The sequence below is a fragment of the Pelobates fuscus genome, chromosome 8 (genome assembly GCF_036172605.1).
Source record: "Pelobates fuscus isolate aPelFus1 chromosome 8, aPelFus1.pri, whole genome shotgun sequence".
Lineage (NCBI taxonomy): Eukaryota > Metazoa > Chordata > Amphibia > Anura > Pelobatidae > Pelobates > Pelobates fuscus.
This window is the reverse complement of record NC_086324.1, coordinates 60,396,540-60,540,718: the sequence shown is the minus strand read 5'-3', so window position 1 is coordinate 60,540,718 and position 144,179 is coordinate 60,396,540. Positions and strand designations below refer to the sequence as shown.

The 144,179-nt window shown below is 42.8% G+C and overlaps 1 protein-coding gene across 1 annotated transcript; it reads left to right on the top strand.

The window, feature by feature from the left end:
* The first annotated feature begins 41,479 nt into the window (after positions 1–41,479).
* On the top strand, positions 41,480–85,844 carry UBE2G2 (ubiquitin conjugating enzyme E2 G2). Its single transcript, XM_063429911.1, has 6 exons — positions 41,480–41,603; positions 69,281–69,316; positions 71,548–71,593; positions 81,654–81,772; positions 83,819–83,959; positions 84,995–85,844. Exons 1-6 carry the CDS (start codon positions 41,561–41,563, stop codon positions 85,105–85,107), a joined length of 498 nt encoding a protein of 165 aa, XP_063285981.1. The 5' UTR covers positions 41,480–41,560; the 3' UTR covers positions 85,108–85,844.
* Positions 85,845–144,179: the final 58,335 nt, after the last annotated feature.

Here is a 144,179-nt window from a genome sequence, read left to right as displayed (position 1 = left end):
TAGGGTATTCAGTGTCCACTACAATCCTGAAGGACTCATCTGATCTCTGCTGTAAGGACAGCACCCCAAAAAGCCCTTTTTAGGGCTATAACATCAGGCTGCTTTTTTTTTTTTTTTTTTTTCCTGTGTAATGTAATTGCAGGTGCCTGCCTGCCAGCTTCTGTGTGAGGTTCACATTGGATACTGTGCCTACTTGCCCAGTGCCACCACTCATATCTGTTTTTACAATAGGTTAAGCTTTAGATTTAAAAGAAATATTTTTTTTTCACTGTAATAGAAGAGCAGTTGCCTGCCTGCCAGCTTCTGTGTCAGGCTGGATGCCTTGCCCATTTGCACAGTCAGTGCCACCACTCGTATCTGTTTTTACAATAGCTTAAGCTTTAGATTTAAAAGAAATAATTTTTTTCACTGTAATAGAAGAGCAGTTGCCTGCCTGCCAGCTTCTGTGTGAGTTTCACAGTGGATACTGTGCCCTCTTGCCCAGTGCCACCACTCATATCTGTTTTTACAATAGCTTAAGCTTTAGATTTAAAATAAATAATTTTTTTTCACTGTAATAGAAGAGCAGTTAGTTGTCTGCAAGCGTCGGGGTGTCAGGCCTCCTTCAGCGTGTGCTCTGCAGACCTGTGCCAGCGTGCTTTGACAGTTGCCAATCATATCTGGTGTCTCTTTAGCGTGCTTTTACAAAGAAAAAAGGTTTCCAGTGTAAGCTAATAGCAGCCAGTCAGTGTCCTTCAAGCGGCTCTGTCAGGCCTTCCTTCAGCGTGTGCCCTGCACAACCCTGCCAGCGTACTTTGACAGTTGCCACTCATATCTGGTGTCTCTATAGCGTGCTTTTACAAAGAACAAAGGTTTCCAGTGTAAGCTAATAGCAGCCAGTCAGTGTCCTTCAAGCGGCTCTATCAGGCCTATAGTGTGTGCTCTCCAGAACTGTTCAAGTGCACATTGCCAATCATATCTGGTGTCTCTATAGCGTGTTTTTAAAACCAAAATTTTGTTTCCACTGTAATAGAAGAGCAGTTGCCTGCCTGCCAGCTTCTGTGTGAGGTTCACAGTGGATACTGTGCCCTCTTGCCCAGTGCCACCACTCGTATCTGTTTTTACAATAGCTTACGCTTTAGATTTAAAAGAAATATTTTGTTTTCACTGTAATAGAAGAGCAGTTGTCTGCAAGCGTCTGGGTGTCAGGCCTCCTTCAGCATGTGCTCTGTAGACCTGTGCTAGCGTGCTTTGACAGTTGCCAATCATATCTGGTGTCTCTTTAGCGTGCTTTTACAAAGAAAAAAGGTTTCCAGTGTAAGCTAATAGCAGCCAGTCAGTGTCCTTCAAGCAGCTCTGTCAGGCCTTCCTTCAGCGTGTGCCCTGCACAACCCTGCCAGCGTACTTTGACAGTTGCCACTCATATCTGGTGTCTCTTTAGCGTGCTTTTACAAAGAAAAAAGGTTTCCAGTGTAAGCTAATAGCAGCCAGTCAGTGTCCTTCAAGCGGCTCTGTCAGGCCTACAGTGTGTGCTCTCCAGAACTGTTCAAGTGCACATTGCCAATCATATCTGGTGTCTCTATAGCGTGTTTTTAAAACCAAAATTTTGTTTCCACTGTAATAGAAGAGCAGTTGCCTGCCTGCCAGCTTCTGTGTGAGGTTCACAGTGGATACTGTGCCCTCTTGCCCAGTGCCACCACTCGTATCTGTTTTTACAATAGCTTAAGCTTTAGATTTAAAAGAAATAATTTTTTTTCACTGTAATAGAAGAGCAGTTAGTTGTCTGCAAGCGTCTGGGTGTCAGGCCTCCTTCAGCGTGTGCTCTGCAGACCTGTGCCAGCGTGCTTTGACAGTTGCCAATCATATCTGGTGTCTCTTTAGCGTGCTTTTACAAAGAAAAAAGGTTTCCAGTGTAAGCTAATAGCAGCCAGTCAGTGTCCTTCAAGCGGCTCTGTCAGGCCTTCCTTCATCGTGTGCCCTGCACAACCCTGCCAGCGTACTTTGACAGTTGCCACTCATATCTGGTGTCTCTATAGCGTGCTTTTACAAAGAAAAAAGGTTTCCAGTGTAAGCTAATAGCAGCCAGTCAGTGTCCTTCAAGCGGCTCTGTCAGGCCTTCCTTCAGCGTGTGCGCTGCACAACCCTGCCAGCGTACTTTGACAGTTGCCACTCATATCTGGTGTCTCTATAGCGTGCTTTTACAAAGAAAAAAGTTTTCCAGTGTAAGCTAATAGCAGCCAGTCAGTGTCCTTCAAGCGGCTCGTTCAGGCCTACAGTGTGTGCTCTCCAGAACTGTTCAAGTGCACATTGCCAATCATATCTGGTGTCTCTATAGCGTGCTTTTAAAACCAAAATTTTGTTTCCACTGTAATAGAAGAGCAGTTGCCTGCCTGCCAGCTTCTGTGTGAGGTTCACAGTGGATACTGTGCCCTCTTGCCCAGTGCCACCACTCATATCTGTTTTTACAATAGGTTAAGCTTTAGATTTAAAAGAAATATTTTTTTTTCACTGTAATAGAAGAGCAGTTGCCTGCCTGCCAGCTTCTGTGTGAGGTTCACATTGGATACTGTGCCCACTTGCCCAGTGCCACCACTCATATCTGTTTTTACAATAGGTTAAGCTTTAGATTTAAAAGAAATATATTTTTTTCACTGTAATAGAAGAGCAGTTGCCTGCCTGCCAGCTTCTGTGTGAGGTTCACATTGGATACTGTGCCCACTTGCCCAGTGCCACCACTCATATCTGTTTTTACAATAGGTTAAGCTTTAGATTTAAAAGAAATAATTTTTTTTCACTGTAATAGAAGATCAGTTGCCTGCCTGCCAGCTTCTGTGTGAGTTTCACAGTGGATACTGTGCCCTCTTGCCCAGTGCCACCACTCGTATCTGTTTTTACAATAGCTTAAGCTTTAGATTTAAAAGAAATAATTTTTTTTCACTGTAATAGAAGAGCAGTTAGTTGTCTGCAAGCGTCTGGGTGTCAGGCCTCCTTCAGCGTGTGCTCTGCAGACCTGTGCCAGCGTGCTTTGACAGTTGCCAATCATATCTGGTGTCTCTTTAGCGTGCTTTTACAAAGAACAAAGGTTTCCAGTGTAAGCTAATAGCAGCCAGTCAGTGTCCTTCAAGCGGCTCTGTCAGGCCTACAGTGTGTGCTCTCCAGAACTGTTCAAGTGCACATTGCCAATCATATCTGGTGTCTCTATAGCGTGTTTTTAAAACCAAAATTTTGTTTCCACTGTAATAGAAGAGCAGTTGCCTGCCTGCCAGCTTCTGTGTGAGGTTCATAGTGTATACTGTGCCCTCTTGCCCAGTGCCACCACTCGTATCTGTTTTTACAATAGCTTAAGCTTTAGATTTAAAAGAAATATTTTTTTTTCACTGTAATAGAAGATCAGTTAGTTGTCTGCAAGCGTCTGGGTGTAAGGCCTCCTTCAGCGTGTGCTCTGCAGACCTGTGCCAGCGTGCTTTGACAGTTACCAATCATATCTGGTGTCTCTTTAGCGTGCTTTTACAAAGAAAAAAGGTTTCCAGTGTAAGCTAATAGCAGCCAGTCAGTGTCCTTCAAGCTGCTCTGTCAGGCCTTCCTTCAGCGTGTGCCCTGCACAACCCTGCCAGCGTACTTTGACAGTTGCCACTCATATCTGGTGTCGCTATAGCGTGCTTTTACAAAGAAAAAAGGTTTCCAGTGTAAGCTAATAGCAGCCAGTCAGTGTCCTTCAAGCGGCTCTGTCAGGCCTACAGTGTGTGCTCTCCAGAACTGTTCAAGTGCACATTGCCAATCATATCTGGTGTCTCTATAGCGTGCTTTTAAAACCAACATTTGTTTTTCACTGTTATAGATTGAATAGCAGTTACTTGTCTTCAAGCGGGTGTGTCAGGCCTACAGTGTGTGCTCTGCAGAACTGTTCAAGTGCACATTGCCAATCATATCTGGTGTCTCTTTAGCGTGCTTTTACAAAGAAAAAAGGTTTCTAGTGTAAGCTAATAGCAGCCAGTCAGTGTCCTTCAAGCGGTTCTGTCAGTCCTTCCTTCAGCGTGTGCTCTCCAGAACTGTTCAAGTGCACATTGCCAATCATATCTGGTGTCTCTATAGCGTGCTTTTACAAAGAAAAAAGGTTTCTAGTGTAAGCTAATAGCAGCCAGTCAGTGTCCTTTAAGCGGCTCTGTCAGTCCTTCCTTCAGCGTGTGCTCTCCAGAACTGTTCCAGTGCACATTGCCAATCATATCTGGTGTCTCTATAGCGTGCTTTTACAAAGAAAAAAGGTTTCTAGTGTAAGCTAATAGCAGCCAGTCAGTGTCCTTCAAGCGGCTCTGTCAGTCCTTCCTTCAGCGTGTGCTCTCCAGAACTGTTCCAGTGCACATTGCCAATCATATCTGGTGTCTCTATAGCGTGCTTTTACAAAGAAAAAAGGTTTCTAGTGTAAGCTAATAGCAGCCAGTCAGTGTCCTTCAAGCGGTTCTGTCAGTCCTTCCTTCAGCGTGTGCTCTCAAGAACTGTTCAAGTGCACATTGCCAATCATATCTGGTGTCTCTATAGCGTGCTTTTACAAAGAAAAAAGGTTTCTAGTGTAAGCTAATAGCAGCCAGTCAGTGTCCTTTAAGCGGCTCTGTCAGTCCTTCCTTCAGCGTGTGCTCTCCAGAACTGTTCCAGTGCACATTGCCAATCATATCTGGTGTCTCTATAGCGTGCTTTTACAAAGAAAAAAGGTTTCTAGTGTAAGCTAATAGCAGCCAGTCAGTGTCCTTCAAGCGGCTCTGTCAGTCCTTCCTTCAGCGTGTGCTCTCCAGAACTGTTCCAGTGCACATTGCCAATCATATCTGGTGTCTCTATAGCGTGCTTTTACAAAGAAAAAAGGTTTCTAGTGTAAGCTAATAGCAGCCAGTCAGTGTCCTTTAAGCGGCTCTGTCAGTCCTTCCTTCAGCGTGTGCTCTCCAGAACTGTTCCAGTGCACATTGCCAATCATATCTGGTGTCTCTATAGCGTGCTTTTACAAAGAAAAAAGGTTTCTAGTGTAAGCTAATAGCAGCCAGTCAGTGTCCTTCAAGCGGCTCTGTCAGTCCTTCCTTCAGCGTGTGCTCTCCAGAACTGTTCCAGTGCACATTGCCAATCATATCTGGTGTCTCTATAGCGTGCTTTTACAAAGAAAAAAGGTTTCTAGTGTAAGCTAATAGCAGCCAGTCAGTGTCCTTCAAGCGGTTCTGTCAGTCCTTCCTTCAGCGTGTGCTCTCAAGAACTGTTCAAGTGCACATTGCCAATCATATCTGGTGTCTCTATAGCGTGCTTTTACAAAGAAAAAAGGTTTCTAGTGTAAGCTAATAGCAGCCAGTCAGTGTCCTTTAAGCGGCTCTGTCAGTCCTTCCTTCAGCGTGTGCTCTCCAGAACTGTTCCAGTGCACATTGCCAATCATATCTGGTGTCTCTATAGCGTGCTTTTACAAAGAAAAAAGGTTTCTAGTGTAAGCTAATAGCAGCCAGTCAGTGTCCTTCAAGCGGCTCTGTCAGTCCTTCCTTCAGCGTGTGCTCTCCAGAACTGTTCCAGTGCACATTGCCAATCATATCTGGTGTCTCTATAGCGTGCTTTTAAAACCAAAATTAGTTTTTCACTGTTATAGATTGAATAGCAGTTACTTGTCTTCAAGCGGGTGTGTCAGGCCTACAGTGTGTGCTCTGCAGAACTGTTACAGTTCACATTGCCAATCATATCTGGTCTCACAGTAGCTTGCACGCATAGTACCACTAATCCCCCCAAAAATGACAGGCAGAGGCAGGCCACCCCGCAGGGGCCGTCGTGGTCGTGGTGCTGTGATTCCCTTTTGCCCTAGAATAATGCCCAGTTTTCAGAAGCCACGTACCCTGAACTTGAAAAGTTCTGAGGACATAGTTGACTGGCTAACACAGGACACCCAATCTTGTACAGCCTCCGCTCGGAACCTTGACGCACCATCCTCCTCCAGCTTAGCTTCAGGCACCTCTCAAGATACCACTCACCCGCCTGCCGCCACCACCAAAACTAGCACCACAGCCGCTTTACTTGGTATGTCAGAGGAGTTATTCACACACCCGTTTGAAAAAATGAGTGATGCGCAACCATTATTGCTAGAGGATGTAGATAACAGGGATATGTCTCAGGCAGGCAGCATTAAACACATGTGTGATGTGATGATGATGATGTTGTACCCGCTGCTGCTTCCTTTTCTGAGTTGTCAGATACAAGCAAAGCGGTTGATGATGACGATGCGTCCATGGATGTCACGTGGGTGCCCGCTCGGCAAGAAGCAGAACAGGGCGAAAGTTCAGATGGGGAGACATAGAGGAGGAGGAGACGAGTTGGAAGCAGGGGGGGGTCGTCGCAAGGAGCTAGTGGCACAGTCAGACAGCATGCATCGGCACCCGGGGTCAGCCCGACAGCACGCCAATCAACGCATGCTGTGTCCACCACCAGAATGCCGTCATTGCAGAGCTCAGCAGTGTGGCATTTTTTTTGTGTGTCTGCCTCTGACAACAGCGATGCCATTTGCAACCTGTGCCAAAGGAAACTGAGTTGTGGGAGGTCCAACACCCACCTAGGTACAACTGCTTTGCGTAGGCACATGATCTCACATCACAAACGCCTATGGGATCAACACATGAGTACAAGCAGCACGCCTACTCTAAGCCGCCATCCTCCTCCTGGTCCAGCATCTTCAGCCACGTCAACCACTGCTGTCCTCCTTGCCCCCTCTCAACCATCCGCCACTCCGTCTCCCGCCTTGAGCAGTTCCCGCTCATCTTCCCACAGTCATGTGTCTGTCAAGGACATGTTTGAGCGTAAGAAGCCAATGTCACCAAGTCACCCCCTTGCCCAGCGTCTGACAGCTGGCTTGTCCGAACTATTAGCCCGCCAGCTTTTACCATGCAATCTGGTTGAGTCTGAGGCGTTCAAAAAATTTGTAGCTATTGGGACACCACAGTGGAAGGTACCCGGCCAGGATTTCTTTTCACAAAAGGCATTCCCCAACTTGTACTCGATTGTGCAAAAGGAAGTCATGGCATGTCTGGCACACAGTGTTGGGGCAAGGGTCCATCTGACCACTGATACCTGGTCTGCAAAGCATGGTCAGGGCAGGTATATCACCTACACTGCGCATTGGGTAAACCTGCTGACGGCTGACAAGCAAGGAATGCGTGGCATTGCAGAGGAGTTGGTGACACCGCCACGAATTGCAGGCAGTCCTGCTGCCACCTCCTCTACTCCTCCTACTCCATCCTCTTCCATAACCTCCTCGGCTGAGTCCTCTTGTGCTGCTGCGTCTTGCTCCACATCAACGGCACCCCCCCAGCTCCCCAGGTACTATTCCACATCCCGGATACGGCAGTGTCACGCCGTCTTGGGTTTGACTTGCTTGAAAGCAGAGAGTCACACTGGACAAGCACTCCTGTCCACCCTGAACGCACAGGTGGAAAAATGGCTGACTCCGCAGCAACTGGATATCGGCAAAGTGGTGTGTGACAACGGAAAAAAATTGATAGCGGCATTGAAGTTGGGCAAGTTGACACATGTGCCGTGCATGGCACATGTGTGTAATCTGATCGTACAACGCTTTGTGCATAAGTACACAGGCTTACAGGACGTCCTGAAGCAGGCCAGGAAGGTGTGTGGCCATTTCAGGCGTTCCTACACGGCCATGGCTCACTTTGCCGATATCCAGCGGTGAAACAACATGCCAGTGAGGCGCTTGATTTGCGACAGCCCTACACGTTGGAATTCAACACTCCTAATGTTTGACCGCCTGCTCCAACAAGAAAAAGCTGTTAATGAATATTTGTATGACCGGGGTGCTAGGACAGCCTCTGGGGAGCTGGGAATTTTTTTGCCACGTTACTGGACGCTCATGCGCAATGCCTGTAGGCTCATGCGTCCTTTTGAGGAGGTGACAAACCTAGTCAGTCGCAACGAAGGCACCATCAGCGACATCATACCATTTGTTTTCTTCCTGGAGCGTGCCCTGCGAAGAGTGCTGGATCAGGCCGTAGATGAGCGTGAAGAGGAAGAGGAAGAGTTGTGGTCACCATCACCACCAGAAACAGCCTTATCAGCATCGCTTGCTGGACCTGCGGCAACGCTGGAAGAGGATTGTGAGGAAGAGGAGTCAGAGGAGGATTGTAGCTTTGAGGAGGAGGAGGAGGAGCAAGACCAAACACAACAGGCATCCCAGGGTGCTCGTTGTCACCTATCTGGTACCCGTGGTGTTGTACGTGGCTGGGGGGAAGAACATACCTTCAATGACATCAGTGAGGAGGAGGAACGGGAAATGAGTAGCTCGGCATCCAACCTTGTGCAACTGGGGTCTTTCATGCTGTCCTGCCTGTTGAGGGACCCTCGTATAAAAAGGCTGAAGGAGAACGACCTGTACTGGGTGTCCACGCTACTAGACCCCCGGTATAAGCAGAAAGTGGCGGAAATGTTACCGAATTACAACAAGTCGGAAAGGATGCAGCATTTGCAAAATAAATTCAAAAGTATGCTTTACACAGCGTATAAGGGTGATGTCACAGCACAACGGGAATCTAACAGGGGGAGAGGTGGAAGTCATCCTCCTCCTCCCACGACCACGCCGGCAAGGACAGGACGCTTTAAAGACGTGTTGTTGATGGAGGACATGCGGACCTTTTTAAGTCCTACGCATCGCCACAGCCCTTCGGGATCCACCCTCAGAGAGCGACTCGACCGACAGGTAGCAGACTACCTCGCCTTAACTGCAGATATCGACACTCTGAGGAGCGATGAACCCCTTGACTACTGGGTGTGCAGGATTGACCTGTGGCCTGAGCTATCCCAATTTGCGATAGAACTTCTGGCCTGCCCCGCTTCAAGTGTCCTGTCAGAAAGGACCTTCAGTGCAGCAGGAGGTATTGTCACTGAGAAGAGAAGTCGCCTAGGTCAAAAAAGTCTAGATTACCTCACCTTTATTAAGATGAATGAGGGATGGATCCCGAAGGGACTGACACTGGGCGATACATTCGATTAAAAAAGGCCTGATGAGATGAGCTGCCTTGGGCTAAAAATGGTCCACACGCTGCTGTATTTTAGCTCTGAATGAGAAGACGCTTAGCTTAGTCAGGTTGCTACTTTGTTACTTAGAAGCTAGACTTAGGCTGGGATAGAACTTTTGATTTCCACTTTTATTTCGCGAAGTTTTCCAGCCTAGTTAGGCATCCACTTTTCTACCAATACCTAGACTTAGGCTGAGCTCGTATTTTGTTTTGTTTTTACAATACAAGGGGTTGGGAATAAGTGGGCATCTAAGTCCTGGCTGGATGGGAGACATTCCCTGCATCTGAGAGACAGGGGCAGCTCCTGTGTCTCTGGGGAAAGCTCACAAACTAGCAACTTCATACTATTGTAACTTTGTATCTTTCCCTAATAGCACTACTCTGGGACCTTAGCGTTCTATCAAAAAGCACTAACAGATCGTCCCAGCTACTTTGTCTACATTATTTTTGTATAAGCAATCCACTACCTTTGTAATTTGGGGCTGACTACTACTCAGTTAAATCGACCTACTTGGGTATCTTTACATACAGGGGGATGTTTTACAATACAAGGGGTTGGGAATAAGTGGGCATCTGAGTCCTGGCTGGATGGGAGACATTCCCTGCATCTGAGAGACAGGGGCAGCTCCTGTGTCTCTGGGGAAAGCTCACAAACTAGCAACTTCATACTATTGTAACTTTGTATCTTTCCCTAATAGCACTACTCTGGGACCTTAGCGTTCTATCAAAAAGCACTAACAGATCGTCCCAGCTACTTTGTCTACATTATTTTTGTATAAGCAATCCACTACCTTTGTAATTTGGGGCTGACTACTACTCAGTTAAATCGACCTACTTGGGTATCTTTACATACAGGGGGAAGTTTTCCAATTCTATTATGACTTCATTGTTTTTCCCCCACACTGTATGCCTTTGATCCTGATTTATCTCACCAGTGCAGTCAGCATCCCCACGGTTTACCATATACTCCAGGGAAGGACACCCTGGGGTCTGGGGTATCCCCCCCAGAATATACAGTTGGGCTCCATTTTATGCAGACACTCTGACACTATAGGGTTGATCTGTGTTCTGGTGCTTTATACATTTAGGTAGATACTCTTTTACTGTATGCTAGTATGAGCAAATAGCCTCTAGAGGTTGTGGTACAGTACTCTCTACAGTGATCTGTGCAGTACCCCCCCATCGTCAGTACAGCCATATGGACCAACCCCCACTCCTATACCCCATGATTTTTTTTTAGTCTCTGTACGTTTTTCTATTAAAGATTTATTATTTTCCTTACTCTGTACATCTATTACTCTGCACACCAAGGGAGTGAATACCCTATTGTGGGCACACCCTCAGTCGAGTGTGTTCTGGTAGATGGATTTTGCTTTCCTCTCCGAACACCTCAATTCTTGGGATTTATTCTATTTTCTAATACTTATTGCGTTGGGGTAAGCCCTTTAGTTGTTGCCCATTTAGTCCTTGCCTTGGCTCCAGAGCTGGACCTTTCTAGCTCTATAGCCATCTTCCTTTTCCTAATATAGCTCTGAATGACGTTTGACTTGCGTGACTTATCCGCCACCAACTAGGCTTCAAGCCGCCATGTTTTAGGGCACTTTCTACCTGTGAAACAAACATCAATTTTTCTGGCCGCTGCTACAGCAGCGGCTGCAACAATACCAAATTTTTCAGGCATGTGTACATGCCTAATGTTTAGGCCCACTGGTGCAGCACTGTGGCTTCAAAAACCAAACCAAAAAAAAATCCTCCAAGATGGCACCAATATACCAGTGGTCTAAGCATCTTCCCACCTTGGCCTAAAAAGGGGAGGTGATTCCACAATTAAAAATCGCTGCCATTTACACGTCCACTGATAGGAGACGCGGAAGGTATTAAACTGATATGAACAATACTAAACTCACCACTCCTATCTGGTGGCACATTAGCTTGCCCGCGCAGTGCCCCAAATGTCAAGTAAGAGGACCGACCAAGCATCTTCTTCCATCTCCCTGTTACATAAATCAATGCCATATCCATAGAAATTGTACATAATATCCAGGAGAGTTTTACAGGGCCAAATCTTGTCGCCTGTTGAAAGAGGTGACCTTGCTCGGGTCCCAGGTGTGCGGTTCCTAAAATGGCTGCCATATACACGTCCACTGATAGGAGACGCGGAAGGTATTAAACTGATATGAACATTTACTAAACTCACCACTCCGAGTGCTGTTATTTATTTATTTTTTTTGTGGTGAGGCTTTACAGGACAGAGTGCTTCTCCACGGGACATGTTAACTCGCGGGCAGCTGGCTCATCAAGGAACCAGAGCAGCTTGAACGAGGTGACCTTGCTCGGGTCCCAGGTGTGCGGTTCCTAAAATGGCTGCCATATACACGTCCACTGATAGGAGACGCGGAAGGTATTAAACTGATATGAACAATACTCCACTCCTATCAGTAGGTCCGTCCCATTGTGATTTATGCCCCCCACCCACCACGCAGGGATGGGGGCCGGGGGGAGGAAAGTAGGCCCCCCCATTGTGATTTATGGCCCCCACCCACCGCGCAGGGGTTGGGGAGGACAGTAGCTCCCCCCAGTGTGTATCATGGGCTTTGAGGACAGGTGTCAATCCATACCTGCCAAGTGACCCTATGTAGGTGGAACAGTCTCTATTCTGCTCTGTGTCAGTGTGTATCATGGTCTCTGTGGACAGGGAACAGTCTCTATTCTGCTCTGTGTCAGTGTGTATCAGGGGTTTTGAGGACAGGTGTCAATCCATATCTGCCAAGTGACCCTATGTAGGGGGAACAGTCTCTATTCTGCTCTGTGTCAGTGTGTATCATGGTCTCTGTGGACAGGGAACAGTCTCTATTCTGCTCTGTGTCAGTGTGTATCAGGGGCTTTGAGGACAGGTGTCAATCCATACCTGCCAAGTGACCCTATGTAGGGGGAACAGTCTCTATTCTGCTCTGTGTCAGTGTGTATCATGGTCTCTGTGGACGGGGAACAGTCTCTATTCTGCGCTGTGTCAGTGTGTATCATGGTCTCTGTGGACAGGGAACAGTCTCTATTCTGCTCTGTGTGAGTGTGTACCAGGGGTTTTGAGGACAGGTGTCAATCCATATCTGCCAAGTGACCCTATGTAGGGGGAACTGTCTCTATTCTGCTCTGTGTCAGTGTGTATCAGGGATCATTAGGATAGGTGTCAATCCATATCTGCCAAGTGACCCTATGTAGGGGGAACAGTCCCTATTCTGCTCTGTGTCAGTGTGTATCAGGGATTTGACTATCTTTATTCAGATTCAAAAATTACAATTCCAGGAAAAATTTAACAAACATTTACAAGAACATGTTATGCACATCATAGAAACAACGTGAACCTCTTTAAAGCCACAAACTTAAGACAAAAAATACGTACACACAATGTGTAAGGGTTTGAAAGAATATTCTGAATCCTTACATGTTTACTTTATCGTTTGTTTGATTTTTGTGAACCATATATAAACTACAAGCAGCGTGAAAACTATAAAAACTCAAGTGGCCATGCTGATCAAATTAAAAAGTATGCTTTACACAGCGTATAAGGGTGATGTCACAGCACAACGGGAATCTAACAGGGGAAGAGGTGAAAGTCATCCTCCCCCTCCCACGACCCCGCCATATCTGCCAAGTGACCCTATGTAGGGGTAACAGTCTCTATTCTGCTCTGTGTCAGTGTGTATCATGGTCTCTGTGGACAGGGAACAGTCTCTATTCTGCTCTGTGTCAGTGTGTATCATGGTCTCTGTGGACAGGGAACAGTCTCTATTCTGCTCTGTGTCAGTGTGTATCAGGGGTTTTGAGGACAGGTGTCAATCCATATCTGCCAAGTGACCCTATGTAGGAGGAACAGTCCCTATTCTGCTCTGTGTCAGTGTGTATCAGGGGTTTTGAGGACAGGTGTCAATCCATATCTGTCAAGTGACCCTATGTAGGGGGAACAGTCTCTATTCTGCTCTGTGTCAGTGTGTATCATGGTCTCTGTGGACAGGGAACAGTCTCTATTCTGCTCTGTGTCAGTGTGTATCAGGGGCTTTGAGGACAGGTGTCAATCCATATCTGCCAAGTGACCCTATGTAGGGGGAACAGTCCCTATTCTGCTCTGTGTGAGGAGGAGGAACGGGAAATGAGTAGCTCGGCATCCAACCTTGTGCAAATGGGGTCTTTCATGCTGTCGTGCCTGTTGAGGGACCCTCGTATAAAAAGGCTGAAGGAGCTGTGCTGGGTGTCCACGCTACTAGACCCCCGGTCTCTATTCTGCTCTGTGTCAGTGTGTATCATGGTCTCTGAGGACGGGGAACAGTCTCTATTCTGCTCTGTGTCAGTGTGTATCAGGGGCTTTGAGGACAGGTGTCAATGTTAGGTGATCTCTGCCCTTTATGGATTAAAAGCAGACTCTGCATCAACTGTGTAATTTTCCATGGGAGTTTTGCCATGGATCCCCCTCCGGCATGCCACAGTCCAGGTGTTAGTCCCCTTGAAACAACTTTTCCATCACTTTTGTGGCCAGAAAGAGTCCCTGTTGGTTTTAAAATTCGCCTGCCCATTGAAGTCAATGGCGGTTCGCGCGGTTCGCCGGTTCGCGGACATTTGCGGAAGTTCGCGTTCGCCGTTCGCGAACCGAAAATTTCGGGTTCGCGACAACACTACCAGAGACCACCCTAGGGTCTGTGCTCAGTTGTTTTTTGTTCCCCTGGAGTACAGAGTCAGCGCCTGACTGAAGTAAGTTGATTACCTTCACCTGTGGATTCTCCGAATCAACTCTTGTCTGCCTGAATCCTGCCTGGAGTCTTGGTTAACCCCTGCAACGCTGTTTCAATCTTGATTAACATTTGCAATACTGTTTCAACCTTGGTTAACCCTTGCAATGCTGTTTCAACCTCGGTTAACCCCTGCAACGCTGACCCAGCTTTGATTTATCTTCTGCAATTCAACTACAACTTCAATCAAGCCTTTCTTCATTTACCAAGTGCTGGAACTCTGGTAAAAGACTTTTATTTCTTATGAAGGAATTGCTTTATTTACAGTTTATACTTGCATTGGGAATTTTGCATAATATTTATTTGTTTTCAAAATAAAACCTTTTAATTCAGTGACTGTGTCAGTATAAAATCTCTGATTACCGAGCCCATAACATAACAACTGACCCAGTCATGGAGATTGCAGAAGCTTTAAAGGGACTCTCCAGGGAGGAGATTGTACTCACCTCGTTCCAGTGCCGGGAGCCTCGTGAAGCCGCGCCCCCTATTTCGTCAAAATGACGAAATAGGCGGTCGCGAGCAGGGAGCAATCAGACGCTTCCATTTGGAAGCGTCATTGCTCCCTTGTGCGCATGCGCGGCTTCGCCACACATGCGCACATACTTCAGAGGGCGGCATTCATGCCGCCCTGTGAAGTGCTGAGCGCACTACGCGGTGTGCGCGTCCGTGAGCTGAGCTGAGTGACAGCTCAGCTCGCGGTCTTTGCCCGCCCCCCTCCTCCGCTGACAGGCTGGAGAGAGAAGGCGCGCACACAATGCCTTCTCTCTCCTGAACACGTCAGACGTATTTTAATACATCTGACGTGTACAGGGCCTTTTTAGGGCCCTGCGTGATAGGAAGTCCCTCTAGTGGCCGTCTGAGTGACGGCCACTGGAGGTATTCCTATCAATCAATGTAAACACTGTATTTTCTCTGAAGTGCTCTGTGTCATTTTACACAGCGTGGGAAAGTTCTTTGGAATTTTCCCACGCTGTGTAAAATGACAAAGAGCACTCTGATTGGTGGGCTTGGAATCTAACCAATCAGAGTGTTCTGTGTCATTTTACACAGCGTGGGAAAGTTCTTTGGAAAGTTTGGTAAAAACTGATATGGCTTGGTCTCCTATAGGGCACTGTAGCTTTGCGAAATAATGCCAAAGACATTCATTGGGGGTGTCTTTTTTATTTAGAAGACTTAGCGGGGCATAATTTTGGGGTTTTGAACTTAGTGGCACATATAAAATATACAAAATGCCCAGCAAAAATGCAATCCGTATGTAAAAAAAAATGCCCAAGGGGGGGCGGAGCCTGACCGGGGAGCTGCACAGACGTGCTTACTCTGAGCTCCGGATTCTGCTCACGGTTAACGGCGAAATTCAACGGTACACTCTGCAAACCCTGCACCCTGGTTCACCCTACCTTGTTACACTAGGGCAGAGGTACCGGGAGATACCTTTCGAGACACTTTGACCGCCATACCGCTGAACCGGAGGACCGAGGCCTACACATCACTGGGCTGGTGAGAGACGGCCGCTCTCCCAGCACGACTAATCATGATGCACCCGCAGTATCGGACATCTCCCCCCCCCCCAGGACCGGTGGGGGTTATCCCGGTCCATATTAGCAGCTATCATCGACCCACAAACGCTGCAAACGGGGACAATACTCCACAGCATGCTTCGAACCAGCAAACAGTGCTCCACAAAATGGCGCCCACAAACTTCAATGCTGAGCCTGCTCTCCATCAGCCCCTCCACGAACGTCTGGATGCCCTGCTGCAAAGCTTTTGGGAAAAACTGGAGCAGCGGACGGCACAACGACCACCTCACAGACAAGAGGTAGGAGAAAGGCGGGAGGCCGTGAGACAAAGCGAGCGTTCCCCGGGCAAACCTGCCATACGCCTACAGGCGGAATGCCCTTCTAGGCAGGGGCCCAACAGGAGATTTCCTCCTAAACGCCGACCACACCGCAGGAGGGTCGCCCGCCGCCGGCGGCGGAAAACCACCAGGGCCCTCCAAAGCGCCCACAACGGGAAAGACCCGGCCCCGAGAGGTACCCGAGTCTGTGGACACAAGGTGTGGGCCCGACTTCAAGCCTGGAGCTGGGGTGAAGCTCCGCGCCGTACTCCAACCACCTCCGTGCTTACCGACCTGACACCTCCGCTGATGAACTATCGACTACTCCCTTGCTCACCACAAGCCATGAGACCGACAGGGATCGGCTGAATGAATCCTAGATCCTGATCATAAAAGGCCAGACCACAAGCTGACGGACACTCACGACCTGGCGCAATATTACCTTGGCAATATACTTACGAGATATGCATAGCCTTATGTTTTGTTTTACTACTCACTGCACCTAAGTTTTACCTGTTGTTTTTATATTTTGTGGAGGCGTTAGCTGAGCCAGACGTCACTTTTTCAAGTAGCATGTTACCAATATAAATCTCAGACCTATATCGGGTACTTTCAACTACAGTTGTGATACGGCCGCAGACTGGGGGTGCATTAGTTTTATCTCTCCATAGTACTACCCACCCTGAGCGGTGGATATGTTTATATTCTTGACCCACACAGTCACACAGTTAATTTTACCAGCACACACTGTAACGTTACCATGCACGCTACGCGTCCACTTACTGTTCCATTAGCCTCTTGGCGCATGTCAGGGCACACTATGTGACCCATGTATGTTTACTAGAGCAGAACAGGGTTATGCCTCCTGAGTTAATATATACTGTATGCCAAACTAAGATGGCGACCCTCACAACACGTTAATATTATCGTTTGCTGTGTTAGTCTAATGTCATTGTCTACCTACTTTTAGTTTAATCTACCGACAATCCACATGTGTTTATGTCCCCTAAATTGGAGTAAATCCAGCCTGAATCGTGCTATGTTTATTGACTGCATGTCTAGAAATTATATTGTCTTTTGCTATTCCTTTGACTCTCTAACACGTCATGCTGTGCTCTTGAATACATTATGTTGTTCCCAATCGACAAGTTCATAATTTAATAACAAAAAAAACGAAGCATTGTTATTCAGAAATGTACTAGTATAACTCTGATAATGTCTACACCCTCTAATGTAATCAAACTATACGTTTCCCTCTTCTCTTCTGTACCCCATCACAAATGCTTCAATAAAAGAAAGATTGACAAAAAAAAAAAAAAAAAATGCCCAAAATTATTTTTAACCACATACTTTGGCGTATATTGGTGAAAAAATGGGGGCATGCTAAGGCACAATATGCACCTTATGAGATACCCTGGAGTGTCATTTTTTTCAAATGGTAGGCCTTTGTTTTTTTTGTTTTTTTTTGAACAGTCAAACTGTTATAATACCCCAAATGGAAGCATAGGCTCATTAAATACGTCTCTCAAAATTCTACTGTGAATACTGAAAAGGACAGGTCTCCTATATGGCACTGTAGCTTCACAAAATAGTGCCAAAGATACAATGGGGGTGTCATGTTACTCAGCAGATGTAACTGAACACAAAAGAAAACTTTGTACAGGAATAGCACACACCAACTTTACAAAATACACATGAGAAGTTCTTTGTTATAAGTTTGTGCCAAAACCCCCCAAAAACACAATTTTACTCCAATATTTAGCAGAGGTTGGCGGTAATATGGCTACATAGAAAGTGTCACAACAACCTTAGGTAAATAGCCCGTGGTGTCTACTTTATATAAATATATACTTTTGTGTGGCAATTTTGTTTTCTTTAATGGCTATTAACAGGGCCGTCTTTAATAACGACTGGACCCTGGGCAAGCGTTTGCTTGGGCCCCCTGGGCCCTGCCGCCGTCGCCCCTCACTCCCTGGTATGCAATCACGGCATCCATCCCAATGCAGTGGCGGCACTAAAATAGAATGAATTTTATTGGGACACCCAATTGCAAGATTGGACTAAAGGTAGAACCCCATCTGTCGTGCAACTCCAACAATGCTTTGACAGCTGGGGCTCTACCAATTTCCCATGCTTGCAGGGTTGTATTTAGCACTGTTTTGTGTGTTTGAATGTAAGCATGTGTTTGTATGAAGTATGTTTGTGTGAATGTGTTTGTATGTGGTACTGGAGTTTGAATGCAAGTGTGCATTTATGTGTAGTGTTTGTTTTTGAATGTAGGAGTGTGCTTGTATGTAGTGTTGAAGTTTGAATGGAGGGGTGTATTTGTATTTAAAGTTGCGGCTCAGATGCACAGGTACATAATCTGACACACAAGCAGATACTGTAACGAGAATATACCCCTACACGCAGGATCCAGCCAAACAGAAGACAGCACAGAGGAGAGATACGTCTACCGGACCTTAGGGTGGCCGGACTCGACGTAATAGGAGAAGTACAGAGTCAGGAACGATCCGAGGTCAAGGGCACAAAGAGACAGCGTAAACGAGAACTAGCCGGGGTCTGGTACACAGGAATCAGCAAGCCGGCAAACAGTACAGACAAGGATAAAGCGAAAACGAAGTCAGAATACAAAGCCAAGGTCAAATACGGAGAAACACAACTGAACACAAGAAGCACTAAAGGGAACTGTAGCAGAAACCACGATAGGGCAAGGAACTAAGGGAAAAGGGTGAGTATAAGTAGCCTTCAAACTAATGTGATTGGCTCCTGTCACTTCCACACCCCCAACAGGTAAGTGTATGGGGTGATTGGCATGACAGGAGCCAATGGGAGCCTTTTTGCAATTTAGGCTCCCACTGTCTCTTTAAGAGCGCGCCCGAGAGTCGCGGCGCGCTCTTAGCTGCAGGCGGGACACGTGACCGCATCTCGCGGTCACTGCCCGTCTTCCTGTTAGGAGAGTCGGATGAGCTGCGCGCGGCTCGTGCAGCCGCAGGACCGCGCGCGGCTTGAAGAGAGGACCGCGGCCGGCCCCCGGATAAGGTAAGTACCGCTACAGATACACAGATACATACACTGACTACATACAGACAAGCAGGCACATACACTGACAGACATACTGATACACAGGTACATATATTGACACACACACAGACACATACACTGGTAGACGTACTGACAGACACACACAGGCTCATATACAGACATACTGACACACAGGCACATATACAGACATACTGACACACACACTGATCAACATACTGACACACATACACTGACAGAAATACTGACACCCACACACAGGCACATACACTGACCGAGATACTGACACACACACACACACTGACAGACACACTGACACCCACATACACTGAGAAATACTGACACACATACAGACACATATACTGACACACACAGATTGATATACTGACAGACACACAGACACACACAGAGATTTACACATGCATGCACATGCACTGACAGACATACTGACACACACACATAGACATACTGACACACACACAGATATAGTGACACACAGACAGACCTACTGACACACACAGATATACTGACACACAGACAAACAGACATACTGACACACACACACATATATATTGACACACACACAGACATACTGACACACATGTAAAATGTACATTTTTAAACCCATCCTCCAGTTTGCTACCTTTTCCTGGAGGGTGGATTCCCTGGGGTCCAGTGTGGTGCCTGAGGATGATGGGAGTGAGGATCCCCCATCCTCACTGCAGCCTCGTCCTCTCTCCCTCGCGACTCCTCCTGCCACCTTCCATGCAGCTCCTCTCTTTATGGGAGGAAGTGACTTGCGGCTGTCACTTCCTCCCAGCCGGCTGCCGGAAAGCAAGGGGCCCGGTCGCCAGGGCCGTCTTTAATATGCATTGGACCCTGGGCAAACATTTGCTTGGGCCCCCTGAACCCTGTCGTCCCCTCCCTGGCATGCAATCATGCTCCCCACCCCAACGCAGAGGCGGACGTAAAGTAGAGAGGGCTCTGGTGCATGAATTATTTTGGGCAAGAGGGGGCAAAAGGTAGATCCCCATCTGTCATGCAACTCCAACAATGCTTTGACAGCTGGGGCGCTACCATTTTCCCATGCATGCAGGGTTGTATTTAGCACTGAGCAGTATTTGTGTGTTTGAGTGTAAGCATGTTTTTGTATGGAGTATGTTTGTGTGAATGTAGGGGTGTGTTTGTATGTGGAGATGGCATTTAAATGCAAGTATGCATTTATGTGTAGTGTTGGTTTATGAATACACTGGTGTGTTTATATATAATTTTGTTGTTTAAAAAAAGAGGTGTGTTTATATGTAGTGTTGAAGTTTGAATGCAGGTGTGTATTGTTGAATGCTGAGATGTATGCACAAACACACACACACACACTGTGATACACATACACACACAGAAACACTTGCAGATACACAGATATACACAATCATACAGATGCAGCTATACAGACACATTTACACACACTGACACACACACATACAGACACACAACCTGGCACACATGCAGACACACAGAGATACACTGACAACATACAGATACACAGACACACACAATGACAACATACAGACACACAGATACATAACCTGACAAATGCAGATACAAACACTGACACACATGCAGATACACACCTTGGCTACATACAGATACATGCACATGTATACACACTGGCACACACACAGATACATACATACTGACAACATACAGATACACACTGACACACACACACAGACACTGTGACACACACACAGACACTGTGACAGACATACTGACACTGTGACAGACATACATACATACTGACACATACACAGACATACTGACTGGCACACCGACATACATACAGACACACACACACACACAAACTGACACACAAAGACATACTGACATACACACAGACATACAAACTGACACACACACAGACATACAAACTGACACACAGACATATACTGACTGACACATACATACTGACACACACACAGACATACATACATACATACTGACACACACACAGACTGTCATGCCCCAGCTACCGGTAATTCCTTGTCTCTTCCGGGTTGACGGAGTTTAGCCACACACCCTCTCTGACGCGGTCTCGCCACGCTACATAATGCGACCGCGCCAGATACAAGACGCTGGATTAATGAACAGCGTTACCGCGATATCAAACCGGCTGAAAGTTTCTCTGCAACCTACCTGTGTACCGAACCGGACTGGAACTCAAACTAACCTCCTTCTCCTCTCCTCGACCACGGCTGGTATCTGGACTTCTCTCATCCTGTCTCAGGAAGAACCTCCCCGGAGGAGAACTCCGGAACCTGAATTTCACCCTCTGGAAGCTAAGTCATTTGTTTCATCTGTGATAAGAACTTCCTTCTCTCAAGCCTGCTGAGCATTCCTTCCATAGTCTGCTCTCAAGTTTCTCCAAGCATTTCTGCTACAACCTGCTCTCAAGCCCTTTAAGCATTCAGGCACCAGCTGCTCCCTGACCTGCTATCTCTAAAACCAAAACGAATCTCTGCTGTTACAACTTCAGTTATAGCTTTCTTCATTACCCTAAAAATTGCAAACACCAAATTTGCTAGATTGCATGTATATAGGAAGCTGCCTACTCCAATTAAACCAACAGCGAAGTATTTAAAGATACAGTACCTGTATTTTCCTATATTGAATAGACATTTCCTAATTTGTTCTCTAATTTTCTAATCATCAAATTAAATCCTAAGAAATCTGCAGTTGCGCTCCATATCAATCTATGTAAACGTGACAGATTAATCCAGCCTCTGTAATGGATCCAGCAGATTTCAATTCAAAATTTACTATGCTGAATCAAAGAGTCGATACACTTGCCCAAGGCATGCAAGACCTCCAGGTTACAAATGAACGGATTTTTACTTATGTCAGAGACTTACAAACCCATACTCCTCATACTGTTATGCACTCAGCTAGCGACTCTGCTGTCTGTAATCCCGAAAAGTTTTCTGGAGATAGATCCAAATACAGGGAGTTTCTTAATTCCTGCAATTTATTAATTGCTCTAAAACCTAGATCTTATCCCACTGAAAGATCTAAGGTTTGTTCAGTTATCTCCTTCCCAAGAGGTGAACCTATGGCCTGGGCCCACTCCTTCTTGGAAAATGACGATCCCATCTTAGACTCATTGGATTAATTTTTTGAAGCTATGTCTCTTCTTTATGAAGATCCTAACAAACAGTCTACAGCTGATTTAACCATCAGAACCCTACAGCAAAAACATAGACCTGTCGAAGATTACATTGCTGAGTTTAAAAGATGGGCAATAGAAACTCAATGGAATGACATAACCCTGCGCAACCAGTTTCGAATTGGGTTATCCGAAGCAGTAAAGGATGAACTTTCTAGAACGGAACTTCCTACTACATTAAACGCTCTGATTCAACTATCAATCAGTATTGACAGAAGGCTTAGAGAAAAAAAGGCTGAAAAAGCTCTCTCTGGTTCATCATGTAAAAAACCATTTGGTCCTTCAAAAACAACTGAAAAACCATAATTACCAAATGAACCTATGGAAATAGGCACTATAAGAAGTCCTCTCACACTAGAAGAAAAAACTAGAAGACGTCTACTAAACCTCTGCATGTATTGTGCCTCGCAAGATCACTTGATTCCAGATTGCCCCTTATTGAAACGGCCAAAGGGCGGTAAGCATGCTCATACCACTTCTATACTAAATGCACTTCCCTCTAAATCAACCTCTCAATTCTCCTCTATTTCTCTCATATTACAGTGGGACAAAGAAAGAATTACGACTGAAGCCATCATTGATTCTGGGGCAAACGGGGTGTTCATCGATTCATCCTTCGTAACAAAAAATAAAATTCCTTGTGTTCGCAAAAGCACTTCTGTTTCTGTCAGAGTGATTGACGGCTCCCGCATATCCTCGGGCCCTATAATAAATGAAACTATTCCTGTAAGAACAACCACCCATCATACTCATACCGAATATCTTATATTCGATATTATCTCTTCTCCTCTTTATCCGGTCATACTAGGAATCAACTGGTTAAGGGACCACAACCCACAAATTACTTGGTGTCCCTTCTCTCTCACCTTTAACTCTGCGTATTGTAAGGAGACATGCTTACAACATATTCCAATTTTTCAGACTATTGAAGAACCAACTATATCTTCCTGTTATTCTGAGTTCTCAGACGTATTCAGTAAAAAGGAAGCTGAAACACTCCCACCTCATCGTCCCTACGACTGTCCCATAGACCTCATACCTGGTGCCCCCATACCTTTTGGGCACATCTATCCTCTCTCTGAATCTGAATTAAAAATCCTCAAGGAATACTTGGATGAAAACCTCTGTAAGGGGTTCATTAGACCTTCCAGCTCACCTGCTGCCTCCAGTATGTTTTTTGTGAGAAATAAAGACCAGACTATACGTCCCATCATAGATTACAGAGCTTTAAACAAAATAACAGTTAAAAATCGTTACCCTCTTCCCCTGAAAAATGAATTGATTGAACGGTTAAAAACTGCTACTATCTACACCAAGCTTGACCTCCGTGGGGCATATAACCTCATTAGAATCAAGGCTAACGATGAATGGAAAACTGCTTTCCGAACAAGATATGGCCTCTACGAGTATCTTGTGATGCCTTTCGGCCTCTGCAACGCCCCTGCAACCTTTCAACATTTTATAAATTACATCTTCAGGGATCTTCTAGACGTCTGTGTTATCATTTTTTAGATGACATTCTTATATATTCTAATACTCCTGAGGAACACAAAAAACACGTGAGATGGGTGTTGTCCAGACTTAGAACTCATAAATTATACGCTAAACCAGAAAAATTTATTTTTAACGTCAATGAAATAACCTTTTTAGGTTACGTTATTACTCCTCATTCGATAAGCATGGATAGTTCTAAAATCAATTGTATCCTCAACTGGCCCATTCCTTCTAATGTAAAAGAATTACAACGTTTTCTGGGGTTTGCCAACTTCTACAGAAAATTTATTAAAAATTACTCTGACGTAGCTCATTCACTTAATAGCAAAAAACATCCTTTCCATTGGAATGAAAAGGCTCAAAAAGCTTTCGATGAATTAAAAAGAAGATTTACAACTGCTCCTATTCTTCAACTTCCAAACCCCACATGTCTCTATGTCCTTGAAACAGATGCTTCAGAAACAGCCATCGGAGCTGTCCTCTCCCAACACAAAACTCCTCAAGATCCTCTTCATCCAGTTGCCTTTTTCTCACGTTCAATGTCTCCTGCCGAAAAAAATTACCCTATAGGAGAAAAAGAATTATTGAGTATAAAAGCAGCCTTAGAAACCTGGCGACATCTTCTTGAAGGAACACAAGCTCCTATAATAGTTTATACTGACCATAAAAACCTTGAATATCTTCACTCCAACAAAACTCTCTCTGCTAGGCAAGTAAGATGGAATCTTTTCTTCTCCCGGTTTAATTTTCAAATTGTTTTTAGACCCGGATCTAGGAACAAAAAAGCGGATGCCCTTTCCAGAATTCACCAAGACCTTGAATTGGAACCTCCACATACAGTCATCGGAGTCTTAACGTCCCTTATAGATGACATAAAAGGCCTAAGTCCGGATGCTCTTGAACTTCCTAAATCAATTAAGTTATCACAGAAAGATGGTCTCTATTATTTCAATGACAGGATTTACATTCCTCCCGCATTCAGAAATAAAATACTCGAATTCATTCATGATTCTCCTCTGGCTGGTCATCCTGGTATAAAAAAGACCCTAGAATTATCCAAAAGATATTATTGGTGGCCTCGCCAGGACACCACCATCGAATCCTATGTCAAAACCTGTTCAACCTGCCAAAGATCCAAATCTGAACATCATCACCCCTTTGGTCAATTATTGAATCTACCGATTCCAGAAAGACCTTGGCAATCCATTTCCATGGACTTCTTGGTGGAACTTCCCCCTTCTCAACATCATACCACCATTTTAGTAGTAGTGGACCGCTTCACAAAAATGTCCCATTTTATCCCTTTGAAGAAATTACCCTCATCATCTGAACTTTCAAAAGTATTCCTCGATAATATAGTGAAACTTCATGGACTTCCAGACGAAATCATATCGGACCGTGGAACCCAGTTTACCTCCAAATTCTGGAACGCATTGTGTGCTTCTCTTCGTATTCAACGTAAACTATCTTCCGCTTATCATCCCCAAACCAATGGGCAAACTGAAAGAGTTAACCAATGCTTAGAGCAATATTTACGATGCTATTGTTCCCACCTACAGGATGATTGGATGACATGGTTGCCCATGGCCGAATTTGCATATAACAACTCAGTTCATACAAGCAGCAAAATGACTCCCTTCTTCTCCAACTATGGGTTTCATCCCTCTTCGTTTGCTGCTCATATAATTCCTTCATCTAACCCCACCGTTTCAAATCAAATTTCGCACATGTCCTCCCTATTTCGAAAATTACATGAAAATCTTGAATTAGCATCCTCCAACCAAAATAAGTTTTTTGATACTAAGAGACAACCTCCTCCCGCTTATAAAATTGGTGATCTTGTCTGGCTCTCCTCAAAAAACATATCCACCAACCGTCCTTCAAAGAAACTAAGTTCCCTTTTTCTTGGTCCTTTTCAAATATTGTCTATTATCAACCGTAACGTTGTGAAATTGAAGCTTCCACCTACTTTAAGACTTCATCCAGTCTTCCATGTTTCCTTGCTCAAACCCCATCTTACTGACCCTTTCCATAGAGATGTAATCACTACTCCTGATCCTATTTTGGTACAAGGTGAAGAAGAATACGAGGTCCAAAAGATTCTGGATTCACAGATCCATCGTGGCTCTCTACAGTACCTCATTAGATGGAAGGGTTACGGAGTTGATGAAGATACATGGGAAAACTCCTCTGTGATCCATGCCAATAGGTTAATTACCGCATTCCACAAACGTTATCCTTCTAAACCACGTGGATAGCACCCGGTGGGTGCTCCTTACAGGGAGGGTACTGTCATGCCCCAGCTACCGGTAATTCCTTGTCTCTTCCGGATTGACGGAGTTTAGCCACACCCCCTCTCTGACGCGGTCTCGCCACGCTACATAATGCGACTGCGCCAGATGCAAGACGCTGGATTAATGAACAGCGTTACCGCGATATCAAACCGGCTGAAAGTTTCTCTGCAACCTACCTGTGTACCGAACCGGACTGGAACTCGAACTAACCTCCTTCTCCTCTCCTCGACCACGGCTAGTATCTGGACTTCTCTCATCCTGTCTCAGGAAGAACCTCCCCGGAGGAGAACTCCGGAACCTGAATTTCACCCTCTGGAAGCTAAGTCATTTGTTTCATCTGTGATAAGAACTTCCTTCTCTCAAGCCTGCTGAGCATTCCTTCCATAGTCTGCTCTCAAGTTTCTCCAAGCATTTCTGCTACAGCCTGCTCTCAAGCCCGTTAAGCATTCAGGCACCAGCTGCTCCCTGACCTGCTATCTCTAAAACCAAAACGAATCTCTGCTGTTACAACTTCAGTTATAGCTTTCTTCATTACCCTAAAAATTGCAAACACCAAATTTGCTAGATTGCATGTATATAGGAAGCTGCCTACTCCAATTAAACCAACAGCGAAGTATTTAAAGATACAGTACCTGTATTTTCCTATATTGAATAGACATTTCCTAATTTGTTCTCTAATTATCTAATCATCAAATTAAATCCTAAGAAATCTGCAGTTGCGCTCCATATCAATCTATGTAAACGTGACACAGACAGACATACTGACGCACAGACAGACATGCTGACACACAGACACACAGACATACTGACACACAGACATACTGACACAGACATACTGACACACAGACATACTGACACACACAGACATACTGACACACAGACATACTGACACACACACACACACACACATACTGACACACACACAGACATACATACTGACACACACACAGACATACATACTGACACACACACACAGACATACATACTGACACACAGACAGACATACTGACACACACACAGACATACTGACACACAGACAAACAAACTGACACACACAGACAGACACTCTTCAGTTTCCTACCTTTGAAAGAGGCTTCCTTCCCTGGGGTCCAGTGTCCTGGCTGGGGTAGTTGGGAGTTGGGGGTCTGGCTCTCCTTCTTCCCCCCCTCACTGGATGCTGGCTCAGCAGCCTCCCGCGCGGCCCGATGTCTTTGAGGTGGGAGCAAGTGATTCGCGGACGTCACTTCCTCCCATGCAGCCGTTAAGCAAGGGCCCGGTCACGCAGTTAAAGGGCCACAGCGCTGACCAGACCCCTGCTGGAACATGCTCACTGGGTGGCCCTAAGGGTATGGGCCACCCGGTGGGACTCAGAGGACGGGGGAAAAAGAAATTGATGAGGGCAGCGGGGCCCCCCAAGAGAAACTGGTCCCGGGGCAGCTGCCCCGTTTGCCCCGTGTTAAAGACGGCCTTGGCTATTAAGCTTACAAGACAAACATACCAAATTCTAAAATCGCTCCACATTAAAAGTTTATTTTACTCCTTGTGCTTTGTGACCTGTAACTACCTTAAAATCCCAGACACATTAGATATTCTGTAAATCAGAACAACTAAATTAATTTCTTTTTAATTACTTTCCTTAACCTGCACTAATTGTGCACACATTATTATTGCAAAAACTGTAAAAAAAAACCAACTCAAAATTTCTCTTTTTTTTTTTCTGTATTTTTTTACAATAAATAAGCATTTATGTATATATATGTTACATCAAATTAAAGCCCTTCCTGTCCTTTAAAAAACGGTATATAATATGCGTCGGTGCAATAAATTAGTAAGATGCAAATTGCAGTTCAACGCAAACGGCAAAAAATGCCGTTGTCATTAAGTGAAAGACAAGCTTCTGAAGCTCTGTCCTTAAGGGGTTAAGACCGCAGCCAAATGTACAAGTTGTGATCAAAACAAAACTTAACAAAACCTGGCATTTGCGCTATATGTCTGTCCAACCGTAATTTACCTCTTTCATATTAAATGCACCCACACTTATTATGTTCACCGATGTCTCAAAAGTACAAGTACATGTACAGGGTTTGTGGGGTTGTGGAAACAGACAAATAATGAGAGGAAGATGATAGTCGTGACCAACACCAAATACCACTATAGCCCCTTAAAGACACAACGTCTGGAATAAAAGGGAATCATGACGGAATATTTCCGTCATGTGCCCTTAAGGGGTTTAGCAACAGTCCCTCTGGTTGTAATGTGAGACCAAAAACTTTTCTGCTGCAGCAGGACACTCCAAACATGGCAACCATTATGCAGTGGACAACATCAGAAAAATATAACTCTCCTCCACTGCTACCGCCGTCATGTTTTGTAAGTTCCCCCAGCTATCGCTTGTGACAGCTGTTGTAATAAGGCATTATCTTGCTCACAACAAAACAATATTTATGAAGGCTACTGTGTTCTTGATTATTTTCTCTTTTCTTTCTGGGGCTAGTTACACCCCTGGCACACGTAACTTAGGCAGTGTTAGTTTCTGCAATATAAAGTCTAACGGTAGTGAGCTTCTACCCTTGCAAGCAGTGCTGGGAGTGCGCCTGCTAGGGGAAGCCTAGATCTCCCCTTCCTCCCTTTTCTTATCACTCCAAGCCCTCCCTGTCTCCCTCCATTTCTTAATACTGCTGTTCTTTTCATTTTATTTTTTATTATTTTTTTCACATTAAAATAGCATACACATATAACATATATGAATTTTCATTTCTTTTTAGATTTCCTCTCTCCATGGCTCAAAGCACATGCATGCAATATGTGCGGGGCTGGGGGGGAGGGGATTGGTCCAGTCCAATGCTTCTCTCTGAGGTATTTGATTAGACCTCACAAGGGAGGCAATTATGTCAGATGGGGCTTGAAAACCAGCAGGCTGGATTCCAAGTAAAATTATTAATATTTTACAGGTTTATATGCAGATGGGGGTTGCATAGTGTGAGGACGTTTAGGCAACCAAAAGTCGCCTTCAATTCCGGAAGTTAACCCTAGCAGGTAATTATTGCAGTTTATAAAACCTGCAATAATGACATGATCAGGGCTAAGGGTGATGGGAGTTTGCACGCAGAGCACTTCAATGAGCTGGAGTGGTCTGGGTGCCTACAGTGTCCCTTTAATTTTATGCTATTTTTCTTTCCCGTTATCAAAATATTTTTATCTACCAATCTCCTCTAAACTATGATTCAGGGCAAAAACATTGGGTTAGATTAAGAATGGCTGCATGAGAATTATGTACATGTTTCAGAATTTAGATATTTATACTCCCACCTCCCATTTCCCCCCAGCTTTTTTAACTTATTGCAGTGTAAATATCAGGGTTATGTGCAAAGGTTTAATGTGTGTGTTTTGATAAAGGCCCCCCTAGCAGACACCCAAATTTATTGCATTAGTAGTTTATAATAATGAAAATAAAGCAAAAATTACTTTTATGGTTTCTTTATTAACATGAAGAAAATCTCAAATCGAATACATGGAATTAAAAAAAAAATCAATATAGAAGAGCAGGAGAGTGAAAGAGACAGTGAGTGTGTATTAGCGAGAGACAGAGTGTGTGGGGAAAGACACAAAGGATAAAACAGTGCATAGGGGACAGAGTGGATGGGAGAAAGAGATAGAGAATGAGAGACAGAGAGGAAGTTAATGAGAGTGTGAGAGAGAAAATGAGCGAGAATGGGAGATAGTGACAGACAGGGTTATTCACTAAAAAGTGCGTGGGAAAGAGAATGTGAGAAATAGCTAAAGAATGACACTCACATAGGTATTTACTTATGTGAGACTGTGCATTTCAAATTTGAAGAACCACTACACACCCCTATAGCACTTCAGCTTGCTAACGTGCTTTATGGGTGAGGAGTACTGTTAGTGAATAAGCCCCTAGACGAACAAGCTCTGCTCTGGTTATCTTAGACGCGGTACCCTAGTTTAACCCCAGTTTATAATACTGCTGATTTCTATGAGAAATCTGCACTTTTGTTAACTAACTAGTGAATTCCCCCTGGCTGTCAATCAAACAGCCAGAGTGGATTCCTTCCTACTTCCATTAGCTCCCCTGAGCTAACCGAATTGGTATTATTATTATTAGTATTGTCATTTACTGTATATACTAGAGTATAAGCCGAGTTTTTTAGCACATTTTTTATGCTGAAAAAGCCCCCCTTGGCTTATACTCGAGTGAGGGTCTGTATTATGGCAACTTACATTGCCATAATACAGACCAGGACCGCCGGGCTCATGTCAAGCCCGGCGGTCCTGGGGGTGGGGGCCTGCAGAAGCTCGCTCTTACCTTTGCAGCAGCCTCCCTGTCTAAATCTCGCAAGTCCCGCGGCCGTCAGAGCGTTGCCATGGGTTACCATGGCAAAGCCCCGCTCGGCACACAGACCACGAGATTTACACAGAGGAGCTGAAGGGAGCTACTGGGAAGGTAATTAAGAGTTTCTGTGGGCCCCCCCACTGCTCAGTCCATGCCACAGGACCACCAGGGAATGCCATAGCCCCCTCCCTGGCCAGGTAACAAGCAGGGAGGGGGGACAAAAAAAGTTAAAAAAAAATAAATTTAAATAATACATAAAAATACCCTCCCCCCACCCAGTTTACACACACAACACAAACACACACACTGCATTATATAAACACACACACTCTGCATTCATTATATACACACACTACACACACTCTGCATTCATTATATACACACAGTATACAAACACTCTGCATTCATTATATACACACAGTATACAAACACACTGCATTCACTATACACACACTACACAAACACACTGCATTCACTATACACACTACACAAACACACACACACTCTGCATTATATACACACTACACAAACAAACACACACATCTGCATTCATTATATACATACTCTGCATTCATTATATATACACACACACTCTGCATTCATTATATACACACACACACTCTGCATTCATTATATACACACACACTATACACACACTACACACACACACACTCTGCATTATATACACACACTACACAAACACACACACACACACACACACACACACACTCTGCATCAATTATATACACACACTACACACACTGCATTCATTATATATACACACACTACACACACTGCATTCATTATATATACACACACTACACACTCTGCATTCATTATATACACACACTACACAAACACACACACTCTGCATTCATTATATACACACACTACACAAACACACACTCTGCATTCATTATATACACACACTGCACAAACACACTGCATCCACACAAACACACACTCTGCATTCATTATATACACACACTACACACACACATTCTGCATTCATTATACACACACACACTCTGCATTCATTATATACACACACACTCTGCATTCATTATATACACACACACTCTGCATTCATTATATACACACACACTCTGCATTCATTATATACACACACTACACAAACACACACTCTGCATTCATTATATATACACACTACACAAACACACACTCTACATTCATTATATACACACACTACAAAAACACACACACTGCATTCATTATATACACACACTGTAAATAAATATTCAAAAACATTTAACCTACTGATGCCTCAATTAATGTAATTTTATTGGTATCAATTTTTATTTTAAAATTACCAGTAGCTGCTGCTTTTCCCACCCTAGGCTTATACTCGAGTCAATACGTTTTCACAGTTTTTCGTGCTAAAATTAGGTGCCTCGGCTTATATTCGGGTCGGCTTATACTCGCGTATATATATTGCCAACAGATTCCATAGCACTTTACAATATTATGAGAGGGGGATTTAACTATAAATAGGACAGTTACAAGAAAACTTACAGGAACGATAGGTTGAAGAGGATCCTGTTTAAACAAGCTTACAGTCTATAGGAAGTGGGGAATAAAACACATTAGGACAGGAAATAGCAATCAAATAAGGTGGGAGTGAAGCAGAGCTGGATGAAAGAGTAGAGTGCTGCCCTTTAGGTAAGAGACAGGTATGTAAGGTAGAGGTTACTCTGGGAGGCCATAAGCCATAAAGAGATGGGTTTTAAGGCATTTTTTAAATCATTGAAGACTAGGGGAGATTCTGAAGGCGGTAGGCAGGCTAATCCATAGGAAGGGATCCACCTGCGAGAAGTCCTGCAAGCATGAGTTGGCCATATGGGTGCGAGCAGCGGGCAGGAGAAGGAGAGACAGCAGAGCGGAGAGGATAAGAAGGGGCATACCTATGGATCTGTGAAGCGCTATAAACGGGGATAGAATTGCTCAGTGCTTTATAGGTATGGGTTAGCACTTTGAATTGACTCCTATAGGATACAGGAAGCCAATATAAGGACTAACAGAGGGGTGAGGTATGAGAGGAACGACTAGAGAGGAAAATCAGTCTGGCGGCAGCATTCATTACAGACTGTAGCGGGGCAATATGACTTTTAGGAAGACCAAATTAGGAGAGGGTTACAATCCATGCGGGAAATTACTAGAGCATGGACAAACTCCTTGGTAGCATATTGCGTAAAAAAGGGGTGGATGCGGGCTATGTTTTTAAGATGGTATCTACAGGATTTGCCAATATACAGGATGTGAGGCCAGAATCACGTGTGATGCCAAGACAGCGCGCATGCAAGGATGGACTTATGTGGATACCGCTAATTTGAAGGGAGAGCAAAAGAATAGGTTCAGTATTAGCAGGAGGAAACACAAGGAGCTCAGTTTTAGAGAGATTGAGTTTCAGAAAGCAGGAGGACATCCAGTCAGGGATGGAAGAAAGGCTTGCAGTGACACGTTGCAGGACGGAATGGGAGGAGAGATATATCTGGGTGTCATCAGCGTACAGGTGGTAGTGGAATCTAAAAGAGGTAATACGTTTGCAAAGTATAAAGATAAAATAGAAGGGGACCAAGGACAGAGCCTTGGGGGACTCCAACCGAGACAAGACGAGGGGAGGAGGTATCATTAGAAAAGGAGACACTGAATGAGCGTTGGGAGAGATAAGAGGAAAACCACGAGAGGACAAAGTCACAGAGACCAAGTGATTGAAGAGTTTGAAGAAGGAGAGCATGATCAACGGTGTCAAAGGCAGCAGAGAGGTCAAGAAGAATTAGTATGGAGTAGTGGCCTTTGGATTTACCTGCGATTAGGTCGTTAGTAACTGTGATAAGAGCAGTTTCAGTAGAGCAAAGAGGGTGGAAGCCAGATTGAAGAGGGTCAAGGAGAGAGTTGGAATTGAGGAAGTAAGACATACGGGTAAAGACAAGTCTTTCCAGAAGCTTTGAGGAGAAAGTGAGCAGGGATATGGAACGATAGTTAGAGGGGGAGGACGGGTCAAGAGATGTTTTTTTTTTTTTTTTTTTTCAGGGTAGGTACTACAGTGGCATGTTTAAGGTCAATGCCAGGAGAGAGAGAGCAGTTGAAGATGTGTGTTAAGGAAGGCGCAAGACAAGGGGAGAGAGATCTGATAAGGTGAGATGGGATAGGATCGAGCGGGCAAGTGGTGGGGCAAGAGGAAAGGAGAAGCGCAGCCACCTCTTGTTCAGTAGCCGGGGAGAAAGTCTTAAGGGTAGAAAAGGCATAATCTACGTGTGGTTGAGAAAAAGAAAGGCGGGGTGGGGAGAATTCTTTCCTTAGCTGTACAATCTTGTCAGTAAAGTAACATGCAAAGCTATCGGCTAGGGATGTGCATGGGCAAAAAATTTGGTTCGGCACTTCCGAAATTTGGGACTTCGGCAATTCGGTAATCCAAAATTCGGGACATTGGCAATTCAGGATTTGGCAATCCGTAATTCCGGACTTCAGCAGTTCCCTAACCCTTCACCTAACCCCCCACCCTACCTCTATCCTAACCCCAACCCTACCCCTACTATGGATAGGGCTGGGGTTAGGTTATGGTTAGAAGTAGGGTTAGGGTTAGATTCCTGTCATCATTCACTTTATTTTCCCTCCCTCTCCTATTTTGCCACTTTTCAGAAATCCGAAGCATTTCGGCACTTCTGAAAATCGGCACTTCGGCAATTCGGTTTGGCTCTTCCGAAATTTGGCCCTTCGGACATTCGGAAGCATCCGAATGTCTGATTTTCCGAAATTCGTCCAAATTTAAATTCAGACCAAAACGAATTGCACATGTCTACTATCGGCTGTAAGGTTAGTTTGGGGGTGGCCACAGCAAGGCAGAGAAGAGAATTAAAGCTGTCAAAGAGATACCTGGTGTTGCGGGAGCATTAACTAATGAGACAGGAAAAGTATGACTGCTTGGCGAGGACAAGGGCTGCGCTGTATTAACACAATATGAATCTATAATGTAGAAAGTCTGACTGGGTGCGAGACTTCCTCCAGGAGCATTAAGCACAACAGGAGCATCTTTGCAGGTAGCGTGTTGATTTAGTATGCCACGGTTGGGGGCGTGCCCTTCTCAAGGTGCATCTTTGGAGCGGAGCTGCAGTGTTCAAGGCAGAGGTGAAGGTAGTGTTATATGTGGAGATGGCCAGTGAGGGACAGGAGAGGGAAGGAATGGATAGCAGTTGTGAATCAATATCAGATGACAGCTGTTGGAGGTTAATAGACTTAAGGTTCCTCCTGAGTTGAGGGGGGTTAGGCTGAGGTTGTTGGGTGAGGGGGTACTCAAGAGTTATTGATAAGAGGTGGTGATCAGAGAGAGGAAATGGAGTGTTGCGGATATTAGATACTGTACATGCATAAGAGAAGATAAGGTCAAGGGTATTGCCAGCTACATGGGTGAGAGAATTAGCCCACTGCGATAGCCCGAGGGTGGAAGTAATTGAAAGTAGTTTAAAGGCTGCTGAGGTCAAAGGTGGGTTAGTGGGAATATTGAAGTCCCCGAGAATTAGGGATGGAATATTAGAAGAGAGGAAGTTTGGTAGCCAGGCAGCAAAGTGGTCAAGGAAGAGGAGAGGGGAACCAGGGGGTGATAAATAATGGCAATGTTAGCAGAGAAGGTTTTGAAAAGGGAAGGGGGCGTGGGTAGAGGTTTGAAGGAGCAGTGAGGTGAGAGGAGAAACCCTACACCACCACTTTACATTCAGAGTGTCTTGGGTTGTGGGTAAGTTGAAGACCACCAAAGGATAAATATGCAGGGGTAGCAGTGTCAGAGGGGGAGAGCCATGTTTCTGTTAAGGCTAGTAAATCTACGGAATGACAGATGAAGAAGTTGTGGACAGCAGTGGATTTGGTATGCACGCTCTACTTAAGTATGCCTGCCTCCCCCTCCCTCACAGACCAGCTCCAGTCATGCACACGTGCAAGAGGGGACCAAGTCAAGGGTTTCTTAATGAGAAGCCTCTGATTGGTTATTTACCTTATTTAACCCCTTATGGACACATGACATGTGTGACATGTCATGATTCCCTTTTATTCCAGAAGTTTGGTCCTTAAGGGGTTAAAGAGGAGGGTTTGCACAAGCTGCAGTCATAAGAACTGCAGCTTTTAAAAGCAATTTTTAGACAATACTTCCAAAAAAATACATACATAGAAATAGGCATACAACTATTTATTTGGGCAAATCTGGTAAACTGTGAGATTTTTATTTTTTGGTCTTTTAAGCCCTTAGTGACCAGACCGTTTTTAAATTTTCTTACCGTTAAGGACTAGGGCTCTTTTTACATTTCTGCAGTGTTTATGTTTAGCTGTAATGTTCCTCTTACTCATTTACTGTGCCCACACATATTATATACTGTTTTTCTTGCCATTAAACGGTCTTTCTAAAGATACCATTATTTTCATCATATCATATAATTTACTATAAAAAAGTTATAAAATTTGATGAAATTCTTTTTAAAAAACACACTTTTTCTAATTTCGACCCCCAAAATCTGTTACACATCTACAACCGCCAAAATACACCCGTACTAAATAGTTTCTAAATATTGTTTTGAAATACCCAATGTTAACATGTTCTTAGCTTTTTTGGAAAGTTATAGGGCAATAGGAACAAGTAGCACTTTGCTATTTCCAAACCATCCCACCCCACCCCCCCCCCAATTAACTCGTTACATTGTAACACTGATATATGTCAAGAATCCCTGAATAACCCTTCACATTTATATATTTTTTAAATGAAGACAACCTAAGGTATTAAACTTGGGATATTTTGACTCTTTTCATTCAACCATTTTACCACCAATCTATGCCAAATGAAAAAAAAAAATGGTGATTTTTTTTTTTACATACATAGCAATTTAAGAATACATGTACTGAGAACTTTAAGGGTTACTGCCAAAGAACACCCCAATATGTGTTCAGCAACATCTCCTGAGTACAGTGATACCCCCCATGTATAGGTGTGTCGGGTTCTCTGTGGGCTAAAATACCTTATTTTAGGGTGCGCATTCCGGTCTTCCAACTTTCACAGGTAATCATCATAAACCCATGCCCTATTTGGGACATTTTTGTAATTTACCCCCATCAATCCATATATTTTTGAAAAGTAGACATCCTAGCGTATTTCAAATGGTGGTAATTTAACACTTTCCATGCACTCATTCTAGTCTTTGTTAAACTGTTGGGTAGTTATTTTTTTTTCTCTCACATTGTACTTTAGGGATGGATTCTCAGTTCCTGTTATGTGTTACTGACAAAGAATACCCCAATATGTGTTCAGCAACATCTCCTGAGTACAACAGTGCCCCCAATGTAAAGGTTTTATGGGTTTTTGCTAACTTCCAGGAGTGAAATGTAAGGCTTTCCACTTTTACATATTTGCACATTGAAATTTGCCAGATTGGTTTGCTTGGCCTATGTTGCCTATGAGGCCGTATAGCTGCCCAGGAATGAAAATTAACCCCATCATGGCATACCATTTGTAAAAGTAGGCAACCCACGGTATTCAAAATAGGGTATGTCCAGTCTTCTGTAGTAGCCACTTATTTACAAACGCTGGCCAAAGTTAGCGTTCATATTTTTTTTTTGTGCATTTTTTTTTACACAAAAACTGCATTTTTACTGGTGATTTCATCGTCGTGATAAGTTTTACTGTTTTAAACACTCATATTTGTGTTCAGCGAAGTCTCCCGAGTATAACAATACCCTCCATGTACAGGTTTTATGGTGTTTTGGAATGTTACAGGGTCAATATAGGGCTTGCCCGATTCAGTTTGCCAGATTGGTTTGCTGGGTCTGTGTCGTCCTTTGAGATCATATGGTAAATTTCCCCGAACATAGATTTGAGGGATTTCCTGCTCTGGTGCGTTCGTCGAAGTTTCCCGGAACATAGACATGTGCACCAGAGCAGGGAATCCCCACGACGACTCGCACTTACGCGTCAAACAGGTAGGTCACTAAATGAGGACCACCTGTATATGTATAATATATTTTATTTTTTTACTTTTTAGCTGCCTGACAGCTCCGATAGTCCCCCTACTGGCAGCACGTAGAGTCCTATTGTGGCGATGTGATCATGGTGATCACATGGCCCTGGAGGGCCAGGATGGCCAGAGCTGCTGCAGGGGGACTGCTGGGGTCTCTGGCAGTCCACCACCGAACGTGACAAGATGCGGATAGTCGGGTCAAGGAAAGTCAAGGGCTCATATTTGAACAGGAAGATACTAGGTTAGTCCGCGGTCCTTAACAACCGTTTTTTGTTGGACGTATTATTTTAAATTTTTATAATTATATACATATACACACAATATATATAGTTATATATTATTTATATACGTATATATTAATAAAAAAATACACTTAGTATGAGGTCATTTACAAGATATATATATATATATATATATATATATATATATATCTTTAATTTATTAACTTTACTTGAATTTTTTTTTACTTTTTCACAAGCAGGGGGACTGCCTATCAGTTCAGGCAGTCCCCCTGCTGGCAGCACTGTGGACACCTATTGTGGCCATGTGACCGGTCACATACATGGCCCCTGGGGGTCCTAAATTGCAGAGGGGGGACTGTCTGGGCTGAGCCCCCCCTAAGAAGAAAACCGATCGCCGGCAGGGGAACGGCGGCGATCAGTAAATACATGGGGAGGGAGGGTTGGGGTTAATTATATTTTAACTGAGTGCCTCGACCCCTCGCTCAAATTTAGTGCGGACTTATGAGGTACGTCCGCGGTCCTTAAAGGGAAACTCCAGTGCCAGGAAAACAATCCGTTTTTCTGGCACTGCAGGTCCCCTCTCCCTCCCACCCACCCCCCCCCCCCCCCCCGGTTGCTAAAGGGGTGAAAACCCCTTCAAGTCACTTACCAGAGGCAGCGACATGTCCCGCGTCGGTGCTTCTTCCTCCGCCGCCGCTCCTCCTCCTCTGCATTACGTCGGCCGGTGGGCGAGACTGATCCCGCCCACCGGCTGGGGAGACCTAATGCGCATGCGCGGCAATGCCACGCATGCGCATTAGAGCTCCCCATAGGAAAGCATTGAAAATGCTTTTCAATGCTTTCCTATGGGGAATTGAGAGATGCTGGAGATCCTCACACAGCGTGAGGACGTCCAGCAACACTCTAGCACAGGTTTCCTGTGCTAGAAACCAGGAAGTGTCCTCTAGTGGCTGTCTAGTATACAGTATACAGCCACTAGAGGTGGAGTTAACCCTGCAAGGTAATTATATACAGTATACAGCCACTAGAGGTGGAGTTAACCCTGCAAGGTAATTATTGCAGTTTTTAAAAAAACTGCAATAATTACACTTGCAGGGTTAAGAGTAGTGGGAGTTGGCACCCAGATCACTCCAATGGGCAGAAGTGGTCTGGGTGCCTGGAGTGTCCCTTTAAGGACTGTTTTTTATCTGACGTACCTTATACATCCGCAGTCCTTAACCCCTTAAGGACCGCTGACGGTTCAGGACCGTCAGCGGTAAAACGTGCGTTTGGACCGCTGACGGTCCTGAACCGTCATAACGGTTTTGGGCAACTTACCTGATCGCCGTCGGTCCCACGGCGGCGATCAGCTCTCCTCCCGGTCCAGGGGGACTGCCTGTCTGCCCGGGCAGTCCCCCCTCGGCAGATCAGGACCCCACGGCCATGTGATCACTCGATCACATGACCGCAATAGGGGTCTTTGTATCTGCCTGCAGGGGGACTGTCTGTGCTGACAGGCAGTCTCCCTGCAAGTGAAAAATCATAAAATAAAGTGTAAAACAAAAAAATCAGTGTAAAAAAATTATAATATGTGTATATATATATGATATATATACATGTATTATATCTATATATACCTATATATAATATATGTATATATATCATATATAATGTCACACTAAGTGTATTTTTATATTTATATATACGTATATTAATATAAAAATACACTTATATTTAAATTACACACGAATATATACAATATATATAATAACTATATATATGGTATATATATTATTATAAAATACAAATAATATGTTAATAAAAATAAATAACAAAAAATAAAAATAATTTTTAATAATTAAAAAAAAATTATATATATATATTCAATTTTATTCTAACAGTATTTTGATATTGATATATATATATTTATATCAAAATACACTTAGAATGTAATGATATATATATCTATGTATAAATAAATAAATAAAAATAATACGAAATATACATATGTCCACATACAAAATTACATTAATAATTTCATAAATATACACGTAGATGTCAAATATATAAATATGTATATATATTAAAATTCTACGTGCATATTTATGTAATATTTTTACCTAATTAAGTAATTTTAATGATTGCAATTTGAGGGACCTGCCTGCCAACCCAGGCCAAAAGTCCAGATAATTTAATTTGCTAGCACTGTGCTTAACCCTGTAACTTTCTATGACACCCTAAATCCTGTACATGGGGGTACTGTTTTACTCGGGAGACTTCGCTGAACACAAATATTAGTGTTTCAAAACAGTAAAACATATCACAGCGATGATATTGTCAGTGAAAGTGAAGTTTTTTGCATTTTTCACACACAAACAGCTCTTTCACTGAGGATATTATTGCTGTGATATATTTTACTGTTCTGATACACTAATATTTGTGTTCAGCGAAGTCTCCTGAGTAAAACAGTACCCCACATGTAGAGGTTTTATAGTGTTTGTGAAAGTTACAGGGTCAAATATAAGGCTTGATTTTACTTTTTTTTTTTTTATTGAAATTTGTCAGATTGGTTAGGTTGCCTTTGAGAGCGTATGGTAGCCAAGGAATGAGAATTAGCCCCATGATGGCATACCATTTACAAAAGAAGACAACCCAAGGTATTGCAAATGGGGTATGTTCAGCCTTTTTTAGTAGCCACTTAGTCACAAACACCGGCCAAAGTTAGCGTTTTTTGCATTTTTAACACACAAACAAATATAAATGCTAACTTTGGCCAGTGTTTGTGACTAGGTGGCTACTAAAAAAGACTGGACATACCCCATTTTAAATACCCTGGGTTGTCTACTTTAAAAAATATGTACATGTTAGGTGTGTTTCGGGGATTTATGACAGATAACGGTGTAACAATGTCACTATTGATACATTTAAAATATATATATATATTGAAACAGCAATTTCCTACTTGTATTTATAGGCCTATAACTTGCAAAAAAAAAGCAATAAAGCATGTAAACACTGGGTGTTTTTAAACTCGGGACAAAATTTTGAATCTATTTAGCAGTTTTTTTCATTAGCTTTTGTAGATAAGTAAAAGATTTTTCAAGTAAAAGTCCAAAAACATTTTTTTTTTTTTTTTTCACCATATTTCATTATTTTTTTTAAATACAATATATGACATAATATAAATACTGGTATGTAAAGAAAGCCCTTCTTGTCGTGAAAAAAAACAATATATAACTTGTATGGGAACCGTAAATGAGAGAGCGGAAAATTACAGCTAAACACAAACACCACAAAAGTGTTAAAACTGCTCTGGTCCTTAACGTACAAACATCGCAAAAACAGGCCGGTCCTGAAGGGGTTAAGGTCAAAACAGGCAAACTGGAAAAATTATCTAATCTGCTGTGCTTTTCATTCAGCTATTCTGGCCTTAAAGGGACTCTCCAGTGCCAGGAAAACATACCCCTCTCCCTCCCAAGTTGCTGAAGGGGCTAAAACCCCTTCAGTGACTTACCTGTATCCAGCGCCGAAGTCCCTTGGTGCTAGGTCAGGGTCAGCCCACACTCCTCCCCGCCGACGGAGACCTATTGAGCAGGAGCGGCCGGCGGAGGGGGAGACCTAATGTGCGTGCGCGGCATTAGACCTCCCCATAGGAAAGCATTGAATAATGCTTTCAATTCTTTCCTTGGGGGATTTCAGCGACGCTGGCGGTCCTCACATAGCCTGAGGACATCTAGCGACGTTATAGCACACTTTTAGTGTTCTATGAACACAGATGTGTCTCTAGTGGCTGTCTAGTAAACAGCCACTAGAGGAGGACTTAACCCGTCAAGGTAAATATTTCAGTTTATGAAAACTGCAATAATTACACTTGCAGGGTTAAGGGTAGTGGGAGTTGGCAGAAGTGGTCTGGGTGCCTGTAATGTCCCTTTAAATTTGAAATTCGCCATGAATTCTCCCAGCTTTAGTGGATAACCCTGAGAGTGTGAGAAATAACTGGTGAGAGAGACACTCAGGGAATGTGAGTGACAGCTAAAGAGCAGTTGCTACTCATTTGAGTGTGCCACTTGCTGCTTCTCTCTGTGCCACGTGACATCCTTGGACCTTTAAACCCGGTCACCTGATAGATACTAACCTTGCAGCTGCCTAACCCAGGCGGCCCGCGCGTGCGCTCTAAGAGTGTGCCGCCCAGATAGCGCCATAGAACAGCGCACACTCGGCTTGTCGCTCTAAGAGGACGTATCCGGAAGTCGATTTTGGCATTTCCGTAAACAAAAGTTAGTAGCGACCTTATTCCCGGTGATGGCGGGAACGGCGCTTAAGCGGCTCATGGCTGAATATAAACGTGAGTTTCCGAGAAATCGATTATTAATGTAAGAGTGATAAGAACAAGACATACACTTTCCCGTGTCGCTGGCTGTGTGAGAGTTTGCCATCTGGAATGACTCCTCCTTGCCTGCCATGACTGTGCGTAGCTGTCACAGCTCCCATGTTATATAATACTGGAATGGACACACTGCACGAGCTGGTCTCATGGCTTCCATGGCCTCACTGTATAAACCCAGCGCTATAAATTAATAAAGTAGGTGTTCTGACATTATGGGTGTAAACAAGGGATGCAGACCCTCTGTGTTCTTCAGGTAGGACAAGGCACCAAAGTCTTTTCTTTTTTAAGAAATCTTATTGCTGTATATGGCAACTTGCATGTACTATTGCTGTTAAAAAAAAAAGCCAAACCCCCTGCCCCCTCAAAAAATAGTGTACATGCATTTGACAAGTAGATGTCTTCACACAGATATTTAAGGAAAATTCCAAAGAAAATGGGCGCTGCTACCACAACTATCTCAACTTAGTGGATATGTACAAACGTTTAACATATTTTTTTCACTTGATAGAGTATGCTTAAGAGACACTATTTGCTCTTTATACAGAATCTTCGGTAGAAATAGCAGATGACCTTACCACTTGCAATCTGATTTCATTTGTATGTACACACAGCTGACTGGCTGGATAAATATCTACCATCTTGCACATATGCTCCATCTATTGGCAAAAAAAGTAAACTACACACTGTTTTGTTCATGTACAATACATTGCATATTATGTACAAAACACTGTGCCTATTATTACTATAATAAAATACCTGATTATATAACAGGATGCAGTAAGTAAAACATTTTATATGAAATGGGACAGTTTGACATTTGCTGCCTAGTTTAGGCCCAAAAGTTTTACATTATTTTGGAGGTTGACTGATCCGGTGAATATAGGCCTAACCCTATATGACTCCTCCAATTTTGGGGAGTTGACATATACACCATACACCGTACTCTCTGTGTATACTGATCTGAGCGTTGCAAAAAGACTGTATTCTCTCATACATTGAGCAGCACTCAGGAATGTGGATTTTATATTGCCTGACAGCATGATCTGGCCGTTGGGCAGGCAGGGATTTGTGCTCAAGTAAATTGTGGTGTCAGGAATATATCTGCCCTTTGCCATGCCACGTGCAAAATAATCAACTAGTTTACACACACACACACACACACACTAAGGGCCATCTACACTTCATATGTACACATATGCGACAGGCATATACAAACAGTCGGTATGCTTGCCCAGAATACACACAGACAGTGAGCCACATACCACATGCATACACTTACATCACACACTAGTTGCGTACCCCCACATATGCTGCTGCATTTAGACACATTGAGCCTGCCTCACATAGGCCCCTGAATTTGCACACAGTCTTTTTGTGTTTTGTTTTCTTTCTCTGGACAAGTAGATTGGGCTAGTTAGTACACTTGCCCCTCAGACAAAATACTTTTTTTTTTTTTTTTTTTTTTTTTTTTACCCCTTGTTAAAGTGCATTCATCTCTCATGGGTATGTTATGTGTTTGTTTAGTGAGTGGGAGCTTCATCAATTTTTTTTTATTTTTTTTTTACAATAAGAGCAATAAGGAAATGGAATTCTCTGCCTGAAGAGGTGGTTTTGTCAGTCACTACAGATGTTTAAACTGCAATTGGATAAATACTTGCAAAAACATAACATACAGGGATATCATTTATAATTAATGGGGTAATAGCTGCTTTATCCAAGGAGACATCTGACTGCTATTTTGGGCTCAAGAAGGAATTTTTTCTTAGTTTGTGGCAAAATTGGAAGCGCTTCAGACTAGTTTTTTTTTTTTTTTGCCTTCTTTTGGATCAACAGCAAAAACATATGTGAGGAAGGCTGACCTTGATGGATGCAAGTCTCTTTTCAGCTGTGTAACTATTTAATTTTATGTGCCGGTTTTGAACATTTGCTGCGTGTGAGGTATTCTATAACTTTAGCTGACTTGGTCTTTATGGTGAACATGCAGTTTATGAAATACACTTTCATCTTTGTGTCTTGGTTGCATAAGAGTTGAAAACAGATACCCATGGGTCTTCAATCCAAAGGCTTATGGTAGCTGAGCAACCAGCCCTGAAAATAGGAAAGAGACCTATTCAAGAATCTGAGCATTATGGTTCAAATTCATATGCTTCATGTTGGTCTAGAATTCTAGATCATATGATCTTTCATCTAAAGGAGTGGAAATTGTATTAAAGGGACACTCCAGGCACCCAGACCACTTCAGCTCATTGGAGTGGTCTGGGTGCCAACTCCCACTACCCTTAACCCTGCAAGTGTAATTATTGCAGTTTTTTTAAAACTGCAATATTTACCTTGCAGGGTTAAGTCCTCCCCTAGTGGCTGTCTATTAGACAGCCACTAGAGGACACTTCCTGCTTCATAGCACAGGTTTTCTGTGCTAGAGCGTCGCTGGACGTCCTCACGCTGTGTGAGGACCTCCAGCGTCGCTCTATTCCCCATAGGGAAGCATTGAAATTCATTTTCAATGCTTTCCTATGGGGTGCGCTAATGCGCATGCGCGGCATTGCCGCGCATGCGCATTAGGTCTCCTCGGCCGGCGGGCGAGATCAGTCTCGCCCACCGGCCGACGTAACCAGAAGGAGGAGCGGCGGGGGAGGAGGAAGCAGCGACGTGGGACCTGTCGCTGCCCCTGGTAAGTGACTGAAGGGGTTTTCACCCCTTCAGTAACCGGGGATTGGTGGGTGGGAGGGAGAGGGACCCTCCAGTGCCAGAAAAACGGATCGTTTTTCTGGCACTGGAGTTTCCCTTTAAACCTGTTGAGGGGGTTTGGGGAAGAATGTTGATTGGGGAACAGCACACACAAAATAAATAGTTTTAAATTTTACACGGCAACTTAAAATCACCTATCTTAGCAAACAAATATGGAGATTCATTTTGCAATATGAATATGGACATATTGTATTAAGCCCATCACTATGTCACAGTAACCCAATATTGGTGGGTCCTGCACTAATTTTAAAATGGGAGATTAACATGCGAACAACAATACTTACTGCTTTCAGGGAATCTCCTTAATCTATGCTTTCCTATGTTTTCAGGATTCAGCTGTACAAGAAGTGGCATAATTGTGATGGTGAATTATTCATTTTTGGGATTATTACCTTAAATAGTATGAAGAAGACTAGTACCTGGCTACTTTTACAGCTTCACCGTTTTTTGTTTTTCTATAATGACTTGTTTAGTCTCAGGGATATGGCTCTTTAAAGGACCAGGGAGAGAGGTATTTATCTTTAAATCATGTGGTGGCTTTATATGCTTGTCTTCTTAAAGGTAGATATACACCCTCTCTTGACAATGTGTAGGCATTTGCACTCACCCCTATGCCTATTATTCTATCGTTTGAAACTCACATTTTTATGTGAGAGTTTGATGTATTGAAGTGTAATTACAGCAGTTATTTGTTTTGTTAGGAGTGTTAGATAAAATTATTGAGCAGAGTAAGTGATGAGAACCGCACTCAGTCCCAGTACCTCAGTACCAGCTTGAAAAAGACCTTTCTGGTCGAAACGTTGCGTTGCATTCTGTCATAATAAATCTGCCTGCGGCTTGAAGTTGGAGTGCCTGTGAGTTTTTTCTTCTTGGATTAGATAAAATTATTGACATGATTTTGTCCGTTAATAAAGCTATGCTTTTTCATCTTGCTACAACCGATTTATTCATTATTCCTGTAGTTTGAAAATATGCTTATCATCAGCCTAGGGCTTGACAAATCCCAGGCTGGGATTTTTGAGCCTGTTTAGCCTCTGAGTTGACCTGCTGCCAGAGATTGGAAGGGGGCAGTCTGCTTACGCAGGGCTGTGGCATGCTGGCAAACGGATGGTTGGCTCATTGAGAGCTGAAGTAGGGAAGCGGGCCACAGGCGGCTGACTTAGTTTGGTGGTGAGGGAGCAGTAATCTCCCTGCCCTCTTATGTAGCATGCCCTCCAGTGATGCCAGGAGCCGGAATGACATATCACTAAACAGCGCTCTAGGGAGCAGAGCAGAGAGATGAAAGCAAACCCATTGGACCCCAGGGAAGCTAATCCAGTCCAGCTTTCCCAAAGGTAGGAAAGTTGAATGGATTTAAAATAATATAAGTAATGTGGTGTGTGTGTATCAAATCAGTGTCTCTGTCAGTGAGTGTATGTGTGTGTCAATACTCACCCATTTCCCCACGCTGTGCTGGTGACGCCACGGCTGGCCCCACCTCCATGGCTGAGATAATCTTGATGATCTCAGGCAATCCAGTGCTTCTCTATTGGAAAAAAATTGGGAGACTTGCTCATGGGCCGCATAACGCCATGCTGCACAATCAACTTCTCCTCATAGAGATGCATTAAATCAATGCATCCCTATGAGGAGCGTTATTGTAGGTGTTATAGTGTAATTTAGAAATATACAAAGATGTTTAAATGTCTATCTGTTCCTGTCCAAATTAGAGAAAATTCAATTGCGTATATACGCTGAAGTAATTCAGACTGACACACGGAGTTCAGGTTAAAATAACTTCGAGGAAATTTATTGGCAAGTGAAGCAAGAGCGGGCTCGCAGGCCCTTTTAAGAGGCATTTTGCGTCATCATTGATTTTCAAGATATCAGTAAATAAACATCATTAATTGGATTAATTGTTAAGTGTCTGTGTTAGTGTCCACCTATCAATATAATTAATTGGCTCAAAAACTAAGTGGTTAGCTAAGTGTCCACCCACCAATAGGTGGTATTGTTCTGGACACGGGTGGGGACAGAGGGCTCAAGCGCCATCTTCCCTAGCATGAGGTTTACTCGGTGGAAAGGGGGGCTTGAGCGTCATTTTACACAGTTAGTGATGTCAGGTCTTGTGGTCAGGTGCAAGGTTCTCTTATGAATAGAACATTTCATTAGTACAGTGTTCTCATGGCCTTCAAACTATACTATGTTGCAAGTTAAAGGAAATTCAGCAATTCCTAGGTTAGTCATGTCTTTATAGAGAATACAGTCTCTGTTCATTGTATGTATTCTGTCATGTAATTTAGTTTTAAAATGGATTAAAATGGAGGATCTGTCAGGTAATGAGGACAAAATGGAGGGTTTGTCACAGTGTGAGGTTAAAATGGAGTTAGTACAATAATTCAATACAAGTTCAATAAAGATTTTTAATAATTCTACATCAGTGAGGGAGCAGTAATCTCCCTGCCCTCTTATGTTGCATGCCCTCCAGTGATGCCAGGAGCCGGAATGACATATCACTAAACAGCGCTCTAGGGAGCAGAGCAGAGAGATGAAAGCAAACCCATTGGACCCCAGGGAAGCTAATCCAGTCCAGCTTTCCCAAAGGTAGGAAAGTTGAATGGATTTAAAATAATATAAGTAATGTGGTGTGTGTGTATCAAATCAGTGTCTCTGTCAGTGAGTGTATGTGTGTGTCAATACTCACCCATTTCCCCACGCTGTGCTGGTGACGCCACGGCTGGCCCCACCTCCATGGCTGAGATAATCTTGATGATCTCAGGCAATCCAGTGCTTCTCTATTGGAAAAACATTGGGGGACTTGCTCATGGGCCGCATAACGCCATGCTGCACAATCAACTTCTCCTCATAGAGATGCATTAAATCAATGCATCCCTATGAGGAGCGTTATTGTAGGTGTGGCACACTGTGCAGCACTGACCCGGAAAGCACTTCTAGAGGCCATCTGAGTGTTTGTCACTACAGGTATTCCCAAACCGCAATGTAAACCCTTCCTTTAGTTTGAAAAGTCAGTGTTTACATTGAAAAGCGTGAAGGGACAGTATATAGACTTCAAAACAACTACATTAAGCTGTAGTGGTTCTGGTGACTATAGGGTCCCTCAAGAATTTTTGATGTTATAAAAATCTGGCTCCTAGATTTCAAGCAAAATTGTCAAGCTCTGCTTTTTTTCTTATTGTGACAGTGTGTGACATTTCTACATCTTGCATCAGGACTTTAGTTGGAATACGTCCAAGTTCACGCCCTTCCCTTTAGATTTTCTGTGGCCATATTTATTTATTTTTCCACAAACATAATGGTGGTGCTGATACCAGCTTTTCAGAAAATGTAGTATTAAATGATGACTAACCCTTTTGATAGAGGGTACCCATCAGGTATAATATTCCATATATTGTGGAGAAGGTCTCTCGTGTTGCTGTAAAACCTGAACAAAATTTTTTTAATTACCTAAAATCCAGTGCTGCCCCAAGCTCCCTGCATTGCTTTTCCGCATCCCCTCTTGATGTCAAAGGGGCCTCATAAAGAAGCATGTCATTGGGCCAATTTGCAGTTCAGAGCGCATGCACACACTCTGGTATGGCAGTGGGGGGAGTGGGAAGTGAAAGGGAGGATTTAGTTATAAAAATAACCAAATAAGTGATGGAGAGAGTGCCCACAGAGAGAGAGGGTGGGAAGGGAGATTAATGTATTCCTTGCAGGCGTTCTGTCTGCAAGGGGGAATTTTTCAGATCTGTTCTCAGTGTGCACTGACACATATGTAATCGATGCACATTACATCCCTTCAGCTACCTGGGATGGGAGGGAGAGGGTACCTGCAGTACCAAGAAATTTGCTGGAATTGAATGCACTTTCAGTTCAGTTTTGACAAATCTTTAGATCCCTCACTAATCTGAAATTGTATCCTTAATAATATTTAAACTAACATATATTTAAATATGTCCAAAACAAGAAGTTACAATACATACATTTGAAGTACCTGCATTTGCTTTGTAACTTATGCCTTATATTTCTCCTAGTCATGCATGGCTAAGTAATTTTGTATTATTAGTACAACTATTCTCTGGTTCCTACCCCAGTATTCTCCTGAAGATTTTAAAAGTGCTTCTTTCTACCAGAGAGAAAAAAATGCTGTTCATACCACCACAGGCTTGAAAAAGGAAAAACAAATGTGATTTATTTTGAAAGGAGCTGGGTTATATGTTTCAATATATAGCTGCTTGCAAATATTATAGTTTATTTATATTGTTTGTATATATTTATGATTACCTTTAAAACAATGTACTGGTAGAGCTGCTGAACCCAAATAGAAAATGTATCTTATTATTCACGAGAATTCAAAGAAGGATTTTTAAATTTTTTTTTTTTTTTTTTTTTTAGAACCCATGACAGCTTTGTGTTTCTTATCCTTCCTTTGCTGGTAATATGTGTGCATAAAATCACACTGCCTGTATAAAAACGGTCAATTGTACATTTTTATTCACATTTGCCAAAATCATTTAGTTATATTTCCACATACTACAGAGTAGACCACAGAGCCAGAAAAAAAGAATAAAATGCCATGCAAAGCTAGAAATTGCAGAAATGTTATAAAATCTCCCACTGTCTTAATTTAAGAATACAAATGGAATATTCTTCATACTCTCAACCCTTACGATATCAATAAATATACCCTGTTATCTTACTGTATTGTGCAGTGCTTTATTGTGTCAGTAGATGGAGACATTGCACATTATTAATGGAGAAGCCTGTTTCTTGTCTATTCACTGATGATTAACTAAACTAATCTCTTGCCAAATCTGAACTACCAGACACACTCTGAACATTTCAGTTTTACCTTGCTTCTCATACTATTAATCCTGGCTTGAGATCTAATTCCCTTGTGATATGAATTCTAGGAAAAAAATCAATCTCCAACATATGCATTTGCAAATTATAATTATCTCCTGTTTCTCACTACTGTTCGGAGTGTATCTATAATTTTGTATTCGAGTCAAGTAATAAAAAATAAATTAATGGTATTCTCACTGTCTACGCATACTGCAAGGGCACATTGATTTGAGGGACATTTGTAAAAAACTTATTGTATCTAATTTCACCTTTCTTTTCCTCCCCCCCACCAACATTGTTAAAAACATGTCCATGTTTTCTCTTTAAAGCTTTAGTGTGTCCTCTAGCTGTACAAGTGAATTGTGTGTTGACATAGTGATGTTTAAGCATTCAATTCCAAAGAGTGGTGGGCCTCTTTTTACTTTGTTTGTTTAAAAAAAAAAAAAGGCATCTCCTTTCTTTGATCCTGCACAGCTTTAGTTTGGCCGCAATTCATTTTAAATAAAAATTATAAGTCTAAAATTATCACTTTTGTAAAGCATTACGGGACATGCAAGCAAATGTTTTTTTTTTTTTATCTGCAATTGCAGAAGCACAGTTTAGTTGGCTCTGTCTGCAACTGCATGCAAATTCAACCCTGACAAGGAAGAAACACTCACAACCAAGTCACTGGTCTAGAATGTTTGATTTTTATCTCCTAAAGCCAGGTTCCGCACTGGTTTATTGGATAAGTTGTTTATACCCCATGAGCAGTTCGGTGAAACTGCCCCGCAGACCATACTACTGTTACTATTGGTTTACATATAGGCTGCTGCACATTATAGTGACCCAGGTTATGCGAACTCATTAGCACAGAGTGATCTGCGGTTTGGCTCTCCTGGTGTGAAAAAGGTCAGCCTCACATGTACACAACTCAGACTAAATTGATATTGGGAGTCCAGAACTGAGCATTGCAGCTGCTTGATTCTCACCTGAAAGGTGTTGTTTAGAGATGTAATTAGATTTATTAATTGCTGCAGAGCTAAGCAACTCTCACTTAAAATGAGCGTTTGCAAGGTGCCTATACACCATCAACTTTGCAAAATTATTATGGTATTTAGAGTGACCCTTTAGTAACAGCCAGCCACTTGATTCCAGTTTTAAGCCATTTCTAATGTTGTTTAATAGTAGGTTTTAGCTTGAAACTCCTGCTAAATTTTATTTTATTTTCTGTCCAAGTTGTAAGATGTGCTTTAAAGATTGAAGCAGGAAAAGATCAAGTGCTAGCATTTTCATCCAAGAAACTGTTAATCTTAACCCCTTCAGGACGGAGTCAATAGTGCACGTTCTGATCTAAACAAAACGTAAACAAAAACTGGAATTTGCGCTATATGTCTGTTCACCCGTAGTTCCCCTCTTTAATATTATATGCACCCACACTTATTATATATCATTTTGTTCAGGAGAAACAGGGCTTTTTTTTTTTTTTTTTAATTCTGTATTTTATTTGTGCATGAATAAGACATATTATGTTCACATTGCCACAACATCATGGGTAAACAGTTTTTCAACATAGTGGTACAACATTGAGGTACGATAGGACATTGCACATTTATTTTATATATGTTATTGTCGCTTGCCGAGGAGTTCGGCCTGTTCCGCTTATCAAGAGGTTAGATGCTAGGTTAAAGCTAACTAAACAGCGTGGAATAATATAAGAGTGTGTCCAGACGTTTGGGGATTGCTAATCAGGTTCACTATGCCTAGACTGCCTGGGTGAGCATTTAGTCTGGCTTGGGTACGTAGCACTTGGGTATAGGATAGGGCTATGCATGTTTACAGGCATTGGTGTCGCTGTCTGGGAGTGTTGCTTGTTCTCTGCTCTGCTCAGCCGGACCTGTGTATTGCCCGTTTAATTAGAACATAGCAGATATATCATCTTGCCTGCGCTAGAGAGTGAGGATGGTCGGTGGTGGGTTGACATTGTCAAAGCCTGCGTGGTAATGGTAGGCTAGTCGCATATGGGGGGGGGGGGGGTCGCTTAAAAGCGGCTGGTTGCTCGGTGGCAAATTTAGCCCAGGAGAGAGGCCAATCGCTAGCGATAGGTATGTCGCGCGCCGTGGTATAATGAGACAATGGACAGGTAACTAGTGCCATACAGTGCGTGCACCGCAAAATAGGCCAGGGCCGCATACTATAACATTTTCCCAATCACTATGCAGGTGTTCGGTAATATCAGTTGGGCCCGTCTGTGTGCCCTGAGACACTGGGCTCTCAGTGTAGCTAAGTAGCAGCAATGGGGCCACAGGTTAATTGCTAATTTTCTGACTCTAAGTGTGGTTTTATCTCTATGAAAGGCATTGTACTTGCCCTCAGCCTACCTTGCCATAAGACCTACCTAGTGGTAACTTCCCCCAGTGGGAGATGTAGTAAGAGCCTACAGAAAAACTCATAGGAAAAACAAAACAGAAATATAAAAGCAAACAAACTGTCGAATGAACTGGGCCAACAGGTTTCCGTGAAAGTTCTGTCCAATGAGTAGGGGACCTACGCAGGGTCGCCTGGTCTAAAGAGTAGTCGGGTGTGCCTTTTCACATATACAGGGCTATTGTTTCTTGGAGTCGGATAGTTCCTCAGTAAGTGGGAAGTCAAATCGAAGAAAAATGTTCTTGTCATTCTTTGTGTTCGTTAGGGGGTAATCCACTGTATGAACAGTGCAGTTCTTATAGTCCAGGGAACCGCTGCAGCGGAAAAGCGAGGGTCCTTATTTCACGGGAGGTGTCATGGTTGGCTCATTGATGGTACCGTTGGGGAGGTTCTTCTCGGGGCAAATGTCTCGGAGGTGGCTGGATTCCATGTATGAGTGGCGATGGGTCTAGTAGGTTGTTGCAGTGCGTCGTGAGGAAGGCCCCAGACCGTTAGGTGTCTTCTTGCCTCTGTTAGGTCGGCTATCAGGTAAGAATCTTCCCCCTTAAGCACCTGTAGTTTATGGGGTGTGCGCCACTGGTACTTTATGCCGTTTGCGCGGAGTAAGGCGGTGAGCGGCCTAAGGGATGCGCGCCATGCCATCGTACCTCTAGACAGGTCCGCATAAAAGGTGAGGGACATATCTTCAAAGATGTAAGGAGAGTGTTCCCTAAGGGCGGCCATTAGTGCCGTTTTGTCCTGGCGCTTTTGAAATGTAATTATTGTGTCCCGGGGTGCCGCCACCGGGGCAGTCGTGGGTTTGGGTATGCGGAATGTGTTTTCGATGCACATACCTTTGGCCTGCTTTGTGGGGAGGATTGTGCTCACCAGGTGTCGTATGAGGTGGGGCATTTCGGCGTCGGAGATTGAGTCCGCAATTCCCCTTACTTTGAGGTTTTGAGCCCGCCTCATGTCTTCCATCGCCGCCATTTTCTGGTCCACTTGCAGGTGCTGGCGTTGTAAGGAGGCTACGTCTCGTTGTAGCGTGGTGAGTTGTTGGGTATAGCTCTTGGAGTCTCGTTCGACGGCGCTCATTCGGTCTGACAGGCCCTGAATATCTTTTTTCATACCCACCATGTCAGCCTGGAGGCCTAGTCGTAGCTCCTTCAGCAGCTCCCTCATCTCGGCCTTCGTGACCGGGGACGCATCCGACGGAATCTTAGGTTGCATCTGTGGTCATGTAGTGGGCATGGTCACCTCTTCTTGGTCCGAGGTTAGGGCATCAGAGTTGGTGAGGTCGTCTGCAAAGTCCGCGTAGTCCGCCATGTGGGACTCTTGGGCTTCACATGCTCTCCGCCACAGGTCTCCAATGCTTGCGCCTGGGCGAGTCCCGTCCGATTTAAGTTTTTTGTTTTTCTTCCCCATTGCCCCCTAGATCGTCGGGGTAAGCAGCGAGGGTCTTTTGTCGATTTTGGGGGTGATATTCGTAGATTTAGACAGTATAATTGCTTGTGCAGCACGGAGCTTGCTGGAGTTGCGACCGCTCAACAGGGCTTTAATTTATCATTAACTATTCATATATGGAACATAATTTGTTATGAATAAAATTTAAAAAAAATGTGAGAAAATAAGATTTTTTTTTTTTTACATTTGTATTTCCGTCTGACATTTTAGCTGTGAATGTCATAATACTGTTAGGTTTTACTGCACAAAAATGCACATATTTGTAATCAGCGATGTCTCACGAGTACAACAGTACCCCCCATTAACAGGTTTTATGGTGTTTTGGAAAGTTACAGGGTCAAATATAGAAGGTTCCATTTTCAAATAGAAATTTGCCAGATTGGTAATGTTACCTTTGAGACGGTATGGTAGCCCAGGAATGAGAATTGTGACTAAGTGGCTACTAAGAAAGACTGGACATACCCCACTTGCAATACCTTTGGTTGTCTACTTTTGCAAATGCTATGCCATCATGGGGGTAATTCTCATTCCTGGGCTACCATACACTCTCAAAGGCAACATAACCAATCTGGCAAATTTCAATGTCAAAAAAATGAAATGCAAGCCTTATATGTGACTCTCTAACTTTCCAAAACACCATGAAACCTGTACATGGGGGGTACTGTTATTCTCGGGAGACTTCACTAAACACAAATATTAGTGTTTTAAAACAGTAAAACCTATTACAACAATAATATAGTCCATAAAAGTGCAGTTCGTTTGTAAAAAATGCAAAAAACGTCACTTTTACTTAAAATATCATCGTTTAATACAATTTACCAGTTTGAAACACTAATATTTGAGTTCAGCGAAGTCTCCCGAGTAAAACAGTACCCCCCATGTACAAGTTTTATGGTGTCTTGGAGAGTTACAGGGTCAAATATAGTGCTTGCAAATTAAATTCTCTGCACTTTCTCCCTGTGTTGTCAGGTATGTCAATCAATTTTTTTATTTTTTTTTTAATTCTTTATTTTTGCAGTGCATATGGTGGTAACATTCAGGCACGTGGTACCCCAAAGGCAATCCGCATGCATATTTCAAAACAAAGAGTGATAACATGGAAAGCATTAGGGTATGGTAGTACAATGCACTATTTTTATATTTATGAACAGGCTTAAATCACGTTATTTAGGCATGTTATAGATTGTTTTTGTTGAACATGCTAAACTAGGCAATTTTATGTATACGTTAGTAATCTATTAAACAGGCGATTATATCTGCGTTAAACCCAAGCGATGCACATAACTAAAAGAAAAAAGGTCATACGCTGGAAAACATTTGCATTTAGTACTAAACACGTCAGGTCTAATGTTTGTTGGACAGTTATACACACAGAAGCTGGAATATCGCTGAGTTACTCAGAAGAATAGTAAATACGTTTACATGGGCTGCTGACCAGCCAGTATCCCACCCCACATGACCCCACAGGTGAATGATGACCACAATGCTCAGTAGGAAATAGCTCACTGTGTTCTCTGCCAGGAAGTAATAAACATACATTTATTCTAGCATACTAGAAAATCAAGCATCTAATTTAGACAAGCAAGGCCATGTTTAGGCCAAAGTCAGCCAATACCTGCGACAGGTAAGATAGTGTCCCATAAGGCAGCGTGGGTTTGTCGGTCCTGTAGTTGTGGGTGTGAAGTCAGGAAAAGTGTGCAACCTCTTCTGTCTGTCTGAGGTGCATTTTCGGTGAGTCGGTAGCCACAGGTTGAGCCCGGGGACGATGGGTAGATTTCCCAGGTGAGCGTGTTAGTAGGTCCTGTGGGGGGGTGTGCGGTATCCGAGATGTAGCTTCTGCCAGAATGTTTAAAAAATGCTGTCCTGTCTCGAGAGAGCTCTGGCCAGCACTCCTTGAGGATCACTGTCACACGTGGCGTCCGCCATTGCTAGTGTGCCATTGAAGGTTGGTCTCTGCAGGCTGATTGCGGTGGAGGGCATATTGCTGGCAATTCGTACGGGTGAGGTACACGCTTTTTTCCGACGCCATGTGTATTGAATACGTTTGCCGCCATTTTGCACGCTGCTCAGGATCTCATCCACAGTGTGGTAGCATTTCTTTGCTCTAGGCTCACCACTGTTGCTTGGGCCGGGATAACCCCCACCGGCCCCAGGGGGGGGAGACGGGGCCTGCTCCATGACCTCGAGGGGGTCTGGTGTGATTCAGTCGGGCGGGATAGCGGGGCAGCGGCCGTCTACCCCGCTCACCGCCTAAGTAGGCCTTATCCTGTGCGGACGACTTGAGTCAATCTGAGGGACTAAAACACGGAGTGCAAGCCTCTCCCCAGGTCCAGTGCCCCTTCATGTATCGGACTGCGTTCTCTGGTCGTTAGGAGGGCACCAGTTTGGCTTTTACTTGGTAAAATTGCGCTCGATTGCAGGAGCTGTTGTTTCTTGCGGCTGGTCTGCATGGCGGGCAGGCCCCGCCCCCGTCAATCAAATTTTAATTAATCAAATCACCTAATTATGTTAAAAGATTACATAAATATATGTAAATATATACTCCCTTTTATTTTTATTTATTTATTTATTTATTTTAACCCCTTAAGGACCAAACTTCTGGAATAAAAGGGAATCATGACATGTCACACATGTCATGTGTCCTTAAGGGGTTAAGGACACATGACATGTGTGACATGTAATGATTCCCTTTTATTCCAGAAGTTTGGTCCTTAAGGGGTTAAAGAACATTGAAATATATAACTTTATGTATGTGGACAGGTGACTGAATCAAAGAGAAATCTACCATTATGCAGTCAAGGAATTCATTCCCTGTCATGTGGGATAATTACATAATTTTCCTATTACATGACGTAAAGTGATTATTTTAATAAAGACACGGAGCAGAGTATTGCATATCCCATTCTTTACTGTCCACCAATAGCAGCAAATAATACAAAACAGAATGGAAAATAATGCATACATAGTAACATAGGCCACTCCCAGGCAAGTCCCAGTAAAATAGCAGGCACCACCCTCAGATCTCCCTCTTTCTTGAAGATGCGACCCACCATAACAGAAAGTCCGCAAACAAGAAAAATCAGCAGACATAAACCATCAGCAAACGAAACGTAGAAGTCCAGAATCGAGAACACAGGACCACTTAATCAACAACAGGAAACCAATCCAGAACAGTTCCAACAAGAAAATGCTCCTCCAAGGCAGATGAAAGCCATCAAACGGGTCCAGATCCAGTGGTGTATCCTGGTTTTGTGCTGCCCTAGGCAGGACAAAACTCAGGCTCCCCTTCCCTCCCCACCCCACCCCCACCCAACCCTTCCCCCCCGTCCCGCCTTCTAAATACACACACACACATTCACTGACAAATATGCATACACTAGCTAACAGACACACACACACTCACAGGCAAACACACTTACAGACACACACACTCACTAGCAGACTCACAGACACATGCACACACACACAGTCAGACACAGTCAGACGCACACACAGTCAGACGCACACACAGTCAGACGCACACACAGTCAGACGCACACACAGTCAGACGCACACACAGTCAGACGCACACACAGTCAGACGCACACACAGTCAGACGCACACACAGTCAGACGCACACACAGTCAGACGCACACACAGTCAGACGCACACACAGTCAGACGCACACACAGTCAGACGCACACACAGTCAGACGCACACACAGTCAGATGCACACACAGTCAGACGCACACACATTAACATATATATATATATATATATATATATATATATATATTTTAATTTAACCTACCCCCCAGCCTCCTTACCTTTGGGAATGCTTTGGGGGGGGGGGGGGGGGGGGGTCTCTTTTTCTCCCTGGTGGTCCAGTGGCTGCCGGCCGGGCGTGCAGGCTGCTGTGTGCTGGCGGGTAGGCGGCTGGCGAGGAAGCTCTTCCTCTGAGCTCTCTGCTCAGCTCCCTCGCGCGCCGCAGAGTGAGGCTGGGAGCCGGAAGATGACGTCATCTTCCGGCTCCCAACCTCACTCTGCGGCGCGCGAGGGAGCTGAGCAGAGAGCTCAGAGGAAGAGCTCCCTCGCCAGCCGCCCGCCCAGCAGCCTTGTTAGCCGCAAGGCTAACAAGGCATTTGCCCTGGGCATTTGGGGGCGGCGTTTTTTGCCGCACCCTGGAAAATGCCGCCCAAGGCAAATGCCTTGTTTGCCTTGCGGCTAAAACGCCCCTGTCCAGATCATGCTGTGAAAACATAAAGAACAGGAACCCAAAGGTTAAATCGGTACCATAGACCAACATCAAGGCCAGAATAACTGTAGGCAGTAATCCACATACCAAAATGAACAGCCCATCCCAAAACTCTAAACAGGCACGATCAAAACTAAGTCTCATAAATACAATGCCCAACTTACCATATCTGTGTGTTCAGACCCCTATAATGAACATGGGTGAGAGGAAAAAACAGCAAAAAAAACTAAAGTTGAGAAATTGCTTCACAACGGGTGGGACAAAACTCGCCTCCGTGTCTTTAATAAAACCGTAACTTTACATAAAGTAATAGGACAAATGTAATTTTATTAAAAGACATGGAGGTTCATATTGCAAGTTTAAAGCTGATCAACCACCGCAGAAAACCCATGAGTAAGAGGCCGAAAATAAAACTCTCACAAAACGTTGACTCCCGCGACCAATCGGCCATCCTCATAAGGTCTTCCAAACGTGCACCTGATGCCATAATCGATGAGGCAGAGGTACGCCAAAAACAAATGCCGATACTAGCCTGGTCCGAAATCCATTTCAACCAATGGGACAACGTAGCGCTCGCAACTGGAGCAAAAAGAGGGTTGACAGGAAAAGTTGAGGTGTAGAAGTGGAACGATGTGGCCTGGTACGATCTTTTTATTTGTGTAAACGTAAACACGCCATCGGACACAAATTCTGTGTCGAAGGAAACACTGGATACAACACTGACTTAATAGAAGATTTAGTACGTCTGGAAATATTGAAAGTCACACTTTCCAGAGTGTATGATCTGGCATCAAAATCCAACGCATGGACATCCGACACCCCTTTGCAAGAGATGATGCAAAAGAGACAAACCAATTTAACTGACAATTGACGTAACGAGAGATCCTGGTTAAAAGGCCAGGCACTGACAAAAGACAGAACGGAGACATCCCATGTGGATGAATAATGCGGACGAAAGAGACGAGAACCGCAGAGAAGGCGACACACCAAAGGATGTTGGCGGGACAACCACGAAACCCCTGGTGGGTCGAAGATATAGCCAAACTGTATAGATCGTCCGGTAGGCCCTGCCAGCTTGAAACAGAGAAGTCAGGAATTCCAGACTAGTTATCACAGGGGCTGAAACGGGATCCATGTCCCTAGCCAGGCACCAGCCAGTCCAAGCTGACACATATGATCTAGTTCTGGGAGCCCATGTGTCTGCCAACAGTCGTTAAGCAGTCTCTGAAACTCCCTGGACCTCCCAGGGTCCCCATAAATCCGCCATGCCATGAGAAGGAGGGATCCCTCCACCAGTAGAGGGTGACATCCCTCCACCAGTAGAGGGTGACATCCCTCCACCAGTAGAGGGTGACATCCCTCCACCAGTAGAGGGTGACATCCCTCCACCAGTAGAGGGTGACATCCCTCCACCAGTAGAGGGTGACATCCCTCCACCAGTAGAGGGTGACATCCCTCCACCAGTAGAGGGTGACATCCCTCCACCAGTAGAGGGTGACATCCCTCCACCAGTAGAGGGTGACATCCCTCCACCAGTAGAGGGTGACATCCCTCCACCAGTAGAGGGTGACATCCCTCCACCAGTAGAGGGTGACATCCCTCCACCAGTAGAGGGTGACATCCCTCCACCAGTAGAGGGTGACATCCCTCCACCAGTAGAGGGTGACATCCCTCCACCAGTAGAGGGTGACATCCCTCCACCAGTAGAGGGTGACATCCCTCCACCAGTAGAGGGTGACATCCCTCCACCAGTAGAGGGTGACATCCCTCCACCAGTAGAGGGTGACATCCCTCCACCAGTAGAGGGTGACATCCCTCCACCAGTAGAGGGTGACATCCCTCCACCAGTAGAGGGTGACATCCCTCCACCAGTAGAGGGTGACATCCCTCCACCAGTAGAGGGTGACATCCCTCCACCAGTAGAGGGTGACATCCCTCCACCAGTAGAGGGTGACATCCCTCCACCAGTAGAGGGTGACATCCCTCCACCAGTAGAGGGTGACATCCCTCCACCAGTAGAGGGTGACATCCCTCCACCAGTAGAGGGTGACATCCCTCCACCAGTAGAGGGTGACATCCCTCCACCAGTAGAGGGTGACATCCCTCCACCAGTAGAGGGTGACATCCCTCCACCAGTAGAGGGTGACATCCCTCCACCAGTAGAGGGTGACATCCCTCCACCAGTAGAGGGTGACATCCCTCCACCAGTAGAGGGTGACATCCCTCCACCAGTAGAGGGTGACATCCCTCCACCAGTAGAGGGTGACATCCCTCCACCAGTAGAGGGTGACATCCCTCCACCAGTAGAGGGTGACATCCCTCCACCAGTAGAGGGTGACATCCCTCCACCAGTAGAGGGTGACATCCCTCCACCAGTAGAGGGTGACATCCCTCCACCAGTAGAGGGTGACATCCCTCCACCAGTAGAGGGTGACATCCCTCCACCAGTAGAGGGTGACATCCCTCCACCAGTAGAGGGTGACATCCCTCCACCAGTAGAGGGTGACATCCCTCCACCAGTAGAGGGTGACATCCCTCCACCAGTAGAGGGTGACATCCCTCCACCAGTAGAGGGTGACATCCCTCCACCAGTAGAGGGTGACATCCCTCCACCAGTAGAGGGTGACATCCCTCCACCAGTAGAGGGTGACATCCCTCCACCAGTAGAGGGTGACATCCCTCCACCAGTAGAGGGTGACATCCCTCCACCAGTAGAGGGTGACATCCCTCCACCAGTAGAGGGTGACATCCCTCCACCAGTAGAGGGTGACATCCCTCCACCAGTAGAGGGTGACATCCCTCCACCAGTAGAGGGTGACATCCCTCCACCAGTAGAGGGTGACATCCCTCCACCAGTAGAGGGTGACATCCCTCCACCAGTAGAGGGTGACATCCCTCCACCAGTAGAGGGTGACATCCCTCCACCAGTAGAGGGTGACATCCCTCCACCAGTAGAGGGTGACATCCCTCCACCAGTAGAGGGTGACATCCCTCCACCAGTAGAGGGTGACATCCCTCCACCAGTAGAGGGTGACATCCCTCCACCAGTAGAGGGTGACATCCCTCCACCAGTAGAGGGTGACATCCCTCCACCAGTAGAGGGTGACATCCCTCCACCAGTAGAGGGTGACATCCCTCCACCAGTAGAGGGTGACATCCCTCCACCAGTAGAGGGTGACATCCCTCCACCAGTAGAGGGTGACATCCCTCCACCAGTAGAGGGTGACATCCCTCCACCAGTAGAGGGTGACATCCCTCCACCAGTAGAGGGTGACATCCCTCCACCAGTAGAGGGTGACATCCCTCCACCAGTAGAGGGTGACATCCCTCCACCAGTAGAGGGTGACATCCCTCCACCAGTAGAGGGTGACATCCCTCCACCAGTAGAGGGTGACATCCCTCCACCAGTAGAGGGTGACATCCTCCCGTCGGATCGCGAAGCAGGCCTGGGAACGATGGCAACAGCCTGGGACAGTCTACCGATAACTCCAGAAGTTGAGGAAACCACGACTGCATCACCTTAAATGGAGTCACAAGCACAAGTTCGGCTAGTTGGAATGAACTTGTGTGGAACCATGGAGAATGGGGGAATGCATACAGGAGATCTCCACACTAGTCCTGCAGGAAGATGTCATCCGTACGGAGACAAATGCATGCATATGCCTGGTTCCTCTCGAAACTTCGATTCACGAAAGAAACCGCCAGAAGTTCGCATTGATGTGGAGTCAGATTCAGAGTCCGATTAACGACCCCCTGTCAACACACCTTCGCAGTGGGCACCCCAGCAATGGAGACCCGCGTCCGAGTCTATGGTGAACTCCGGTCGTGAGCCAAAGATCGTCCTGCCGTGCCACGCAGACAGATTGAGGACCCAACACTGTAGTGCGTCTCTTGGTACGCTATCCAGGGTACACAAGTCTGCGTAAGATGCGCCCTCTCGTAGATGAGCTATCTTAACCTCTTGAGAGCCACGTAGGGGAGAGGAGCGAAGAACACCGCCTGGATAGACTAGGCTAGCAGTCCGATGAGACGTGCTAAATGACACTAGGTGATCCGTGGACGGAGAAGCGCCTTGCGCAATTCTTTGCGAATTGTCCATATCTTAGCAGTTGGCAGGCTCAACGATTCTCCCTCCGAATCCACACGGAAACCCAGAATTCCATGCGTCTGGATGGGGTCAGGCAGGTCTTGTCCCAGTTGACGATGAACCAATGTCGGGTGCGAAGTAGATCTCGAGAAGGTACGACAACCGGGACCGTCCGATACGCATTTTTCAAATCTAGTTTCGCCAACCAGTGTCTGGGGAGGGGTAGGTCCCTCAGAAGATGGATGCCCTCCATCTTGAAATGGCGGTAGCGTACCATTGCATTGAGTGGGCGCAAATTGATGACAGGACGCATTTGTCCGCCTTTCCTTTCCCCCAGGAATAGTGTTTATGACCCCTGCAGGGTCTAGGGCAGCCAGTTCGATTGCCTGCTTGTCGCAGAGGGCTGCGATTCCTCGTCGATCAACTTGCGGTCACCGAGGGAGAAACTAAACGGTCGAGGAGGTGGAATATCGTAAGGCATGCTTACAAGGTCCATATGAAAACTTGCACCGTGACTAGCACCCATGTGTCTGAGGTTACTGCTGACCAAGCTAGGAAAAAATTAGTCTGCCCCCTACACAAACAGGAGAAGAAACTCTAGGTGTATGTAAACTCACCGTATGGGCGTTCTGCTCCTGCTAGTCCGCGGAAACCGCTTGACTGCTACGGCCATCCCTGTGATGGGAAGAAAGTGGATTAACACTCCTGGCAATGCAAATCGCTCTCTGGACCCAATCACGGAGTTCCTCCGGGTCCACCATACGGTTCTCAGCTCTGGCGTCTTCCGTTAAGTCAAATAATATCGCACGGGGGCCAAATACATTGAGGTGTTTGTCTTGGCACAATCTTAAGTGCCGAGTCCAGCCCTTACATGGGTTCCAACCCAACTTAGCCAAAAACTGGGTCAACTTAGGGTCTACATCTGGGGTGTCACACACTCTGTTAAGCACTAAAGGCCTGGGACGTTCTGCCTGATGCGGAAAGACACACTTGCGTGATTGAGACACGCCCTCTGGGGCGACCAAAGGTACCCAAGTTATAGGTGTTCTGGAGGCAGAGTGGGAGGTATGTTCGGCTTTGCAAAGAGCCCTCTTGGGCGCCCCACCTGGAGACAGTAACTACACCGGGCAGGCAAAGACACAGAAGGGGGGGGGGGAGAATGACCGGAAGGAAGCACACAGTCCCCACAGCTCGCAAGACTCGCAGGAGGCAACAAACCACACGAACACGGCAAAAATTACTGCTGAACAAACGCGTTCGACTCGTGAACGAAATGCATTCGCGGTTAGGACGCATCCACTAAGGCAAAATATGCGAACAGGCAAAAAAAGTCAAGCGTTTGGGTAAAAGTCCGCAAACGCGAAATAGCGTTCGCAAACCGAACACTGTCACTAAACGAAAGCACCTGGCGTTGGTACAATAAAACTGCCAAACCCAAGTCGGATGGGCGCGAAAAAGCGTGCCAAATGGCGCCACAAACGGCCCGGGTTCACCAGGAGCCCCAAAACAGAAGGGGAGACAACAGGAGGGTAAATAGAAGAAAAACAGAACAGTCCAGCAGAAATAAAGGTCAGGCAGAGGGGGAACCGAATCAGAAGCTTAAAGCCGGGACAATGGAAAAAGGGGTATAACAGAAAAATAATGGAAAAGGGGTATAACAGAGAAAACCTCAGACAGAGCAGGTTTGAACTGGTCTGGGACCCGGAGTCCAGCAAAAATACTGCAGTACACAAACTGAAAATACATGCACAATAACAGCAAAATAGGAAACAAAAACCACAATAAATGACAATCCCACATTGTTAGATTAAAGGAACACTATAGTGTCAGGAATACAAACATGTATTTCTAACACTGTAGTCCTGATGTGGCATATATAATTGCCTCCATCTCCATCAGTCTTGATGATCTTGGCCTATCCAAAGCTTTCCCATAGGAAAGCATCGGGAGACTATTGCGCATGCATTGCGTCAGTCAGTATCTCTATGGGAAAAGTTCACCGTCTCCATGCAGAGCGTGGAGATACTGAGCGCGGACTAGAAAGCACAACTAGTGGCTGCTTGAGTGATTGCCACTGGAGATATTACTAACCACCAATGTAAACACTGCCTTCCTCTGAAAAGGCAGCATTTACATTGAAAAGTTTGCATCAACAGTTTAGACACCAATACCACTACATTAAAGGGACACTAAAGTCACCTGAACAACTACAGCTTAATGGAGTTGTTCAGGTATGATCTATAGCTCCTTGCAGGCAATCTAAGGTAAACACTGTATTTTCAGAGAAAATACAGTGTTTACATTGATTGATAGGAATACCTCCAGTGGCCGCCACTCAGACGGCCACCAGAGGGACTTCCTATCATGCAGGGCCCTAAAAAGGCCCTGTACACGTCAGACGTATTAAAATACGTCTGACGTGTGCAGGAGAGAGAAGGCACTGTGTGCGCGCCTTCTCTCTCCAGCCTGTCAGCAGAGGAGGGGGGCGGGCAAAGACCGCAAGCTGAGCTGTTGCTCAGCTCACAGCCGCGCACATGCGCGGTAGTGAGCTCAGGACTTCACAGGGCGGCATGAATGCCGCCCTCTGAAGTATGTGCGCATGTGTGGCGAAGCCGCGCATGCGCACAAGGGAGCAATGACGCTTCCAAATGGAAGCGTCTGATTGCTCCCTGCTCGCGCCCGCCTATTTCGTCATTTTGACGAAATAGGGGGCGCGGCTTCACGAGGCTCCTGGCGCTGGAACCAGGTGAGTAAATTCGGCTGCGTGGAGAGTCCCTTTTAACCCCTTAAGGACACATGACGTGTGTGACACGTCATGATTCCATTTTATTCCAGAAGTTTGGTCCTTAAGGGGTTAAGCTGCATAAGCTTTAATTTATTAACTGTGAGTAAACCTATTGCCTTTTCTTGGCAGTGGCAGTATGTGACAGGTTTGATAGAAACTAGAAAACTGATGCCCAACTAATAAAGACAGCAAACCCAAATCTCTTGCTGCAGAAATGTTACAGTGGTTATAGTGCTTGGAGTGTATTCTGCCACACATTGTCTCTATTAAGGTACAGTATACTCCATAGAAGTCTGACTGTATGTGTCTTGATTATAAGTTTTCGAGAACAGTTTTTGCTCTGTCGTTGCGAAAAACCTGATACATTTGAGAGACTTATTTTTAAAGGTTTTTCCTCCAGTGACTTCTTTTGTAGCCATTCCTTGGTATGTTAATATTTTGTTGTTGTTGAACAATGACACATCTTTAAACTTAACTTATCATCATCATACCGTGCCCCTTAGTCCTGTCTTACTCCGAACTTGACTGTAGGAGGATGAGATCAGAAAAGAGGGGATTTGAGGCTTTAAGATCACAAAGAATCATCATGCCAGTGGATTAACAGGGTTTAACAAGACATTTTGAATTCATTGAGTTTATGAATAGGCTACTTTCAAGTAGAGGTAGAACTTCTCTAATTAGACTGCTATATCCGAAAACACTTGGAGGCAATACACCATGCAGTGACATGGCCTCTGTCCGTGACTTGTCACTCTTCCCTACCTAAGGTGCTAAATTCATCTCTTCGATTGATAAAAATCCTATGAGATTTTTGTTCGTGTTATGTGAAAAAGGAATCCAGAGAGAGAAATAGAGGTTTATAAACTTCAAAAATATTCATTTTGCACATTAAAGGACCACTATAGTGCCCTGAGGGTGCCCCCACCCTCAGGGTCCCACTCCCGTGGCGCTGAGGGGGGAGGAAGGGGTTAATCGCTTACCTCTTTTCCAGCGCCGGGCTCCCTCGGCGCTGGAGACTCTCTTCACTCTTCTTCCGTCATCGGCTGAATGCGAGGCAAGAGCATCTTCTCACTGTCAAGCCTCGTGGCGTGGTGAGAGGCTTGGCATCTGCCATCTTGGGTTGATTTGAGTGGGTGAGAATTGTACTGCAGCATGAGCCTGTGCTGGGCAGCAGGTCCACCAGTGACCGGTGAGTGTAGCTATGTTGATGGGGCTGGGATAACCCCCACCGGCGGGGGGAGGAACGGGATCCCGTACTGTGTCAGCTTGTTCCAGTGGGTGCTCAAGCGGGTAGAACGGCTGCCTCTCCCACACTTTCACACCCGGGTAGGCCGCAACAGCGTCTCGGGCTCAGATTGTTTGTCTTGCGTCAGTAACGCTCAGGTTGAAGCAGAGTTAAATGTAGGCTGTCTCCAGCTCATGGATTGCTGTTTTTTGCTATTAATAAATCTTCTGTTAATGCTGCACTAGATGCATATTTCCTGGCTTTGATTGACACAGTCTGCATGAAAACAAAATGGCATCATTTTCAGATGTAACTCACTTTAAAAGTTTTTATCTCCTATTCTGTTATTTGAACTCTAATAACATAGAGCAGGAGAGAAGACATTTGAAATTAAACCGTTTGAAATTAAGGAAGTGTAAACATTAGATGTCTCTTTACAGGAAGTGTTTGGTGTGATGTGACTAGGGCTGCATAAAGTAATCTAACTTGTAAATGGCAGAGAATTGAGCAATAAGACTATAAGAGCATGATCTATACAGCAAAACTGCTTAATTAAGCTAAAGTTGTTTTGGTTACTATGGTGTCCCTGTAAACTCCAATACACAAATAGATTAGCACCCTTGTAGGTAATCTGTTCAGAGCAGTGGGGAATAGCATGGCGATTCTTGAATCTGTACACCTGCCGTAAATTGCTGAAACTAACATATACCATAAATTAGCACAGGGATAGACAACCTATGGCATGTGTGCCATGTACGGCACTCGAGGTGTCTCTGCACGGCACTCAAGGCTGCTAGAGCCAAACCAACTCTGACTGGATGTCCTCCCGCTTTTTAAAACTCAATCTCTTATTAGAAAAGGAGACACTGAATTAATGTTGGGAGAGAGAGGAGAAAAACCAAGAGAGGACAGTGTCACAGAGAGATTGAAGAGTTTGGAGAAGGTGAACATGGTCAACAGTGTCAAAGGCAGCAGAGACGTCAAGAAGAATTAGTATAGAGTAGTGCCATTTGGACTTAACTGCAATTAAGTCGTTAGTGACTTTAATAAGAGAAGTCTCAGTAGAGTGGGCGGAAGCCAGACTGAAGAGGGTCAAGGAGAGAGTTGGAATTGAGGAAGCAAGTCGGACAGGTAAAGACAAGTCTTTCCAGAAGCTTTGAGGAAAAAGGGAGCAGGGATATGGGATGATAGTTAGAAGGGGAGGACCGGTCAAGAAATGTGTTTTTTAAAGAAGGGTACTACAGTAGCATGTTTAAGGGCAGCAGGGACAACACCAAAATAGAGAGAGCAATTTAAGATGTGTGTTAAGGAAGGCAAAAGACAAGAGGAGAGAGATCTGATAAGGTGAGATGGGACAGGATCAAGCAGGCAAGTGGTGGGTCGAGAGGAAAGAAGAAGAGCAGCCATCTCTTCAGTAGCCTGGGAGAAGGTTTAAAGTGTAGGAAAGGCATGACCTAGGTGTGGTTAAGAATGAGAGGGGCAAGGTGGGGAGAATTCTTTCATTAGCTGTTCAATCTTGTCTGTAAAGGACGTGATGCCACCAACACTGCTAGATATATACACAGAGCTGCAGAATAACCCTCCCCTCATACAAATAATACGAACAGTCCACACAGAAACACAACACACAATCCGCATAAACTCAACACCACTGACAATCCACATTCATGCAGCCTCTCACATGCAATACCCCAAACAACCCCACACATACACACACTACCAAATACACAATGTGACATACATACACACAAACAATTCCACAAGCAGCCTCACTACACAGCCCACATTCATAGGTATCATACACGGTACCACAAACTACTCATGAACACATACAATATAACAGCTCATACAAATTCAATGATACAAAGCAACTGCAGTATAACGAACACAAGCAGAATAGAGCAACATACACACTTTAATTTAAAAAAATAGGTCTGGCACGCTACGGGACATCGCAATCTTATTTCGGCACAGTGCTGCTAAAAGGTTGCCTACTCCCGATTTAGCATATTATGCTTACACTACTTCATATTTAAGCAGTGAATTGGTTAAGCTCTCTGTTTATGTGTTTTTTAGTTTTTTTGCGCAATATTGAGTTTTACAAAGACCCATATAATTAAAGGTTGACTCAGACAGTTGCTAATTTTGTGTCAGCCGTCTTTTCACTGGCTGTCACGGACTGCTGCTTTAAATCTAAAGAATTCCCATCTGGAATACAGAAAATTACATTTTCTGAATGCCCAGCCAGGAATTACAGTACCCTCTGATTCACAGGTCTGACACTCGTGTCCTGAAGCTGGTTGACAAACAGTTGACTGTACCGCTTGTCCTGTGTGTTTATCTGGCTGTCCATTCTTGTGACGATTAAGTCACGCCATCTTCAAACTTCAAAGGTGCAGATTAAAGGTTTGAAGCCCAGAAACCACAAGAACACATAACCCATCCACTCATCTTAATGGATGTAAACAAGGTCCAACTTCAAAAAATGGTAATTATAAATGGGATGTGGGTAAAAGGAGTAGGCTTTAGTCTTTTAACTCTCAATATTGTGTACCAGCTTTGTATTTAGTGAAAATAGCTATAAAAATAAGTCAGTTCAAATCCTTATGTATGTTGCAAAGCACTTAGAAATAAAAATAATCTAGTTACATGTATGTGTATGGGGCGAGGGCACTGGGGTATTGAAGATTAATGAAGGTTCTGGCCATTCTATATTTTTAAGCCCAGTAATAAAAGCCATGTTTTGAAACACTATGTCTGTCATAACAGTAACTGCAGGCAATGCATATAAAATAGCTCAGTTTTTAAAGCCAGAAATAACATTTATTAGGAGCCTTTTCACTCTGGATTTTAAACTGAAATGAACAGTTGCTGTTTGGATCGCAGGTTTAATTTTTGATAAATTAAGTGGTTGTAACAAGCTATTTGCAATGTACTTTGGAGCTCATGTTTTTTATTTTTAAAATTAAAAACATTTAACATCCTGACAAACACCAGGTTAAACCTTTGTTGTAAGATATGTATTGCGCTTTAACAGAATACTATAAGAAGAGAGATATATGCATTTCTCTCTCATTTTCAACCAGTTCCCCAAAATGTCCTGCTTTCTTCAAAGACCAGGAAGTGACGGAACTCTTTTAATGATTGCAGTGGAAGCAGTGCAGCATCTCAAAAACCTGGAGATTTCTGAAAAAGAAAATTATGAATGGGGCTCACCTAGACACGTTACATTTGTAGGAGAATATATCACCTAGGCACGTTACATTTGTAGGAGAATATATCACCTAGGCACGTTACATTTGTAGGAGAATATATGTTTCTCGTACACGCCTTTACTGAATAGAGCATGTGGGAAAACATACAGCTGTAAATCATTTTTTTTTTTTTTTTTTTTTTTTTATTGATCCCAACAATTTATATTGGAAGTGGGCGATGAGGTGCATCCCCCTCCCCCACACCCCACAAAACAAAACTGGACAAGTAGTTTTTTTTTTTTTTTTTTTTTTTGTTTCCTTTTCATGGCGTTTCTTATACTGGCAACCACTTATGTGTTTCATTCTTCTTTCCAATATGCTTTCTGTAATTACCATAACAGTATGCTGTCCATACATTTTTTTCAAGTGTACTCCAGATTAGTTTTTATGTTTTGTACTCAGATTATTAGATTATTATTTTTTTATGGTATTGCAAAACACTTAGCGGTTCCAAAATAGTCTGCAAGACTATATTATGTTTTGTCTTTAAAATAACTGTACAATATCCAAAAAATAAACGGACTGAGAATGGAAAAATCTGCAGAAATATAGCAAATATAATCCTATTGCCATGAGTTGTTTTTTTTTTTTTTGTCTAAAGCTGATTTATTGTCTTGTCTGTATTTCAGAGCTGACACTGAACCCGCCAGAGGGGATTGTAGCAGGTAAGTCCCTCGTCCTACCTTTGAGAGATGTTGCCTATTTATCTCTATAATGACTTCACCTGTTGGATATTTAATATTACTTTTGTTATAAAGCTAGTTAGTGTTTGATTTGTTTCATGGTTATATAGGTTTCCAATGTTTTTCCATCTAAAAATTATTTTTTAAAATATACTCTACAATAAAAGTGGTTTGAAGTAGAAGTTTATAAAGGGTGTTGCGAAAATGTGTAGATCTCATCCACAAACTATAATTCTATCTGATTAACCTTAAAGGGACACTATAGTCACCTGAACAACTTCAGCTTAATGAGGTTGTTTAGGTGAGTGCTACAGCTACCCGGAGCCTTTTTCTTGTAAGCACTGTATTTTCTGAGATGCAGGGTTTACATTGGAAGCTTGGAACACCTCTTGTTGCAGTCAATCAGACGGCCACCAGAGGGACTTCCTATTCACAATAGGGGGGGGACGGGACCTACTGTCCCCCCCCCGGCCCCCACCCCTGGGCGGGTGCGGGCCCTAAAACTCACATTGGGGGGCGGACTTATTGTCCCCCCCGGCCCCCACCCCTGAGCGGTGGGTGGGGGCCCTAAATACAAAGGGAGGGGGACCCTAGTTAACCCTTCCCCCCCCCCCCAAAAAAATATCTCCCTACCTACCCCCCTCACCCTAAAAATAATGAGGGGGGGACCTTTAACTAAAAACCTGTAAAAAAATGAGATAAAAACAACAACTTACCATTCGATGTTTTCTTTCTTCTAAAATCTTCTTTCTTCAGCCCCAAAAAAGGCCAAATAAAAAGCCATAATAACCGACGCAATTAAAAAAAAAAAAAAAAAACCCGAGCGCAAAAAAAATAATCCAGGTAGGTAGGGAGATATTTTTTTTTTTGGGGGGGGGGGGGGGGGGAAAGGGTTAACTTTGTATTTAGGGCCCCCACCCACCGCTCAGGGGTGGGGGCCGGGGGGGACAATAAGTCCCCCCCCCTTATTATGAATTTTAGGGCCCCCACCCGCCGCACAGGGGTGGGGGCCGGGGGGGACAGTAGGTCTCCCCCCCATTGTGAATTTTAGGGCCCCCACCCGCCGCTCAGGGGTGGGGGCCGGGGGGGACAGTAGGCCCCCCCCCTTATTGTGAATTTTAGGGCCCCCACCCGCCGCACAGGGGTGGGGGCCGGGGGGGACAGTAGGTCCCCCTCCTTATTGATAATTTTAGAAAGCGAGCTGAGCTGTCAGTCAGACAGCTCAGCTCGCGAACGCGCATTCCGCGCACATGTGCGGTAAAGCGCTCAGGTTCTTCATAGGGCGGCTGTCAATGCCGCTCTATGAAGAACGCGATTGGGGCAGCGCGAAGCCGCGCATGCGCACCACATCGCGATGACGCTTCTCTCAGAGAAGCGTCCTATTGGGCCCCGCGATTTCGTCATTTTGACGAAAAAGGGGGCGCGGCATGGCTGGGAGCTCGGCGCTGAAACGGAGGTACGTTTTTAATATAAAAACGCTCCGAAAATAATTTTTAATCAATGAAAGTTCATATAAAAGCAAGAAGGAAGGCTGGGGGACCTGTCTTTCTTGCTTTTATATGTTGACTATAGAGTCCCTTTAAGGTATGGAAATTTGCTTAAATGAGGTCTAATTACACCAATCACTGGAATCTGTTGGCTATTATTAGTGCCCTCTTAACAACAGAAGTCACATGAGAACTCAAGACAAAGCAACACTTTGCTGAAAGAGTGTCCCATCCCTGCTGTTTTCTGAAGTCTTCTTTATGTAAAAACAGCTCCAAAAACTCACAACAGCTTGGCTTCATTTTAATTTACAGATTTCCCGTTCCCTTTTTAAACACGGAATGGGTAAGCCATTAATGACTGACATTGTCAGCGCACGTTTATGGGCAATATTCGTAAAGATGTAGGCTGAGTATTATGGGGAATATAGTCTCCAAAACATACAGTTTGAAGATGTGTCATCACTGTGTAGATTATCCTGAACATGAAGGAAATAGGTCTTGTGAATCTACAAAATATGGAAATTTTAAAATACAGCCAACAGCATCAATTATAAAGCTTTTTGTTTTGTTTGTTTTTTTGGGAGGGGGGCAGACACGTTGGCTCCAGTGGTTCTTCTGGGCAGTTACATCCTGTATTGCTGTAAATGCTGCTTTGTTTAGATGTGTACAGCGTTCCTTTGTGTCTCACAAATTTTCCACTAATAAATGCCCTGCGTTCTTTTATAGGGCCCATTAATGAGGAGAACTTTTTTGAATGGGAGGCCCTAATCATGTGAGTTGATCATAATGGCCTTTTTACTGTTTCTTGGAACAAAGATGTTATTGCTCAAATATGACTGTTATAAATGTAGTTATACTATAAAATAAATTGCAAAAGTAATAAAATGTGTTGTTGTTTTTTCTCCCCAATGGATAATGATGTTTCTGCAAAGAAATGTTACACTGTTCAAAAAGTAAATTACCTAAATAAATAAATAAAAATAGCTGCAGCATTGTAAGTAAAGATAAAAATGGAGCTAGTCTGTTTTTAGGTGTCACTAGAATTTCTCTGTGCAGTCTTTTTAGGAAACAATCCCTTATTAAATTCATTAAAAACTAAAATATATCAGTTTTCTCATAAAGGTGGTGCAGGACAAGTGGATTATATGCTACTGTTCCTCTGCTAACTGGAAGCTTTTACAAAGATGGTTTGTTAGCGAGTGAATATGTGCTGTCCTGCCCCCAGGACAGCCTTATAATTGCTTTCAACTTCTGAAATAAAAGGGAATCATGACGGAATATATATATATATCATAGATATGTCATGCTAAGTGTATTTTGATATTAATATATATATACCGTATATACTAGAGTATAAGCCGAGGCCCCTAATTTTACCCCCAAAAAACTGGAAAACTTATTGACTCGAGTATAAGACTAGGGTGGGAAATGCAGCAGCTACTGGTAAATTTCTAAATAAAATTAGATCCTAAAAATTTTTATATTAATTTAATATTTATTTACAGTGTGTGTATAAAATGAATGCAGTGTGAGTGTGTGTGTTGCAGAGCCTTGGTGGGGGGTGGGCATTTTTATTATTATTTTTTAATTATTTTAATCATTTTTTAAAATTATTATTATTAAAATATTAATTTATTTTAATTGTATTATTATTTAAATGTTTAATTTTTTTTTCCGTCCCCCCTCCCTGCTTGATACATGGCAGGGAGGGGGGCTCTCACTCCCTGGTGGTCCAGTGGATGGGCACTGTGTAAGAGGGGGGCTGGCAGAGAGTTTACTTACCTCTCCGTCAGCTCCTGTCAGCTCCCTTCTCCTCCGCGCCGGTCCGTTCAGCACCTCTGTCAGCTCCCAGTGTAAGTCTCGCGAGAGCCGCACTATGACCCTGCAGCTCTCGCGAGACTTACACTGGGAGCTGAAAGAGGTGCTGAACGGACCGGCGCGGAGCAGGAGGGAGCTGACAGGAGCTGCAGGAGAGGTAAGTAAACGCTCTGCAGCCCCCACAGCCCCCTGTCTGTATTATGGCAATGTAAATTGCCATAATACAGACACTGACTCGAGTATAAGCCGAGTTGGGGTTTTTCAGCACAAAAATGTGCTGAAAAACTCTGCTTATACTAGAGTATATACGGTATATCTCAAAATACACTTAGAATTAAATTATATATACATCTATGTATATATAAATAAATCAAAATAATACGAAATATATATATCATATACAAAATTACATAAATAATTTCATAAATATACACATAGACTTCAAATATATAAATATGCATATATATTTAAATTCTACATGCGTATTTATGTAATATTTTTACATAATTAAGTAATTTTATTGATTGCAATTTGAGGGACCTGCCTGGCAACCCAGGCCGAAAGTCCAGAGAATTTAATTTGCTAGCACTGTATTTAAAGGGACACTCCTGGCAGCCCTTTTTACTCACCTCGTTCCAGCGCCGGCAGCCTTGTGAAGCCGCGCCCCCTATTTCGTTAAAATGCCGAAATAGGTGGGCGGGAGCAATCAGACGCTTCCATTTGGAAGAGTCATTGCTCCCTTGTGCGCATTCTAGGCTTTGCCGCACATGCGCACATACTTCATAGGGATGACAGCTCAGCTCGCGGTCTTTGCCCGCCCCCTCTCCTCTGCTGACAGGCAGGAGAGAGAAGGCGCGCACACAGTGCCTTCTCTCTCCTGCACAAGTCAGACGTATTTTAATACGTCTGACGTGTACATGGCCTTTTTAGGGCCATACATGATGGCCACTGGAGGTATTCCTATCAATCAATGTAAACACTGTATTTTCTCTGAAAATACAGTGTTTACATTAGATTGCCTGCAGGGAGCTATAGATCTCACCTGAACAACTACATTAAGCTGTAGTTGTTCAGGTGACTATAGTGTCCCTTTAACCCTGTAACTTTCTATGACACCCTAAAACCTGTACATGGGGGGTACTGTTTAACTCAGGAGACTTCGCTGAACACAAATATTAGTCATATAACATGGGGGGTACTGTTATACTCGAGAGACTTTGCTGGACACAAATAATAGGGTTTCAAAACAGTAAAACATATCACAGCGATGATATTGTCAGTGAAAGTGACTTTTTATTATTTTTCGCACACAAACTGCACTTTCACTGAAATCATTGTTGTAATACATTTTACTGTTTTGAAACCCTATTATTTGTGTTCAGCAAAGTCTCTCGAGTATAACAGTACCCCCTATGTACAGGTTTTATAGCTTTTTTGAAAGTTACAGGGTCAAATATAAGGGTCAAATATCTTTACATAGAAAATTGCCAGGTTGGTTATGATGCCTTTGAGAGCGTATGGTAGCCCAGGAATGAGAATTACCCCCCATGATGGCATACTATTTGCAAAAGAAGACAACCCAAGGTATTGCAAATGGGGTATGTCCAGTCTTTTTTTAGTAGCCACTTAGTCACAAACACTGGCCAAAATTAGCGTTGAATTTAGTTTTCTACTTTTTTCACACACAAACAAATATGAACGCTAACTTTGGCCAGTGTTTGTGACTAAGTGGCTACTAATAAAGACTGGACATACCCCATATTGAATACCCTGGGATGTCTACTTTAAAAAAAAATAAAAAAATTATGTACATGTGGAGTGTGATTCAGAGATTTATGACAGATAAATGTTACAATGTCACAATATATATTTTAAAACCGCAATTTCCTATTTGTACTTATAGCCCTATAACTTCCAAAAAAAAAGCACGTAAACACTGGGTGTTTTTAAACTCAGGACAACATTTTGAATCTATTTAGCAGTTTTTTTCATTAGCTTTCGTAGGTAAGTAAAAGATTTTTCAAGCAAAAGTCAAAAAACTTCAAAATTTTTAAATTTTTCACCATATTTTATTATTCTTTTTAAAGTAAATTATATGAAATGATACAAATAATGGTATGTGAAGAAAGCCCTTTTTGTCCTGAAAAAAACAATATATAACTTGTATGGGAACAGTAAATGAGAGAGAGGAAAATTACAGCTAAACACAAACACCACAAAAGTGTTAAGAGCCCTGGTCCTTAATGTACAACATGGCCAAAACAGGCCGGTCCTGAAGGGATTACATTTAGAAATGTGCGTATTTGTTTAAAAGTTAAAAACAAAACAAAGTTTACTAGCTTGTAAGATCTTGAAAACCTAGTGAGCTATTAATACTTTATTTTTTCGACATTCTTTATTTTTGTTGTGCAGTGGTACAAACACAGGTAAGCAATGGCATATGACAGAAACGTGAGAATTGTATGGAAAACATAAAACTGCATGTCATGGTAAGCTGCACCCTTTTTTTTTTTTAATAAAACAAGCTATAAGACAAGATATAGGGAATCAGGCTGGATATGCATCAGTAGTCATCAAAACGTGCTTGGTATGCATGGATGAACAATGAAAAAATAATCCTACTAGACCAAGTATACATGGATCTTAAGAGTTTTATAGAACAAACTTATGAGACAGGATTATTATTCTACAGGCATAATATACAACACAGCTTAGCTACTTGATGATTAGCTGAATAATATTGTCACCTTATCTTAGCCATGACCCTGCTTGTACTCCTAAATTAAACCTGCAGTACTTGAAATGAAACCAGCGTTGTATAATAAGGGACCTCTCGGGGTACACGGGCCAGCAACTACCGCATAGGCTTGAGACATTGCAACTTAAAATCTAACTTGGCCAGTAAGTAATTTGCAGCAGAGCAGTCCTGTGCACAATCCAGATTAACCCAATGCCTGTGTGGATCGCAGGCATTTGCTTCTTGACAGGTAGGCCAAAAGTTCTGTAGCCGCGAAGACTCCAAGCCCAAGGGTAGCCACCAGCCAGATGAGCATTTACACTAATCCTTTTGGGCTACTCACTCCTGGTGAAGGATTTACATGGGTCTGTTAAAATGCTTCAAAAGCAGAGCTTAGTATGGCTGGGGAGATCGGCCGCCTGTCCTGCACTTGCTTCACCCGGTAGGCCACACACATGCCATGCGTGTAAATCCACCAAATTCGCTTACGGGTGCTTCCAGACTGATTGCACCTCAGATCAACAAGATTACCTAGTGACCCCAAATTGTTATAGTGCCACTGATAGTCCAAAGTGAGATTAAAATGTTGCATTACACACAAGGCTCAAATGAAGTGCTGCAGCTCAGTCAGGTCCTGCCCACCCGTTTATTTCCATTAACTAATTTGCTATTAAAGGGACACTATAGTCACCCAGACCACTTCAGCTCAATGAAGTGGTCTGGGTGCCAGGTCCCCCAGGTTTAAACCCTTCAGATGTAAACATAGCACTTTCAGAGAAACTGCTATGTTTACATTTCAGGGTTAATCCAGCCTCTAGTGGCTGTCTTCCTGATAGCCGCTAGAGGCGCTTCTGCGGCGCTGAATGCAAAAATCACATCCTGCGTGCTGAACATCCATAGGAAAGCATTGAGAAAAGCTTTCCTATGGACTGCTTGAATGTGCGCGTGGCTTTTGCCGCACATGCGCATTCCGTTCCACTCGGGAGCTGACGTCGGAGGAGGAGAGGTTCCCAGCGCCAAGGGAGCCCGGTGCTGGATTAAGGTAAGTAACTGAAGGGGTTTTAACCCCCTTCAGCGCCAACGGAGGGGGGCCCTAAGGGGGGGGGGGGGGGAACGGACACCTAAGGGTTGTATAATGTCAGGAAAACAAGTTTGTTTTCCTGACACTAGTGATCCTTTAATTGATAGTTGGAACAGAGTGATCTTCTGTACCTCTAGTTTTTAAATAATTACATGTCATTTGTACCTTAATGGAAACTATTATTTGTTTTATTTTTTTATTTATTTTATATAAAATTTATTTATTTTATATATAAATATATATATACAGTAGTTTGAGATCTTCTTATATTCCTAATGGCTAGGGTTACCATATCCACCAGGTTTTTATGGACACACATACTTTTATTATATTTATGAAAAGGCTTGCCCTGCAGGATCATTGCCTAATTACTGAATCTTATACACCTGAATTCTTCATACTACAGGGCTAACCTTTTCATGACCTGCCCATCAATACATATACGTGATATGTGTCCCTGAAAACATGGCGAGTATGGTAACACTACTTATAGCACTTATAGCTATGTGATCAGTATAATAATTATATACCTTACTCTCGGCAGAGACTGGCCCTACATTGTGGTGGAAAAAGCTAATCTCTGATGATGGGTTATGATCTGAAAGCTCTGTCCTCTTAAAAGACTGTGCCAGCTCTGTCAGACAGCTGCCTGCCTCCTGTATGATGTGCAGCCTTTAAGACATGCCTTGCAGGCAGATTGTTCAATTATAGCCCTGCACACCCTTCCTATTAAGAGGAGCGCCGTGACCTTGCCATTAGAGCATGCTTTGATTTTTTTTTTTTTTTCTATACTGTTTTGTACTGTTTTTTTTTCTGTTTTGTTTTTTTTCCCCCAATAAATCCTGAACAGGGAGAAAAGGAGTAAATATTGCAGACAAAGTCTTTGAAGTGAGTGTTTCATAACTGAAAGTGTAAATTACATTATTAGCAAGAGTTTCCCAACCCTTCCCTTGGTTCTGTATTATGTCAGACTGCTCTGCTAAGCTGCTTGTAGTATGTACTGTAAACACACACCTGGACTCCTGGTGATGTACGGTTTTTGACTCACATGCTAATTTAAAGCTGTGCTCATGTGAAAGTGAAGATGGAAAATACACGAGATCTATCATTTCCCAGGATTTTTAATTTTTATGCTTGCTTAAAGCGGCACTGTCATGCCGAACTTACCTTTCCCCAATTCCTCTTCTCTTCCTCTCTCATGATCTGTTCTTCTTTTCTTCCTTTCTGATTTAGTTTTCATTAAAACACAAGACAAAGTTGGAACTACTTTGTCTTATGTATTTTTTTCTACGCTTTACCAGCTTTGACCCAAGGAGGAGCTTAATACCTCTCCATTTCCTGTGGTGAAATACATTTTCCCACAATCCTTACCTCTCCTCCTGTGTTCTCGTGTTGCTACATTCGCCGTTCAAACAGCCATTCGCTACTGAAACTACAGACTGGGTATAGTTTGTCCACTCGTGTTAAGATGCAATTCAGTACTTTTTGTTCGGCTCAGACGCGTGGAATGAGACGCGTGAATGGAGGGGCTGGGGGAAATGGGATATGTGAATGGAGGGGCTGGGGGAAATGAAACATGTGAATCGAGGGGCTGCAGGGAAAGAAGATACATGGAATAAAGGGAGGGCCGACTGGGGAGGGAATGAGGCATATTGGACAATATTTGGAATGAGACAATATTTGGTTCTGTTGAATACTCCAACAAATTTAATTGCGGCTCTTGAATGTTTCTAATTTTAACATGAAGCTCTTACAGACATGAAGCTTGGCCAGCCTGGTATATGGAAACCTTGTATGTGTTCTAAACAATGTGTCTTGTGACTAAATGAAGCTACAATTGCATTATATCAAGTTTTACACTTGCTCTTGAGGATTCTTAATATTGGCTTAGTCCTTGTGTTCTTTTGCTACATTACAGTTTGTATTTACTATTGTGTACTAATCCAGCTTCCAATCCTTTTTCCTTCCATAACGCTTATATTGGAGATCATTAGGAGGACACTGGGAGTTAAAATCATCTTTATTGTAAAAACAGTGGAGTACAGCAAGTTTATACTTGCTTAATTCTTCCTCTGCAACACAATTCCAAGTTACTTGTTTCTCTTTCAGGGATTAGAGCCCTTTTTTCTCACTAGGATGTTCAGCTCTCCCTAGAAGAAGAGTTAGATCATCTAATACTGGTGTTTCATAATAACGTCTCATCTGCCTTTACTTATTTTTTTGTTTAAAAAGATAAGCAAATAATGTGAGATTTGGAAGAAACTCCATCCTGAGAATATTTTGTTTTCTGCTATAACTTCTTTTCATCATTTTATTGGTCTCATAAGGCTGTATGTGGTGGTGAACATCTAACAAAGACTTAATATTTGAATGTCATCAATCTTTAAAGTGCAGCTGCAGAAAGGAAACAGAAATGGGAAAAAATGTTAGATCTGATCGGTATGCCTACATGTCACTCTATATAAATACATGTAATTACGGATACTGAGTATCTTCTTCAAAATGCTCAGAATATGTGTGATCTGATTAATGTTTTTTTTTCCATTTTCGCACTCCTATAAATAGAATAAGCACAAAACTACCATAGTGTATGCATGAAGAGATATTTGTTTAAAAAAAAAAAAATGCAGTAAAGATTAAAAAAAAAAAGTGCAGTAATGTCACTTGTATTGTGGGTGTTCACTACATCACAAAGCCTGATGTAGTGTTTATAGTGGCAGCAGATCCCTGGTGCCCTCCCACTACAAAAAAAGCTCAACGATAGCCTCCCATAATGTTATAATGCAATGAATTTCAGAATTAAGAATTAAAGGGACACTATAGTCACCTGAACAACTTTAGCTTAAAGGGACACTATAGTCACCTGAACAACTTTAGCTTAATGAAGCAGTTTTGGTGTATAGAACATGCCCCTGCAGCCTCACTGCTCAATCCTCTGCCATTTAGGAGTTAAATCCATTTGTTTATGAACCCTTGTCACACCTCCCTGCATGTGACTTGCACAGCCTTCCATAAACACTTCCTGTATAGAGAGCCCTATTTAGGCTTTCTTTATTGCACGTTCTGTTTAATTAAGATTTTCTTATCCCCTGCTATGTTAATAGCTTGCTAGACCCTGCAAGAGCCTCCTGTATGTGATTAAAGTTCAATTTAGAGATTGAGATAAAATTATTTAAGGTAAATTACATCTGTTTGAAAGTGAAACCAGTTTTTTTTTCATGCAGGCTCTGTCAATCATAGCCAGGGGAGGTGTGGCTAGGGCTGCATAAACAGAAATAAAGTGATTTAACTCCTAAATTACAGTGAATTGAGCAGTGAAATTGCAGGGGAATGATCTTTACACAAAAACTGCTTTATTTAGCTAAAGTAATTTAGGTGACTATAGTGTTCCTTTGAGGGTTACTCCAAGCACCCTGACCACTTCAGTGACCTGAAGTGGTCATTGTGCCTATGGTCTATATGTGCAGTATTTCACTATAAAATGCTGCACATATGAAGTTTAACCTCTCTGCTGCTGGAGGTGTAACTCCACCTCCCGCTGTATCATTGGGGTGTCCTAATTAGCCAGTAATGTCAGTTCGCCGCATATTTGTATGAAAGAGGTCAGTAATGCAGCTCTGCTGAAGCCGAAAGCACATCACCAGGGAGCCTCGGAGCCCAGTGGGGGCACAGTTAAGGAGACAAGCCAATGCTAGTGGTATAATGCTTGGAGTAACCCTTTAAGAGCTCAATATAAAATTCGCACTCACAAACAAGGTACTGTACATATTGCGGTCAAACACTGCTTTACTGTCTTCAGTATTAGACGCAGTTCTTGGCACAGCCAGTTTCATCTCTCGCCTCCTCGATTTAAACAACATAATGCATGTGCCGGTTTAGTGGGTAACCCTTCTGTCTCACAGATTTTAAACAGTGTTGGTGTTATGTTGAAACTGATTATGTGCTCACTTCATCAAGACATAGCTTTATCTGTGAATTTGGAAATATTGCCTTTTTCTGTGCATAATTTTTCCTCCACACCACCTGCCATCTAAATTCTTTTAGGGAGAGTACTACTTATCCAAACTTGAGACTCTGCAGGTAACAGACAGCTAGTGCATGTGCACAAATTCTGATGTTGTGCACCACGCATCGCAATATGCACTTTAGTCTGGTTTCAGCCATTCAAACCATGTATGTTTTTTAGCTGAATAAGTGGTGCTTCAAACCAAGGGGGGATTAAATTTAGTGGTTCCATGGAGTAAGGGTAAGCAAGGGAAAGTGTAAATGTTACAAGATACTTTATATTAATGGGAAATAAAATTAGTTATCTATACATTGTGCAAGCATAAATCCTTACACATGTACAGATGTTAAGAAATAAATATGGTTGCGCATTCATCTGTCAATAAAGTCTGTTGTGATGGTATAAGACACTATTGAGTAATGATGAGATCAGACGAGCCATGCTGATGGTTCTCCTGCTCTCTGACACAGAAAATTAAGAGTATGCTTTGTATTAATATTATTTTTATTATAGCAGCACTTTACAGTGGATGGACGAACAAACATGTAGTTGTAACCAGAGAAGTTGGACACACAGGAACAGAGGGGTTGAGGGCCCTGCTCAATGAGCTTACATGCTAGAGGGAGTGGGGTAAAGGGACACAAAAGGTAAGGATGGTATTAGAGAAGTATAGGGCAGATAGATTTGCATGTTGTCCGCATTGAAATGATATTGGAAGCCAAAAGAGCTGATGAGTTTACCAAGGGATGCAGTATAGATCGAGAACAGTGGGGGACCAAGGACTTAACCTTGAGGGACACAAACAGAGAGGAGTTGTACTTACTGTTGTAATGGAATGAAAGATGTCCGTTATGTCACCGGTGCAATGAGAATGAAAACATGCTGAGCTCATTGGAGACAATTTTCCTGCTTGGACAACTGTTCCGAAGTAGGACCAACAGAGTAGAATAGAAGCAGTCTGTCATGACTGCAGTGGCAGTGTTGGGGCTAAGGTGAGTATTTTAATAATAAATAATTTATCTTTATGATAAATTAAACATGTATTGCTTTAGGGTCTTTTTCATTAATGGGGACATGCAACCACAGGTTTAACTGAATAAGTGCAATACATAATAATTCACAAAGAGATGGTTATATGTAATATTTTATTTTCATTGATAATTACAATTTTTCTTTACTTTTGGCTGTAGGGGTCCTGAAGATACATGTTTTGAGTGTGGAGTATTTCCAGCAATACTTAGCTTCCCTTTGGATTATCCACTTAGCCCTCCAAAAATGAGGTTTACTTGTGAAATGTTTCATCCAAACAGTAAGTATGCACACATACGTATATTTGTTTTGATGTTTGCATTGCAGCCTTTATTTCCACTGTGCTGTGTGCTCACTTCATTTTGGGTCCCCCCCCCAGCCCCCCCCCCCACATCCCCAACTGTTAAGTATTTTTCATTGACCTTATGCCAGTGTAGTGACAGTGGCATCTGTCTCTATGTTCCTGTAAGTATTTGATAAAGCACTGTTTTGCACACCAGGCTTTATCACACTAACTTGGGCCTTGTTTTGAATGATTTAAAGCGGCACTGTCACGTCGAACTTACCTTTCTCCTATTGTTTCCTCTTCTCTTTCTCTCTCAGAATCTGTTCTTCTTTTCTTTATTTCTGATGTTGTTTTCTTTAAATCATTAGACGAAGTAGAGACTACGTTGTCTTATGTATTTTTCCTGCGCTTGGCTTTCTTTGACCAAAAGAGGAGTTTAAGTCTGCTCCATGTCCTGTGTCAGAGAATTCTCCTTGACACAGGAAAAATACATAGGTCAAAGTAGTCCCTACTTGTCTTATGTTTTAAAGAAAACAAGATTAGTAATAAAGAAAAGAAGAACAGATTCTGAGAGTGGAAGAGAAGAGGAAACAATAGGAGAAAGGGAGGTTCGGCATGACAGCTCCACTTTAATGTTTCTGGACAAGCTTTAAAATTATTTAAAGGAACACTAGAGGGTCAGGAATACAAAAGTGTATTCCTGACCCAATAGTGATAAACACTCTAGATCCCTTGCCCCCCTAAAAAATTGTTAAAACTCTGCCGGCGCTTGCCCCAACCCGCCTCCTCAGCTCACCTCATCAGAACTGATGATCTCAACCAATCGCATTAAATGTTCTATAAATGGATGCTTTAAAAAAACAAACAAACAAAAAAAACATTTTATATAGAGGCAGGCTTAAGGTGCAGCATTCTGCAAAACATGTATTTAGTTTATGCAAAAACTATAAAGATTTGAGCATGCAAAAAAATACACCATATTAATGAGGCTTAAACATATTAAATGCATTAAAGTAGTATTGGTTCCCAGAGTGTCCTTTTAATTAAAACTTTTTTAATAAATAAAACCAAATGGGATCTATATTTTTTTATGATTGACTCTAAATGGGGCTGTACATATTTCAGTAGAAAACGTTCAGCTGAAATGCATGCTATAGTCACCAACCTCTTTGAAAGCTGTGAGAGCTCTTGGATTATTTGTAGTTTGTTTATTTTATTTTAAAGGGACACTATTAACTACAGCTTATTGTATTTGTTCTGGTGAATATAATCTGTCCCTTCAGGTGTTTTACAATAAACACAGTTTTAGTTTTTTTTTTTTTTTTGCGATAAAAGACAGTGTTTACATTACAGCCTAGGGATACCTCCACTGGTCACTCCTCTGTTGCTTCCTGACATTCAGTGCCTCCACCCTGTGCATGGAGACACTGAACTTTCCTCATAGATATGCATTGATTCAGTGCATATCTATGAAGAGATGCTGATTCACCAGGGCTGTGTTTGGCTTTTGCTAGCTCTGCCCTTGATCTGCCTTCTTGACATGCTCAGGCAATCTAATGCTTTCCTATGTGAAAGCATTGTGATTGGCTCAGATAATCAATTCTGACAATGTCAGCCAAGGAGGCAGAGCCAGCAGACTGGAATAAAGGTAAGATTTTGCTATATTTAGGGGAGGGGTGGGTAGATGGTGTATTTAACACTGTTGGGTCAGGAATAAAGGTTTGTGTTCCTGACCCTATAGTGTTCCTTTAATAATTTGTTTTTAAAATGCCTTGAAAAGTGCTTGAATTTTCATTTAATAATTTTAGAATTTTTAATTTGTCTTGCTTACAATTTAGTTCTACAAACTAAGCACAGTAACTGTCAATATTCACGGAAAGGCTATCAAAACAATTGAATAACTGAGTAACTACACAAGCATATTATTAGAATCTTGCTAACTTGATTTCTTACTTTGGTATAAAGTGATTACATCGGGATGTTGGTATGCTCTAAGATAACCTGTGTACAAAATGATTGATTTCTCACATCTTTTGCAAGTATATCCAGATGGAAGGGTCTGCATCTCCATTCTTCATGCTCCAGGGGATGATCCAATGGGATATGAGAGCAGTGCAGAGAGGTGGAGTCCTGTGCAGAGTGTGGAAAAGATCCTACTGTCTGTCGTAAGCATGCTGGCAGGTGCGCAAATATCTCATTTTCTAAAATTCTTTCGTATACAATAAAATCAGCACAAGTAGATAAAGTGACGCAAAAAAGGATGGCAATGTAATGATCTGTTTTAAATTTAGTTGTTCTTTGTTTTTTGCTCTTGTTTATGTAAAAAAAGGTTGTGTAATTCCCCGCTAAACCACATTATTAAAGTGTCCATAGTCTGTATAGCGCTATAGAACGTCTCCCCCCTGCATTCTAAATAGTTGCTCTGTACCAAGAAATCCGTAGAAATATTTGATTGTATTTTGAAAAACTGCATTTCTGCATTTCTGTTCTCATTTCTGTTATTTTTAAGTAGTTTTACAGCAGAGCATTTGTTTTAAATCTAGTTTAAAGAACCACTATAGTGCCAGGAAAACATACTCGTTTTCCTGGCACTATAGTGCCCTGAGGGTGCCCCCACCCTCAGGGTCCCCCTCCCGCCGGGCTCTGGAGAGAGGAAGGGGTTAAACACTTACCTTTCTCCAGCGCCGGGCGGGGAGCTTTCCTCCTCCTCTCCTCCTCCTCTCCTCCTTCCTCGCGAAGTCTTCGGCTGAATGCGCATGCGCAACAGGAGCCGAGCGCGCATTCAGCCAGTCACATAGGAAAGCATTTACAATGCTTTCCTATGGACGGTGGCGTCTTCTCACTGTGATTTTCACAGTGAGAAGCACGCAAGCGCCTCTAGCGGCTGTCAATGAGACAGCCACTAGAGGCTCTGGAGGCTGGATTAACCCTCAGTAGAAACATAGCAGTTTATTTGAAACTGCTATGTTTATAAAAAAAAGGGTTAATCCTAGAGGGACCTGGCACCCAGACCACGTCATTAAGCTGAAGTGGTCTGGGTGCCTAGAGTGGTCCTTTAAGGAGAGCTAATTTGCCCAACATGGCTACACAAGTTCAGAATTACATTTTATAAGGAATTGTTTTGGCCAGTTTTAGTCATTCAACATAAAAAAGTCTCCCAAAATGTGTATAAATTGATATATGAAGATAACATAACATAAAATGTCTTGCCCTCAGAACCGAATGATGAAAGTGGTGCAAACGTGGATGCCTCAAAAATGTGGAGAGATGATCGTGAGCAGTTTAACAAGATTGCTCGGCAAACTGTGCAGAAATCCTTGAGTCTGTGAAGAAACCTTTCAGTATTGCACAAAGGAGATGATTCGTTATGTCGTATTACTATTAAACAGACGTTGAAAGCCAACTTCTCAATGCTAGAGTAATTAAAACATCATTTTCACAATGACCGATGAGACAAAGGTTCTCCATGGCAACGGCCAATTTAATTGCTCAATTATTTTCAAGTATCTGAGTGATGTTTTTATCTTAGCTGAATGAAGGATTGTTTTTGATACAACTCTCAGCCACTGTGTATCACAACCTAGAGATACAATTGGTCCTCTGTGAACATACATTTAGTACCAGGACTTTGGTTCCTTGGTTCCGCATTTGCTACTTCATATGACAATTAAAGTATTGAACAGTATTTCGTACACCAGACATTATTTCTTTTGGGTAGAAAGTTTTGCTAATTAAACTCATAATGGATGTCAAGTTTGCTATTGGTGGCCCTGCCAACTACCGTGTACTGCATGGAAGACGTAGAGTTCTAGCTAGCTAATGACAATGCATTAAGAAGCTTGTGTACGAGCATAACCTGGTCTGCACAATAATTTTTATGTATATGCTTCCTGCAAAGTACTGCTAGACCGTTTGGCAAATCATTCAGAAAACACATTACTAAAGTTGCATTTTTATATGGTTTCTATAAGCGCATATAATGCTTCTGCTTTGTAGTTCATACAAATGTTTTATTTCAGCATTCAAAGTTTGTTACTCAATTGCCAAAAATAAATCTTCAGCACATTTTCTGTGTTTGAACATATTTACACACACACACAACAGATTCAGTACCTTTTGTTAATTCTTGTGGCATTGACAGCAATATTTTCACTTTGGCATATTTTCAGAAGGAAAATACCCCATGAATGAGGGATGCCAGAGGGGTAGGTGTTGGTAAAAGGGGTGATGCCAAATTTCGCAATGGTTAGGTGTCCAGCACTTGCTTTATAGATGCAGTGCAATATTGTTATATAAGCAAATTGTATCCTATAATTTTTTTTGAATCACTAGAACAAGTTTTGGAGGTCTTAGGGACTACATTTATAACATGTAGGTTCTAAATTTTACAGATTACAGCTTTAAAAAAACAAAACAAAAATTTTTTTTTTATATACAATAAGTGTCCCTCAGATGTGTAAGCAGTGTGGTTTCTCTATTGTCCTATATCTGTATTTAATTTACAGAATTCTTTCTAAAGAAAAGTAAGAACCGTTTTTGTGTATGTGCTCATGAAGGTAGGACAATAGAATTCTTTCTTCAATAAATTATGGTGCTTGTTAGAAGAAAACATCCAATAAGTAATACAATTGTCTGCCTGCTTTGACCACCTACATGTGAAATAATTGCATTTAACATCTGTGGTAAATTAAAGGGCTACTCCAACCACCATAACCACTTCTGCTTGTAGAAATCTGTACATGCAGTGTTTCAGCTTGAAACGCTGCACATACTGACACATCTTCACTTTTGTGCCAGGGGCTTGTTACAATCCCAGAACATGTGACTCCAGCAGCTTTTCTCCATTTTCATGAAAGGCCTCCCCTTTCTACATCATTTGGAAGACTTTCTGAAATTTCCAGTCATTTTTTTTTTTCTTTCTCCCAAAACCAACTTTTGGAGTACTTGACATTCAATAGGTAAACAAGAGATGTAAGCTCCAAATATTACTGTCTTAATAAAAAAGCAAGTGGACACAATTTTGTCTGGAACCAGGGATTACTCCAGTTCAATCACACGTGCGAACCTCCCTCTAATGTGTTAGAATATTGTTTACAGACTCAACACTTGGCTTATTTTTTATTGGCACTAGTTATGTAAAAGGGTTTGTTGGAATTTGTACAATCTTCCAGTATATGAAAGTAAAATTTCTTGATAACATGTGAATGTGAGAGAGTAGAATTTTTATGCCAGAGCACTTGAATAATAACAATAAATCTACAAGAGGGATCTAAGCCAAACTTGATAGGCTGAATAATATTGCACCCTTTCCATCGTTCATTAAAACAAGAATGACTAGCAGGGGAACACCCAATCTTGGCAGAAAGGGACCTCTTATGAATCCCTCCGATAACACTATGTTAAATTAAACATAATTATGCTGCTACGGGGCAAAATACATTAATTTGCACTCTGTTGCAACATGTACTACATGTATCACCAGGCCATTGCACATAGGTAATGTTTATATTGATGATAAAATGTATAACACCTACAAGAGGAGTTTTTAGTTTATACAATGAGGTGTGTTTATTGAACTCTGAAAGGTTTATTCACTTAACCAGAAATTGTGGAAAACTGAGAAGGGAATCACAGAAGTAAGGCCAAAATATAGCTTTGAAAAATTTGTCCGACTTGGCTATTTTACTGCTTTGCTGTATTGACTGGTTTAGTAAATAATTTAATTTAAAAGGCAAACTGGTATCTGCCGAATGCAGTCAGGTAAGTGGATTCACCAAATTTTTTTTTTTATTGGCGCAGGTCTATCTCTACCATTTGTTTCAATTGAGTTTAAAAAAAAAAAAAAAAACATTCTTAGGAGCTGAACTTAGATTAACCTTGTACTTAGGATATCAACTCACAAAGCTGTTTATGGATTTTGTACTGACCTTGGAGGTAGTCTTCAAAGGAAAGGACTACAAAGCATGTCTCATCTTGGGGTTTAGAGAAGAAATTCCGAAGCATATCTGTGTGGTTAGGGCACAGCAATGAAGGAGGATGTCAGATCGGAGCACAGGCCAATGCCTGATCTACCAAAGCACTTCCCTGCTGCCAAGTCAGTGCATATTACTGTAATAATCTCACCTGCTTTTACAATTCCGACAACTCTGGTATCATGTTTTATCCAAGTTGAGACAACCGTTTACGTGCAGGCCTATGCATCCTAAAATAGCACCTATGGAACGCTAACCTATGAGGTCTAATTTGGAAGAACCAATCTCCTGCCTACTTTTTGTTTTGAGTTACGTAAACACTTGTAGGGGAGCAAGTATCTAGCATGCACACACCAGAAAAACTGGTGCTCCTTGTCACGGCTACCCGCGATTCTGTCGGCATAGCCACAAGGAAACATAGCGGCTACACCAACAGAAAAATCAAATACCTTTGTCGCGGCAAACTGCTGCCCGCCCTCCTCCTATCCCAGTCCCCAGCGAGTACGGCGGTCCTAGAGATGCTGGCCGCTGCGGATCCGGTTTTAATAGGAGACTTCCGCCCATATTAAAGATAGCGCCAACGTGCATGCGACGTCAAGTCATAGACGCGCACGCACGTTTTGGCGCCAGAGGTCAGAAACAGCCAGTTACAGCCTAAGGAAGGTTATTTAAACCCAAATTACCTTTTTTGACCGTGCTCTTTTGTAGTTTCCACTAGCTGGTTATCTGAGAGTGTGTTCCTGATTGCTTTTTCTGGTATTTGACTTTGGCTTTGTTTTGAAATCCCTAATTTCTGGTATCGTTGTGTCTCTTTCTGTGTCCCTGACCTCGGCAAGTATTTTGACTATTCTCAGGTACATTAAGTCCGGCGATTCTAAGGTCCGGTTAGACGTTATCCTTAGTGCTAGGTGTGATACAATTCTGCGTGCTGGATCAACTATAATCCAGACACTACTTACCTGGAGCAGATCCCAAATATACCAGTAAGTGGCCCTGCAACATGTATGGGCATATAGCATGGCTGCCACCTTGACTCCAAACCCTGCGTGTGTTGAAATGACACGGAGGGCGCAATTTGTTTTTATAACTCATGTGCCTTTTAGTGCGCCAATCTCTAGCCCAGGTATAGGCGACTTTCAGCAATCCAGATGTTGTGGACTAAGTCTTTCTTAATGCTTTGTCAGCGTTCTGGCTGTATGCAATATGGTAGATGTAGTCCACAATACCTGCAGTGCCAAAGGTTACCTACCCCTGGGTGAACCAGTTCCACAGCTCTTTCTCCCAAGATGTCTAATAAGCCTGCCTTTGTGATTACAAATGTATGCGGTCTGCTCTGACTATCAAACTAGACCTGACTATGTGATTGCATCTCCCTTTGAATCAAGTTGGAACTGAAATGATTGTCAAAAATGGACATCTTTCTTCCCTAGCACATGGCTATTGTGATAGATTAAAACCTTTTAGCCACATAAATGAAAGCTCTATGACACATGATGATGGTCCGTCTCTGAGCTCCCGCAGTGAGAGACACATTTTCGCTCACATTTAAGTTCAATGCTTTCCTATGGGGATTCCGGCAATGCTGGAAGTCCTCATGCATAGTGTGAGGACGTCCAGCGTCGTTTAGACGACCAAAAGTCACGGAAATCCCTCTAGTGGCTGTCTAGAGAAGGAGTTAACCCTAGCAGGTAATTATTTAAGTTTATAAAAAAAAAAAAAAACTGCAATAATTACATGCTCAGGGTTAAGGGTGATGGGAGTTTGCACCCATGCCACTTCAATGGGCAGAAGTGGACTGGGTGCCTACACTGTCCCTTTACTACAGAGTCACAGATACTAATCAATATTCACTATGTGGCAGAACCAACCTCGCCACTGGGCATTGGAGAAGCCTGTTTGCCCGCCTCCTGCCTGCCTATGGCCCCTGGGAGATTTGACCCTTTAAATACAGGATTTGGGCATGTTGTATTGTATTATGCTGCTACTGGCCCTTTAAGAACCATATGGGGGACATACTGTGGAGTTACTCCGTGGCCACCATTTCATGTATCAGAGGCACATGGTGAGAACAATGGATGGAAGCCATTTTAACTCACAGACACTGTTTGGACTTTTCTACACGGTGCCATCTCGCCTGGATTTGGTGCACAAAGACATCGTGCAGTAGTTTTAAACTATACAACAGGGGACACATTCTACAGTTATTATTTTTCATATAGCCTGTATATGTTCTGCGGAATCTGCATTAAACTGTATCTTCCAAACTACTGAACGGACCTGGGTGAATTTTGGATATGTGATTCACACAGATCCCCCGGTTCTGAGGATATACATTTATATGGGGTTATTGCATGTTTTGGGGTCCCTGTGATATGTTTTATTAAGCTGTATTTCTCTGTCTGTGATAATTATATTTCACATTGTGTTCAGTAATCATATCACAGGCAGAGGGGAGGATTTTGTGCGGGAGTGTGTGTGTATTTTACTTATTGATTGGTTGTTCTGTAAAACCCTATGGGCAGTACTATGTTTGTGGATTGGGAATAAAAGAGGCTGTATGTGCCAGTACAGTTAGTTCTGCTTGACCTCAAAACGAAGTGTTGTCTCGTTATTGGGGGAATTGGATTGTATGCTGATTGCCAGGAGTGTAAGCTGATTGTATGCTTTTCCTGTTCAGCTGTTTACAGCATTCATATGCTTGAGAGCATTCATATGCTTCTACGGTTCGGTGGTTGTGGTGTCTGCTGCAGTGCTTGGAGTCCTCAGGAAGTGCTACGAGGATCCTTCAACGGAGGTACCCAGTCGGGGTGCCCTTCGATCCGTTACACACTAACTTCCTCAGTATGTAAGTCACGGATGTACATTGTCTGACATACTTTATATTCCAGTTGTTGTCACCTCCTAACCTTTCTTTCTCATTACATATATAGATCAGTGGAAATCACTATACCTGGTGGATTGACACCTGACACCTAAATATAGCTCTATTAACAATAATCTGTCAGCAAGGAAGTTGCTCTCTCAGCTATTAGGACATGTGTGCATACCAAGGTCACAACTAATTTGGTTTCTGCCATACATTTCAAACAGACTCTCTAGTATCATGCCCTGAGGATCACTTAACTGTACTTATAATTGCCAATTTCTTCAAAAGTACAGATACAGTTTAATAATAGGGTTGTCTTATTAGGGATAAAAGAATGAAGCATAGTAAATAAATGTAAGATTTAAGCAGATTAATTATATACTATATCAGTCCAACATTGGCTCAAAATAAGTATTTTGGGGCCCGATGTAATGACTGATCATTGTATCAAACAGCTAATTACTGTGGCCAGTATCTTAGTGCTGGTTCTAGAATGCTTCCAGCTTGGATTTTAGTGTACTTGAATGTGATATGATGGTTCTGGAGAAACAGAGCTCGTTTACAATTCTTTCTGTAAAAAAAGCTATCTATTGATAACTGGTAGCAAACTACAAATTACCACCAGATTTACAACTTTTCCCCAAAATTTTTGTAGCCCATCGCTAACAGCTGCTGCTACATATACCAACCATTTGCAGAATAGTGACTTTTCCGTACAGCACAGTAACACACACCTAATCAAGCACGCGTCACCCTGTGTATCCACTACCAATAGACAAATAGTGGCTGGCCAGTAAAAAGTAGTGACCGGGTTAAAACAATAGTTTTTGTTCATAGGATGTCTAGGTATTTAACTGTTGTTAAAGTCTGTGAAGTTTTCGGGGTTAAATGTTGCTGGTACAATGAGATAGTTGTAAACCAGTTAAAAAACAGTTGCTAAGTGGAGGGTAGCAGTTATTCCCTCTTTGATGTTTAGGACCAGAAGTCAAAAGCATAAATACGGTGACCAGTGGTGGCTCGAAGAACAACATATAGAAGGGGCACATAAGATACCACAGATAAAACTTGGAGGGCACTAGTGATTTACACCACTAAAAATAAATATATATAAATATGCACATAAACATATTTAGAGGTTGCAAGTGACACATCTATAGTTTACAAATTGGGGGGAGAGGGGGGGAAACGGTACTAAGGATATTTAAAGAGCACCAGTGTTTGCCAAAGTTGCAAACAACGGCGCCAGACGCAAAATTCAAGCAATGGCTTCAAGTGCTGTTTGGATTTCTCTTTGATGAGGCAAAGTGATCCCGCCCAAAACTTCATAGAGGTGGCTTAGTACAGGGTCACCACCTGCTATGAGCGAACAAGCAATGCAGTGCACAAACATAGACCCACTCGACACTCATCGGAAGCATTCGGGAGAACAGGAAACCTTGTCAGAGTGCACTCCCTAACGCTTCCGATGATTGGCAAAATGCTCACTAATTGCAGATATTGCTTTTGCCAATTAAACGCAGCTGGCACATTACATGCAATGTTGCCTCCCATTTATAGTAGTCGGTGTGCATAGAAATATTTTATTGTGCAAATTTTGTTTTCTCTCCCAGTTATAAAAGTACGTGCGCTCTGAATGTTTGCATAAATGTAAACCTGAAATTGTTTCAAGAATTTATTTTTTTCACAGCCTCTCATTGCTAATAAAACCATACTGCCATATTAAATATAATAGGAATTATTGTATATATTATCCTCACATGCCATGTTGCCTACATTTATTATATTGGCCACATGCCATACTGCCTATATTTAATTCAGTTTGCATCATTTTTATTATGCCCATATGCCACATGACTTACATATATTTCAGTTTGCCTCCAATGTATTATAATCGCATCATGCCACATTGCCTAAATTGTATTATGCCCACATTCATGCCTCTATAGTCACATCCATGTCCCACATGCCACATTTTTCAATTTGCCTCCTTGTATTATGCGCACTTGCCACCAATTTATAGTTTGCCTACATTGTATTATGCCCACATCGACGCCACATTACCTACATTGTATTATACCCACATCCATGCTACTTTTGCCCGCATTCATCCAAACGTGCTGGTGCTTGCCTCTGCTTAATACCCAGAGAAACTGTGTGGGAATAAATACATGGAGAGTGGTAAGGATGGTTTTCAGCATTCTGAAAAATACTAGCTCGGCTGACAATTTGCCAATGAAAGCAATAATATGACATATATATCACAACACCACCAGCGCTGGGAATTGAGTGGGGTTATGTAACTTGAGATGCATTTTTTTTGCCGCTCCCAATTCATTGTACGTGATACTCCCATCTTGGTAACATCCATTTTTTTTTAAGAGGGAGTTCATCTGCATTGGGTAGTTTTAGCAAAAGATCATTTGTAGACTTGTGCAAATATTTGTTATTTGTTATGATATCGTTGAGGTAATAGAGTTTTAATATCTGGAAATTTCAATAATTTTATGAACGAAATTAGTTTATAATTGTCCCAAATTCATTTATAAATGAACAAATTTAGTTAATCTATGAACGAATTTCTGGCACATTTTTATTATTCCAAATACAAGGCATAGATTAGCTCATGATGGCCAAGAATTGAGTTTTATTTAGGAACACCCCCTTGCTGTTTGATTGTCAGCCAGGGGATGTTCCTTAGTAAATTTATAAAAACGCAGATTTCTCATTGATATATGCACTTTTACCAACTAGGATACTCCCCATCAATAAGGCATTTCAGTGCTTTTGGTATGTGGAGTGGTCCTTTAATAAAGTAATAGTCTTGTAGTGGTCATGGTGCCCATACCAATGCAAGTATTCAAATTGATGGCTACAGCATGGAGTTTGTGTTGGCTATCATAAGCTAAACCCTGCTATGTAGGGCCAGTTTATTGGCTGAGATCATCAGCTGATCGCTCTTAATGAATTAGGAATATTTGAGCAATTAATGAATTAGGAATATTTGCACGTGTCTAGTAATTTGGATACTGAATGTAAACCTGTTAAATGTGTGTGTGCTATTCAGTTTTTCTTTGTAGTTATTCAAAGCAAATGTACTGTAGGCTCATATCTCTAAAAGTGATTAAACATTTGGGTATGTCGACTTGTGTGTTGACTTGGGAAACTACATGAAACATATGGAGGAAAACAGCAGAGATTTGTTTTATTCTTAAAATGTGTGAATATTTTAATGAATATATATTTATTTTGAATAAATAGAAACCCAAATTTAAGATAGACTGCACTTTTTTGTGTGATAAATATATGTTACAGGCTAGATATGCATGCCTAGTTAGGCAGTGTAATGTCCACTTGCTAGTAATTAAGACTTTCTAGACATTCAAGAGATTAGAACATATGTAGGAGTGAACGTAAAGCATGATATAGGTTAGGTAAGAAACAAACTAGACTCCTGAAGTAACGCTATAACATTCTTCCATTAGCCAGGAGGTTATAATACCAATGGGTACTTCTCACTAAGCAGTTGCAAGTATTTAAAACAGAGAAATCCCTGCTTTGTGGACAGGAGTAACTGTGTTTAAGCAGGAACACTTTTACTGGGAATTTATCCCACACCACATACAAACCCACACGATGCAGTCTGGCATCAGCCTGGGTATGTTGCTGTCTCTTGCCAAGTTTGGGGGGGGTGGGGGGGGGAATGTGTGTGTGTATATATATATATATATATATATATATATATATAATACACACACACACACATATATATTCATGCACACACGCACACGCACACAAGGTGTGTTTGAATGTAAGTTTGTTTTTGTATGGAGTGAGTGTGTGAATGCAGGTGTGCATTTGTATGTACTTACACACACAGTTAAACATACAGATACACATACACAGACACTCATACACATACTGACACAAACACAAACACACAGACATACATACTGCCACACATACACACTGGAACACCCATACATACTGATACACATACTGACACTGATGCACATAATGGCACACTGGCACACACACAGACACATACATGCTGGCACACTGACATACGTACTGACACATAGACATACGTACTGACACACAGACACACTGGCATACACACAGACTAAAAATTACTTGTATGTCTGCATATCAGTATGTGTGTCAGAATGTATGTGTGTATGTATGTCTTACATACACACATACATTCTGACACACATACTGATATGCTAATTTTTAGCTATACTTCTCTTTCTTACCTTTTGAGTGCAGGAGGGTGTCTGGGGCTGATGGGAGTCGGTCTCCCCCTACTCACTGCCTCTGTTTTGCTTCCTGCGCAGAGTAAGCTGGGAGGAAGTAACTGGCTGTGGCTGACATCATTAAAAGGGGCATGGTCACGTTATTAAAGGGCACAGCGCATACCGGGCCCCTGAAGACATACCCCTATGGGCCCCATCAGTGAGCGGGCCCTGGTTCAGTTGCACTGGCAGCAGTTCAGTCGCTACAGCTAGGGGAATATGGGGCCCAGACCCTTGACAACCGTCATGGTTGTTACCCCCTGATGATGGCCCTGGGTGGGCTTTACTGTCATGTTACATGATATTGTATTATTATAATGTACTGTTTCTTTAATGTGCATCTTAAGTTTGTCTCTTGGGCCACTCCATAGTTTGCATGATGCTTCAGATTCTCCCCTCCCCCTTTCCTGTTCCAGTGTATTCTATGCTGTACATCTAAATGTGACTTGTGATATCTCTCCTACCTGTTTGGAAGAATCGTTCTTTTACCTGTTGTAACTTCACATTCTACAGATCATACGACTAATAAACAGCGCCAGATCTTCTTACATGTGAGTTGTGACTGAGTAAACTATCTGGGAAGGTGATTTGGTATGAATAATCTCATCAGGGCAATGAGCGCCATGTGCTCCTGAAAAACACATTCATAGCCTTTGCAGCCGTTCCAGAATAGTAAAAGAACGTATCCAGCAGCTTGTACAGAGATTGCTGTGTCACAGGACAGATCATAGTGAAGTGTAACTGTGTGTATTGTATGAGAAGTCTGCATTCAACCCCAGCACAGCTTGTTACAGCCCCAGCACAGCTTGTTACAGCCCCAGCACAGCTTGTTACAGCCCCAGCACAGCTTGTTACAGCCCCAGCACAGCTTGTTACAGCCCCAGCACAGCTTGTTTCAGCCCCACACAGTATACAGACACTCTTCACTGCTACAGCCAAGCCTGTGTACTTGAGGCCATCATGAGTGGAAAAGGCTCAGTATGTGATGAAACACCACAGCATGCAACACATGGAGAAAGCCAGGATGAGGACCCAGAGCCCAGTGCATTGGCTAAACGCTCTGTGAAACCCACTTGGAAGGTTAAAGAGAACTATGAATCCATGAGAACTGAACTAGCAACCAGTTTGAAGCAGATTTGGGATAAAATCCTCACCCACATTGATGTGATTTCATGTCCCAGCCATAAGGTACTGCAACTAGAGGGCGCCATAAAGCATCTCTGTGCTTCATATGAACTGTACCAGACTACAAGTAATAAATATAAAACTATTCTGCAAAACATTAACACTGAGGAATCATTAGAGCAACTTAACAATGTCCAGCTTCTTAACATGGAAAGAGAAAGCTTTATCCTGCTAACTAAAGCAAAGGCAGAAGCAAAATTAACGCAGCCACAGGACACTGTATCTCACAGATCCGTATCCACCAGACATTCTAAAAGTTCCTCTAGATCCCGAAGTTCAAGGCACTCAACGCTTAGTGAACAGCTTATAAACGCCCGAGCCGAAGCAGAGGCTAGCAAAGTACAGGCCGCATATGCAAAAAAGAGAGCAGACATGGAGGCTGAGGCTGCAGCAATGCAAGCCGAAGCGGCAGCAATGGAAGCTGAGGCAGCACGTCAAAGGGCAGCAATTGAAGCTTTAAAGGTACAGAGCAACTACGAGGCAGCTGCAGCAAAACTAAAGATTTTGGAACAAGCTATCGGTGCAGAGGAAAATGCTAGTGAAAGGGTCACCATCAAGGCAGATATGGAAGATTCTTTCGAACGCACTAAGAACTATGTTCTAAACCACAGCAGCGAGCACTCAATTGCCTCCATTCTTCACGACAACGCAAGGACTTCACCACACCACCAAGCAAAAGCTGTTCCAGCAACTTCCTACATGCAAAACCACCCCAGTACAGCGTCTGACTGTCATGCTGATTCTGCATATGTCACAGAATTGCACACCAATCTGCAAGCAAGTCACCAACCTCCTGCTAATAGTACCGTTCCAGACTTTAACCCAACAACTCAGTTGAACGCCCTTGCTGCACCATATCTTCCGTCTCTTTACAACAATACCATAAACAACGCAATGCACAACATCCAACCAGCGACCTCCTACGTAAAGTCAGAGACAACTGATACAGCAGAGTTTGTAAAGTATATACTTCGAAGAGAGCTCACCAAGTCAGGCCTAGTAAGCTTCGATGACCATCCTGAAAATTACAGAAGCTGGAAAGCTGCCTTCAAAACTACCATAGGTGATCTTGGTATTTCTGCTGCTGAGGAGCTGGATCTGCTGATCAGGTGGCTTGGCCCACAATCTACAGAACGTGTCAAGAGCCTCAGGTCAGTCTACATCGACAATCCAACAGCAGGTCTCACCGCTGCATGGGAACGTCTAGAACAGAGTTATGGTAGTCCTGAAGCCATAGAGAATGCATTGCTTAAACGATTGGAAAATTTCCCAACGATATCCGGTAAGGACAATAAAGAGTTCCAGAGACTCAGTGACCTTCTTCTCGAAGTCCAGCTTGCCAAAACCGACCCTAAACTACCGGGCCTCAGTTACCTGGACACTGCTCGAGGAGTTAACCCTATCATTTACAAGCTTCCGTATAGCCTACGTGAAAAGTGGATCCAAATTGGGTCAAAATACAAACGGGAAAGCAAGGTTTCATTTCCCCCTTTCTCCTACTTCTGCGAATTTGTTAGGAACATTGCTGACACCAAGAACGATCCTAGTTTTGCATTTGGTGAGTTCAGTACTCCCTCACTGAAAGGTGACAACCTACAAATCAGCTACAAGAACCGTAGAGGTCCCGTGTCTGTTAAGAAGACAGACATTATTCCCGCTCCCACATCAGCTCCCGCCTCAAACAAGAGCGGCAAGATCGAAAACCCAAACCAATTATGTCCTATCCACAAGAAGCCACATCCCCTCAAAAAATTTATCGGTTTTAGGAAGAAGCCCCTACAAGAACGAAAGGAACTCCTAAAGACCTTTGGGGTATGTTATAGATGCTGTGCTTCCACTGATCACTTTGCCAAGGAATGTAAAATCCCTATCAAGTGCATAGAGTGCGGTTCCGAGGACCATGTTCAAGCTCTCCATCCACTCAAGCCCAACCCTTCACAATCTGCAAACCTTTCTCCCAGACCAAATCACGATGGGAAGAGTACAGATCAGGTGCCTAATTCCACTATGATATTTTCCTCATGCACTGAAGTCTGTGGGGAAGACCACTGTGACAAGTCTTGTGCTAAAATATGCCTAGTGAACGTTCACCACAAGGATCAGCCAGAAAAGACTTTAAAGGTGTATGCTATCTTAGATGATCAAAGCAATCGATCACTTGCCCGACCTGAACTGTTTGATCTATTTTGCATAAGAGGAGAGGTTCACCCTTACACCCTAAGCACTTGTAGCGGCACTACAGAGGTCTTTGGAAGAAGGGCACATGGCTTTATTGTGTCCTCTCTAGGAGGTAACTTACAATTACCCTTACCTACACTTGTAGAGTGCAACCAGATACCAGCCAACAAAGAAGAAATACCTACACCAGAAGTTGCCTTCTACCACCCTCACCTAAAGTCAATAGCAAGTGAAATCCCACCACTTGACAAAGATGCTAAAATCCTTCTTCTGCTGGGAAGAGATATTCTAAGGGTCCACAAGGTGCACAGGCAGGTCAGCGGACCCCCAGATGCTCCATTTGCCCAGTACCTGGACTTGGGCTGGGTCATCATAGGTAATGTCTGTATAGGCAAAATGAAAAGGCCTACTAACATTTCTTCATTTAAGACAAATGTATTGCCAAATGGTCGTAACACTCACTTTGAGCCATACCCACATCACTGCTGGGTAAAGGAGAAGGTAACTATCTGCAAGTTGCAACACGGCAACACAAACCTTTCCCACACATACGATGACAGTTTTGGCTCTACAGTTTTCAATGCAAGCAGCGAAGACAACATGTTAGCTCCTTCAGTAGAAGGCAAAGAATTCCTTAAAGTAATGGACAACAAGTTCTTTCAGGAAGATTCCAATAATTGGGTAGCACCCCTACCCTTTCGCCTCCCGAGAGAGAAGCTGCCGAACAATCTACATCAAGCCATTAAAAGGTTCTCTCTGCCAAAGCAATGGCATTATATTCCAACTGACCTTAATCCTGCTGATTATGGGACAAGAGCTATATCCCCAGCAGCTCTTCATGGCTGCTTGTGGCTGACGCCTCCAAGATTTCTTCACGAAAACTCCTACTCAATTTCCACAGACGTTGCCTACGAACTGGTACATCCTGATGATGATAAAGAAATCAGGTCTATGAACACAACACTGCATACCTCTATGAGTCCAGAACCAAAACTCAAATCACTTTGTTTTGAACGTTTCTCAACCTGGTCATCAGCTGTTAGGGCTATTGCCTATTTGATTCACGTTGCCCATTGTTTTAAAAGGAGCTTAACATCAGAGTGTCATGGTTGGCATATCTGTACCAACCATCCTACCGCAACGGAAATTGAGTGTACCGAAAAGGTTATTATTCGCTGCGTACAACAAGAAGTGTACATGGAAGAATTCCACAGATTCAAAGGTGGAATACCTTTATCAAAGGATAGTTCACTATTTAATCTAAACCCTGTGGTCGATGACAATCAGTTGCTGCGAGTTGGAGGTCGAATAGAGAAATCTGACCTGTGCAGCAAGGAACAAAACCCTATCATCATACCAGGTCAGCACCACATCGCAACTCTTCTAATCCGGCACTATCATGAACTAACACAACACCAAGGTAGACAATTTACAGAAGGCGCTATCAGGTCAGCCGGCTTGTGGATTGTTGGAATGAAAAGATGTGTTTCTTCCCTGCTTTTCAAATGCGTCAAGTGTCGCAAGTTAAGAGGTAGACACCAACTACAACAAATGGCAAGCCTGCCAGCTGATCGTTTAAGCACAGATCCACCCTTCACCTACGTTGGAGTTGACGTCTTCGGTCCGTGGACCGTGGTAACTCGAAAGACTCGTGGTGGAGCAGCCAACAGCAAAAGGTGGGCCGTGTTGTTTACTTGTCTCACCATACGAGCTGTACACATCGAAGTGATTGAGTCAATGGATTCTTCTTGTTTCATCAACGCTTTACGAAGATTCTTCTCCATCCGAGGACCTGTCAAGCAGCTAAGATCCGACTGTGGTTCCAACTTTGTTGGAGCCTGTAAAGAACTTCAACTAGACAATTTCTTAGCAAACAATGGATGTACTTGGCTGTTTAATCCACCACATTCTTCACATATGGGAGGATCCTGGGAGCGAATGATTGGGATCGCTCGAAGAATTCTTGATTCCATGTTGCAGGACCGCAAGTCTTCACTATTGACTCATGAGACTTTGAGTACCTTTCTCTCGGAAGTATCCGCCATCATTAATGCAAGGCCTCTAGTACCAGTATCTTCTGATTCTGATTCTCCAGTGATTCTTACCCCAGCCACACTCCTTACTCAGAAGGTTAGGACTACCGTGATATCTCCTGCTGAGATCGACGCGAAGGATATTTACAGGCGTCAATGGAAACAGGTACAACACCTAGCCAACATGTTTTGGCACCGCTGGAGAAAGGAGTACCTGCCTATCCTTCAAAGCCGTTCCAAATGGCAAACTCCCAAGCCCAACCTCAAAGTAGGCGACCTTGTTCTTCTGAAAGATAGAGAAGTCTGTCGCAATGAGTGGCCTATGGGTCTTGTAACAAGTGTAATGCCCAGCGATGATGGAAAGGTTCGCAAGGTTGAGATTAAGAAAACCAAAGGAGGTTTAGCTCGGACTTTCTCACGACCAATCACAGAATTGGTACTTCTTCTCCCAAGTGAGTGACTTATGCAAGAGTACAAGACTGTACGGTTCTATGGCGGGGAGAACGCCATAACTGTTAGCTACGCCACTGTTGAAGCTCCATGGCTATAAACTGTAGACTACAGGACTTTAGCCATCTGTTATTGGACTTCATGTTTTATTGTTTATTTACTGCATACCTTCTCTGTTTTGCAGGTATCTTGTATTTATGGTTTACACACCAGTATTATTTTACAATGTTTTCTTCACTTACAGGTTCAAGTTGGACTTTTAGACATTTGGACTTATCTTTATATATATAATAGGCTTTGAAATCTAAAGATTTCAGGCGGGGAGTGTCATGTTACATGATATTGTATTATTATAATGTACTGTTTCTTTAATGTGCATCTTAAGTTTGTCTCTTGGGCCACTCCATAGTTTGCATGATGCTTCAGATTCTCCCCTCCCCCTTTCCTGTTCCAGTGTATTCTATGCTGTACATCTAAATGTGACTTGTGATATCTCTCCTACCTGTTTGGAAGAATCGTTCTTTTACCTGTTGTAACTTCACATTCTACAGATCATACGACTAATAAACAGCGCCAGATCTTCTTACATGTGAGTTGTGACTGAGTAAACTATCTGGGAAGGTGATTTGGTATGAATAATCTCATCAGGGCAATGAGCGCCATGTGCTCCTGAAAAACACATTCATAGCCTTTGCAGCCGTTCCAGAATATTTACACTTCCGCAACACCCACCTCAATTCTCCACTCGCTCCTTCCAGCTTTCACTGACTTGCAGGGCAAACCTCCTTCAATCACGTCAGCGCCTTGGTTTCGTTTTCAGAATGTCAGTGTCTGAATGGAGTGACGTATCTTTTCTGTAATGTGCCAGAATAAGTTCTGTCTTAATAGTCGTCTTTGAGATTTTTTTTCCACTCTTTTACGTGATAATTTTGCCATTTATTACATTTACAAAATAAACATTTGTCATCTAAAGGATACATTAGTCCTTTAAAAAAATAAAATCATCAAAGCTGCCAACTAATCACAAAAAAACTGCCACTTTGACAGTGGAGGAATTAAAAACCCAAAAAAAATGGGTTTTACTTTTTTGTTTTTCAGCATCTGTTATTTTTTCTGAATGTTGCATGGTTTGGTGGGTGAGGTCACATGGTTCATTTAACACCTTTAGCGGTTTGGCCATTTATGTTTGTATTTTAGTCTGAAATTAATGAGAATTCTGGTAATTCAGTTTTGTGACAGAGACACTGTACGGAGCCTTGGTGACCCTGGATAGATAGAGATATATTTTTTATTAGATATTGAGAGATAAAGATATAAAGTGCTACGGGTGACTATGAGGCTCTTTGCTTTCATCTCCGCCTGGTAATCTCACTCTCTTGTGAGACATGGCTGTCATAGCATTGCCACAGGTTATCATGCCAATGCTTCTGTACCACATATTGCCGGGACTAACAAGAAGGTCCTACTGCCTGCCCACACAGAGGATTTGGAGTCTGGAAGCCTCCACAATATCGCTGGAACAGCAAGGAATGTTGTGTTCCCCCTCCCTGGCCACAGAGATACCTCAAATTAAGCTGGAAAAGAAATGAAATAACGATTACAAAAATAAATATAAATAACACACGCACCTGGACATCCACTTGCTCTAAAAGAAAACATGGTTCATCAGTCCAGTCAACCTTCTTACACTGCTCCACGGTCCAGTTCTGACACTCACATGCCCTGAAAGCACTTTTCAGTGGACAGGGGTTATCACAGGCAGGTCTGTGGCCACGTAGCAAACTGCAGTGCTCTGTGTGTCATGACACCTTTATATTATGGCCAGCATTACGTTTTTCATCAATTTAAGCTACAGTAGCTCTTCTGTGTGATCAGGCCATACTTTTGGTAGGTACTAATCACTGCATACTGGGAACACCCCACATGACTTGTCATTTCGGAGATGCTCTGACCCAGCCATCTAGCCGTCACGATGTCACCCTTGTCAAGGTCACTCAGATGTTTTCACTTAACCATTTTATCTGCTTCCAACACATTAAATTTAAGAACTGACTGTTCACTTGCTGCGTAAAATATCCCACCCCTTGACAGGTGCCATTGTAACAATATGATCAATGTTATTCACTTCACTGTAAAGGTTAATAACAGAGCTTCATCAACCTGCTCTATTAAAGGAACACTCCACTGGTCAAAAAATAAATAAATCACTGATTAGTAGATATAACCCCTATTTAATACATGCATGTTTTTTTTTCCATGCATGTATTAATTAGGCATATATATTTTAAAAAAGCTTGCAAAGGCTGCATATCTTATGAACTGCAGCACTAGCAAACCCTCCCCTTATTTTCCAGGAAGAGACCAATCAACCAATCATAACCAATCAAAATTGGTGGTGCCCACGTGCACACGCACGTCTGTTCTGAGGTCTGTGGGGGAGGGGGAGGAGGAGGAGACAGGCATGTAGTACCTAACAGTTCTGTTAGCTTAGGGGACCTACTGGAAGGAAGCTGCAAATAAATTAACTAAGGGACACCCCCTTGCTGTTTGATTGCCAGCCAGGGGATGTTCCTTAGTAAATTTATAAAAACGCAGCTTTCTCATTGATATATGCACTTTTACAAACTAGGATACTCCCCACCAATAAAGCATTTCAGTGCTTTTGGTATGTGGAGTGGTCCTTTAATAAAGTAATAGTCTTGTAGTGGTCATGGTGCCCATACCAATGTAAGTATTCAAATTGTTGGCTTCAGCATGGAGTTTGTGTTGGCTATCATAAGCTAAACCCTGCTATGTAGGGCCAGTTTATTGGCTGAGATCATCAGCTGATCGCTCTCAGCTAATTGGCTTCGCTCAGAACAGATGACTTCCTGCTCCTATTTAGGCAGCGATGGGTGTCCAGCGTCCCCCTAGTAAGGAAAAGTCAAACCATTATTGGTTTGACTTCCTACATGGGGGAGGGTGCACCTGCTCACTAATGGCATCATAACCACTACAGTTTGCTGTCATGGTTATGGTGCTTGGAGTGTACCTTTAACTCTCATCCTGCCAGCTATGATCTGTTACAATTAATTTTTCTTTTATAATAGTTTTGTTTGCTGACTGCTTGTGCAGACATTGCCCAAATTTTGCTGATTTGAGTAATTTCACCAGCAAAAAAGCAGATATTTGTTTTTACATGTGCTTTCTAATAGAACATATCTGAGTGCATACGGTAATTTATTTACCTATTTTCTAAGTATCTAAAACGTAAACTTAGTATGGCTTCCACACATATTCTCTCTCTCTCTCTTTCTTTTTTCTTCTTAACCCAACACTGGATTGTTTGGAAACAGATGTGCACATTCTCAGCTAGTTGCACAACTTACTCCTTTAGTAAATATCTGGTTAGCATATAAAGGAAATATCTGATATATGGGCTTTAGTAAATAATGCCATGAGTGATTATACAATTACCCCTGTCACATAGTACCTCTTAAACCAAATCTTTTTTTGGATATTTATAAAGTACCGGTATTTCTAATGGATATCTCCCTGATGCCAGATAAACAGAACTTACAGGTCTAAATTGCATTTATTTATAGTATAGAGCTAGTGCTCAAGATGGACACACTGTATATGTTAAAGGGACAGAAGCAGGTGCTTTTTCAAGTTGACATTATCCTTAATAATACCAATTAACTCGCTAGATGAGGGTCTTATACTGAACCTCAATCCATTTCAAGGCTGATAATTATTCCTTAGTCACAGGCAGTAAACAAGGAGCCCACGTGTGTTTTGTGCTAATAATTTATAGGCAAACTGGCTATTTCTCGTGGAAACAGCTTTGAAACTCATTACTGATTATGGAGAGGGAGGCTTTGCTCTGGAAAGGTCAGTAACCCATTCAATGACAGAGGAAGATTATCTAGAACTACTATTTAACCCCTTAAGGACACATGACATGTGTGACATGTCATGATTCCCTTTTATTCCAGAAGTTTGGTCCTTAAGGGGTTAAAGGGGAAGGATCGCTGGTTCAAAATCTTTAAGGGCACCTGTTATGCCCCGAACAACTTATGCTTATTATATGGAGCATAAGATTCTATTTATACATTTTGATAGCAAATTTAAAGATTAGGAGAAAAACCTATTTAAAAATAGTTTTTTCTCCCGTCTGTCAGTCAATGCCATAAGGGTTATGTGATACATTGCTGTTGCTTTTCCATATGCCCTTTGCCCCAAACGCCATACCTTCGGCTCTGATCTCTTTTGGGATAGCATAGGTTCCCCAAGTACTTCTATGCATGGCCTATTGTCGCCAAAATATTAGCATGAGTGTGTTTTTAAAGGGACACTTAAGGCACTCAGATCTCAATTAATTGGTCTGAGTGCAATGGCCCTGTAGTTTTTACCCTGTAATGTGAAACACTGTAGTGTTGTAGAAACTGCAATGTTTACATTGCAGGGTTAAAGACGCCACTAGTGACTGTCTTCCAGCCAGACCCTAGAGGCGCTTATTCATCAACAAATGAGTGAAAAGTATAAATTTTAAGAGGTTTTGGATAGCAATGACACTTAATAAATGTTTATAGAGCAGATATGAAATGCATTGTGATAGAGCAGATAGAAGAAATGCATTGTGATAGAGCAGATATATGATATGTATAGAGCAGATACATGATATACATTGGTATAGAGCAGATATATGAAATGCATTGTGAGTTTATGTGTGTTTATAAATGTATATGTACTTAACTTATTGTTATAGACATTAATGTAGCACCATCTTATCACACAGCTCAAAATGTTATAGGAACAATAGGTTGATGAGGACCCTGCTCATACAAGCTTACAATCTAGTTATGACACTCTTTGAATAGTTTTTTCACATTAATTTTACATGTTATATATATGCACAATGCTACAACAGATTAATTAAATAAAGATAAAGAATATGAGAACTCAATCAATCAATGTAACGGATCACCTGGCACCCCGACCGGGTACCTCCGTTAATGGATGCTCCTAGCGCTTCCTGAGGACTCCAAGCACTCTGGCAGACACCACAATCACCGAATCCGAGAAACCTTTAAATTTCTCCCAAGCATATGAATGCTGTAGACCATTGAATAGGAACCATACGAATAGGCTTGTACTCCTAGCAGTCAACTGGAACAGCATGCAATAAATCCTTCCCCCCAATAATGAGACGACACATCACTTTGAGGGTAAAACAGGAACTCTGGACTGGCTCATCCAGCCCGGCTTTTATTACAATAATACACATACAGTCCACACCCAGGGGGAGGCATAAAATAACCAATCACATACATGGTTCAGCCCACACATCCCCTCCCCTCAGATAACATTAAACCCAATTATCCGGTACACTTTTCCAGCCAAGTTCTGGATGTACCCCAAAAACATATTCAAAATTCAGAGGGACAACATATTCAAAATTCAAGTCATTCGGATGAACGGTTCGGGAGATTTGGGGTTCCAAAGATTTGACCGACCGCATGGGTAAAGTATCCGAAAACAGTTCCATGCATTTTGGCCCTGCGGTCGGTCACAAACAAGGGAATGAAAACAGACGAATTGCCTGTGTTATAGAGCCTGGAGAGGGTTTGAATGAATTCCCTTGTTTGTGGGGTTCTTTCTACCGAACGGCGGGTCATTCGGTAGTTTCTATACGAATTTCTGGAAGTATGGAGGTCTCAGCGGTGTTTGCCTAGTCAAGTGTCCGATTTTAGTTCCAGACACTCGACGGCAAAACACCGCTGTTCGGTAGTTTAAGATGGCCGCCGCCACGTGTTTGTTTCCCGAATGGCGGCCACCCAGAGGACAAAGAATACATTACACTGATTGCCAATTACCCGTTTGCAACATTGTTGCAAACTGTAATTGGAGGCACACTTATTCCTGGGTGGTCTGGTTGTTCGGTAGTTTCCCTCAATATAATTAATGGAGTGATTCTACCGAACAATCAGGTGAATGCTGCATACATATCCCAGGTTAAACTTAACACACAAATACACATATAATATTACAGGCAGTACACTAGAATATGTAGCACAGTCTTAAAGGGACAGTAGTCCCAAAAGTCCCAATATGTCCATAGATGCTGTTAAAAGGGCCAGTAGCAGCAATATACAGTACAATATGCCCCAAATAACCCAGGGGCCATAGTCAGTAGGTAGGAGGCTAGCAAACAGGCTTCTCCAGGGCCCAGTGGCGAGGTTGGTTTCGCCACAATCAATTAAATACACTTTAGTTCAACACTAGCACTATTTAAGCTAAAGTTTGTCTCCCATGTTAAAATTAGTGTAGGACCCACCGATATTGGAGTACTGTAAAGTAGTGGTAAGATTTACATAATTTGGCCATATGGTGGAACTGAATACCCATATTTGTTTCCTGAGATAGGTGATTTTAAGTAGCCTTAAATGGACTCTCAAGTGCCAGGAAAACAAACCCATTTAAAACCCCTTCAGACACTTACCTAAATCCAGCGCTGATGTCCCTTTTGGCGCTAGGTTAGGCTCCGCCCACCTAATGCACATGCGTGGCAATGGCCACGCGCGCGCATTTGATCTCCCCATACATAAGCATTATTCAATGCTTTCCTATGGGGATTCCGGTGATGTTGGAGGTCCTCATGCATAGCGTGAGGACATTCAGCATTGTTTAAGCCACCAAAAAGTTGTTTAGGAACTTATAGACAGACACTATAGGAGGACTTAGCCCTGCAAGGTAATTATTGCAGTTTATAAAAACTGCAATAATTACACTTGCAGGGTTAAGGGTGAGTGGAGTTTGCGCCCAGACTACTTCAATGGGCAGAAGTGGTCTGGGTGCCTGGTGTGTCCCTTTAATCAGTATTTTGGATAAATATTGGTCTTTACGGCAGCACCACTGCTGAGAAATGCATATTCTGAGTGTGCCCCCAATTCCCCTGTTTTCTAAAAGTAAATTATGGCATTGACCCCCATTTAATGGAGCCATGGCTGGCTTTAGGGTTGTGTGAGCTGTGCGGCCACACAGGGGGCGCCATGTGGCGGACACAGCTGACACATGGCTGGGTGACAGCTGTGCAGGGGTAGCTAGAGCAGGTGCCCGAGGTGGAGGGGCGGAGCTTATCGTAAGGTGAAGGCGGGGTTAAAATGTCAGCAGAGGTGGGGCTAAAATCTACCAGAAGCCCTTGGTAAGTGCTGCACAGGAAGGGGGACAAATAGGCTACAGGAGCTGCACTACCTCCACTCCTACCTTCCAGCCATAATGGAAAGAGGTGTGTGTGTGATTGCCTGTGTGTGTGTGTGCGTGTGACTGTCTGCCTGTGTGTGTGTGCAGTGGCGTACACACAACCCATGGGGCCCCGGTGCGAAAACTGATCCGTGGGCCCCCCCCCACCCCCGCGCTTACTCTGCGCGGGCTGGGGCCGCAACACATGCGGCGGGCACCTGGTCGCAGGGCTGCAACCCGTGCGACCGCGGTATGTATGCCAGTGCATGCATAAACACATACACTTAAAGGACCACTACAGACACCCAGATCAAATCAGCTCAATGAAGTGGTCTGGGTGCCAGGTCTCTCTAGTTTTAACCCTGCAGCTGAAAACATAGCAGTTTCAGAGAAACTGCTATGTTTCACTGAGGGTTAATCCAGCCTCTAGTGGCTGTCTCATTGACAGCCGCTAGAGGATTTTCTGCGATTCTCACTGTGAAAATCACAGTGAGAAGACACTGAACGTCCATAGGAAAGCATTGAGTAATGCTTTCCTATGGGCGGTTTGAATGCGCACGTGGCTCTTGCCACGCATGTGCATTCGGAGCTGAGAGGCGGATCGGGACGGAGAGATCCGCAGCGCCAAGGGAGTCCGGCGCTGGAGAAAGGTAAGTGCTTTAGACACACACACACTCTCATGAACAGACGCACACATTTACTGACAGACACACACTCAGTGACAGACGCACACACACACTAACACACACACTCTAACACACACTAACACTAACACACTCACTAACACACACACACTCTAACACTAACACTAACACTAACACACACTAACACTAACACACACACTAACACACACACACTAACACTAACACACTCACTAACACACTCACTAACACACTCACTAACACTAACACACTCACTAACACTAACACACTCACTAACACACACGAACACCAACACACTCACTAACACCAACACACGCACTAACACCAACACACTCACTAACACACACACACTAACACCAACACACTCACTAACACCAACACACTCACTAACACCAACACACACACGAACACCAACACACTCACTAACACCAACACACTCACTAACACTAACACACTCACTAACACACACACACTAACACCAACACACTCACTAACACCAACACACGCACTAACACCAACACACTCACTAACACCAACACACTCACTAACACTAACACACTCACTAACACACTCACTAACACACTCACTAACACTAACACACTCACTAACACACTCACTAACACACTCACTAACACACTCACTAACACACTCTCTAACACACTCACTAACACACACATGAACACCAACACACTCACTAACACCAACACACTCACTAACACACTAACACACTCACTAACACACACACACTAACACACTAACGCACTCACTAACACACTCACTAACACACACACACACTAACACTCACTAACACACTCACTGACACACACACTAACACACTCACACTAACACACTCACACTAACACACTCACTCTAACACACTCACTCTAACACACTCACTCTAACACACTCACTCTAACACACTCACTAACACACTCACTAACACACTCACTAACACACACTAAACACACTCACTAACACTAAACACACTCACTAACACTAAACACACTCACTAACACTAAACACACTCACTAACACACTCACTAACACACTAACACTAACACACACACACTAACACACACACACTAACACACTCACTAACACCAACACACTCACTAACACCAACACACTCACTAACACCAACACACTCACTAACACTAACACACTAACACTAACGCACTAACACTAACCCACTAACACTAACCCACTAACACTAACCCACTAACACTAACCCACTAACTCACACTAATACACTCACTAACACACACACTAATACACTCACTAACACACACACACACTAACACACTCACTAACACTAACGCACTCACTAACACTCACTAACACACTAACACACTCACTAACACTAACACACTAACACACTCACTAACACACTCACTCTAACACACTCACTAACACTAACACACTCACACGTTTTTTGTTTTTTTTAAATTTAATCCCCCCAGCCTCCTTACCTGTGGGAGATCTGAGGGGATTCCCTGGGGTCCAGTGGTGCTGCTGGGCTCCTGGGGGGGGCGGTCACCGGCTGGCCGGTCCTGCGGGCGCGCAAGGGAGCACTGTACCCTGGGTGCTCCCTCTTCAGCTCCCTCGCGCGCCGCGTACTGATACCGGAGCCGGAAGATGACGTCATCTTCCGGCTCCGGTTTCAGTGCGGCGCGCGAGGGAGGTGAAGAGGGAGCAAACAGGGGACAGTGCTCCCTCGCGCGCCCGCCAGCCGTGTGACAGCAGGGCCAGCCTCGGGGGGCCCTGAGGTGGCCAGCTCCTGGGCCCCCCAGCAGAAGAGGCTGGCCCTGTGGGTACATACCTGGGTCGCAGGGCGGCCGGGCCCCCTGGTGGGCCGGGCCCGGTCGCAGCCGCGACCCCTGCAACCCCGGTATGTACGCCACTGTGTGTGTGTGTGTGTGTGTGTGTGTGACTGCCTGCCTGTGTGTGTGTGACTGTCTGCCTGCCTGTGTATGTGTGTGTGGCTATCTGCTTGTGTGTGTGACTGTCTGCCTGCATGTGTGTGACTGCCTGTGTGTGTGTTTATGTGTGTGTGTGTGTGACTGTCTGCTTGTGTGTGTTTATGGCTGTCTACTTGTGTGTGTGACTGTGTGTGACTGTCTGCTTGTGTGTGTCCGCCTGTGTGTGAGACAGTCTGTCTGCCTGTGTGTGTGTGTGTGTGTGTAAGACTGTCTGCCTGGGTGTGTGTCTGCAACTATGTGTGTGACTGTAACTGTGTGTGTGGCTGTAACTGTGACTTTGCCTGTGTGTGTGACTGCAACTGTGTGTGTGTCTGTCTACCTGTAATTGTGTGTGACTGTCTGCCTGTAACTGACTGTGTGTGACTGCGGCGCTAGGAAGATGTTTCGCACAGGACGCCTAATGGCCTAAGGCCGGCCCTGAATGGAGCTACCTATAGGCTGAAAGCATCTGTTGACATTCATAGCCTACCAGCAGCGTCCGGTCTGAGGCTGGACAGAGCAGAGGTGTGCCGCACTAAATTATGAAGAGCACTCTTAATCTACACATTCAGATGTTTAGTCATGCTGACCTTATGTAGCCACTTATTTAGGCTTTTTGACTTGGTCTCTTTATTACTGTACGTTTAACTATGTCTTGACATTTTTCTCATTTGTTTGCTGTAGTTATGAGCATATATTCTGTCTACAAAAAAACATAAAATAATAAATAAAAAAAGAGCAAGTCATCACCTGGTTGGCATCAATAAATTATTTGATCAATATTATATAGGGAATGACCCTTCCTTAAGATCATGCTTTTTACATAGGTTCCCCCGGATTCATACTAAATGTCTCTTCCTCATATTTACGGTTTTCAATAGTACCCACGACAATAGATATATATGCCTTTTGAAAACTTTGAAAATGTATTTTCCCCTTTTCTTTTTTTACTATAACCCTCTCCTTACTTTTCCTTTTGCCATGCGGTATGGGCCATTAAGCAGGTCCTCCAACATTTGACTATTTATTTTAATTATTTTTTTTCAGTTGCAATTTTTTTTATTCAGCTGCAGTTCTGACTATTAATCCTGATACACCCGTGTGAGCTGAAAAGGGGTCGGCGTAGATTACGTCCTCAGTGCAGCAAGAGGGCAAGCATTGCAAACATCTGCTACTCTGATGATAGGAAGGACACTATCAGAAACTGTTGAATATGCCCTTCTGAAGCAGTTCTGTGTCAATTCATTGTGTAAAAAAATATTTCAATTAAATTCCAAACTTTATGCAATTCTGGCTTTTTTGGGGGGGTGGTTATTTTCTTGATTTTTCTTGCTGATCTCTGACTTTAACCCCAAAATTAATGTAATGAATACACAAATTGCATATAAAACCAGCCTTTTTTCCATCTGGATTCCAAGCTGGGGTTTAGACATCTCTGTTCCCACTACTATAGGTCAAATTGTAGCACAGCGCAAAACTCTGCATGTGTTTTCTTGGACCTTTCAGGAACGATAAAATACTTTATATATTGATACTATTTATACATATGTGTGTGTATTAACACTGTATAATGCTTATAAAATCTGTTTGGTCACTTGGAGTCCTATGTCAGGGCTTTTATTATATATATATATTTTTTACTGGTCTTCTTTATAGAATATTAAGAAAAAGTTTGTTTTTACTTTATCAGTCATTTATTTCATCACATTCGTATTCCTAAAGTTGGGATTATGATAGCCAGCTCCTCCTGGCAGTAAGTCGTCTTTAGACTATACCTACTGGTATCCTGCCGTTGCTCACCATCTATACATGAATATATTTATTACAATTAAACAATGCACAAGTGGTCAAGTTTACTTTTTTTCGTCTTTCTTCCTATAATCAACTGGAAATGTACATGGAGCCGTTTTCCAAGAAAGGCAGGGCTCCCAACCCATCTCTTGGAGAGAAAAAATGCACAGTAAGTGTGGGTGTTGTCTTTCTTTTAAACACAACACAATTTTATTATAGTTTCAGGCTCCAAGCTACAATTATAAAGTAAAGGGAGAGGCTGTGTATAGTGATAGCAGATTTCCTGGGAGAGAAGGAAGATGTGATTTAATCAGAAGCCTCAGGTTATCCCCTTGGGAATGGAGCAACTGAGGTGTGAAAAGGCCATAGCCAGACATCTTTCCCCAAACACGTATCAAACAGGGATTTCTGATCCTTTTATTATTGGGGCACCTTTGCTCTTTGTTGGAACATTAGAACACTTTATAATAAGGCAGATAGTATCGCTATTATTCAGATGTGGTGCTCATTTCACCAACCTACAAATGATAATTATCTAAGTGAAACTGACATTTATGTTGCACACAGATCTTTACTGTGATAAATCCTTTTTATTTTTGCTCTTTGGAGTTATTTGGTTATTATATTTTATATATTTAATTTCATCACAATCATTCTTGGAATATTTGTCTTCCATAACCAAAAACTGGCATTTCAGTCAGTAATTCTCTGGATCAGCATTATCCACAAGATACAGGGCATCTTCACCATTCCTTGGCAAAGGAACTCCCAGATTGGGAAATATGGGGCATGTTAGGGATCATTTGCTACCTAATTGCAGTATTATGTCTCAACTTTAGCTATTTAAAGTCCCTGTATCCCCTTTTGAATAGTTGTCCAAATGCTCTGTGCTGCCCTATGCACGACTAAATTCGGGCACCCCAAAATCTAAATTTGACCCTCCAATTTGTGTCAAGGCCACTTTTTTGACTGACAGACACATGCCCTCATTGATACATGCACTGATATACACTCACTGACAGATACACAGTCATTGGCACACACGTACACTCATAATCACACACTGTTTAACCAACACACACTTTCACTGACAGACAGACACTGACACACCCACTCACTGATAGGCACACACTCTCAGATACACATAAAATGACATACACACACTGACACACACTCACAGGCACACCCATTCTCACTGAAAGACACACACACTTTCACTCACTCACAGACACACACTGACAGCTACACTCACTCACTCACAGGTGGACAGCCCCCGAACACAAGGCAAGCAAGTCATTTGTCTGGGAGCTTGGGCTGGCATTTTTTGGTCCTGGTCCCATCTGGGCCTTTGGCTTCTTGATCCACGGTGGCTGGAGTGCTTCCCAGTCGTCCCACTCATTGGACCAGACCGCCGCAACGATTGAGCCCTGGTGGACCACCGGGAGGATAAGGGTGAGCCCGTCCCTGGGAGCGAGGTCGGAGGCTGCTGGGAACGGCGGGAGTTCGGGAGGTCATGGACGGCGTTGCCATGTGGCTGCACGGTCTGTACGCATCCCTGGGAATGAGGCTGGAACCATATGTTTGGGCTGCAAAGGAGAGGTGCGTTCGGGCCGCGAACAGGAATTGGCTGGAGGTGGTGAACGTTCGGGCCGCAGGCACATGAACGCAGTGGTTGGAGTACATTCGGGCCGCGAACAGGCTCGTTTGGGTAGGAGAACACGTTCAGGCCGCGGCCAGGTGAGGGTTGCTTCGGGTGCATGTTCGGGCCGCGAACAGGCATGTGGAAGTTCTGCCGAACGTTCGGGCCACGACCAAGAGGTCGGTTCGGGCCGCGAACAGGAAGGTCAGAAAAGTGGCGCACGTTCAGGTCGCAGGCTGGAGGAGAGTTCGGGCTGTGAATGGGATTCCAGGTTGCCGGGTTCAGGCTGCATTCTCGAAAAAGAGCGTAAAGCACCACAAATGGTTGGGAGGAGACTGGCTGGGACAGCCACGATGGGCTCTGTAGCAGGCAATGGAGGCGCTGGGAGTGCTTTTGGTCAGGACGTAGAGCCGGTTCCATCTGGGGACACATTGAGTTGTCCCCCATCCAAAGGGGTTGCAAGTAAAGGGGCAGCAAGCGGGCAGTCGGAAAGCGAGCGCCAGGCACCCAGGCAATGGTTTGATCCCCTAAGGAAAGCGGGCATCCACTGGCTTCTCCTAGCATGTCCCGGGAGCGCAGTTTGTCCATTACCTAGCGTGGGTAGAGTCGGCCCTAGAAGAGAGCCCAGTAACGGGGCCCCGAGTTGGGACACGGGTAAACGGGCTTCCAAACCCATTAGATCCCCATCATGGGTGGGCACTCAGGCATGCCATGGCTGGCCCCTTGGGGGTGTTGGGCAAGAGGGGTCGCACTATAGATCCCGGAGTGACCATAGGGAGCAGGCAAGCCATCATGGCGTGGGTCCCACAGGGCGCAGCAAATCGGGCTCATCTAGCGGGAGTTCCCAGCGGGACTATGAGACACAGCTGGTCAGGAGCAGGCATGACCACAGGAGAAGGGTGGCCAGGTGCAGGGAGGATGATTCCACCCCAGTTCCCAGCGAGAGGGTAGGGTGGCCAGGTATCAGTCGGACGGCCTACCCAGACTTTCTTCACCAAGACGGTCGCCTGCGGTATGGGTGAGGCCTTGGGATGTGGAGCTACGGCTGGGGGCGCCATCAAGCCCGGGCCAGGAGGAAGGCAGGCAGGAAATGGCCTCATGGCCTTCAGCGGCCAGTGGTTCCGGTAGTGAGGTATCTGCTGTTAAACCTTCAGGGGACCTTTTCGAGGATCTCAAGTCTTTTCTGTATTCTTGGAGTGGGGGTTCGGGGGCCAGCATTAGCTTTGGGAAGGTGTTGGCACCTAGGCAGGAAAGTGGCGTGGAGGAGAAGGTGGCGGTTCCAGAGAACAGTGGGACAGTTCGGAATACATTCATTCAGGATCGGGGCTGCCACAGAATCAGATTGGTTGGGTTTGGGGGATGACCTGGTGTCAGGGTACCTGTGGTCTCTACCTCCGAAAGAGGTAGAGACTTAGCTGTTCCTCCATCCAGACGGTCTGATGGCTCCCTTCCCCGCGGTCTATCCGGTCATGCTAGGCCGGCCGCGAGGGAGTGACTGCCTTTTACAGCATCTAGGCAGGAAGTAGTCATCAGGACACTCCCCCGGAACGACCTGTCAGTCAATTGCTGCAGGACCAATCAGGACGCCTCGGAGGCGTGGTTACTGCTCTGAACAGGGTATTTAACAGAGCTTCTTTCATTAGCTCATTGCCCTGTCGTGGTTCTAGCTTGTTCTAGTCACTCAGTGCTTGTGTATTCTATTATCCCTTTTGGTTTTGACCCGGCTTGTTTACCTTACTCTGCTTATCTCTGTTACCCTTGATTCGGCTTGTCTCTCGCTTACCTGTCTTCTGTTACCCTCGACCTCGGCTTGTCTTTGACCATTCTATACTGTACTACTTACGTTAGTCCGGCCATTCTAAGGTCCGGTATACGTATCTGGCTACTGTTTGTACTCTGCGTGTTGGATCCCTGTCCCGATCCTGACACCTGGTCAAGAAGTTCAGGAGGTGGGAATCCGTGAGATTCAGATCATATGTTAGGCCCAACCATTTAGTCTAGGTTTTGTTACAATGGTTTAGTTGTTCTGTGTTGGTAACATGTTTTTCTTTTGCAGGTTGGATTGCGTGGGTGATGGGACACTCGTATGTGTACTGGGCACAACGGAGAGCTGCAGTTCATCGTCATGGCATGCGGTGGGGCTACCTGTGCTCAGTGGTGCAGATTGAGTGGTTTGGCTTTAGGGGTTTTAGCTGACAAGGGGTGTGCTTGGAGCTGTTTAGAAGATTAGAGAAGGTAGAGTGCTTGATATTATTCTGTTTCATGCCGGGGGAAATGACTTAGGCTTGATTTCACAGAGGGCTTTGATCTCGGGGATGAAGAAGGATTTGGAAAGCTTGAGGACGGTGATCCCTGGCTTGGTTGTCATATGGTCAGAGATGGTCCAGAGGTTGCAGTGGCGCCACTCCAGGGTCCACTAGGCGGTGGCGAAGAGTAGGGGGAAGGTAATCAAAAGTCATGGCGACTTACGTTAAGCGTTTGGGTGGAGTAGTTGTGAGGCATCGGAAGTTGGAAGCTCAGGTTATTACAAGCCAGATGGGGTGCATCTGTTAGACGTGGGATTGGATTTTTTTGTTATTAGGGTTTCAGGAAGGTTGCCAGTGAGCGCTGGTTTTGGTGACGGCCGCTCAGGTAGCTCAAGGTGTCGAGCTCTGAGCTATGGCGGTGGATGGATAGAGAAGTTGGGGTGTAGGTTGTTTGACCTGAGGGAAAATTGTTTGGTTCACTAAGAATGGTTTTATTGGGAAGAGTATTGGTAGGTTCGAGCTCGTAGGTAGCTCCGAGCCTTGTGTGTGTAGGGTGTATCTCGGTATGCTCTACATGGAGGAAAGCTGGTAACCATGCCCTGCAATTAGGCTCAGAGCACTATGATTGGTGGGTTTAAGCCATCCAATCAGAGTGCTCTGACAGGTAAATGAAGAGACTGACAGGTAAGTCTCTACATTTACCTGTCACAGCAGTCTGATTGGTTGGTTTGAAATCCACCAATCAGAGTGCTCTGTGTCATTTTACACAGCGTGGGAAAGTTCTTTGGAATTTTCCCATGTTGTGTAATTTGACTCATAACTCTCTGATTGGTTACTTCCATTGGTTTGGGGGGGAGGGGGTGACTAGGGGTTTGTGGACCCTTAGTCACCTGGGGGGACGGACATTTTTTTTAAGGGGGGTCCACCCGCCGCTCCGGGGAGGGGGCAGGGGGGGAGAACAATAGGTCCCCCCATTGGTATTTAGGGCCCCCACCCCGCGCTCAGGGGTGGGGCCAGGGGGGAGGACATTAGGTCCCCCCCTTTATTATTATTTAGGGCCCCCACCCACCGCTCATGGGTGGGGGCCAGGGGGGAGGACAGTAAGTCCCCCCTTTTATTAGTATTTAGGGCCCCCACCCACTGCTCAGGGGTGGGGCCTGGGGGGAGGACATTAGGTCCCCCCCTTATACCAATTTAGGGCCCCCACCCACCGCTCAGGGGTGGGGTCCAGGGGGGAGGACATTAGGTCCCCCCCCTTATTAGTATTTAGTGCCCCCACCCCGCTCAGGGGTGGGGACCGGGGGAGGACAATAGGTCCCCCCCATTGTTTTACTTTAGGGCCCCTTTGAGGGCCCCTGCTCTCTGTTTACTAGACATGCCCCTACTCGCGGTATAGCGAGTAGGGGCAAAATTTACTAATACTAAGTCATTTTTACTTAGTATTAGTAAATTTGTCTGAAAGACCAATTTAGGTCTTTCAGCCTTTTGGTAGGTAACTCCCTAATACCGTGGGAGTTATCTACTAAGCGGCTGCAATAGAAGTGCCGAAATACCGAATTGCCGAAGTTCCGAAGTGCTGAAGTGCCGAAGTCGCCGAATTTCCGAAGTGTCGAACTGCCGAAGTGTCGAACTGCCGAAGTGTCGAACTGCCGAAGTTCCGAAGTTCCGAAGTTCCAAAGTTGCCGAAGTTCCCAAGTGTTGAAGTGCCGAAGTGCCGAAGTTCCGAAGTTCCCAAGTGCTGAAGCGCCGAAGTGCTGAAGTGCCGAAGTTCCGAAGTTGCCGAATTTCCGAAGTGTTGAAGTGCCGAATTGCGAAAATTCTGAATTTCCGAATGCCGAACCGAAAATTTTCCCCATGCACATGCCTAATGTCAATCATGTTATAATGTTGTTTTACTTATTGTGTTGTGGGTCATTGTCTGGCGTAGTATTTTTAATGGAGTTGGGGGAATATGTTATGTTAATGTGACAATGACCTTAAATTATTTATATGTTAATAAAGCTGTAATACTTTCCCAAATAAAGGTGTCTGAGTATTTGTGTAGGGGGGTGGTGGGGGGGGAGGGTTGGGGTTTATGACGCATATGCCGGAGAGGCAACTATGCATATGTCATGCATATATTTAGCTTGGTGGTTGTCAATTCACTACACACATGATACATATAGCCCAGTCCCATATACTTTAATAAGTAGATATATGTATCACACCATCACTTAGCCATTACAACCAAAACGCAAAAACCTCCTGATCTTCATGAAAACATGAAGTAATTATAGGCAGCTTCAGAGACTGGATACAGAAACAGACTATTTTACACCTCACAGTATTACTGATAAGTGATCAAAGGACCTGCTTCCCTGCTGTTTTTGATCTTATCTGCTTTTAATCTAAACAATGTATTTGTAACTGTATTTAAAGGAACACATTAGTGGTAGGTAAACAAAATGTTAGGTATTCCTAACACTAAATTGTTCCTCTGATCACCCCCTTCCCATTCCCGCGGCACCTAAAGGATTAAAAGCCATTTTTTTTACATTCACCTTATTTTAGAACTGATGTGGCTCCATCTCTTCCTTCATCGACATCAGCACCGAGGGCGTACCAAAGGTGCATGCAATATGTTCCTATGGGGGATTTAACTCCAGTGTTGTTTCATAGAGTTAAACTCTGTAAAACAGCAGGAAGCACCTCTAGTGGCTAAAGGGACATGGACAGTGTATCCAGACCACTTCAATGAGATGAGTGTATAGTGTCCCTTTAACAGAGATGCCCTGTGCATATGTTTATGTATCAAGTCTGAAAAACAGATATGAGGAGTCTATGGAGATAAAACTTAAAATGACCCAAAAGCAGTTCAATGTATCATCTGTTAGTTTCTTGGAGTGCTATTACTCTTACACGGTGCCATTCTTTCTTCATATCCCTGCAACTTGCTACTAGGGTTTTCTCTTAATCGGAAAATATGTGACATTGACAACTGCAACTGCAAATTGCAAGCCCCCCCCCCCAAAAAAGTCAGTTTCGATTTATTTTTTTACAGTTCACATTTTAATGCATAACTGCAATTGTGTATTTTGAATATAGTCCAACAGGTCATTTATGGTGATCTGTTTTTTATGGGACATATATTTATTTATTAATATTAATAACAATTGATGTAGTTATTTCTACTTTCAGAAATAATAAAATTTTGTTTGTGCACAATAACCAACAAAGAGGTTTTCACTTATTGTATAGTACAAATTTTAATCTTTATATATACCAATATACCAAGGCAAACACGCCGTTTAGACTACAATAGGGAAGAGTTGACAAGATCTGTCTCATTCTACTATTAAATGATCCGGCCACAAATTTTTTACCAGGCACACAGCAATATTGTATCCATTTGTATTGAATTAGAAATTGAATAAGTACCAAGAGACATTTTCACCCAGTCCCAGATTGTCCAAATTTTTATTGTTTTGAAAATCTGATGGTATGAGAAAGCTCCTTCCTTTGTTTACAGAGGACTCTAAGTACCATAATCACTACACATCATTGCTGCTGTAATGGTACTTTACGTCTGTTGGTACTTTAGTTGTTATGGAGCCTGGAGTGTCCCTGAAATTAATCTCAGAATAGTAAGAACCTTATAAACTTTGGCTGCCTTTTTGTTTCTATCGCTTTAAAAACAATTTGTTTTCTTTGACAGTAGAGGAATTAACAAATCATTTCTAACCTTTTATGTAATAGTTATGTGGGATATTTTAAAGATTGATAAATAACAGAAAACCAAGCATATTTATCTGAAGAAATTGATTTAATTTCACATTTCACCTTAAGGGGATGCTCCAAGTTGGTGTTTTCTCTCTCTCTCTCTTTTTTTCTTCAAATTATTTTGAAGCATTACATATGTGTTCATACTAGCCATATACAGTGAATAGAGTTACTTGGCCAAAGCTAGGTGTCTGTACTGCTTAGAGTACTGCAGTCCACTCACTCAGAGTTAGAAGGGAGCACACATTACATGTTTTTACTTTAGGCTGTTGAAGGAAATTAAAAACCAAACAAAAAGTAATTATTTTGATCAAGTTTGTTCATTTTGTTAGAAACATAAACTGTGACGGCAGATAAGAACCATTCAGCCCATCTAGTCTGCCCAATTTTTTAAATACTTTCATTAGTCCCTGGCCTTATCTTATAGTTATGCCTATCCCACGCATGCTTAAACTCCTTTACTGTGTTAACCTCTACCACTTCAGCTGGAAGGCTATTCCATGCACCCACTACCCTCTCAGTAAAGTAATACTTCTTGATATCATTATTAAACCTTTGCTCCTCTAATTTAAGACTATGTCCTCTTGTTGTGGTAGTTTTTCTTCTTTTAAATATGGTCTCCTCCTTTACTGTGTTGATTCCTTTATGTACAGGGAGTGCAGAATTATTAGGCAAATTAGTATTTTGACCACATCATCCTCTTTATGCATGTTGTCTTACTCCAAGCTGTATAGGCTCGAAAGCCTACTACCAATTAAGCATATTAGGTGATGTGCATCTCTGTAATGAGAAGGGGTGTGGTCTAATGACATCAACACCCTATATCAGGTGTGCATAATTATTAGGCAACTTCCTTTCCTTTGGCAAAATGGGTCAAAAGAAAGACTTGACAGGCTCAGAAAAGTCAAAAATAGTGAGATATCTTGCAGAGGGTTGCAGCACTCTTAAAATTGCAAAGCTTCTGAAGAGTGATCATCGAACAATCAAGCGTTTCATTCAAAATAGTCAACAGGGTCGCAAGAAGCGTGTGGAGAAACCAAGGCGCAAAATAACTGCCCATGAACTGAGAAAAGTCAAGCGTGCAGCTGCCAAGATGCCACTTGCCACCAGTTTGGCCATATTTCAGAGCTGCAACATCACTGGAGTGCCCAAAAGCACAAGGTGTGCAATACTCAGAGACATGGCCAACGTAAGAAAGGCTGAAAGACGACCACCACTGAACAAGACACACAAGCTGAAACGTCAAGACTGGGCCAAGAAATATCTCAAGACTGATTTTTCTAAGGTTTTATGGACTGATGAAATGAGAATGAGTCTTGATGGGCCAGATGGATGGATTGGTAAAGGGCAGAGAGCTCCAGTCCGACTCAGACGCCAGCAAGGTGGAGGTGGAGTACTGGTTTGGGCTGGTATCATCAAAGATGAGCTTGTGGGGCCTTTTCGGGTTGAGGATGGAGTCAAGCTCAACTCCCAGTCCTACTGCCAGTTTCTGGAAGACATCTTCTTCAAGCAGTGGTACAGGAAGAAGTCGGCATCCTTCAAGAAAAACATGATTTTCATGCAGGACAATGCTCCATCACACGCGTCCAAGTACTCCACAGCGTGGCTGGCAAGAAAGGGTATAAAAGAAGAAAATCTAATGACATGGCCTCCTTGTTCACCTGATCTGAACCCCATTGAGAACCTGTGGTCCATCATCAAATGTGAGATTTACAAGGAGGGAAAACAGTACACCTCTCTGAACAGTGTCTGGGAGGCTGTGGTTGCTGCTGCACGCAATGTTGATGGTGAACAGATCAAAACACTGACAGAATCCATGGATGGCAGGCTTTTGAGTGTCCTTGCAAAGAAAGGTGGCTATATTGGTCACTGATTTGTTTTTGTTATGTTTTTGAATGTCAGAAATGTATATTTGTGAATGTTGAGATGTTATATTGGTTTCACTGGTAAAAATAAATAATTGAAATGGGTATATATTTGTTTTTTGTTAAGTTGCCTAATAATTATGCACAGTAATAGTCACCTGCACACACAGATATCCCCCTAAAATAGCTATAACTAAAAACAAACTAAAAACTACTTCCAAAAATATTCAGCTTTGATATTAATGAGTTTTTTGGGTTCATTGAGAACATGGTTGTTGTTCAATAATAAAATTAATCCTCAAAAATACAACTTGCCTAATAATTCTGCACTCCCTGTATTTAAATGTTTCTATCATATCACGCTGTCTCGTCTTTCCTCCAAGCTATACATGTTAAGATCCTTTAACCTTTCCTGGTAAGTTTTATCCTGCAATCCATGAACCAGTTTAGTAGCCCTTCTCTGAACTCTCTCTAAAGTATCAATATCCTTCTGGACATACGGTCTCCAGTACTGCGTACAATACTCCAAGTGAGGTCTCACCAGTGTTCTGTATAATGCTTTTTCTACTGCTAATACCTCTCCCTATACAACAAATCTGCTATAGTTCAAACATAAAATAAATTTACTACTATTTGAATTTCTATATATGTGACCATATTATATTACATGATGCATGATTTAAAGGTATGCTTCAAAGTTAAAAAAGGAGATCAACTTATAAAGTTTGGGATATTCTTAAGCTGTTTAGAAGTGAGGTGCCCATCATAAACATAAAAATGATTACTTAACAGTTTTCTCCAGTTCCACTCTGCCCCAGGAAAACTATCATGACAGTTTCCCTTTTGCCTAGCTGAAAATGGCACGTGTGGCAGTTGCCGCAAGTGCGCCAATCAAATGCGGAAATGTAGCAATCTCCCAATAGAATACTTCTTATAGGGTAGCATTAAATTAATGAATCCCTGTAACGGCTACCCCATTTGGTGAGAGGGTATCAGCCGTTGGAGACGTCCTTTTTCCCGGCAAGCTGCTGTTCAGTAGTGGAGTTGCTTAAGTTTTGAAGGGTCAAGAAGAACTGAATTTTAATGCGATGCTTCCCATGCAAGGGAGACAGCCACACAATTATTACAGTAACCAATAAAACACAAGGTACAACCCACACATCTCCTCCCCTTAGATAAGCATTTAACATAATTAACAAGCACACATTTTTCCCCATATCTGTGGTACATTCATAAATCCGATATCCCCTGATAGCCCTAATCTGGGGGAGCAACATATTTAATAATCACCCAGATCGGGTCATGGGTTCGGGAATTATGGAACTTTAAAGTTTTGACCGACCGCACAGGCACAATAGCCGAAAACAGTTCCATAAGTTTTGGCCTTGCGGTCATCTCTATTCGTGGATTAAAAGTCCCGAAATGCTTGCCATCCGTGAATATCCTGGGGTTCGTTAGAATCCCCATGTTTAACTTAGTCTGTCTACCGAACGGCGGGACGTTCGGTAGTTTCGGCACAAATTTATGGAAGTCTGGAGGTCTCAGCGGTATTTGCCTAGTCGAGTGTCCGATTTTAGTTCCAGACACTCGACGGCAAAACACCGCTGTTCGGGAGTTTAAGATGGCCGCTGCCACGTGTAAAACTCCCAAAATGGGGCTTAAACAAAGCGTTCGTGTGTTTTCAATGTGAATGTATTAGCCGAACAGGGAGGTAAATTGAAGCACAATTAGGTATCAGGGTGGTCCGGTTTTCGGTAGTTTTCATTCGTACGATGAATGCAGTGTCAATATAGTTTCAGTGAAAACAATTAAACGAATGCTTTTAATCATCCGAAAGTCTTTAGAGAAAATCCACACGAAAGCAGGTAAAACATAAAATTTTCAGACAGCTTGATGTCCTTTGCTGAATAAAAGGTATATATATATATATATAATCCATGGTCACTGTTACTTTATATGTCCCCGGCTAGTTCTTAAAGGGCCAGTAATGCCATATACGAACAGTCTTTGTAGTTATGTGCAGGATAAAGTGAGAAAGGGCAAGAAGATGGTGCATGTTCCCAGGCACATTGTAGGGATTTGTTACAATCCCTATAGACATAGACACTCTCATTTTCCCTTGAATGATTGTTCAAGGTGAGTGAGGAAGGAAGGACTCCTGTCTGTCAGTTTGATGGCTGGAGGGTGTTCCTAAACCCATTCATAAAAGTGCTTATTTCAAAAGTTTTGTGACGAAGTGACTAAGAGCAACATTAAGGCTCCCCTACGTAACATCCACACACTGTTTCAAGCCAACCTCTCTATAACCTTGGAAGAGCTACATTCCTTTTTTGGGTGATCTGACATTTTCAGCACACTTGCAGCCATTATACAAGTAACTAGAGGCTTCTGGCAGATAAATATGTTCCTCTGCAGGCTGGTAATCGTTCCTTGAATATTAATAAGGAAGAATGAGGCTTTATGGACTAAACTGCTCTCTGCAAAGTAAAGGAAAGTAAAAATATTTGTACTCTATTTTGGAAGTGAAATGGTTAAGAGACAAATTCTTGCACTTCACCTTGCTGGTCTGAAGTGTCCCTTTAACTTTACTTGGGTGTTTATGAAAACTGTAAATTGGTATGAGAAAAAAATAAATAAAAATAATAATTTTAAAACATATGATATGGATCAACAGCAAAACCAGATTTGGGAAAGTCTGAACTTGATGGATGCGTGTCTCTTTTCATCCCACGTAATTATAATATTGATGGCAAGATCATGAGAAGTAAAAGGTAGCATACATTTCAAAAACAGCCTCTCCTATCTTGGTTTTCTAACTTTTAAATATTGACCCAACAATGAAAGGTTGGAACACATTGGCTGTAAACGCAGCTAATTAAATTAATTAATGTAAAGAATCTGAGCAGAAAATGATCACACATGTAACCGTATACTTTTAGTACTGTATACTTCTTTGTCAATACAACAATCAGTATTTCATTTTCATTTTTAAATAGACTGGTGCAAGGTGCATTAAAATACAAACTTATTATAAAAATAAATAAATCCTATTCTTGCAAAAGTTCTTGTTTTGCATTTTCTCCAGGTATCATATAATTAGGACTCGTGTTTGATGTGAAATGAAACTGGAAAGTGGCTATAGTTTCTCAGGCAATCTTAGATGTCTCATTAGTTTTAATGGCGCAATTAATATGCTTACACACACCTATGAAGACATAAAAAAAAAAAAAAAAAAAAAAGACTGAATACTTCTCAATTAAAATGGATAGAAGCAAAGGTACTGTGTACGCCTATAGTTGTACTCTTCAGAAACAGAAGCTCCAGAAGATGGCAATCACTGCTTATAAATGTGACGTTTGTTTTTTTTAGGATGTAATTTTCCTTGCTTATCTGTGTTCACTGTTTGAAAATTGCTAGCACAATATTGGAACCCCCTTCGGTGTAAGTTGGGAGTTAAGCAACAGGGGTACATTTTGACCTTTGCACAGAGTTCCCGCTTAGTGTGTGCAGACCAGAGACAGCAGTGCCAATTGTTGCCTGGGCCATGACATATTGAGAAGAACATCAATTCACTCTGCAGGATACCAGGATTGCAACAAGGGCACTTTATTCCACAGACCTCGTTACACAAAGGCACATATTACAGCATGATTTGACAAAGTAGCTCTCTGTGTGCCATATTGTATAGAGATTGTTTTCTTCGTCTCAAATTATTTAACCCACTGGTCTTCAAGGGGTCAGAAATCCAGCAAAGGTATAGCTGGAGATAGGAAAACAGACTAAATTAATCATATATTGCACCATTACATTTAATTAATCATGTTTGTTATAAAAAAAAAACAAAATACATATATTTGTGTATTATTTCACAGCTTGAGAATAAATAGAATAAATAGAAATGTGCGGGGAGAGGGAACTATTGTGATGTATGTATTTTTTATTTAATAGTATCTGCAAAATATTTAACTTTTGATTAAAAGCACATGCTGACCACTATATAATTGACTCCTATGGGACAGACAAAAGCAACGAGGCAAAAGTTTCCATCCATGTCTACGCTGTGCAGACCAAATCTGTTTCTTCAGCCCGTGTGTATAGGATCACAGTTTAAAAAAAAAAAAAAGAACCATAAAGAAAAATAAAACACCACTGAAAAATGAGTGGGATTTCCAGTTGGCTAATTGCACTGTGAGTATCCCAATTCTCGGACCTTCAGAACCCACAGGTTGCTCTAAAGTAAAAGTTGCCAGTTATACAAGTAGGTGCAATCTTTTTCAATGGGTGTTATTATTTCTCTTCCAATCACTAAACAGCGCATAAGCAATCACTCCCAAAAAGGTTTATTGCAAAAATAGTGTCTTCATTGTATGCTTGTATACAGGTAGGACACACATGCAATGTTTGGAAGGGGTGTATTTGGCCTCTAGGTAGGTGGTACATGTCAAAGTAACAACTACATGAATGCCAAACCCAAAGTGTCCCAGCAGAACATTGCCCAGAGCATAGCAGTGCCACCATCAGCCTGCCTTCTTCTCATTCTGATGCCATCTCTTCCTCAGGTAAACAACGCAAATGCACCAGGCACTCCACCTGATTTAAAACAAAGCACAATTCAGACCAAGCAACCTTCTTCCATTGCTCCATGGTCCAGTTCTGATGCCCCCTATGAAGACGCTTTCGGCAGTGAACAGGGGTCACGGTGGGCACTCTGACTGACCTGCGGCCAAGCAGCCCCATGCACAGCAAACTGCAATGCACTGTGTGTTTTGACACCTTCTTATCATGGCCAGCATTATGTTTTTGAGCAATTTGAGCTACAGCAGCTCTTCTGTGTAATCGGACCAGACAGGCTAACCTTTGCTCCCCACGTTGATCAATGAGCCTTGTGTTCCCAGGACCTAGTGGCGGATCCGGGGGGATCGGGGGGGGGGGGGGCAACGGGGCAGTTGCCCCCCCCCCCGAGAAAACCGACGGTCTCCCTCTCCCCTGCCAGCACATGCAGGTGCCAACCCTGCAATGTGCCTGTGGACCGGAGCAGAGATCAGAGATTTCCCTCCCCGGTCCGCAGGCACTATGCTGACAGCCAGCAGGGGAGGGAGGGACAGAGAGAGGACCCGGGAGCTCTGCCTGCAGCTCCTCCGGGTCCTCATCTCGCGAGCTTGGAGCATTCCCGCGGTAGCCACGGCAACGCTCCAAATCTCGCGAGAGTGAACTCTAGCCCTGGAGCGCGGGCTAGAGTTCACTCCACACTGGGACCACCAATGAATCCCCCACCGGACCACCAGGGATCAAGAAATGTCCCCCCTCCTCCCAGTAAAGGTAAGAAGAGAGGGGGGACATCAATATATATATATATATATATATATATTATAATTAAAAAAAAAAGCCCCCCTACCCTTATCACACACACTCTACACAAATACACTGCCCCCCATACACACACACATTGTCCCCCATACTGCCCCCATACACACACATTGTCCCCCATACTGCCCCCATACACACACACACTGACCCCCATACTGCCCCCATACACACACTGCCCCCCATACACATACTGCCCCCATACACACACACTGCCCCCCATACACATACTGCCCCCATACACATACTGCCCCCCATACTGCCCCCATACACACACACTGGCCCCCATACACACACTGCCCCCCATACTGCCCCCATACACACACACTGCCCCATACACACACACTGCCCCATACACAGACACTGCCCCCTTACACACATACTGCTCCCCATACACACACACTGCCCCCCATACACACACACTGCCCCATACACACATACTGCTCCCCCATACACACACACAATACACACATACTCTACCCCCGTACACACACACACTGCCCCCATACACTGCCGCCCCATGCACACACATTGCCCACACTGCAATACTCACACACACACACTGCAACTGTTACACACACATACAACTGTTACACACACATACTGTCCCACACATACACTGCATCCCTGACATACACTGCCGCCCTCACTCACACACTACAATCTTCACACACACACACACTGCTCACACACTGTCCCCCTCACACACACACACACACACACACACACACACACTGCACCCCTTACACACTGCACCACTCACACACACCATTGCTCCTATACCCTACTACAGCCCCATTTCCCAGCAGACCTCAGGTAAGTTGTCAAACTGTTCTTAAACGGTTTGACTACTTACTCTGGGAGGGGGTCCCGGCACTATTGACACCATAACCACTACACTGAGCTGTAGTGGTTATTGTGTCTGGATTATTTCTTTAAATAATCTACAAGTGCCCCTCCCGAGATCAGGCTCTGGATCCGCCACTGCCAGGACCCTGATGCCAGTTCACTGGTTGTCCTTTTGTGCACCACTTTTTGTAGGTGCTAACTATTGCATGCCGGGAACATCCCACAAGTCTTGCCATTTTGGAGATGCTCTGACCCAGTCGTCTAGCCATCACTATTTGGCCCTTATCTATTTGGGTGCCCATTTTTCCTTCTTCCAGCAAGTGAAATTCAAGAACCGACTGTTCACTTGCTGCTTAAGGGGCCTTTTCCTGCCTATTCCCACACATGTACCCAACACATGACAGCACAGAGTAAAATTATACCCCTGAACAAACTCCTGACGAACGCTCCCTGTTCAGTCATGCAACAGTTTAGGTACAACCATTGAAAGGAGTCATTACACGCATACCCCAACAACCGAACCAACATAGTCGCATTTGAACCCTTGCCCCATGCAACCTCACATTTATATTCAACACTGTAGCTCAACAGGAACCTACCACCACACTCTTATATGGGTAAATAGCAAACTGTCATCGTGAAAACCTTGATGCCAAATCAGTGGACAAAGATATGTGACCTGATGCATCACTGTACCCTGGCAAGCAAGACACAGGAAACAGCATTTACGGTGCTGTCTCAGTGGTATAAAACACCACAACTCCTGAAGACCATAGATCCAAATTTATATGACCATTGCTAGCGCTGTCACTCTACAACCCGCTCCCTTTCTCCTTCACCACGCTATTGTCCTAACCACATGATATAAGAAGTCCCTTACCATTTACAACCTCAACATAGCTAAACAGGTTATTCCACTGTACGGGAGGGTAGATACTCCACCACAACTCTTGTGTACCAAAATGGAATAATTGAGACAACTAGAAAAACTAACATTCACAGCCCAGAATCGGTTCCAGACGTATACCAATATTTGGACACAGTGCCGGATTTTGACCTATATGGACAAGTTTCAGCAGCTACTTACTTACACATGGGCTGCAGGAAGACCCTTCTAGAGAGTTAGGGGTCTGCAGGGGTGCGTACATCATGAGTCACCAGGTTGGTGGGATGGCCACCAGCTAATATAGGTGTCAGATCGAGGGAGTGTAGGGGGGCAGAAGGGGGATGGGAATACATTAAACAGTACAAACCTGTTACTTAACCCCTTAAGGACACATGACGTGTGTGACACGTCATGATTCCCTTTTATTCCAAAAGTTTGGTCCTTAAGGGGTTAAGAGTCACCAGGAAAACAAAGTAACTGAACCTAATTAATGTGAGTTGTTAATCTCTATAGAAGAAACTTGATTTTTGTTTGTTTCTAGTTTTGTTGTCAATACACATTTCCTGCATACTGTTATAGAACGCAAACTTCTCATGTTATTGAAACAAACAAACTGTAAATATGTGAGTCTCCTATTACTCCGATTATTGTTTTCATGTGTCCTGTGAGACCTGAAATAAATAGCAGAGTTGGGGACCTGCATGTCCTAGTGTGTTAAATTTTGACAACTACAGGAAAAAAAAATGCTTCCAAATCAACAGGAGTCACAGCTTGACTAGTTTAGCCGGATTTTTCAGCTTTATTTTCAGTTCAGCATTATTTATAATTTAGTGAATAATCTCTAATAAACTTCTAAAAAAGAGGGAGAAATATTAGGAAAAAGAGAAGAATTTGAGACCCGTAGAAAGACTGTGTGCCCTATACAAAGTAACTGTGTGTCTATGTATATTTATTTATGTGTGACTGCACCGCAGAGTTTATAACCTAAGCTGGAAATATAAGAGAGAACTGTTATTCTAGTGATGCTCTTATCCTAAGGGGGACCCGTACTCTGCTCCTTGTCTTAACTTGTCACCCCTCTCAGCTGCACCCCTCAGTGTGAAGCTGAAAACGGGTTAAGCTTCAAAGCTTCCTTCAGCAAGAGGCTGCGCGGATCAGACAGAGTGATATAATTATACAGAGAGGTACAGGGCTCGGCGGCGTGGTTCTCTTCCTATTTATCTTCAGCTCTTTGTACGAGGCCTTTATTTACCAACACAGGTCCCTCGGGGAACAAAGGACATGCTTCTTTTTGATGTGCATAAAGCACAGGATAAAACTCGGGGAAAGGTAGAGAGCTCAGACATCACTAGCTAACCGCTCCTCCCCTTCATGTTCTTTGATAATAGTGCCTGGGCCTCCTGATTGTTTGCTCAAACTGGCTATGATGGCAGATGTGGAACACGTTTGAGGTGCACTTATTTAAACATTTCAGCTGTAATGGTGACAAAAGAAAAAACAGCACTAGGATTGACTGGAGGAAGACAGTCCGACAACTATTAACAATAATCTATTTATGTGGATAGATAGATATATGGATAGATAGATAGACAGACAAACAAACAGACAGAAAGACAGAGATAGATAGATAGACGACAGACAGAGACAGACAGACATATAGATAGATAGATTGATAGATAGATAGATTATACATACAATTAAAATGTGTGTTATGGGAAAATAATGGTATCAAGGAATCCGGAGAAATCATAATAAACCACTTTTTACAGGTTTATTTATTATTGTGAATTCTAAGTGAATAACACACTTAGGGCCAACGTAGCTGAACTGAAAGCATAACTAACTTGGAAGATTTTTTCCAGTTTGACTATTTTTACCATAATTTGAAATTCCCTTTGAATTTAGCACAAGTCTCACTTTAGTGAATAACCCTTTAAGTGTCTCCAGCGAAGATAGCATTGTTCTGCCTTTCACTGTTATGTATCTATTTGTTACGTGATACTTTTCCCTAGTTAGGGTTAGTGTTAGCTGCAGACTTAAGGTTGAAATAACAGATAGATCATGTAATATATATCTGTATTATACGTGTCTATATATCTTGCCGAGGTAAACCAATTAGGTGAGTCCTACGCTAACAATTCACCTTCAGGTAAAAAAATCTATAATGAGACAGAGGGGGCTACAATGCTGCCATCCACTCCATGTGTTTCCTGTTAAGGGTTAATAAGTATGAAGGAGTTTAGAAAAATACCCCTGTTAGTGTAAGACTCATCTAAGAGGTTTGTCTTGATGTGGCAGGTGAACTTACACTTAAATGGCCATTGGACTGATACTAAAAATCGACAGTAATTTAGATGTGCATAAAGATTTGGGATAGAGCACAAGTAACTTGTTTCTTAGGGTTTTTTATTGTATGTGTTGGGGCTGATATGTACTATAGTCATTGCTGACACCCAGGAGTAGTGGGAGTTTGAGCCTAGGGCTTATTTTTGTATATCTGTCTATATAGCTGTCTGTCTTATATATCTCTTTTGGAGAAAGAAAGTTCATCTCAGGTCAATTATTTAACACTTTTACTGTCACTTAACTTTTTTTTTCTTTCAATTTTGAAAACCCTGGAAAACATGACAACTTTGTGCTTTATGTAAAGTTTTACATTACACATTCACTTCAACAACATGCAGTGTATATATATATATATATATATACTTAACAAAATTATAAACGCAACACTTTTGTTTTTGCCCCCATTTTTCATGAGCTGAACTGAAAGATCTAAGACTTTTTCTATGTACACAAAATACCTATTTCTCTCAAATATTGTTCACAAATCTGTCTAAATCTGTGTTAGTGAGCACTTCCCCTTTGACGAGATAATCCATCCACCCCACAGTTGTGGCATATCAAGATCCTGATTATACAGCATGATTATTGTACATGTTTACCTTAGGCTGGCCACAATAAAAGGCCACTCTAATATGTGCAGTTTTACTGTTTTAGAGGTTCCGGGGGGATCCGAAAGAAAGTCAGTGACCACTATTTGCCTCATGCAGTGCAACACATCTCCTTCGCATAGAGTAGATCAGGTTGTTGATTGTGGCCTGTGGAATGTTGGTCCACTCCTCTTCAATGGCTGTGCGAAGTTGCTGGATATTGGAAGGACCTGGAACATGCTGTCGTATACGCGGATCCAGAGCATCCCAAACATGCTCAATGGGTGACATGTCCGGTGAGTATGCTGGCCATGCAAGAACTGGGATATTTTCAGCTTCCAGGAATTGTATACAGATCCTTGCAAAATGGGGCCGTGCATTATCATGATGCAACATGAGGGGATGGTCGTGGATGAATGGCACAACAATGGACCTCAGGATCTCATCACGTTATCTCTGTGCATTCAAAATGCCATCAATAAAATGCACCTGTGTTCATTGTCCATAACATACACCTGCCCATACCATAACCCCACACGATCCACATGTTGACATCAGCAAACCGCTCACCCAAACACACACCATACACGCTGTCTGCCATCTGCCCTGTACAGTAAAAACCAGGATTCATCCGTGAAGAGAACACCTCTCCAAAGTGCCAGATGCCATCGAATCTGAGCATTTGCCCACTCAAGTCGGTTGCGATGACGAACTGCAGTCAGGTCAAGACTCCGATGAGGACGACAAGCATGCAGATGAGCTTCCCTGAGATGGTTTCTGACAGTTTGTGCAGAAATTCTTTGGTTATGCAAAACGATTGTTGCAGCAGCTGTCCGGGTGGCTGGTCTCAGACGATCTTGGAGGTGAAGATGCTGGATGTGGAGGTCCTGGGCCGGTGTGGTTACACATTGTCTGTACTTGTGAGGCCGGTTGCATGTACTGCCAAATTCTCTGAAACACCTTTGGAGACAGCTTATGGTAGAGAAATTAACATTCAATTCACGGGCAACAGCTCTGGTGGACATTCGTGCAGTCAGCATACCTTTGCAATAATCATGCTGTCTAATCAGCATCTTGATATGCCACACCTGTGAGGTGGATGGATTATCTCTGCAAAGGAGAAGTGCTCACTAACACAGATCTAGACAGATTTGTGAACAATATTTGAGAGAAATAGGCCTTATGTGTACATAGAAAAAGTCTTAGATCTTTGAGTTCAGCTCATGAAAAATAGGGGGCATAAACAAAAGTGTTGCGTTTATACGTTTGTTTAATGTGTATATATATATATATATATATATATAAAATAAAACTAAATTATAAATTTTTAAGACAGTTTTTGTTTTTCCTAAATGGCAAAGTTGAGTTTCCCATTATGTCTAATGACCAGTCTGGGTCTATCACACACTGTTTGAGGAGATTTGATGGATTTCTGGACTGGTTATTAGGGGGTTGACCAGACCTCCACTTTAAATTAAATACTCCCACTATTCCACAGGACAAGGCGGGTGGCTGCATACCCCACCACTTAGTATTATTAACCTTTATCCTGCCATACATAGTGTGTTGAACTGAGGAGAACTTTCATATGTGTAGTGTTTGATGTTCATGAATGTCCCGTGCATATGGATGCAGTGTGTCCCTGGATTCTGCTTTGGTACTGCTTATTCAAATATCTCTTCCTGCCAATGGCTTTTACCTTCCATAATTGATAGATTTAACCTCAACATCTCATTCCACTTTGTGTAGCACACATGTATTGTTGGTCTTCTGTCAATGGTTTTGGTCTGCTGGTCTTACTCTCCTGTCTTATGCTTCAACACAGTGATTACCAAACCAGTCCTACAGGCCGCCTACCTATCCAGGATTTATGTATTACCCAGTTGATTTTAGAAAAAAAAAAAACACCTTGGACACAATTGGTAATCTCTAAATCCTGGATTGGTAGGGGTGCCTTGAGGACTGGTTTTGGAATCACTGTGTTAAAGCATAAGACAGGAGAGTAAGACCAGCAGACCAGAAACATTGGCAGAAGATCAACAATACATGTGTGCTACACAGAGTGTAGGTGTTTTTCTTTCTAAAAACAACTGGGTAATCCCTAAATCATGGACTGGTAGCAGTTCCTTGAGGACTGTTTTGGGAACCACTGCTTTAGCAAATTCTTAAAGTTGGCAACATTTTATTTGTTGTCTCTACACTCCACTGGCAGACCTCCATACTGTTAGTAGCAACTTGACACACAATTCCATATCTTCTTTCTCCACTAAATCGTTTCTCTTGTCAACACCATAAAATCCCCCTCTGTGTTATATTATTTGTCCTGTTTTACCTGCTAGCTCTCTTTTCATCCTTGTTTTGTGTGCTCCTATATCTACATGCTTCCCAGTGAATATGTGCCCCTATACTTGTCTGGGTATCTCCCTTCATCCATCTGTTATCCTAGGCTCTATTGGGGGACACACTCCTCTCCTTATGGTTCTCCTCTGTTGCTCCACAATCTCTCCCCTCTTTTCATTTTCTTTCCTCCTGAACTTTGTCCTGGTCATTTTTACAGACATTTCCTTCCACTCACTAACACATTGAGAAAAAAATAACAAACATAAATGTATGTATGAAATAATATTATTATTATTTATATGGTGCCAACCGTAGTGCTTTACAATTATTTGACAACAAGTACATCACATACAGAATATTAACAGTGGCAAGAAGTGAAGAAGACCATGCTCAAACAATAATCTTTACATTACCATTACATTATTATAATCTATTATATTATATAATTATAATCTATTCACTGGGATCAAAGAAAAGCACTCAAGCAAAAAATAAATAAAAAATCCACAGAACTAAACACCCACCTCCACAATACATAAAACATACGGACATAATTAGGAAATACATTTTTGTAAACCTGGCGAGTCAAGGCTCACTCACATTTACTAGTATAAAAATATGATTTACTATAGTGAAAGCAGAGGCTTGGTGATAGTGTTATGTTGTCTAATATGTTGGATATAGAATTTAAAAGAAAAACAAAATTTTTTTGTGAGGGGATGTTAAATCCCCAATAGACACAAGACTTATGTATTGGTATATTTTCTGATATATGTGAACAGAGATATGATCAGTCCTAGGTTCACTCCGCTGTAATAGTGCCCAGTCCTTTTTGGGCCATTGGTACCCTGCATGGGCCAGCAAGAGAGACCCTATGATTTACTTTGTCTTCCTCCACCTATGGCCTTTGTAGCCCATGTGGCATTAGCCCAGTTTGCCAGATGGCCTGTATAGAGGTAAGTATAAACTCCAATTAACTCCACAGCACTGTGTCTGTGTCCAGGGTGGCATCATTAACCCTTTTTTGATACTCTGGGCATGCCCTCTCCAGAGAAATGGCATATGGTCACATACGTTCCTTCCATAGGGCCGTACATGTGTATGCCCATGCATGTATAATGTCATTGGGATTCAGTTAATTTGCATGATGTGCCCTGTTTATGCCAGGACTGCCAGATATGCAATCTAAATTATACAATAAAACAGGTTGAGAATTGAAGATAAAAAAATATCACAACCCATACTTAGATTGTGCAAAAACTTCAAATGTGTCAATTCCACTTAAACATTAAAAGGGAGCTTGAATTTGAGCCAAATGAAAAAAAAAGGGAAAAAGCAGTGGGGGAGGAGAAGGAGGAAATTAGAGACTTAAGAAGCGACTTTACTGGTTGGAAAAGTGCAAAGTCTGTAATCATGTACAGGATAATGGGATACTTTGGAAGATCTATGTTGACAGGAGGAATACAGGGTTTTTAACTTATTCTCAGCTGGAGGGGCCTTCAAGTCACTTGTCACAGAATAACTTGTAATATAAAAAAAAAAATCACATTAAAACGTTGCTGTTGAAAAGTTGTATTTTAAATCTTATGGTTAGTTATAATTATGTTGTAATGACACTGCATTCATAAGAGCAAAGTGTCATTAAATGGACACTAAACATTCTGATCAGGCCTCTTAGAAAAAGAAAAAAACACGTCCAGATTGAATCAATACCCTCCCTGTGCTTTACAACAGCTAAATTAAAGCTGTATACAGAACTGAGTACACAAGCAGTATTAAAAATCGGGCAATTTATTGTTATATAAGACACGTTTCGGCTATTTGCTTGACTTTATCAAGCTTTTACATCCTTTACAGTTTCTTGAACAAAGGGGACAAAAAAGACGCTGGATGTCCTCATGCAAAGTGTGAGTATGCCGAGTGTTCTTTCAAGGAGTTATACTCTGTGTAAATGCAGGAAGCGCTTCTGAGAGACCGCCACTAGAGGCAGTCCTAAACCTGCAATATAAACATTGCAGTTTCTCTGAAACTGCAATGTTTTACATTGCAGGGTTAAGGGGGCAGGGACACTACACCCAGACCACTTCAATGAGATGAAGTGGTCTGGATGCCTATTGTGTCACTTTAAGCTAACAGTGTTTTGGTGCCTATAGCTTCCCATTAAGGAATCATGTCTCTTGCCTGAGTTATAATGGTTGGGACACTGAATGACTACTAGAAGGTTCATTGCAGCTGATTTAAGGTTGGTACAGGATTTTCCAGTCCCTTTTCTTTTAGGTCCTCCCTTACCACTGGGTGTTAGCACTAAGGTTTGTTCTTTTGCATGCTTGTATCTGTTTAGTCACACTCCTTATGCATTCAGGGCCCTTTATGTCGGTCTCCAAATGGACCTAGCCGGTTCTGTAAAACACACACTGGCAGGCCACCTTTGAGTTGGAGCTTGGTCATTCTCTGGTGCATGAGGCAGTGGCCCTTAAGTTTTGGGGACAGAGAAGAATGATGGGAGTAATGGACAGCTGATTGGTGAAAGTGTGACAGGCCCTTAGGGGCATGTGAATATGGAACACTCTGCTACAGTATGCAGAAACCAGGAGCTAACCTATAATGTTGGCTGAGTGTGGTAAACGGTACAAGTATAGAGATTGCAGGTATATAAATGTGTACTGTGCCTTTAAGATATAAGAAATGTGTGCTGTGCCTTTAAAACTCACAAAATTTGCGTGGCAGGTCTATTAGCAAGAAAGAAAATAAAATAAAATAAAGAGAACAAAGGAAGAGTCCAATAAGTCACAGAAAAAAAGAGATGAAAAAGTAGGGAGAAAAAAAGATGAAGAAAAAAATGATATGGTGAATAAAAGCACAAAAAATAAGAAAAATAAATAAAATAAAATAAAATAAAAATAAGAATAAGAATACAAAATAATAAATATAAATAAATATAAAATATAAAAAAATATAAAAATCAAAAATAAAATAAAAATAAAAATAAAATAAAAATAGAAATAAAAATAAAAATAAAAATAAAAATACAAAATAAAATAAAAATAAAAATAGATAGATAAAAATAGGTAAATAGTGGATAACGCAGCCGATGATATGTGCAGTGCAGATATCTCTATCCCTGCTATAGCATAGGGTAGTTGATATCTGCTCCAAATATTATACTTTGTATATCTCAAAGATGTGGTTCAAATGTTTAAAAGTATAGTAGCAATACAGTATGAGGAACTGGATGCTAGGGTGGTACAAGAAATGTATCACTAGATATAGAAAGCAATGGTACAAACTGGATGTAAATAACATAAACCAGTTTATTGGTAAAATTTATAAAAATATAAAAAAATATATAATAATATAATTCAGGAACAGTTCATGCAGTGGTTACCAGTCTAATGAGGCTCAGAAAAGTGCAGAAACCCTTGGATTTGGCTGGGATTGATGTGGATTGACTTCGGCCGATGAGCTTCAGAAATCCTGCTGCCGGTGAGGACGGCGGGCTTTTCTGTGTGCGTCCCGATAAGGATCTCTCTCCAGGGGACGTGCTCTGTAAACGGCTCCACTCGGCAAATACACAAAAGGTCCTGTGCGAATGCTGTTCTCTGCTGGTAAACGCTCTATGTGCTGGAACTCAGTCCTGATGGATTACTGTGTCTTGTCTAACGCGTTTCGTAGGAGGGTGCCCTACTTCTTCAGAGACGGGATGTGGACCATTGCTATCTAGTTACTTAAATATACATGCTTGTAATTGCTAATAAAGCCTTATAATTATACATTACATTCTCATTATTGAAAGGACTTCAAAGATTCATCGGTCTGTACATAATACATAAACCCCACATAGATTTCCATGTATGTCATGTATAAAAATATAAGTTATAACATAATTATGTGAAAATTTGAACCTAATTGACAGTTAAATTAACAGTGTGATTCTTGATACTTAACAGTTATACAGGGTAATATGACAAATAACTTGATGGTGTTACAATGTATAATTACTCAATGAACAGAGGAAAATGGTACAGGAGAAATACGATGGTAGGATAAATTAATTAAACTAAGAATAGATCTAGAGGAATATAAGTGAATGGATGACATGCCTTATATGAATAGTAAAACAATAATGATAAAACAGTAATACTGATAACACCAGTTCTTGCATAATGGTATATAAAAAACGCTTAATATCATATAGTAGGAGTATGCATAAAGATGGGGGACATATACATATGTAATCCTATATACATTAAAAAAAAATTAATACAAATTGCTATACAATAAAAATATAAATATATGAAATATATAGTATAATATACACAGTCTTCTCATCTAAAAAGAAAACACATTGGTTAGTAATCAATAGATGAATGTAAAATCTAAGAATGGAAGTGGACTCATAAAACAAATCTAATAGAGGGACAATGATTAAAGTGCCATAAGTGAAAAAGTGATAGGTGCATAGTATAGTGCATATCAGGTAAGGAGTGAATATAGGGGATATAGGGGATATCTAAGTATGTAGTGTAAAATTAGAGGAATGCATGTAGTTCAAAATCTATATTCAATCCTTTGGGGGCTAGGGTGTCTAATTCAAAGATCCATTTTGCTTTAGTCTGATCTAGTAATTTGTCAATACTGCCTCCTCTCCAATGTACATTAACTTTTTCTATAGGTAAAAATTCTAGACCCATGGGGTCTCCCCCATGTTTCTCTTTAAAATGCTTTGAGAGGTTGTGTGTTAAGAGTCCCTTTTTGACATTCCTGATGTGCTCGGCAATGCGTACTTTCAGTGGTCTTCTTGTGCGTCCAATATATTGCTTTGGGCACGGACAGGTGACGAGGTAAATGACTCCTGCAGTGTTACAGTCCATTCTGCTCTTCAAGTCATACTCCTCTTGACTGATCAATGAAGTGAATCTGGTGGTTACTTCTCTCATTGTGGGATTATTTTTACATGCTGGGCATTTCTTACACTTTGTGAATCCATGAGCGGGGTTTTGACCCCTGGTGGTGTGCGGGGGTTTGATGGTGGGTGCCAACATGAGTTGGAGATTGGGGGCTCTGGTGAATATGATCTGTGGTTGGTGATCAAGGAATTGAGAAAGGGATGGGTCACTCTTTAGGATTCCCCAGTGTTTTTTCAAGATCTTCTGTATGGTCGGTGCTTGGTGGTTGTACTTCGTGATAAAGGTGGGTGCCAAAGTGTGTGATTCTAAGGTTTTGTTTCTTTCCTTTAGAGTGCCTTCCCTTGGGATAGATAGTGCTTTCTCCATGGCTTCTCCTAATAATGTTGCAGGGTATCCTTTGTTCACAAATCTAGTCCTCATTTCTTCCATTTGGTTCTTGCATACATCTATTTTGGAGCAGTTCCTTCTGACTCTCCTGAACTGGTTCTGAGGAATGTTCCTTAGCCATGTGGGTTTATGGTGACTGTTAAAAGGGATAAAACTGTTGCAATCAACATTCTTCTTAAAAGTTTTCGTATGGATTTTTTCTTCCTCAATGTAGATGTTGAGATCTAAAAACTCAATCTGTTCCTTCGAATGATTAAAAGTGAATACATATGGACCCACTGCCCATTTGGCGCAAATCTGTCCCTATGGCGCAGATATATCGATGACTGCTTCTTCATATGGAAGGGGAGCCTAGAATCCCTAGAGGAATTTAAGATCTACCTCAACCACAACCCCTATCACTTGAAATTCACTTTTAATCATTCGAAGGAACAGATTGAGTTTTTAGATCTCAACATCTACATTGAGGAAGGAAAAATCCATACGAAAACTTTTAAGAAGAATGTTGATTGCAACAGTTTTATCCCTTTTAACAGTCACCATAAACCCACATGGCTAAGGAACATTCCTCAGAACCAGTTCAGGAGAGTCAGAAGGAACTGCTCCAAAATAGATGTATGCAAGAACCAAATGGAAGAAATGAGGACTAGATTTGTGAACAAAGGATACCCTGCAACATTATTAGGAGAAGCCATGGAGAAAACACTATCTATCCCAAGGGAAGACACTCTAAAGGAAAGAAACAAAACCTTAGAATCACACACTTTGGCACCCACCTTTATCACGAAGTACAACCACCAAGCACCGACCATACAGAAGATCTTGAAAAAACACTGGGGAATCCTAAAGAGTGACCCATCCCTTTCTCAATTCCTTGATCACCAACCACAGATCATATTCACCAGAGCCCCCAATCTCCAACTCATGTTGGCACCCACCATCAAACCCCCGCACACCACCAGGGGTCAAAACCCCGCTCATGGATTCACAAAGTGTAAGAAATGCCCAGCATGTAAAAATAATCCCACAATGAGAGAAGTAACCACCAGATTCACTTCATTGATCAGTCAAGAGGAGTATGACTTGAAGAGCAGAATGGACTGTAACACTGCAGGAGTCATTTACCTCGTCACCTGTCCGTGCCCAAAGCAATATATTGGACGCACAAAAAGACCACTGAAAGTACGCATTGCCGAGCACATCAGGAATGTCAAAAAGGGACTCTTAACACACAACCTCTCAAAGCATTTTAAAGAGAAACATGGGGGAGACCCCACGGGTCTAGAATTTTTACCTATAGAAAAAGTTAATGTACATTGGAGAGGAGGCAGTATTGACAAATTACTAGATCAGACTAAAGCAAAATGGATCTTTGAATTAGACACCCTAGCCCCCAAAGGATTGAATATAGATTTTGAACTACATGCATTCCTCTAATTTTACACTACATACTTAGATATCCCCTATATCCCCTATATTCACTCCTTACCTGATATGCACTATACTATGCACCTATCACTTTTTCACTTATGGCACTTTAATCATTGTCCCTCTATTAGATTTGTTTTATGAGTCCACTTCCATTCTTAGATTTTACATTCATCTATTGATTACTAACCAATGTGTTTTCTTTTTAGATGAGAAGACTGTGTATATTATACTATATATTTCATATATTTATATTTTTATTGTATAGCAATTTGTATTAATTTTTTTTAATGTATATAGGATTACATATGTATATGTCCCCCATCTTTATGCATACTCCTACTATATGATATTAAGCGTTTTTTATATACCATTATGCAAGAACTGGTGTTATCAGTATTACTGTTTTATCATTATTGTTTTACTATTCATATAAGGCATGTCATCAATTCACTTATATTCCTCTAGATCTATTCTTAGTTTAATTAATTTATCCTACCATCGTATTTCTCCTGTACCATTTTCCTCTGTTCATTGAGTAATTATACATTGTAACACCATCAAGTTATTTGTCATATTACCCTGTATAACTGTTAAGTATCAAGAATCACACTGTTAATTTAACTGTCAATTAGGTTCAAATTTTCACATAATTATGTTATAACTTATATTTTTATACATGACATACATGGAAATCTATGTGGGGTTTATGTATTATGTACAGACCGATGAATCTTTGAAGTCCTTTCAATAATGAGAATGTAATGTATAATTATAAGGCTTTATTAGCAATTACAAGCATGTATATTTAAGTAACTAGATAGCAATGGTCCACATCCCGTCTCTGAAGAAGTAGGGCACCCTCCTACGAAACGCGTTAGACAAGACACAGTAATCCATCAGGACTGAGTTCCAGCACATAGAGCGTTTACCAGCAGAGAACAGCATTCGCACAGGACCTTTTGTGTATTTGCCGAGTGGAGCCGTTTACAGAGCACGTCCCCTGGAGAGAGATCCTTATCGGGACGCACACAGAAAAGCCCGCCGTCCTCACCGGCAGCAGGATTTCTGAAGCTCATCGGCCGAAGTCAATCCACATCAATCCCAGCCAAATCCAAGGGTTTCTGCACTTTTCTGAGCCTCATTAGACTGGTAACCACTGCATGAACTGTTCCTGAATTATATTATTATATATTTTTTTATATTTTTATAAATTTTACCAATAAACTGGTTTATGTTATTTACATACAGTTTGTACCATTGCTTTCTATATCTAGTGATACATTTCTTGTACCACCCTAGCATCCAGTTCCTCATACTGTATTGCTACTATACTTTTAAACATTTGAACCACATCTTTGAGATATACAAAGTATAATATTTGGAGCAGATATCAACTACCCTATGCTATAGCAGGGATAGAGATATCTGCACTGCACATATCATCGGCTGCGTTATCCACTATTTACCTATTTTTATCTATCTATTTTTATTTTTATTTTATTTTGTATTTTTATTTTTATTTTTATTTTTATTTTATTTTTATATTTTTTTATATTTTATATTTATTTATATTTATTATTTTGTATTCTTATTCTTATTTTTATTTTATTTTATTTATTTTTCTTATTTTTTGTGCTTTTATTCACCATATCATTTTTTTCTTCATCTTTTTTTCTCCCTACTTTTTCATCTCTTTTTTTCTGTGACTTATTGGACTCTTCCTTTGTTCTCTTTATTTTATTTTATTTTCTTTCTTGCTAATAGACCTGCCACGCAAATTTTGTGAGTTTTAAAGGCACAGCACACATTTCTTATATCTTAAAGGCACAGTACACATTTATATACCTGCAATCTCTATACTTGTACCGTTTACCACACTCAGCCAACATTATAGGTTAGCTCCTGGTTTCTGCATACTGTAGCAGAGTGTTCCATTTATGTATAGGTTTTAGTGAATCCCTATTTTTCCAGTTTTTGAGCGACCTACTGCTAGTCGGACTCCCTCTCCCCTGGGCATTACATTAGGTATACCAGCACTGTTTATTCGCATGTGAATATGGAGCCAAGTATCTCACAAGGGGATACTCTACTGCATGCCATGAGTGCTCTGGTGCAGGACTTGGATGAAGGCTGTCATTTTCAAACTTAGTACCGCTAATCTTGATAGTCTAATGTATCTAAATAATGGGGAGTGCAGGTTCTAAGCCATCAGAAATGTATAAATGCCTTTATCTCTTTACACTTGGGATTTTAACTTTAAAAATGTTGACATTGAAATGTAAAATCGAGTATCATTATTGTCACACTTTTAACCAAGTTCTAATAGCACAGATAAAGCAGAAGCATTGCAGTTTTGCATTTAATGACTCGTGTGGTATACAGTACTGTACATGATGCTATAACAATGTATGGTATATCAGTGTTCTCCATGCATTAGGTAAGGAGATCTTAGGGTTAGGAGATATTTAAGTTATGATGCACTTAGAGTTTAGATGCCTTAGGGATAAAGAAGAACCGCCCTCAAGATACTGTGTACTCCATCTCACATGATTCCCAGTCCCCTAACACGAAACTTCCACTAACAAAGAAACCCCAAGACTCCATAATCATAACCTTAGGCCAAGCAGGAACATTGTAAACTGTAAAATAATCACGACAGCATGTCGTTCTCCACCTGAACTTTGTCCACCAGAGAGCCAGGAGTTTCTAATTAGGAACATCCTTTATCTATCTTGAACTAGGTTTTTACAGTGTATTGTCCTGCTTACTGGCTGAGAGTGTCAGCTGATTGCCCTCAGCCAATGTGCTAAGCTCTTCACAGCTAGCCATAGGTCAGTGGAAAGCGTTCGTCTCTCTGGTACAAGCAGAGAGTGACACCCAGAGGGCCCCAGGTAAGAAGTCATACTATTCTAAAACAGTTTGACTACTTACAATGGGAGGTGTCAGGGCACTCCTGGTACCATAACAACTATAGTGTACAGTGTTCATTTAATCAGAGTACAGTAATTGGACACACATGTCCTGGTTGGACTAATATTGTAGTTACGCATTCTGGCCACAGCTGCTATTTGTGCTGATGTCCTTAAAGGAACATTCCAGTCCCCAAAGCATTTCAACTTGTTGTGCTTTACATGTTAATTCAATAGCCCCTCTGTTTTATATTACAATAGTATCGATTTCAAGA

What these genes read in the sequence shown, in the direction of transcription:
- UBE2G2 (XM_063429911.1), top strand. Translation starts at nt 41,561, where the DNA reads ATGGCGGGAACGGCGCTTAAGCGGCTCATGGCTGAATATAAAC. An exon ending in GCTCATGGCTGAATATAAAC is followed by an intron (nt 41,604 to 69,280) that starts GTGAGTTTCCGA and finishes TCTGTATTTCAG; the next exon opens with AGCTGACACTGAACCCGCCA. An exon ending in TGAAATGTTTCATCCAAACA is followed by an intron (nt 81,773 to 83,818) that starts GTAAGTATGCAC and finishes ATCTTTTGCAAG; the next exon opens with TATATCCAGATGGAAGGGTC.